This window comes from Streptopelia decaocto (genome assembly GCF_964273445.1).
Source record: "Streptopelia decaocto genome assembly, chromosome: 8".
NCBI classification, from domain to species: Eukaryota; Metazoa; Chordata; class Aves; order Columbiformes; family Columbidae; genus Streptopelia; species Streptopelia decaocto.
The window spans coordinates 14,977,999-15,122,177 of record NC_138662.1 but is presented as its reverse complement, the minus strand read 5'-3'; the positions used below and the strand labels follow the sequence as shown (position 1 = coordinate 15,122,177).

Here is a 144,179-nt window from a genome sequence, read left to right as displayed (position 1 = left end):
AGCACAACCTTGATGCTCGCCTGGTTTTCAAGGAAAACAAAACAAAACAAAACAAAACTTCAACTGGCAGACCCCTTTCTAATGAGGTTTCCACAGATTCTGGAGGAATATCAAAAGTATATTTGTCTTTAATATTGTCAGTTGACAAACAGCACCTGAGAGTGCTGACTGGGCACAACACATCCCAAATAAACTTTAGAATCAGGAGGACCAAGAGAGGATCATTGTTTGCATTTGCACTTCTGCTTTTATAACCAGGACTGCTTAAATGAAAGGAGCCCGGGGAGGCCGGTAGCACAAAGAGAAACCAGTACGGGTGAATTTAATGCAGAAACCCAAGACGGCTCATTAGTGCAGAAGTAAGTGTTGTCACAGAGCTCATGTCTACACCAAAGCACAAACCTGGCGTAATTGAGCCCAGCTACTTAACTGACAATGAGTGAGAATTTACCACAGGGCTGTGAGACGAGAGCCCAACACAGACCCTGTTCTGCAGGTATCACAGGGAGGAGACAGTGGCCCTTGGCCACAGATGTGGCCTGGGGTCACACAGCATCACCGTGCAGACCTGACACGGTATGAAATAGCCAGTAAACACTGAGTATGGTGGTTTTTCACAGATCTGCTCAAATAACCAGTTGCAAAGAACAAATGCACATTGAGGTAACACCACTCACACTATCGAGGTTCTCATCAGGGACAAAGATTTCATGAATCACTGCTGAAGCCAACAATAAAATGATACTGATGTTAGGAATCCCAGGCGTCCCATTTGGTGCTCTTATAACATATGGCACATGTGAATTTTATAGCTTTTGTATTAATCTGCCCAGAATGCCATCACTTTGCAAGATTTCATGAAATATTAAAATTACTGAGGATAATTTATTTTACAACTCTAGGCAAAGGCCCTGGGAATGATGAGAACCTCCCCATTAAGCTCACACAGGTCTGCAACTCACAGCTCTAATATCTTGCATCTGTTCACTGAGAGAAAGACACGATGTCTTTCAACTCGGTTATTTGATGGATCAGCCTGAATTTGCTTATTAAGGTTTCTACAATCCATTATCACTGCAGGAAACAGAGGGAGGGATGATAGACTAAGCATGTTTATCAATCCATGTGAAGTCCAGAGAGACACTCAAAACAAATCTCTACAGCCACTGCAGGAAAGTGCTGGGCATCTATCGACAGCCCAGCTGTGAATTGCACGGTTGGCCTTTAAAAATGCAACAGAAGGCTATGACATATAAGGACAGTATAGAAAAAGACTGAATTTTCATCTCTTACGATAAATATAGTCCTGCTAGAAGCTTTTCTAAAGGACTCTGGTCACTTGCGTGCAAAACAGTATTTAAGATATCAGCAGGTGGCCAAAATGCTCGTGAATCAACTCACAAATCCAAGCAGTAATGGATGGTATTAGAAAGCAGCCAGGGCCAAGATATTCCCTGCTATAATGATTACTGTACAAGGCAGAGATTTCTGCAATATGTATCAGGAAGATTTGAAGCCAACAGCTGCTGGGAACTTTGAACAACCACAGAATTCAATAGTAAATCTCTGGTGAATGGTTAACACCTTGCAAATCTCTTTTCAAATGCAGGGAATGGTATAAAACTAGTAGCCTCTTGCAAAACTACGTGCTCACAAGATATAAAGTCAATATTTCCACCAACTAATCACAAAAAAAGAAGGGGTCACACAAGGTCCTTTAGTCCAGCGTCAATGCCCCAAGGGGCAGGACCACTGACCATGTGGATAATCATGCACGTTTTGGACCTTGGCGACGTCCATGCACACAAGAGGAGGCAGCGGAAGAAATAACTGCAGTGTCACATTGTCATGCGCTGGTGTGTGACAGCCGGGGTTGTGCTGACATCTGAATAGTTAGTAATTCCTGTACCTTGAACACAGCATACACAAACTCTGAAAAACTTATTATTTTCTTATTTCTTATTGCAAATTGGGCTTATTGAAATCCTCCAAGCCTCGTGAACAAAGTAATCATCTTATTAAATATGAACTGAAGGGAATGGGTGGAGATGAATCTGCTTAAATGAGCATACAATTGGTAGTTACTGAGCATGTAATTATGAAAACTTGAGTCTGTATCTACAGAGATGTTTCCCATTAAAAAACAGCTTGGTAATACCAAATACTCTTGGACTACTTCTCTGCAATGTAAAAAATCACGTGCAACAGTACATTCTACTTCCAAGACGCTATAAACATGAATAGCAGAAAACCCATATTCTGAAAAAGGAGTTTTAAAGTTCGTGTTATTGACCAAATGTCTGCACTGCAACCAAATGCCCAAATAGCACCATCAATGAAACAGCCATCATCTGTCCAACACCAGCCCACAGTCAAAATCATGAATGACAAGGGCAATGATGATAAATTAAGTTGGCTCGACAATGGCCGAGCTCTGAATTACGCTTTGATTCTATTATTTCCAGCTCCTGCAGCACATATGCTAAATACACTGAGAAGATATCATGGTGACATGTGGAACTACACATCAATTTCAAAGGTATGTGGATTCACATAAACAGAGTGCGAGTGTGTGCTCGCTCCCGCCGAGACACTCATTTATTCTTCATATGCAATTTTGGGTGGGAATGGCCTCCTCAGCACTGCTGCTTGGTTCATCCGTAATTAACATCTGGATGCCAAAAGAGAACGAAAGCTGACATAAGACCTGAGTCTTCCAAAATTTTGCGAGCTCTCTGAATCCTTGAAAACTAGACATGGAATTAAATAAGATCTCTCTCAACCTGTAGAGGAGAATTTTCATTTTCAGTTTAAACATGTGCTAAATTGTAGAGACACATTGGCCCAGGGTGTTGACCCAACCTCTCAGCTGATGAGGGATGACCCAGGAGACGGCACTGCAGAAACACGGGGAGATTTTGCTTTAACTCTTCTTTTCTGGGAAATGTTCAAGTGGAAACAGTCCTATTAAATTAAGGAGGGCTGGAGAATAACCCAACAGGGGGTGGGGGGAAAAGCAACCAAAAAAGCGCAAGCTTTCATATACCACCAAAACCTGACATGGATGCAGATGGCCATCGCAGCTCAGCTGCCTTCCTCCCACTGGTGTTCCCCTGTGGGACACTCATTGGAAAAACATCCTTTGAGGGATAAATCAAGCCCCTGTTCATCCCATCCCAACCTGAGGCCCCACTCTCTCCCCAGGGCAATTCCAGTGCTCAGCTGGCTGGGATGCAAAATTTTAACTGGAACCAAAGAATCCTGAATTGGCTTCATGATTTTGTTTCTGGAAACGGCAGAGCAGCTCTGTCCTTCCCTGTCAGACAGCCCCGTGCTGCTCGTGTATGGTTTCATTGAGTCTCCTTGCTTTTACAGGTCCACCAGACATAAGTAACAGCAGGAAATGGACAAACACACCTGGTAAAAGTCATTAAAATACCTGTAACATTCCCTTAAACATTCATTGCTGTGCTTTACTGGACACAACCACATGCTCTCTGCATGCTAAGCTCTCTGGCAAAGGAAATAATTCTGGTCTTTGCATGCTTTAACCCACAGAAAATCCAGCTGGCTCCACGTGCCACCATGACTATGCTTACAATGCTCCAAAATTATAGTTTTTGTTTTGTTTTGTTTTGAGAGTTCCTGGTTTAAAGGTTTATTGACCTAACATCAAAGTTTCAGCCACGACCTTCATGGTGCAAGAGCTCTCAAACCCACATTATGCACCACTGAGGTGTGATTATCTGTTGGTATAACCGAGACGCGAGCAGACGTGATCCCTGCTAACACCTCGGGGAGATGCGAGGTTGCAGCTGGGGGACAGTTTGCTTTCAAGTAGCTGTTGGTGGCGAAATGGTCACGAAGCGATGGCAGGTGGGGAGGCAGGCAGACACCTCCCCGTCTCATCCCCAGCCACGCTTCAGTGCCAAGGACTTAGGGACAGATTCCATCTTCCATACACACGCTTTGGGTTTGCAATCTAACCAAATGCCGCAGTAGACTCTGTTTTCACCAATGTTTCTTAAAACCAGGACTGAAAGAGCATTTCAGCTTATTCTGAGCAGATTTGCCTTTCCGGTATTAGAGGGAATGTCAACACAGGTCTTTGAGATACGTTTTCTCCTCAAAAAAAATTAACCCTAGTACTTTGGGCAACTTACATTTCAATTAACAATAGTACCACTCTATGAATAAACCCATAGTCATGTACTGAAATCCAAAGTTACCTACAAGAGAGGTTTCAGCAAGTGAGGAAAACAAAGCCTCACCTGCTGTTAGCAGAAGGATGCTCCATCTTTAACTTCCCAGATGCTCTGGACATTTGGCATCATAACCACAATGCAACAATTCAATATACATATTTTATATATATATATATAATTTATATTTCTATCTATATGTATCTATATATAGATAGATAGATATATATATAAATGGTCTGCATCTCCAAAGGGACAGGACTATAGACCACTCATCAACAGCAAAGTTTGTGTGTGCCATTTTCCACACAATTCATGTTTCCAATCTGCCTAGTATAACTGTCTCGGGTGATTAATTACAAGAACTGAAAATCTTCCCAAAAGACTGAAGCTGTACCATTGAATTTATGAATACCTTGGGCTACATGGAAGGCTGTTAATGTTAATACAGGGAATATGTTTGATGCAAATGAAAAAAAGAAAAGAATACTCATTACAGAGTTTCTTGTAATGACAGTGCTCAAATATAACCACAACAGTCTGCTTTTGATTAGAGGTAGCCAATTAGGTCCGCCGTTATTATTTGTTGTTTCTATGGTTCCTTGGGTGTGCATCACTCTTCTCAGACAACATGGAGAAAGGCTCAAATGCTTCTTCACTGAAGTAACAAATCCTGCTGGATTTCAGTGAGGTTAAGCCCACGTGCCACTTTGCCCTCCTCCCAGCTATGACACGGCTTTCCGTATGGGTTTCTTTTCCTTTTTGGAGCAAGAGTGAGGTTCCCTTACACATCCACCCACCCTGGGAACTTCCCATGTTCTCCTATCCACTTCCAGCAGAAAACAGCCCTGTTTTTATTATGCCTGGAAAAAAGTCATTCCCACTTTAAGGCGAATGGTTTGGGGTTCATTGAAATCAGTGCAGTGCCACGGATGCCAAAAAAGAGCCCAGATTAGCAGCTCAAATGAAGCCCATGGTCCCCACCCAGCTGTCTCCAAAGTACATCTTCTACCCTGCCGGCTGGCAGAGACACCTTCAGCCATCACACAGGAACACTTTTCTTCAGACTCCCCATCCTGAGGCTTATTTTGATTTTTTTTTTTATGAAAACCAAACCAAACCAAACCAAACCCTCCAGCAATCTGTCAGGTCAGAGGGTTAGAAAATGGGAGTCCAACTTTAATTAGCCGATGGTGGTTAACGGCCCCATAAGCATGTTGCATGCCCAGATTTGCGACCTCAGTTCCCTGGCACGCACTTTCATTTGGCTGCAAGAGATGACACCAACCACACAAAAGCGGCTGCACAGCTACAGGGTCAGTTTGTGCAGTATTAACAAAGCAATATAGATGATAAAAAAAATACAGCCGGTGCCTGGATATACTGTATGCTTGGGGGAATGGGACTCATATTAAACAGCAAAACAGTAATCTATTGTGCAGGATGCACATCTGAAAGGAAGGTTTCCAGATGGGACCAAAGCACTTGTAAACAGAGATTGTGAAAAGCTCTCTTTTTAAATAAAATAGAATAATAATAGTATATACACATATAGTATATACAAAGTACACACATATATTGCTCGCATTTTTTCCAATGATAGTTTATAACAGTTGCCCTTTAATTTGGGCCTCTTTTGTACCTGGATTTCTTTTTTAAGCTTAGGGTACAAAATGTACTTTCTACCTTGGAAGAGGAGAATTTAAATGAGAATTGCCACACCTTGCTTTTGCCCCATCGAATTCTTCGCCCAGCTCTGGATGTCTGGGATGGATTGCAAGACTGGAGCTCAGACAGCAAAAATACATGTAAAGTTGTTTTAATTTTTATAGTACTTCCATGTGCAGTACATAAAACCCTTTTCAGAGTAAACAAACCGACTGCAGAGCTGGAGGGGGTGATAATCAGGATACGCAGATCTCAATAAATACATCAAACCATGAAACTGTCAGACTTGGCTCTTTCCTTTGCTATTTGAAAGGGACTGAACAAATGCTTGAAATTAATAAAAATATCATTTAGAAAGGCCATATAGTAACAAGACCAGTAATAAATCATGTGAGCGAAGCATCCCAGTAGAAACTGGCACTTGTGTGTTGGAGGAACTGATCTTGAGAGAAAAATGCTGTTCTCCACCCCTCTGTAAATGTTATTAAAAACTTGTTTAGTTGCCATTGACATATTGTTCCTAAAGCTGTTGAAAAATTTCCCGTTTGCCAATGATTTAATTAAATGTTCACCCCGGGTCGAAATTCCCTCCAGAAGCTCCCTTGGGTTCCCATGGGCAGGTCACTGAGTCCCTCTGGCTCCTCCCATCCCTGGACACCGGACCAGAGGTGGAGGGGAACCAGGACACTCAACAGCCAGAAAACTATTTGACTTATTATTACAACTCCAGGATTTGACTTCTACTCCATTTCTCACATCCGTTTGCCAAATCCAGCTATTTGTTTATCTGTTTCATTTAAACATTATTTTCCTCTTTGATATAAACAGTTTATCACTGAAGAGCTACTCTACACCAAACGAGGGCTGTAAGCAATATTCCACCCTCTTACTTATGTAAATACTGTTTATTAATGGCAGGCACAAAGTGCAATGCCTGAACTGAGGCCTGTGAAGCTTTGCACTCATGCTTTGGCAGAAAATTTGAGAAATGTGGGAAGGTTTGATGGGGTATAAATCAGAAGGAACCCCACATTGCTACCAGGGAGCTGCCGAAGCTCTGAGCACCTCACCAGGCCAGCCAGGGCTCGCTGTGCACCAAAACCACCCAAAAATGCAAAGCCATTTTCTGTAAGTCCCAACCCGTTCTAAAAAGGCACATTCTTCTGAGTGGAAATGTCAGATTGTGGTGAAGTCAGGAGAGCTTTTTGTTTTGTGCCACCATTTTACCCCAAAGTCAGATGGAGCCTTGCAAGAGGAGTCAATGGAAATTACAGCTAAAATATTATGGCAACTGTCTTGTACCACAGATCAGCTGCTGAGGTGATGAAAAGGAATGTTCCCCAGTAAAATGGTATTTCCTGGATGACTGACCAGGCAACTGATTGGTACCAAAAAAATAAAAAACCATGGGAAAAATTATTTCAAATCCTGTTTAATTCCCATTTACATCACTAATGACTCCAAACTCTTTCACTATTCATCTGTGTTCCTACTTCTGTTTATCAAACATTTCAATAAAGAGCTTGTTTTGTGTGTGTTTTTCCTGTTTATTTCTACTTCCTATCTACAGATTTCAGACTTCAGCTCTGAACATCGGCTCCACTTTGCTTCTTTTCATCTTCCATGCAAGCAGCCTTGGAGCAGATGGAAATAGGGGAACCTCTCCTCCACCTGTCCCCGGGCAGAGCCTGAAGTAGGGTGCAACTCTCTGCATAAACACCCTGTGAGTCACTTCGTTACAGAGGCTGGGCGCAAGCTAATTAATTGAGTGTATCTGTTCCTCTGTACTGTATTTCTTCAATGCAGATTCCCCAGAAAGGCTGGCTGCCTCGCAGTTACAACATTCAGATGTTATAAGTTCATGATCCAGAATCAGTAAATACGATGCAATTATAAAAATAAGTTGATGTGGCAAATCAACTTAAAGGGTCCTTGAGAGAAAAAGCACTTCTAAATAAAATGCCTCATAAAAATGCACGTAATAGCATCCTGCCTGCAGCACAGCCAACAACCCGGGATCACATTTTATTTCACACTGGACAAATTACACCCTGGACATCTCATTCTGCCTCTTCCATCACAACTGTGTATCAGGGCTTCACAGCCCAGGACCTGCTCCTGCTTCCCAAACCGCTTCGGCAAGACCAGACCCAGCAGCACACAGCCATTAGGAAGATGGACAGGATGGGTCTTCTCCTGTCATGCTTCTTACTGTTTCCCAGGGTTTACTTTTGATTATACTGCTATGGTAATTCTCCTAAAACCCTACAGTAATCGCCCTTAATCCAGCTGCTAGGATCCCAGCATTTGTTACCTTGCCATTTACTCTAAGGTGTGAAGCTGCTTTATCCCACCGGAGTCGCAGACAGATGAATTTCTAATTGCAGAACCATTCCCAGGTTCCTTGTTTCTACTTGCAAACCAATTTCCTCGTGGGAGACAAAAAAAAACTTTGCACAAAACCCTGCACTTTCACACAGTCAGCACATTTTATTGGCTCTCCTGGCAGCTCACAAAAGCACTGACCACCAGGTTTACTGCCTGCCTGCCGGACCAGACAAGAGAGGACAGGTCTGTTTGTCAGTGGCTTCTTCCTTTTTTGGAGGTCTCAAGAAATTTAGGTGGGCAAATCTCTACTCTCATCAGAGGGTTTCTATGAATCACAGTGTCTCACTCACAGACTGAGGTCACCAAGACCTGTTTTTGGTTGCAAGACCATCACATCAGGATGCTCTGCCCTACATCTCCAACAGCGGGTGCAGAGGCTGAAGGGAGGGCATCTACACCTAAGGAGAAAGCCCAGCTGTGAACCAGGCACCATACAAACATGTGCCCAGGGTGATATCCCTGCCCTTCAGACCTCACAATCCCCTTTAGGAGAGAATAGGTTTATCATATTTGGTTGTGAAGCATAACCCAAGAAAGCAAAAGCAGGTAGGAATGCTCCTCCCTTTCACTTGTACCAGCACCTTCTAGAAGAGCCCTGCGAGCACCATGAGGAGCCTGACCTTGCTGGAGCCAGGATTACACCCTCCTTGCCCACAATTCACCCCCAGGAAGAGCTGGCAGAGTGAGTGCAGGGAGACACACTGCTACCAGAGTACCTGCACAGCCATGTCATTTGGGTTGAAATGTGACCCCTGGGGGGGTCCAGGGGCAGATGCTGCAGCAGAGCAGAATGTCCAGGGTCTCCTGGTGGAGAATTGCCCCTGTTGCCTCTCCCCAGGCTCCTCACACACCTCAGCCCCCAGTGCTCTCCTCCTCCTCTTCATACCAAGGACTGGGGACATCTCTCTCCTGGCTCCCAAGGTGATGAAACAAACTGGCTGAGCATTTGGGCAGAGAGCTAACCCAGCACTCATGCCAATGTGTGCCAGACACCATGGCAACTGGTGCGCTGAGCTAATTACGTCCAGCCACAATGCTTAATAATGAGGCATTATATCACCTCATTAGAAAGCCTTCACCTGGCTCAATCCCTGCTCCCTGTGCTGCCTGCAAGGGGAAGGGATCGCTTCAGCCATCCCTCTGCAGGGCCTTTCCCACCCCATCCTTCCAGCAAAAAGGGCTTTTCAGTGACAGGTACCCCATCAGGCGATTGGAGTTGGGTCTGACAAACTCTCCACTGCTCTTCTAGGAATAAAAACAAAACAAAACATGCCACGAGAAAAAGAGAAATGGGCTAACTGGAGGGCTGATGCTTCCCCTTGCATCCAGCACGGCTCCTTTGCCCCTCTCCATCTTCTGCTTCGGGTACCTCAGCAAAGCATCCCAGACTCTGCCCCAGCTGCCAGCCACTGGTATCTGTGCAAGACCCTGCTCAGCCAACCTGGCCAGCACCATTGCTGCGGGTCCCTGTGTGTGGTCCCTGTTTAAGCACCATCTGTCTCGAGTTTAGCACAACAACACTGCAGCCCCAGCAATTAAAACAGGCTGCCGGAATTAAACCCTGAATAAATGCAAAGTAAAGTAAATGATCAGCAGTGAAGATAAATAGCATGGGGATAGGTCTGAAGGGGGGGTGGGAGTTGGAGGGGCTGGGGCACCAGGGGAGGCAAGGGCACATATCCCAAACTGACCCCAGGTAGAGCCAGTCCCCTTCCCATCCCTTAGACGGGTGACAGTGACATCAGGACATCACTCACTGTCTGTCTTTAATGTAGACTTAGCTGTTCATTGACTGTTGTGTTGCACCTCACTACACCAGTATCACACCAGGGAGAAAGCAGCAGAACATTACAGGTGGAAATGCAATTTATTGCAGATCCTTGAGTTAGGGGAAAAGCACTGTCAAAATGCAAATCCCTGTCCATTCAATAGCAGAACAAATTGAAAGGCTGAAATAAATGCCAGATCCACAGGGCATCCCCTGCATGTTCTCCTCTCTTCACTGATCACCAACAAGAAAGACAGCAGCATCACAAGGCAATTTAAAAACAACACAACCACGCATGGGTACACCATGAACGTGCAGCCCTGGCCTTCGCCATGTAGCAGAAGTGACCAGAGCAATACAAGATGAAACAATGTCCTCCAAATGTAAATAGGGAGTGGACCATCTGTGACAGGTTGGGAGATGAAATTCCCAGCATTTGATGTGGTTTCCAGAAACCCTTGATAAAATCCAGTGTACAGCTGACCACAATTATTTTCTCCTGCTTAAAAAACAAAAACAAACATGCAGAAAAAACAGTTTCCTCCATGGCCCTGTGAAGTCTTGAACAGAAAAGTAAAATATGATTAAAACAAGCAGAGAGTGGCTCAGGCTTACAGAGCCAGAGATAAACAGATTATGTTATGCAGCTATTGCAAAGCATTGGTCAACAGACTGACTTACCATTGCCCTGCCATGTGCTAAAAAGTCTGCAGAAGAGCACGCTGCAGTCTGTACTGGAGAGCCCTAAGGCTGCTGGCTCTCCCGCTACCCCTCTATGCTCCCAACCCTCCGCATGCAAGTGTCAGGAAAACTCTGGTATGCTGCTGGTTGCTTCGGCGTGCAAGGACACACACATACACACAGGCACACAATAGTTAATATTGCATGAACATTTAAAGCATGGATTTCCCATATACATCAACACCCTGAGCCACTCAGCGCTTGGAAACTTTGCGGTAACAGGAACAATCTCTGCGAGGAACGAGCAGTGGGGAAACAGCATTGGGAAGCAACAAATTTGCCAAAGGACAACAGGACTTATTCCCAGATGGTGTAATTGGAGCAAGCCGGAGATAAACCCGATGGTCTTTACTCAAGTGAGTCTCCTCTGGCAGCTGGCAGGACATCCTGTGCCAGCAGGTGGAAAAAAGCCTAAAGCACCCACCCTAACTGGTATCCTTCTCATTCCAACTCTGTCGTACCAGAGAACAGGGTTGGATGCTCCCAGTGCCCACATTCAGCCCAGCTGAGTGTGACAGCCTGTTTCATACACTGAGCCCTGCAAGTCCTGCCTGCTCTCCCAGTACTACATCTGCAGGAGCTCTATAGATGCTCTCAAAGGAGCAACCCTGCACCATACTCCTGGTGCACCAGCTCACCCCATGGTCTGCCCACCCTACGGGCAGGACAGGACACAGACCCTTGTAGTGCGCACTGATCCCCCTGGAGATGTCCCATTGGCTCGAGTGGGAACGGGACCACATCCTAACCCAAGGGATGTAGGTGGAAGCTGCTCAGTGGGGATGGTTTAGATAAACATCATACAAAATAGCCAAATCCCGATTCCTGTGCAGAAATGTATCTGCTTGTATTTACCACCCACATACTATTTTATTAAGACATAATCTCAAACAAGAATTTTTGCCATTGCTGAAGTTTATTTTAACATATGGCTAACTGAGGCTAAGAAAAACATGTAAAATACATTTTAACGTGTTATTCTTGCCTAATGGTTTTTATAATTTTTTTAATACCCAATATATATTTATACATTCCAAACACTGAGGGGGGCGTGTATGTTAAAAAATTATATCAGTCACATGGTGACTGCTCAATGAAAAAAAGTACTGTGGTTCCTTTGTATTAGTCCAAAGCCACTAGCACTGTTCTAATTTTCAATAGGCAAAAGGTAATTTGTGGTTCCATAAATTCTGTTCGAGACATGGTAATTCTTACTTGGTCACAGCTGTCACACACTGATACGCTATACCATAGTGACAGGTTTTTAAAAGCAGAGATGGATGTCTTGTAAAAATCCCAAGGCATGTAAAAGGCAGGTAAAAAAATCTTTCAGTCCAGAAAAAGCCCATTTGAAGTCCTGGCTGGGTTTAGCTGCTTTTGCTACGGTTCAACAAGGTACTTAAACACACACCTAATATTAAGCACAGAAGTAGGCTCTGCTGCCTTTGATAAACCATTCATGCATGTAACTTTGGGAACATAATTTGCAACACGAACACTGATATCAGGACACCATTACAGGAAACCACTTGCAGAATGAGCATCCCTGCGGTCTCCAGCTCCCTCATCCCATCTGCACTCAGGCACGGTGCGGGCGCCCATCCTGCTCCTGCAAACAGGAACGCCATTTGCCTCCCTGCTCCTAAATTATTCCTCCAGGCCTTAGAGGAATGTCCGATGGTGCTGAACACCCCACAAAAGCAAAGTGCAACAACACATCAGACTGACCACCCTTGGGCTGGTGAGGATAGAAAGGCATTTCCAGATGAAAGCAGCCCCCCCTGCCGATGTTGTTCAGGGCCACTCGCCCTGTCAGAGGAGCACCCTGAGGAGGGACTGGTGTGTCCCACCCAGACAGAGGTTTGTCTGTGCCTCCATGGGATGCAGCCTATGGAGACAGAACACCAAGCAGCCCAAGCTTCCCCAGCTGAAGCAGCTGGGCTGCTGTGGCCCTCCAACCCTTCACAGTTTGGTTTCTCATCAGTACGATGCATCTACTGACCCAACCACAGGTGGCAAACATAGGATCATAGAATTATTTGGGTTGGAAAAGACCCTTAAGATCATTGAATCCAACTGTAAATCTAAAACAATGGGTCTTGCTCACACAACAAGAACACGCCAGCTGTTCCCAGGTGAAAGACAAGCTCCCAGCTCATGAGCAGCCATACCCAGGGTTGGAAAAAGCCCTTGTTACAAGCATGGATGAAGTTACACCAAAACACACCCTCAATAGTCCATACTTTTCATGCTTGGAGGGACACAGCCCTAAATGTATTTATCCTTATGTGAAAGCCCACTCTGCAGAATTTAATTGGATATATTCAAAAATATCAGCTTTGTTTCTTCACCAATAAACCAGAAAGCCACTCTCTCACATGTTTATTTGAAATAGGGATTTAGCAAGTATTAAATGCTCTCCTCTTAGCTACGGTTCCAGGCCAGGATTTAAGTATCTGTGTTACAAGACGAATTTGAGTTTTAAACCGCAGTAAGCACATTCTAAAAATGGAATAAAATAATCAATTCCATGTGCAAATCTCTGCCCCTCCAGTAACCCTCCTGACCCAAATACAACTGATGCTCTGACCTGCGCAGGATGGTCCCCTCGCAGTCTACTTAAAGAAAAAGAATCCAGAACGCCAAGACAGAAAACCCTCCCCAGGTTTTGCAGCTTTCAGCTGATATCCCTCAAAGAACACAGTGATGGGGAGGATGAACTCTGAGACCACTTGCAAAGGCAACTGCACACACAGAGCATTGTTTATACAGTATTTACATATTGACTCGCAGCCTGTTTCGATGCAAACCGTAACGCCACTTCACTGCTGTCTGCAAAATGAGCAAATTCCAGCAAATCTGGCAAAACACTTAAGCCACTGCTTAACTTCCAGCCCAGCGGCTGCTCAATGGGACTATTCATGGGCATGCACAGACTTTAGCCCTTCGCACACTGAGAGGTGCTGAGCTCTTTTCCTGGCTGCAATCTGGAGCTCTCAGCAGGAGATATTTTCACCTCTGTCCTCTGGCTTTATCTCCTCTCTTCATGCTGCACATGATGCAACAGCAAACAAGCAAAACAAAACAAAAAGCAAAATCATACAGAATGTGGTGACTTTGATTTGTTTTCAGTGTTAGCCTGAAAGCAGCCATGGTTCAGCACAAGTGATGGGCAGCAAAGCTAATCCCAGCTTGGCTCACCATTACAGACATAGTACTACGAGTATTCTGTATATTCCTGGGAAATCATTCACATGGAAAACACTCAAGATTAACCCTACGTCGGGTATGGGGTTATCATTTTATGATATGTCTTTTTTATTTCTATTTTTCTAAGAGAAAAAGAAGAATTATAGCTTTCTACATCCAGTGAATCAAACTCCTTATAATTAGGGCTGCTGGTTTCCACGGTAACAAGGATCCAACTCCATTTTATGTGAAATAAAAAGAAAAAAAACCCACGTAGCTCCACTCCAGCTGTCGGTGTGGTCTGGGCACTGCAAGCCAGCAAAGGGATGGTGCTGTGGACGTGGTGGAGTTTGGCAGCGCTCAGAGCAGATCCGCTCTGATCCCAGAGCCACCGTGCCAGAGGAGGGATGTGCACTGAAACACTGCATCTCCATCTGGCCAAAATCATGGACATGGACAAGAGGTAGACAGAGACCTCTCCACCCTTCATCCTGGTGCCCAAGTCCCCTTGCCCCAAGACATCACCACCACTGCTCTTTCTGCAAGACCAGCATCGCCCACACCCTTCCCCAAGGGTCACAGCCTCCTCTGTGATGACTTCACCTCTAATAACAGCTTCCAGGGCCCCATGGACTCCAGAGAAAAATAAACTCAAGTTATTTTTTCCTTTTACAGTGCTCTTATTTTAAGAATTTGATGTGGGTGTAAAAAGAAAAAGGACACACCTATCGTAGCTGGAATAAAGCGCTGTGGGTATGATGTGACTCTGGCAAACGCGAAAGTGAATCACACAAGTATCCGCACTGACTCTCTAAAGCAGCAATTTGCCTGGGCCAGGCTTCCGTAACAGATGTTGCCATTGATATATGTAATTTTGTGTTGCTTTTCCAAATATATAAGAAAAAAAAACCAACCCAGCAATATAATAATCCTCATCGGCACACCAGCACTGCTCTGCACATACACGTCTGTAATACTGAAGAGGAACACGTGTGAAAAATTAGATGCACAACGAATGCCTGCTGGTGCGGAGCGGCAGGCGCTAGCAGCATTGCTGCCGGTAGGCAGCTGCCTGTCTGCTGAGGATGCAGGTCCCCACAGCCCCAGCATCGCTGCACACCTCAGTCTGGGGAAAAGAAGGAGGATTCTACAGAAAGTGGGGGATAACTGACCACAAGGACACGGTCTCAGTGCCACACCGCTCGCGGTCTGCCATGAACTCTATGAAAGCCACGTGCAATGAGAGATCAATGTCGGCATCGACTTTCTCCATCAGCTTGTGGCAGATAACGACAGCGTTGCCCGCCCCTGATTTGATTTCACAAATCAATACTGAGCGCTTAAGAAGGGAGGTGGCTGGAAAAGGCTTTGGCGTAGATTTCCAAGGGGAAGAAAGGGAATTTTCTGTTAAAATTTCAACAGACATTTTGGACAAACAAGCCCTTTTCTTGGAGATGTGACATGCGCATGGGACATGGGACTCAAAGCTTCCCTGGGCTGGGCCAGACTCTTGTAGCCCTTGTTATGTTGTGTTCCAGTGCCAGATGTCAGGTCAGAGTTGTTCATGCAGTCCAAAAGCCTGGGTACATCCACAGACCATCCATGCTGACAGGGTGTCTCTTGAAAAAAAACAGACAAAAAACAACCCTACCAAAACCAAAAATGATTATTTGTACAACATTGGACAGGGGGTTGTTTACTTCTGCTCAAGAATGCCTCTGACTTTCAAATGCTTTCCAAGAAAAATTTTTTCCTTTTTTCCAGTTTACCTTCAACTAAATATGTTTTTCCCTATCAACTAGGAATCTTAATTACAGATACACTATGAGACAACCAGTTTGGCTGTAGTAAATCTGCTACCGCTACTATACTATAAGCCAAAAAGGACACAGATACAACTTACTTGAGCTTCCATGTGCTGCTTTGAGAAGAAGCATGGCCATTTGTGTGGCTCTGGTGCTAGCACAGACCTCTGAGCAGCCTGGGAACGTCATTCCCTCTCATTTCTCAGTTTCCTCACTTGAGGATGGTGTGATCTCACTGATGGAAGCTGAACAGTTCCAAACAAACCGACGCAAGGTGTAGCTCCACGCAGGGGCAATGAGCACGGCAAGTGGTGCTGCAGATGCCAAAAATCCGCATGGGCTCTGAGGGAAAACAGACACCTCATGGGACAAAAAGCCACCTGGGGACACTGAGTATCTAAAAATGATGTCTGGCTTAGAAAGTCCCCAAGCTGGAAATACTTTGAGTGTGGGAGAGCATTGGAGAGATGTTCAGGCTGTTCTCTTCCTGGCACTGACACAAACCCACCCATTTACCTGACTCACCTCTTCCTCTCTGCTCTCAGGTTCTGCTCAGCTTTGCGTTCCAAGAACCAGAGCATCTTGCAAACCACCAAATTACTGATGTTTGTTTTTTTAGTAGAATGAATAGAAACACTACCTTTGACTAGTCATCCCTTTTGCTTCCAGACACTCATCAGACCTGTTTTTTCTCCCCAAGCTTTAGCCAGTTACAAAAGCACCAAGGAATTTTTACCAAGGAAGTTTTTCGAACTAAGCTTAACATTAAATAAAACTCAAATTCACGGGACAGTAGACATAAACCCAGCAGGGACATAGCGTGGCATGAGGCGTTTGCAAAATCCACTTTGGAAACCCACAGAGGTGCTCACAAAGATATCTACCCCAATCAAAGTGATTTATGTTTTTCACGAATGAGCAATTCACTTACTAGGAAAGAGACAAATGTGATTTTTAATTTGATCTCCCTCAAAACAATATTTTCTTGTTGCTATGACAGCTGAAAGGAAAACCTCCTACCTTGGTGACAGCCAGCTAAGGGCATTGCCGCATGTCCCCAGCAGCAGTAGCTTGGGGAGGGAATGCGACCACGTGCATAATTTTTGGTTCTCGGTATCTTTGATTTGATGGGGATTTTTAAAAAGGACAGACTGAAGCCAAGGACTAGAAAGCCTCTTTGGAGAGGCTGAGGAGAAATAGCTACAAAACATGGGAGCCTCATAACACCCATGGGACTAGGGACCTGCCAAAGCCCTGGGGATCCTTCCAGGGACCCACCTGGGTTTCACACCAGGCTCCAGGGACCAGCAGCCCCGCACCATAACCCGAGCTGCATCTCTAATCCAGGATGCACAACTCTGAGAGAAGAAAAAAAGACATCTGCTGACCATCAGTAGATATGGCAAAAGTCCAACAACAGTAACAGAAAGGGTTTAAATACATAACTGTTTCTTCTCCTTACACCCCTCCATGGCTACCAGGCTCACAGTACTGAAGAAGTGCCCTGATGAATAAGTATCTTCTTTCCCTTAGCTACAGTTAGCAACAGAGTCAAGTTTTTCTTTGCTCGAAACAAACACATCTCCAGCTAACACAGACGATTTAAACGGCAATAAATATAGGAGGTGGGTGTAATCAAAAATCACTGAAACACAAATCACACTTTTTAGCCTGGGTATTTTAAAGCACAGGCAGAGCTGCCAATGATCTGTAGAAAGAGAGTGGAGAGGGCCAAAGGGGAAAGCGAAAACACAGCAAGATTTCTCCTGAACAAAGCCCAGCTCAGGAACAGCGATGATACCCTGATATTTGCCTTCAGCCCTTAGTACAGCTTGAATATGTGCATCAGATTTCTCTCTCTACAAACTGCAAAGGTCACATATAGTCAAAAATCTGTTAAATGCATAACCCCAGCGCACAGCAAACGTATTCTTTTCACAGCTCTATTCCTTTAACAGTTCATTTAAGACGTCTGCCTTGCATTTTTCCATTTGGCGTTGGGAAAATGTTTTCTTTCACCTGGCGTAGAGCCCGATTCAACAGAAAAGGAAAGCCCTCCCCGTTTCCATGGGGCCCTGCAGTATAAGGCACAGGATTAATTTTACCCTTAACTGGGCACCTTCTGGCTCTGTCACCAGGTATTTTGTCCCCTTCCCTTTTGCCCAGGCTCTTTTCCTCCCCTCATAATTTAGAGAAAGAGTTACTCTTTTGTCAGTGCATGTTGCCCTTTCCCTGATGCTCCCAGCAAGGGCAATTCCCTACCATCATCCCTGCTCCTCCAAGCATCATCACCACCATCACCACTGGTGCCCGTGCAAGCCCTCTCCCCATCCCACCTCTCCAAGCCTTGGAACCAAGAAAAGCAAACCCCTGAGGCCACCATCACAGCAAAGCACTGCAAGACATGAGTCCAGCTGGGTTTTCTGGTGACACCTCCACTGCTCTTCACTCCACTAAAAGAAATATTCCCCATTCCCATACGAATCACAATGCCTTAAAAAACAGCAACAGGAATCACAGCTAGACCATAGAATTAGCCTGGTTTCTGCCCAAAGCCAAACAAAGCCAAATATCATGACCTGCAGAACAAAATCACAGGGTGGTCCTGCTGATAATACGCTGCTGGAGGTTAATGGGAGAGCCCAGCAGTTGAATGGGGAAAACTGGCTCTTCGGGATGCCTGGCTCCTGGGGATACTGGGGGGATGGCTGGGAGATGGTGATGGAACCAGGCAGCTCCAAGGCACCCAGATTTTGTCTCTCTAGAGACCCAGAGAGCTAACAGCATTTGGTTCCTGCTGAGTTTTTCAGGCTAAAAGATTGTTTCAGTTTTATTTAATTATGGATTTTTTTTTTTTTAATTGAAGCTGGAAATGGCAGAAGGCAGCTCCGCAGCTGAGGAAACCCAGCTCCCCGGCTGACATTGTGTAATGCCACATCCCCTTCTTCACCCTGTTCTATTCCAATAATGGAAAAGTCTCGGGTGCTTTTGTCTAAATGGTATTGACTTCGGAGCAGAAGTCCTCAACTTGGTGATGAATTGAGGGCTGATTCCCACCCCATCCACCGTCAGGATGAGACGCTGCACTGTAACACACGTCACAAGGCCGTGCTGTACTGATTTGTAGCTAAAATGACTTGGTAGAATGACGCCAGCTGTGCCGACTGAGAATTGGGCTACTTTATGTTTATCTATAATATGTAGATATTTAAATCCCTAAGCCTGAAGTAAAATAATTTAGAAGCTCCAGCTATAAAAGATCTGCTCCCAAATCCTCATTGCTTTTCAATCCTAGTCTCCAACACATTATATTCTTTCTGCCTTTAATGTGCCCTTAAGGTGGGGATTAGGTAGGCATCTGATTATGTCTTTTATGTTTATAGCAATTCATTTCCAAACCTTTACAAAGTTTAATTAAATGCTACATCTTTACTGCCTCATCCTGAATTGATAGAAAGCAGCAGAGAAAAATGTGTCCTCAAACAAAATTTACATTTCTAAAGCACCTTTTTCTGTGCAAGCACCTTGAGGCTACTGCATGAAATCATCCTGAGCTGCCTTAAGATGTATCAGTGCAGACATCAAAGCAGCTCTAATACTGAGCCTCACGCAGACCCGCAGACAGCTGAGATCACTATGTTCGCAAGCAAGAAATAAAACAGCTCCTGCCAAAACCAACCATCAATTCCCTCAAAAGGTGGCTGTGGGGAAAGCAAGAACAGCAGCCAAACTCCAGCAGAAATAAACAACCTTCACCTTGGAGAAAGCTCACAGGTAGGGGCCCGGTAGCCAAAAGCATGGCAGTCAGCACAGCACCTCATCCAGCCCCACAGCCTATGTTTTTGAGCATCACTATCCATGAGAGGAGACACCGCCATGTTCCCATGAAGCTGAAGGGGAGCTGAGCATCCCCAGCAAGGAGGATAGCTCAGCACAAACAGCTCTTCAGAGCTGGGAATGACCAAGCCATCTCCAAAGGTAACACTCCTCAACCATAAAGACTTCCAGTGATTGGGAAATGTAATGCTATTTCTTTAAAATCTGGACCCTTAGAGTTGGTTGCAGTTGGGGTCACACCAACCCTGGCTCAGTGAAAGGCCACGCACCAGCACACATCATCGTTTTGCAGAGAGGACACAGTCCAAAATTTATTTCTGCTCAGCATTTAGGAGCTGAGAAACTGAATTTGAAGCCAAGTTTTAACTGCAGGTTGGAAATTGGGATTTTGCCCCATTTTAAAGTCTGGGAACAGCAGAAACCATTCTCAAGAACTCTCGGATCAAAAATACATGGATCTCATAAGATTAGATGAGCTCTGCAGCTTTGCCCTTTGGGGCCAAGACAGAAGAATGATATCAAATTTTTATCAGCTAAAAAATTCAAGCCTAGCTTGAACACCACCACATCTCTGCAGTCCATCGGAATAAATTCAAACTACAGTGGTAGAATACTAAAAAGATTTAGTTAAAAAAATCTCACAGGTCGGGTAGCATCAAGGCCAAAGCTGCAGACAGTTCTTTTCACAGACATATAAAATGTTGAATCGGTAGCAAGATCCCTGTTTTCTGCTTTCCTGCAGCTCTTTGCCTGTCCCTTCAATGATATGAAGGAGTTGAGCCTCCTAGGATGCTGTGCCTTGTTTGCTGCATCCCCATCCTATGGGCTTCAGGGCAGCATGGGGAGATGAGATCTTTGCAGGTACAGACGGTGCATGAAATCCACCCAAACTGGCCACCTGAGCTCCCTGTGCCACAGGCCACTCCAAGCCCTTTAAACAGCTTAGGGAGGATTTAAATCATTGATCAGCCTTGCAGTTGCCCTCTGTGCTGGGCTGAAATTTCACTCGGGTCACCGTGGTTAGAAACCCCACGAGTGCACTCACCATCCTGCTGCTGCAAACTCATCCATCACACACATCCAAACAGCTTAAGTTTTCCTGGATCACACAAAGGTACTTCCCAGCGAGAACCACCGTTGGGCCAAATTTTGGCCTTCTGGCTGCAGTTGTTGCCATTGAAGAGCATTAAGAAGATGTAAAGCTGTACTTTACCTTGCCTAAAAAGCCTTGCAAAGGCCAGACGTTTTTCATTCAAAGGCTGTCATCACAGGTTTTGCACCGAAGATCACTTTCCAGGTCCCTGGGAAAATCATGGCACATCTCCCAATGACTTCCCCAGGGCCAGGATTTCACCCCAAACTCAGAAGAGCTCAGGCCAAAAAGAAAGTTTAGCCAGTTCCTGCGTGTGCTCGAAGAAAGCGGCTGGAGCGGAAAACCAGCATTTCACAGCACTAGCAGCCCTGCAAAATTTTACAAGACACAACCCTCACGTTAGAGGATCCATTTCTTTCTTCATAAAATATACTAGGCCTTTCCACAAAGTCCTTTTATTGGTCCATTTGGCTACTTGCTCCTTTTATGAACTACTTGAGCTCCTGCATCATCTGGAAAAGCCCAGGAAGACAGGGAAGCTGAGCCACGATGACATGCTTGCCATCCATAACAACCCTCTCGGCCACCATGGCTTGGGCAACGCACACAAAAGTTCAGAAGAGAAAAGCCAGCAGTTGGCCCAGATAGATTTCATCACCTGAAAGGAAGCACACAGCATCTTTTTAACCTGTTTCTTCTTACTTTCTACAAGGTTTTGGATAGAAATACCCCCAAACCAGGTACTTTTAACATCAGCCCCAAATCCACTTGGCAGCAAACAAGAGGTTAAGACTGGGCATTTTCGTCTTTTTCACCAGTCTTCTCTACCCCTTCCATGGGGGTCCTTTAATGGCTACAGTTAAAGAGCAATCTTGCACGGAGGTCCACATGCTAACATAACAACATATTTTAACTGTGTATTTAAGTAGTTTCATTTCTATTGACATTGGCTAAGGTGAGTCCTAAGGCTCGTCGGTCTCCAGCACAACCATGAGCACAGACTTTCAAGCAACGCATTGCCAAATCTCCTTTAATGACGACAACCTCCTGCAAAACATTTTATAACCAACATTCCCCAAGGAGCTGGGTGCCTGAAGCACTCAGTGTGCTAAGGTCAGAGCTTTATGATACAGTCAGTGCTGAAAAAAGACCAGCAAAGCCTTACAAGAGAGGAAAAACCAAGCAGCATGAGCAGAAACGTGCCTGGCTCCACACATCTGCTCCTGTCCCAAGAACTGGAGCTGGTGGGGCAGAGCTGGGGTTCTGCAGTCTCAGCTATGGTGTTGCATCTTGCTTTTGGTCCCAAACCCAGAGCTGCAAGAGTTCATTCCCAGCTGCATTCCCCCAACATCTCCCACCCCATCAACCCAGGTGGGAGCATTTAACTGGTGGTGGCAGCACCCAGCTGTTCTCACAGCTCCAAAATGTGCAACACAAGAATCACCATAACGGCACAAAACACTCCATCCCAGAGCCCAGGTCTGGCAAGATCTCCAGAAAAGCAATTATCTAGGCAGATCAATATAACAGCATTTTTATCCCAGTAAGAAGGTGCTTTACAGCACGCAGGCCAGCTTATACCCTTGAAATTATTCACGTATTTCATGTCTTAGCTGTTCCAAGCTCTTGTGAAATAACCAGGCAAAGGTGAACTCTGGTTGCAACAATCCTGTGGAGAGGCTATTTTAAGCCCTATAACAAGGAGCTCTGCTGCCCTCCCAAATAGCAGGGGCTATTTTAAAAATCCTTACTATTGTAATCTTGGATTACTCCCTACCACCCAAATCCATTTCATTTTAATTAGCAGCCATTATTATAAGGCCCCTCCAACATTTCCATATTTCTCTGATCATTACAGTCCACAGATTCTCAGTAGCAAAATCTACCCAGCTGTGTATTTTGCATAAACTGGTTATCTTGAACCACATGCCCTCTCACTCTTTTTACCAGCCCCATATTTTACACATCAGTGTTGACACTTGCAGCCCCTTGCGGGAGTAATGCTTTGAGAGATTCAGATTAAGTAGCTGGGGGAGACAGAAGAAATCTGAATTCCTCTTGAATTAATGACTAAAATCTGAAAATTCGGCATGGCATCTTACGGTTTCACGAGGAAACACATCACCCAAAGCACAGCACAAAATCCCTGGATATTTTAACAGTGCTACAGCAAAGTCAAAAACTGAACATGGACTCGGCATTGGGATTCTCTATTCCTTCTTGAAAGAAACACCAATAGAAGCTCAATGAAAAACATGTTTTGGTAATTTCTGTGCAATTAGCTACAGGAAAGAAAAAAAAAAAGTCATCCATTTCTGTTGGAAAAACCTTAACACACAAGGTGAGGTCCCAGTTTCCATGACTGACCCTGGGCAACGAAGCACACATCTTCATACCTGCAGAAGGGGGTCCCTCACCAGCAAGCAGGAGCTTCATTTTCCAACTAAGGACGCTCCAGCCAGCACCCAGCCCTGTGCCTCGCCCATGGGCTTGGGGCTGCTCCCTGCCCCATCCACCCAACTCACTATTTCAAGTTTCCTTAAACAGCTGATAACTTCTAAAGGAGGGGATGAGTATCATCCCAAGGACTTTCCCAAGAGCCCTGAAACTCCACCAGCTTTGGTGCTGTGCAGAGTGAGACCACAGCACTGCAAACCGCAGCACAAAACCCCCTGGCTGCCTGATGTGCTGCCTCTTTTCTAGAAGGAAAGACTCATGATTTAGCATACCCTGATATTATCCACCTTTCAAGACCCTTCCTTAACTTGGGGTAGTCCCCGGCATCATAAGATGGCTCCAGACTTCACATGTTTGCAAGGAAAATGAAGATTGCAACCCTTCACTAGTTGGGGCCTCTTCATTTTCCCCTCTCGGCATGCTTCAGTCCCCGCCGAAGCTCAGCGTAACACCAGGCTGAGCATTAATCAACACAACATGCGCTTCATCCAACTTCAGCAACCACTGCGAATATTTGAGTTTTATATTATGTGCTGGGATTATTTTTATATATATGCCACCCTGTATCTTTTTATATACACACTCACACACATATATAAGCAAACACACACACAGAGTATTTCATTTCTGCAAAATATAATTTAAGCACAGTGATTTTTTTATTTCCCTTCAGGCAGCTCCAAGGAGCAGCCTCCCATCTTGGCGATGCCGAGTGCCCTCTGCTGTACAAGGAGACAAATGCTCCTTTGTTTGAAAAGAAGATTTAGTACTTTTTTTATAACTTTACTTCAGACAAAATATTTATTAAAATTACGTTTGATCATTTTGAGCACAACACGCAATACGAATGCCACCAGATCCCCCCTGTCAAGCTGAAAGATTCAACGCCTCTTATAGGTTGCATCAGCAGAAAGTAAATAGTTTGGGCTTGAACTGCACAGGGTATGGTGTAAAAATGTTTTATTTATATGTTTGAAAACAGCAAAGGGAAATTAGAACAAACAATATAGCTTTATGATTCAGGCATTTATCAGATAGCCTTCACACTTCAGCAGATCGCAGATATTAGATATTAGCTGAAACTGTCACATGGTAACACAAAATCATTTTTCTTTTGTAAGGCAGCTACTGGAAAGAAAAATAATATTAAAACATATTCAAATACATGTATTTGAAACTGCTATATCTTGTAATAAATTATGCCTTCGATATTAAAAATCTGAGCTACACTGCACAAACCCGACTTAAGAATATTAACTTTTATTGTCTTCTCACGTCCCAGCTCTCCTCAAATCTGACATTTAAAGGGGCTGCATTTCCAGCACGTGGCCTTTATGGCACTGAATGCAGATTTAATACGGCACAGTCGCAGCTCTGTGATGAACATTCCCATTTGTTTGGCAGGCAAGAATAGAAAGGGAATCAGCCTTGTCCCTGCCCCACTGCCACTTCTTCAAACGCTGTATAGTATTAAACAAAAGCCTGACTTCTGTAGAGTTGTGGGGTTTGCAAAAACAGGGATTGAATCATCTGCCAAGTATCAGGGCAGGTTACAAGATGAGCCCAGCAGCATCTCTGCAAAGGGGTCCATCCACCTCTACCCAAGGCAGACAGGTCAAAGACCAACCAGGTCTTCACCCATGGACCAAACCCTGCCATGATGAGCACCCGACAGCTCAGGGAGGACAGAGCGGTGCCATGTGGTACGCAAACATCAAAATCCCAGTTACTGGCATCATGAGGTAGCTTTTCCCTTCTGCTTCATGCTCTTGCAAAAGGAGACGTCTTTTTTTAACCTGTCTCTGTGCAACACCTCGGCTCCACAAGCAGGGTCCATCTGCTCCACAAAGCTATGTGTGCAAACCACTGTACTGCCATGGGAGGGGGTCGGAGCACCCGTGGGTGCTGTCTGCAGTGATGCCCAGGCCCCTGGGTGCTCCCATGCAGCCGGCCCATCCGATGATGAGTTGGCTGCCGACTGAGACAGCCACACCGGCACAACTGGTTCCCCATCCCTTCCAGTGACTCACTGCAAAACCTCCAGCATTTGTATTCACTTCATGGCTTGGATTTCCTAGAGGAGGCAGTACCCAGGAAAACAACCCTCCTCTTACATCCTCCTGTAAATGTGTCCACGTGAAGCTGATCAAAAATATTCCAGCTTATCTTTTTAAACGAAATCTTTTACCAGAATTTTTTTCCCAACAAAATGTTGGTATTTTTTATAACTTTTCATCTTGCTGTTCTCAGGGATTCTTGTCCTAGATTCCCCACCTTGGTTGAAGGCCAAGCATCACTAGCTGAGCCAGAGGAAACATAAAAGCATCTTTCTAAGACGCTATAGAAAGGGAAGAATTGGACCCTGGGAGCCAATTCACTTTCATGCCTTGGGTATTTAAGGATCAAACACGCATTTGTGAGCTGACAGGAGGTAAAAAGGTGGCTTTGAGACTTAACAGTGTCTAAAGAAGCCTCTGAAAGCATCTTTTTACCAACTAGAGTGCAAGAGAAAAGCAGGAGCAGCGATGCACCCTGGAGTGTGGCTGCCAGGCCCCTGAGGACAGCCGGTGGAGGGGACAGCCGGGCTCACCAGCCACTGCTGGTGGCACCACGGACACGGAGCGCTTGCAACCACTGCTCTGCTTGCAAAGCAAACAGCTGAAGGCAAGGAAACAGGAACCACCCAAGACACACTGGGGAGGTTTCCTATGGTTACTGCTGCCATGGAAATATTTTTTTGTTGGCTTGATCTAAATGATATCTGGCTCCTCAGCTGCAGTACACTTCCCGCAAGGTTGGGTTGGGTCCTTAGACCTGTATCCTGCTACTGAGGAGCAACCACATCGAGCACTGGCCGCCTCCAAGTGACCTGGAGCATCTCAAGCCTGAGCCGCTCAGGGCTTTCCTCCTGGCTCCCCCAGGGCCCATGGCTCGGTTTCAAGGAGAAGAGGAGGAGGGAAGAAAGCGGGACAGGGGAAAGGAGCGGGGGGAAGACATCTTTTACTAATTACTCACAGCTGTGGCCAAGCAGCTCCCATTTCAGCTGCCAGGAGCTGCAGCCGATGGGAAGCGCTGGGACGAGTGCTCCTTCTCTCCCCAACAGTCTCCAGAGCAAGAGAAACCCCTCGCAGAGAGAGGGACTCTCCTCCATCCATCCACAGCCTCTGCATAGGGATTTCAATAATAGTATTTATATACTCCCCTTATCAGCAAGAGCAGCCATTATGTCTTTTATCACCATGGCAGTAGCATCTGCATGAGGGCAATTGATAGGAGATGAAATATTTGCTGTGATGGCTGAGCACAAAGTGCCTCCCTCTGCGTTAAGAATAATAATTGTAATACTTAGCTCTCTGAGTGTTAAGCTCTGACATCAGGGCCCTGTGGAGAGCAAAGAGCAGCACACAGAAGAAAAAATGGCCTCTCCAGCAGCAGAAAGGAGCACCCTGAATTTTATAGACATCTCTCAGCCTTAGCATCGATGAACCTGAAAAAGGCTCTGGCCATCGGCCGCCTCGGGGTTGCACTGATGCTTGCATGGAGCCTGCAAGAACAGAACAGCCCACAAGAAAAAGGCTCTTTACAGCCATACTCACAAGGCTTACCCAGAAAATTAGTCTTCGTCGCACCAGACAACTCTGCTAATGTTACAAATTCCTCCAACATTACATAGTGACCACAGAGATGCTGTGTGTGCAGAGAAGAGTCCCCAGCCCATCTTTCCCTCACCATGGCTGGGAGATTATTCATCAGAGAAAAAAAGCAAATTTCCAAATGAGCATCGTGAATTGCAAAACCATCTGCCAAAGGTCTCAGCTGATACTATCAGCCATCCTTAAGCTCGGTGATAGACTTACAAGCCAGACAATGAAAATGCAATTGATTATTTGAAGAGTGACTCACTGGTGTAACAAGGATGGATTACTAGGCGGGGCCGGGGAAGAATGTCTTTGAAAAAAAAAAAAATAAAAGACTGCAGATCGACTTTTAAAAGACAAACAGAAAGGGAACAAAACCCAAGAAAAACTCTTGAAAGCACTGAACAGATCTCGACAGGGGAGAGCAACAAAGAGGAGGGCAGCACTCGGCAGGCGTCGGCCAAATAGCTGCACCCCGTCCCCCTCCAGCTGAGGATCTCGGGTACCAGCATTTATGCACTCCATGCACTTTTCTTTCCAAATTGGTGGATGGGAGCTTTTTCTTTCATGCTGCACTGTGCTTGTGACAAAGGCCTGTTGCAAACCCTCTATTAAAGGAGTAGGAGTTTTGCCTCCCCGCCGAACACGTGCCGCACGCCCGGGCAGGTGATGGCAGCCGTGGGTGGCATCACCAGGGCTCTGTGGGATGCAGGGCTTGGTGGGACCGGTGGGATGCATCCTGCAGGAAAAATGGACTCTGCACAAGGGTCCCTTGTGAGGCCAGCAAGGAGGACCAAGAGGGCTGAAGCTGTGGCAGCGCAGCAAAACCCAATAAGATGGAGATGCTGAGGGCGGGGATGACAGCCTGGCTTTGTGTGCCATGAGACCGATGCAACCCTTCATCCCCACCTCCTCTGTCTCCTTGCACCAGCTCAGTAGAGATTTCAATATCCAATTAAACTCATTACCCTGGGCTTGAGAGGGATGCACGGGGTGCACAGGACCTTCTGTATCCATCAGCCCTGAGCTGTTACATCAGTTCACCACGTCCCACTAAATCACACCCTACAAGGCACCTCAATCCGTTACCGCAGCCTCCAGCGCCAACAGCTTTTTACTTGAAGGAGATCCCCACTGAGAATCCATCCCACTTCTGAGGTCTGTGGGTCTGTCTTGGCCAATTCCATCCCGAAAAGCTTGGTGGGGGAGCTGTGCTTTGCATGGTGTCCAGCAGCACAGCCCCACAGCTGAAGCACTTTCTGGCCACCGTTCTGCCTTCGGGATGGCAAACCCCACTCACTCACACCAGGCAGGTAATATTTCACTCTTGGTATACCAAGAAGCAGCTGTAGAAATTCTTCCAAAAAATACAGTGCAAAAAAACCCCTCACCCAAGTTTTAAAAATGTCTGTTTAGTCTAGAAGTAAAATATCAGGTAAAGTCAGAATTCAGGGTTTGCCCATTGTGACCCCTCCATCATTGCTGTCATTCACAATCACTCTAGAAACAGAATAAACCCCCCAAACCAGCCCAAAACCCACAGCAGCTTTTTAGTGTTTTTTCACCCCATTCATAAAAGTACAATTACAGAAAACTGCTTCGAAACAGACAGAAAATGTACACACACTGCCCTTTCTCTAGGAGAAATTCTGCTTTTTTGGCTTTTGCCAGCAGCTCAGCTGCAAGGGAGCTGGGCAGAGCCCGGCAGCAGAGCAACTCCAGTTACAGCAGCTGCAGACTAGGGCTCTGTGTTCGGCTGAAATTTAATCAAGAAGTGTCTCAAACTCCTTTGAGTTCTTGCAATACAATCCTGAGTGGCTTGTAAAGGACTTCAAACAGGCTCCCTGGGCTTGCCCGGATACAAGTACATACCTCACCTGCTCTTTTGTATATCACATACAAAAAATTAAAGAATTTATTTTGGGCTTTTTGCCAGGGACAACACTGCCTCCAACATTGCAAAGCTCTGTTAAAGTGGATATCGTGTCTCCCAGCCAACACAAACAGGATACCTTATCAGTCTCGTCTGTTTTAAGTGCTGTTTCAGCAGCAGGGCATGAAGATGAGGAAGGGACAGGCCAAAAAATTGGTTGGGAGTTCCTTAAATGCAATTCTGTGCTTGACATTTATGAAAAGACAAGATTGTCCCAGGGTAGGATGAAGCTGGTCCCTACACTACAAGCCACCCAAACTCCCACCCTGATGGCTCGGCTGCCTCTCAGCAGAGATGCTGTTGGAACGGTGGTAGCACCGCAAATCATCACAAGTTACCCTGCTCTTTCTTCCTGCCACAGGGCTTGAAAACTCAAAGAAAAAAGTAGACCCTGATTTTTCAAACACTCACACAAGTGCCTAATCTTGCAGATATGAGTAAATAGTCATTTATGCCAAGCAAAGTGCATGCACTAGAGCTGAGCTTCAGTGCACACAGTGGCCACCCATCCCAAACCACCCGGGACGCAGAGGTTGAAGGACACTGACTTTGACAATGAGTAACCTGGCAGGGAATGACTTCTACTTTCTGAATTGCTGATGAAACAAACATACAAACCACACAAAAATAACACAAACAAAAACGGCAACCAGCATGAAAAACAAGCTAACCATGCCAGCCCTTTTGTGAAAGGCTTTACAATAGGCAGACAAAACCCACTTTTCTTTTTTTGCATCCCCTCCAACAGCATTTTCAGAGACAAGTAATTTCCATCCACCCCTGCGGACAGGCACAGGTCTCCTGGGGACCACAGTCCACTTGGCCCCTCTGCAGTCCCTCAGGGACTCACCTCCAGAGCAGCGGGATGGACCACAACGGAATGGACCGCACCAGCCAAGTTTTGCCTATTTCAGTAGGTTCCCCGTTGCAAAATGAATAATGTAGTAAAACCCACCAGGTCTGGCACAGGTCACCACGGCAGCGCTGTGAGCAGAAGCCCATTCTAGATATGGTATTGCTATTCTCACATCTCCAAAGCCTTTCAAATAAACATGCAAGGAAGTGTGGAATATCTGAATCCCAAAGGAGAGGCACAAAGCATGTTATTCATGAAAGGGAAAAGCTGGGAGTGTGTGTGCAAGATACATAACCTATGAAAAATGCTGAAAACATATGGAAGCAATAATCTGTATTTTTTTTTTTTTTTTTGGAAAGTAGAAACAAATGCTTCAGAATTTGATGTTATTCGTTCACGTGCTGTGTTACAAATATTATTTTTCTGCTCTCTGGATGAGGCACTGGGCATCAAACCAGAGACCCTAAGGTGCTCCGGGATGCGCATCCGTGCCTGCTGGATGTCCCTCCTGCAGGCTGGGCCAGCGCCAGGCGAACACCGACTGAGGCTGCAAACGTACGGAGAATTTTGCATTGCTCACCACACTTGAGCAGATAATGTCCAGAGCACCAGGCGCTGGACAAACACGCAAAGAAAATAAACATCCACTGTCACTAGCAACTCCCTGCCTACAGACAACAAGGCAGAGGTAGGAGTTGAAAAGTGACCTATCCACCATCACCCGGCAACCACAAAATCTCTTGGCTTCTGGTCAACCTCCTCATTTACCGGGTCACCATCTCATGACACACATCTCTTTTTCCTTGTCCATCAGCTGAGCTTTTTCTATAGGTTTTTCTGATCCAGTGGTCAACCACAACCCTGTGGGCTGATCCTGTTATCATCTGGGATCTCTGGGTGGTCTCTCCTGAGAAGCTGAAAAGTTTGTCCTTGCAGATGCTTCCACATCTGACGAGGCAAGATGAGATCAGAGTTATAGAAACAAATAAATGATCAAAACAATTGTATGCACCAAAACTTCACTTGTTAATATGGAATATTACTGAATATTAAGTTAACCATGATGTATATTTACCTTGGAAGATAAGGGCCAGGCACTACATTCTGTACAAACACATGCCACCAATATTAAGACTGTGTTGTGTGACAGTGATACATGAAGAGAATCAGATCTACTCCGTACCAAAACATGATTGAGGGACAAAGATTACACAGCACATGCAAGAAAAAGAGACCCCAAGAAAAGATGTAAAATGTTATCTCACACTGAAACTACAACCCCAGTAAGCCAGTCTTTATGTCATGTTTATTACTGTTATTTAAATGCTTCTGCAAGCCACAAGAATAACTATGGCAACAAAGACTTCTCCAACGGTTTTCAGACACTATTTTAAAAATTATCTTATCTGCCACAGCATCTGAATGTCTTCCCTCTGAAATCAGCCACACGCCAATGCCTCTGCAGGCTTTGCAAACCAGGCAGTACATCCCCCCTCCTCAAACCAGAGCTCAAACACCATCTTAAGATTTAGGTGTCCTGCATTTACAGTTTAGCTAGTGTTTTTGGAGGAGAAAGTAGGGAGCAGGGAACAGAAAGGTCTGTTGAACTGCAAGAGTATCGGTTTTTGCAAGACTTTCTCAAGGAAAAAACAAACCATACTTCTGTGTGCTAAACACATGCCAATCTCCCAACACGAAGGATCCGCTATTTTAAATACAGTACTAAGGCTTCAATTTGACTTCGCCAGAGAAAATCCGAAATTAGTTCTTCACAGTAGGCTTAACAGCAGCAAAAGCCACTCGCTGCCTTCCCAGAGCTGCAAACCATTTGTCACCTTTAAGGTTTGCATATTCACACTAATTGCACCAGGACTAGGTTATAAATTCCCTTCCCTTCCCTCCTCCCAGACCACCTCCCTCGCAGGCTTTTCTCTCCAAGACATTATGCAAAAGACACTCCTAATGGCTATTCATCCACCAAACTCCAGTGACAGCTTTATTTAATGCCAAAGCTTGTTAACAAGCTGAATTGCACACAGTTTAATGTCATGCAGATCTGATTAGAAAACAGCAACTGGGCTCCTAAGGAGTTGGGAGATTTTTATTGAATTTGATTTCACTTTTTCCACACAAAGCCAGCTTTCAAGTATCGACCTGTATTAATGAGGACTTGGTTATGTACACCCAATTTCCATTCTTCAGACCGCAGCCCACACAGATGAACTTTTCAGTTCTTACGTACTTTACTGACATCCTACCATAAAATAAAGCAATGTGATTAGAGGAAGGAGTCATTTTGCTGTTCAGGCCAGAGGAAATTGGGGGTTACACCAGTTATAAGCTGATAGCCACATCCCCACAGACTTCATGCCCAAAGATGATGGAACTCAATCTTCAGTCTTTCCAGACAAACCACTTATTTTCTCCTCTTCAGGGCTAAATGATTTAAAATTGAAAATTGAATTTCTGCCTTACAGGGAGAGGCAAAAGTCTGTGGCACACAGGAGGTCAAAGAGCTTCAAGGGGTAAGACGGAGGTGGTGGGGTCCAGTTTAACTGTATCTGTAACACAGGGAGTTTTCAGTTCCTTGCTTCCCCCCCCAAGTAGTATTAAATAAGCCAATATTTTTACAAGATAATGCACTCACTACCTTGAATTTGAGATTACAATTTCAGAGCAAAGTTACGAAGATTCAAAGACAAACTCTAAAACCAGAGACATTTTTTAATTACTTATCAATCCTCTTTCATCTTCTTTTTGCACATCACCTACAGTACACAGGCTGGTTTTATTCTGAAAACAGTTTCGCAGAATGTAATTTATTTTGAGTGGCTTCCCTGGCTCAGGAAGTATGCATGTGCTTCCAGGAATGACAAATTCAACCAACACTCAAAGCCAACTCCCCATCTGAGAAAAGTGGCTTTTAAGGGAACGTACAGAAACCTTTGGCATCTAACTAAGCAATTTGCCTGCTTGATGGAATAGCTGCACAGATCACGTCTAAAATCACAGGTAACCAGAAAATACACAGTCCTGCATAATTACATATATGACAATGCCTGCATCAGCAATGGTTTCAGTGCCTGCAAGCTTATGAATTCCTTCTCCCTACAGCATATCACCAGTTCCCATATTTGAAGCAAAAGAGTGCCATTTACATTTATCAGAAAACTCTGCTATTAAAGGATTATAAGAAGGCTCACAAATCTCTAGTGGTTCATTGATCTGGGTTTGTATCCTTAACGTGCAGATTTCCTCAAAAACCCTTGTTTTTTGTCCAATCTCACTCTGCACATCAAGGTACCTCTGAGCATCCCCAGCAGGCACTGGCTATGCAGAGAGCACAGGCTCTGGAGCACATTTTCAACCTACAAAACTACCATTAAAAATTTGCCTGCTTACATGATCCTGGCATTAACAGACCACTCACTAGTAAAAAATGAATGTGCTTTCTCTCTATTGTGTTCTGGCAAATAGGTTGCCTTTGTTTTAATTGCCTAATTACTCTTCTATCAAAGCAATTAAATGTGAATGCATATGCAGGAGGGCTGTCAGCTTGTCCAGTTCCCATGCAAAGTAAGTTGGTGTAAGGATGCACACTGAGCACACAAGCTGCAATGCCTCTGGGGGATGACCCCCACCCTTACCCACTTAGCCCTCATCCTTCTCCTGCCCCACGGGAGGTAACCCCTTCCTTCCCAAGAAAAGGCTGCTAGAACAATTCACATGGTTTTAGAAAAACTCCTTGCCCGGGTACAGGGTCTCTCAGAAAAGAGCAGCCAGGAGACAGCTACGGGTAGTCCTGGCAGGCTGGACCCTCCTGCTCCCCTCCTCTGGCTCACAGGGCTTTGCAGGATCTGGCACAAGGTGCTGGTGCAGAGGGCACGACTGAACAGATCCATGACACCACCTCTCATCTGACACTCCCCACATAGCTGGGTGCCTCTTCTGATGGGCCATTTGGCCTTCAAAGGGATGCTATCAAAATTTGCTTAATTTTTCAAAAGCTGTTGAATAGTTGCACCCTCTGACATAACAAAAATCAAACTACAGCACCTCGTAAGTCCTTGGAGCAGAGGAGAAATATCTCTGGTGACAACCCTTTTTCTTCACATCCTACAGCTGAAACATGCCCTTTTAAGCATGATGAAGTGCCCCTGTGACAACACCTGCTACCCCAAACTTCAGCTGCAAGGAAACCTGGGACAGCTCAGGAAAGCCTTTATAAGCCCTGAAAAGAAGACAACTCAGGGTGACCTTATAAATCTAGTAATGCACACGTGGCAGATTCAGATCATGGGGAGGGTGTCAGGAGACTGCAGCTCCTGCAGCCTGGGAGAAGGAGACACCTTCACCTTCTGAGGCAGACCTCAGCCCACGGACCCCATCCCACTGCACCCTGGAGCAAATGCCACCAGGAAGGACTGTTTGTAAGGTTGAAGCTTAAGGTACGATTCAACATGAATAAATCAGTCCCTCTCCTCACTCTGAACCCGTGCTTAATCTGCTGAGATGCCACTCCGAGAAGTAGGGCAGAAGCCGGGAGGAGCACTGAGTGCGGCAGGTGCTGGAAAAAAAGGGTATAACTATAAAACAAAGTTAAAAGGTCGCCAAGAGCTCCCTGGCCTACTAAGTCTGTACACCAGTTCCTGGAGCCCACAGCCCAGATTTAATATTGCCAAGTCCCATATCACCCATGAGCAGGAACTCATTTCTAGATAGCACACACTGGGGGAGGAGAAGGGGCTGATGCAGCAAGAGGCCAGGGCTTGCTGTGCCCCGTAGGCACCAGCACTGTTTTGTAAAGAGACACCACAGAAATGGCCAAAAATACTTGTTCATTCTTACACACACCTCATCCATTTTAATAGCTAAATCTCTGCTTGGCATCACTGAGAGAGGAAAAACCCCATTGCGGGGTCATGGAGGCAGGTAAGAGTTTCACACAGCGGATTCCCTTCTGCCCTGATCCCTCCTTCCCACCCCAGACTGTCCCCACCAGGTGAGTGTGGCTTCAGCCCCCAGCAGGACCAGGGGCAACAGGATGAGCCCCTGACCGCGGCAGGGAGCGGATCGGCTGCGAGGTGGTAATTAGCAAACCAGTTACCCCAGTCCCAGGTCTAGATCCTGCTGCACCCCACACCAGCACTAGGCACAGGCTCAGCTACATGCTGCTCAGTGAGTCTACCCAACTCACCCGTGCCTCTAGAACCACCAGCTAGGGTGGGCAACACGTTTAAGACTAACACAAGTGTTTCCCAAAAAGCCACAATTGCATCCCAGATGCACACAGAGCTGGGAGGGAGCCACAAAACCTTGCAAAGGGAGATCCGGAGGGAAATCTCTCCGGGTCCTGCTGCCTTCGGGAGGACAGGGCAGGGGACGGGGCAGTGGGACAGGGGTCTCGCCGGGCCTTACCTCCACTTGTGCAGGGCGAAGCCGGGACACTGGTCCCCGCAGGTGTTGCAGGGCTGGCCCCTCTCCGGCTCCCCCGACGCCGTCAGCTGCAACAAACCCCAGAGGTCAGTCCCGGCCCCCCAGCTGTGGGCCGGGGGATGCCTCAGGGGCACGCCCGGGAAAAGGGGCGGACTTGCAGGGAAAGTGGGTATCCGCACGGCTGGGAGAAGGGGAAGGAGTACGGCGGGACTGGAGGGGGGACGCCCCCGGAGGAAGGGACGCTTGGGGGTGGCGGCGGGGACACACACACACCGCACCGGCGGCGCCGCCGGAGCGGGCGGCGGGACGGAGCCACAGGTTGGAGCGGAGCGGGGATGCGCACCGGGCCAGGGGTGAAGGGAAAACCCCCCCCACAACACTCACCGACCGGCCGGAGAGCCGCTTGCGGGAGCCACGGGCGAACATGGCAGCGCCACGCTCCGCGGAGCCGAGCGGAGCCCAGCCCGAATGCGCGGCAGCGGTCGCCCCCCCTCGGCGGCCGCCCCTCCACGGCGCTCCCGCCCCTTCACTCCGCCCCTCGGCCCGGCAGGCACCGCCCCGGGAGGGCCCGGCCACCCCCCCGCTCCGGCTCGTCCCGGGCCGGTGGCTCCCTCTGCTCCATTGCACCACAGCGCCTGCTGTAATCACTCCGCTTCAGAGTTAACGACCCTCCTCAGGACCTTGCCTGTGCCGGCTGTTGTCCCGCCGCACTCGGGAGCGCAGCGCTCGGCCGGCTCTGCCCGGCAGTGCAGTGCACTCGTAACACTCCAGGGCACGGGTGTTAATAAAAAATTGAGCTCTAAAAGAGCAGAACTGGGAGTCTGCATCGCCGAAGGACACGGGCTGGACTTACCGCTCTGAGCACGTTACAGCCTGTGCTGTGCGGGGGCTTCTACTGGCATAGGCAAAGACAGGGAGCAAACATCCCAGGTTCCTGCTGGACTTCTGTTCCTCTCCTCGTGGAGAGCAGATTTAGTCCACAAACAGCGTGCAGGAGAAACGTAGCCACGTGAAATTTGCAGATCGAGATGCTGGTCCGGAACACAAAGCACCTATTACCCCCCTGGAGCTCACGGTTCTCTCAGAGCTACATGTGGGCCAGCGGGACTGGGAGCCGTGGGGCTGGGAGCCGTGGGCCAGCCCACGCATCAACCTGTTCTTGTCATTTATACAATTGCACTACAAAGGGATCCCCCACGGCCAACAACCAGTTCGTACCCCTGCGGGTTTGCAATCAAACAGCACATCTGGTGCAAGGCAGAGCAGAATGAAACACGGGGAGAAGGGGGAGCAGCGAACGCGCTTCACAGAGCGCAGGGGTCCTCCGAAACATGTCCCCAGTGGGGATGGAGCAGCTTTGCCATTAGCATTTCACAGCTTCACCCCGTGGTTGTTTGCAGATCGTGTCATCTCCTTCCCCTCCTTTCTTGCCTCTTTGTTCCTTTGCCTTGCTGCCTCACAGCTGGTTAAAGCCATAACGCTTTGATAATTTTTTTTTTTTTTTCATTTAATCAGTTCTTGGTTTTGTCAAATTTTAACTCATATCTTCCCCTCTAGGAGACTGAAGTGAGTCTGGGAGCTGTGTGGTAGCATTTTGAAGAGTGTCAGGCAAAAAGTTTCGGGGAGATTGTCACTCTTCCATAAATGTTGGGCTTTCTTACAGAAAACAAAACAAAACAAACAAACAATCGGGGAATTTTAAAATGGCAAACATTTTATTTTTCACAGGCTTTCTTCATGTCAGTGGGAAAATATTGACATCCCTCCCTGTTCTGTTCTTCTGTGGTTGCTATTTTTACTCTTCCAAAACCCTTCTGCTTCCCTCCATTGCTCCCTTCTGCCAAATTTCCTCATAATTTTCCTTCTCAGTTTCTCTCCCAGTCTCCAGCTCATACGGTGGTGCTTGGATACGTTAGAAACTCCCAAGAGAGGAGATGATCTCTTCAGATATACACACATTTCATCACATCGTGGGCAACTGGTTGCAGACTGGGGTTTGACCTCACATTGGAACATCCCTACCTATAAGCTACAGCTTATATCTATTATCAGATACAGTAATATCAGGGGTACTGAGTTACTGTTATCTCTGCTGAAGGTCAACAGGATTTCTGGGAACTATGATAACATTGTGCAAGAGAAGGCCTGAAAATCTTCGGCACTTTGGGCATCTTGCATAAGATCCAGAATATTTTAAACTCCAATTAAAACTACTGAAATAAAAGCATTATTGGATAGAGGACTTATAACAAGATTCAACGTGCTGTGGGAAATGCTTTAAAGGTGACCTGCAAATCCTTGTTAATTGCTTTGCTGTTGCAAGCGATGCTGTGTGCCCTCAATAACAGGGCTGGTGAGGACATCTGCTATAAGTTTAAAACAGCAAAAGTAAGTCAAAGTTGGAGAGTAAATTCCTCGGAGGTGTGGCTGTGCTGAATCATGGCTCCAGCCTTCTGATGAAGGGACAGGTCCCAAATTGCTTCTTAAAACAAGGCAGGTTGGACACCTCCCTCCATCCCAAGCTGTCCACAGGGCCACCAAACTTGCCTGCCAGCCTGCATGGCTTGTGTCTTATGGCCCCATTTCAGCAGGTGCTGCAGATGCTGGTGGGCAGCTCCTCAATACACAGGCAAAAGGCAGGGAAGGCTCTGAGCATCCAGACTTGCACCGGTGTGTTTGAAAGGAGAGGGAAGATGAAGGCTCAGCACAGTAGTGCAGAAGATGCAGATAAGAGGAGTGCTTACTGCTTCTGTTCTGCTGTGCCTGTGGGGATCTGGGGAAATCACATACACCCAAAGCCATAAAAATATCCAGGTGCCAAAGACCCCAATGGAGTCAGGTCCTTAGTGACTCCCAGGCATCTCAATATCTCGGAGGGACAGCAGTTTCCCCCTGGCCCAAGACTTGCAGGGCAAATGAAGGGCTAGTCAGGAGGACTCGAGCTGCATTTTTGAGATGCTCAGATGCTGCATCCACACAAAGAAACAGCCAGGCCAGAACATTATTTCTGGCATGTATTTGGGAAAGGGAGGGAAGACATTATCTCATTGGCCTGAATGCTCCTCTTCTCTTTCCGCCCCCAGAAAAGCTGCCAAGAGTAAAGATCTCTCAGGAAATAAACTCCCACTCCCTCGTTCTCACCATGTTCAAAAGGGATGATGCACACATCCTGGCATGGCTGGGCAGGCAGGGGACAGCAACGCAGCTCCAGCTCTACCTGTGCTACCATGAGAGTTACTTTCAAAAGGGGTTTTTGTATTTTTGTTTTTACAAACATCTAGATCTTCCTCTTGAGAAGAGACAGACTCAGCTTGGAGGTGGAGGGTGTCAGATACTGCTGTCAAATAGGCTCAGAAACAGAGATGCATGGATAATATATGCCAGACAGTTTGTCTGACAAATTATTGTTTCTGCTGTCACTTAAATTGTTCCGTACATCATCATCTCCTCCCATTTCTGTTTCAACCAAACCTGCCTAGAGATGACACTTCTTCCAGCCCTTCTCATGACTAAACCAGTTTAAAACCCAGTTTGCTCCATTTGTGCACTGTGAGATGGACTTCTTTCCCTCTGGAAGTAATGGATGGTTGAAAGGAGGGCAATGACAGGGATGTTCTTCTTTTTCTGCTCCCTGTTGTGCTTGATACTACAAAAATAATTATTATTAAAATCAAAGAGCTCAGGAAAAGGCAAAATGCAGCTCCTGTGTTAGGTTTCAGGTACAGGTTAGGTGGTGCTGGTGCTGACGTGAGATCAGTGGAGGAAACCAGCCCTGGCTGCTGGGCAGGCATGGTGGTGGCCACAGTGAACTGTGGTCACTGCGTCAGCAGGTCACGAGCCCTACAGAACATCTCAGTCCAGCATGCACATTGTGCTATTCTTCCTGGTCAGGTAAGCAAATTGAGCCTCTGGCAGCAGAAGGTGGAAAGAAGAAACCCATGTGGCTGAAGAGCTGTTCTGCTTGCCTAGTCCCATGGTATGTGCCCAACCTCACAGCTCTACTGAGTTTCACCTTGTACCCTGCCCCACCACTGCACATGGAGGAGAGGAGTTGCTGTTAGTGCTCTGCTCACCTGCTGACCTCCATGCACTTTGGGACACCAGCTTGAGCAAATAGCAGGAGCGAAGTCACCGTGTCCAAGACCAGCAGGCAGCTCTTATCACCTGGGAAGAGGAGCTGCAGGTCCTACAGCAGTAGCTGCAACCTGGGGATGGGAAATATGGGGAAAAAAATGTGCCGCCAAAAACCATGGAGTCTGTTCGACCAGCTCTGGCCCAGCTCTTCTGGATGGGAGTTAGCTGGCAGACACAACACTTCTGTGTACAGAGCCAGGAAAATTTGCTAGTCTTTCCAGGAAAGTGCCCCCAGCTCTTCTATCCTGCAAACCATGCCTTGTGTTAGGAAATAATCTCCAAAATACCCATAGAAAACTCTTAGCATCCGTGCATCAGCTCTGACACTGCTGTGCCTCCTACAGTCCAGCCCTGGCCATCAGCACTGGGGCAGTGGTACCACCCACAGAAAACGTTGGAGTAAGGCAGAAAACAACTCTCGTTTTGTCAGCTGGACCCATGTGTTTCTCCACTCTGCCATGTCAAGGTGAATTCGGCTGTTATGCACCAAGTCAGTCCCCTTGTGGTTCCTCTTGCCAGTAGCCTGTGCAGGTGAATTACAGCTCAACACGAATCCCGTCGCCATCAGTACCCTGAAGGTAATAAATGTCTGATTGTTATTAGGCCGTTATTGTCTGAAGACATTCAACAACAAAAGGAAAGCTTAAAAAATGCTTCTAAGTGCCACAGCTGCTGAAGGAGCGTGCTAGTGACCAGGCTTCTATTTTACTACATAGTTCTTCCACAAAACCTCCTCCTTCCTGGGTAAATGTGCCCTCGTGAGGGTCTTTTAGGAGGGAAACAATTCAGTGTTTCCGCTCATTTCGGCTTTGAGATTTGCAGTTACTGCAGGCAGAAAAGACTGTGCAGAAACCCCAGTTTGAGGTGGGGATATGGAATTTCAATCTGTGCTGTGCATAACAGGAACCCAGGCTGGGATGAATCATGCTATGTTACTTCAGTTTTCATTTTTTTTATTGTACTGCGTAGGTTTTTCTAGGGCATATTCCGTCAGGCACATACTGGTCAAATTCACTTCGAACATTTATTACACTGTTAGTCTGTGGTGCACACACTTCAGATGTCAGAAACAGCAACAAAGTGGGCTTAGCAACTTAACAAAACCCTTCCGTCATTTCTGCAGATCACCATACATTTTCCAAGTGCTCTTTATCACAGCCATTTGACTACTATTTTTTTTTGTTAGATTTGTCAGTTCTGAGGTATTTTGATTAAAACCACACTGAGTAATTTAACTGTTTTTCCTTCATCAATACAGTAATTTGTAAATATCCCAGGCATATTTTTTTGTCCTCCCACCCAGGAATGCAAATGGCCATTATGTGCTCCCCAAGGTATCTCCAAATAACCCTTCTCCTTTTAACCTTAGGATTTTATTGTGTTAGTTGCTAGGTAACTGAGTAAGATTTATAGCCATCTATTGTTAATTTTGAAGGCAGTCTTCAATTTCCCGGTAAATAGCGTTTGGGAGTTGGAGTCCACACCAATAAAAACTTGCAGCCCAGTCCCTCTCCATGGAGAGGAGCACCTGTCATGAAACACAGAGCCAAGTGGATATAAAGCTTAGTCCTCTCCCCCCAAAAAAGGGCCCTGCACCTCTATAACCAGCCAGGGTGAGCAATGCTGGGGTGCTGGAGGGACCCTGGGCTCCCCCAGCCTCTGGTCCTGGCACAGTGATGTGTCAGTGCTGGGGCTGTGCCATCCTGCTCCTCTCCCTCCTGTTCTTCTTCCAGCCCCCTCCTTATCCTCCCCAAAACAACAGTGCTGCAGGTTTTTCCCAGAACTGGCTTTCTTTTCTGCCAAGCTCCAGCCTCCCCAGGCGCAGCTCTACCTCGCCTCCCTGTTTGGGGAGAGGTGGGTGGTAGATGGCCCCAGTTCATGCAGTTCCTTAATGCTTCTCAATTTGAGGCTAAACAAAGCAATCAAGTGGGCCTCTGCCAATTTGCACAAAACCTCCTTGCGCTATAGCAACAAGTAATTTTCTGTTATCCTCCCCTCACTCCCCTGAGCTCTCTTGCAATCCAGCAGAATTATTTGCTTTACGCTGTAAATTCACCCTCCTTCCACACTACTCTTACTCTTTAGGATCATTCCTGAAATTGAGAAAACCCAAACCTATTTGGGGTAACTCTCAGAGGGACAAGTGTCAGCAGCCGAGGCAGGAGGTGAACTCTCAGGAGTGAAGCCATCCTGCCCTTTGCTTGCAACAGCACGGGAAGCACCACAGATGTTGTTCAGTCCCCCACATTAATCATGCATTTGCCATCCCACAGGTGGAAAGGTCCTTTTATTTATTTTTTAAAGCTGCTTTATTGTCTCTTCTCATCAAGAGAAAATAAAAGAGCCTTTTTCTTCCTGTTTCACAGGATCGAAACCTGCTGATAAATAGAGTGAGATACCTGAGAAAACCAGTCAGTGGTCACTTCAGGGTGATATCTCAAATCAGGCAGAAGTTACCTAGCTGCCTGGAGGGAAAATTCAGAACACTATGTCTATGGCTCCTGAGATGCCAGAAATGGTTTCTCTTCTGGCTGTGAATGTTGTCGAGTGTTACATTTGTGCTGTTCTTACCTGCTGGGGATACCAGCTCTTTGGCCAAGGCAAACAGCTCAGGACCTACTTGGTGTTGAAAGCTTCTGATACTCACAAGTTAAAGATTCTGATAGTCCCAAGTTAAATGCTTCTGTACATTTATGCTCTTGAAAGGCCCAGGCCATTAGAAACGATCAAATTGGAAAATACCTGGAAAACACCATTAGTGAATCTGAATGCAAGTTCTATCTGGAAAGCTTCACATACCACTTGCACAACGTAGAGGAAAGCTGATGAAGAGCATATTATCAGATTATCGAAGGCAGCCTCTCCCGGGGCGGGCGTGCAGCTCTGCGGGGTTATTCCAGGTGAGCTACACACCAGCACAAGGCACACCCGCTGCCTTCTCCATGGAGAGTGGGATGAAGCTGCAGATGTTGACAAGAGCTGTTGGAAGGACTTGAAGACACCCCATTTTATGCAATTCAGTGAGCAGAATTTAGGAACATCTCTAAAAAAACCCCATATCTGATGGGCAGCATCTCTCCATTTGCCCCACCTGGATGGGGGCAGTAGCTCAAGCAGAGCGGTCTACTCTAACACCCTTGGCTGAGGTTTCCTTAGATCATCTGGGCCACTGTTCCAAGTAGATTGTCCACTGAGACACTGCGATTTGAAGAGACCTCGTGTGCTCAGGGATGCCTTGGGAAGAGAGCAGTGAAGGAGAGAGGAAGACAGCAAAGTCTTTCAGCAGCTGAGCCCCAGCACAGGTGGGAAGAAAGGCCACTGGCTTCTGCTCTCAAAAGGCAATTAGACTCACCCTGTTGTTTCCCGCTGCTGCCAGGCAGCAAACCTCCGTGGCAACTGCGGCACTATGCCTCCTTCCAGCAGCTTGGCCCATGCCATATGCGGTTTATTATTTCAGAGCTCAGTTATTTGCCCGTTCAGCTAATGCAGGTATCTGTTTTATCTGTAGCTGCATTTTCTCAAGCAGGGCTGGATTGCCACCAGTGGGTACGTGTTTGCTCTCGCGAAGCTCCGGCAAGGTGCCATCCTCAGGGGCGAGTGCACAGTTGCACGCTCCCGACACCACAAGTCTGGCCCTTGCTCCAAAGGGCTGGTCAAACTTGAGACCTGCAGTTGACACAGCTTCATTAGGGGAGCCCAAGCCACGTATGAGGCCAGAGCTCCAGCCCCTGGCAGCATCTGGTACCTGCTTGCATCCTTTGCTGCAGGCAGCTTCGCTCACACCTGCCAGGGGGATTACAGAGGCATGAGAGCAACTAAACCCCTGCTCATATTTGTCAGTCACTAAGACCTTCACTGCCTGCACAGTGGCTAACCTGGACACGTTTGTTCTTGCCACTTTGCAGGGAGCCATCCCCACTTCCTTGCTATCGTGAGCAGGAGCAATTAAAGCATTTTGCAGCAGATACTCCTTTCTGCGTGGGGGTGGGGGAAGGCAGGCTGTAAGCAGGGAATAGCTTCAAAGAGAAAGGTCAGCAAGCCAGTGAGGATGGATTAGTAAAGGACAATGCAGCAAAGATGTGATTAATTTAATTGTTCATCTGAAATGTAGTCACACATTAAAGAAGGATGAAGAAATCATAAGCATATGAATTGAGCCAAGTAATGATTTTAAGAGAGAAACATAGAGAGCCCTGCCTCCCTCTGCACTCTCTGCCCTGCCTACAAAGGGGTTTGTATTCAGGGATTACTCCAGACTTCTGGCTCTTCTTCTCACACGATCTTCTCGGAAATGGAAACACCAACTACCAACAAATGTTTGAGTAGCTGTGGTTTGATATCGCTGCTGGCAGCTCAGACTGAGCAGGAGCATTAAGGCTCGGCATGTGCCCCAGCTTGTGAGGAGATGTAATGTGGAAACCATTTGGGTTCTTACACTCCCAGCAGAACTGAGGTTTTCCTGGTGGAAATGGAGTGATGTGCATGGCCTCAGTCTCTGCACTTCATATCCAGTCACTGCCTTGGAGGACCTGAAACAGCTTCACAAAGCAGAAACTATTTTCTATCTTCCTTCAGCTTTAAATAGTATCTCCGTCGCTTACAGTCAACAGATCGTATCTCCAAACACTTCAGAAGTAATATTTGTAACTAGAGAGAGGCAGAAGTTATTTCATGAAAAAATTCACAGTAGTGTGGGGTTTTGTTGTTGTTATTTGGGTTTTTTGTTTGTTTGTTGTATTTTTTAATTTGAACAAACAAACAAACCCAGGAAACAAAGTATAAAAAGCATATGGGTTAGGTCAAAAAACTATTCTCATTTTGATTTTCAAAAAAAACTGCACCTTGTGTTTGGTAACATAAAATAGCTGAAAAACTAAGCCAACTTAGAAATAGAAACTCAGACTGTTCTGTGAAGGCCCAGCATAACTTCTTAGCACTCTTCACCTCACTGCTGCAAAGAGAGGTCAGAAACTTGTCAACTAAATCTGCTTCTAGAAGGCTACAATTCTGATTGCCTGGATTACTCCAGCACAGGCAAAAATACTTGGAAAATACAGGAATGAGACCGACAGGCACTGCTTTTGGCCATCAGCTCCTTCTTCCTGCATAAAACAAGCTGGAGAGCTGCCTCCAGGAATTTGTACTGCAAAGGGACTCATCCCCTCCCACTAAATGTCCAACAGCTACTAAGATTAGCGACTTTTGGATGAACTCGAATGTATTTATTAAAAAGACTTGATTGGAAGAGTTCTCAGTCTGGAGAGTTCAAGTGACGGGAGAACTTACCATGTAGGCTGAGCTGCTTCAGCTGTTCAGGACTTCTGGGTTGGGTTGAATTTCTGTTCCTTTGCCTGGTAGATGGAAGAACTATCTCACTTCAATGCTGTTGCCCTGGCAGAAATGCTCTCTTCAAGTCAGCCCACAATTGTCTGTTTGGGAAGAGGAATCATGTGAGAAAGACCCACTAGATCAAGTCTGGAAGTGCCTCAGTGGAAAACTGTCTTTTAAGCCTAGACTGCCCTCCTTGGTCTTTTCTGCCTCTCCCAGTTTTTCAACAGAATTTTCAAAACAAGGCTCTGCGGGAGAAGAAGGTTTTCTAGCAGGTGTCATTATATGAGACTAGCTCCTTGAGTTACGCTTTTAAAACAGCCTTCAACAAAATGCATTTTATTTTTCTATAGAGGAAAAAACACCCATTATAGAAGCAGAAAGAAGAGATGAAGAAATCAACTCTGTCTCTGGACCAATTAGTTCTGATAGGCCATGCAACAAGGCTGAAGAAGAGCACTGTAATTTTCTTAGAATAACTGGACCTAAGCATTGAAAGTGATAAAATGACCCTTTCATTATACAGGGCTGGAAGGTTAAATATGATTCAGGGGCTGTGCACAGACCCCTGTTGGCTTACCTCCATAGCAGCCCATGTTTAAAGCCTTTGTGGTCATTTATTAAGGATAAATGATAGAAAGGAAAGACACCTTTAAGATACTCGTAATTTAAACTAAGAGTCAAGCTTTTGAAATAGTGCATGTTCTGTTTTCTGCATCTGACAGTGATTTAGCATGAGAAAGGTATCCTCTCTCCTTTTTGGATTAAAAACATAGAAGCTGAAAAAGGCTGGAGCTGCCAGCACTAGATCTGCTGCATTTTCTGAGACAAAGCAAGAGGAATATACAGAAGAGGAAAGAAAAATGCAACTTCTTCACTCCTACCTGCGGCCTCTGGGACAGAGGCGATGTAAGACCATGGCAGTTTATTACTTGGTTGCTCTCCTGAGATCCCATCCCCACATTTGCTTCCTTTTGACCCATACTTCTTCTACCTGAATTTTCTTGTATATTTGATACTATTTTTTCAAACTTGGAAAAGTGTTGTGGTCTTTTTGTTTTCTTTACATAGCACTGCTAGCAGTGTGGACCAGGTCCAGTATCTCAACTCATCCTTCAAGAACATTTGCAAAATGAACTGTTTGGCTCCTCTATCATCCCACGGCAAGGGATGTCCCTGGCATGTGGATGGCAGCACCAGCACCAGGCATGTCCAAGTAGCACATGGGGAGTCTCTGAGAAGTGCTCGTGTATGTTTTGTACCTCAGGACACTCCTCTCCTGGGCAGAAATGGGGCAGCATCAGTCTCTCTGACTGGCAGGGCACGAGTGGATGACTGTGGCCATTCCCCAAAATGATTCCTGGTCCATGGAGTCCAACCTGAGCTTGGGGCAAAGCTCCATATAATCAACATTATTACTGTCCCTTGTTCCTTTTGCATGGGACAGTCGAGCTTGGAAAGAAACACCAGCACAGAAAGGAATGTTTACCATTCAATGTATTATTCCCTTGTGTACAAAGTATTTTTCCTCTATAATAGCACACAGGTATTGAAATACGATGGCAAATGCAGAAAGACCATACAGACATGTCTTGCGGGTCTTTTTGTTTCCTTTTGAGTATAAGCAGAAATAAAAGAAACACTGTACAGGAAAGTGCTTGCAAAAAACCCCACCCAGTTTGTAGAAAAATAATGGCATTGATATACAAAACCCGGAGTTGTTTCCTGAACAAGAAAGGTCTAATATTTCTGGTTCTCAAAGTCTGTTCCTATTTAATGAAACCCATTAATGAACCACAGGATCAGTGCTCTATCATTTTTTCCCTTATTGTTTATTTAATTTTTTTTAGGTTCCTCTCGCTCTTTTAATAGCTGCTATGAAATTATACGGTATAAATGAATGTGTACAGGTCAAAATAATATTTCTTTTTATAAATAGCCATTCAGTTCATTAGAGAAAATATAACAAGCCTGTACTTTCCAAGCACCGCTGTTTCTTTCTAAAGTTCATAGTGCAATTTTCCCTTTTCCCCTACAGGAGTTATACCTAAGCAATTATCATTAAAAAAGAAAAAAATCACTATTCCATTCTTACTCCTTTCCCCTTTCCCTTTTTTTCCTCTTTCTCTTTCCCTTTTCCCCTTTCCCTTTTCCCCTTTTCTTTCACCTTTGAAATGGTATTTTTGGCATTTTTCTCAGAAAGGTAGAATTCATTATCATTATGCATAGACAAACAGAATAGGTGAAAAAGTAATCTTTCTAAGATGTGATCATATCTACTTATGCGCTATTAAGCCAAAACCCCCGAATTATACGTAAGAGTCTCATTCTTTCCTCTAAGTCTGAATATTAGTAAGACTGACAGAAGTACACACAAAATAAATGTAGAGCACCCCGACTGTCAGGTCTCACTCTGAAGACTCAACACAGCCCAGTGCATAAACGGGTTATGAATTCAGGGATCAAATAATTTATCACTATTGATCTGACACTATTTTGTAACAAACTGATTATACATCCTTTGGGGAGCTCTGCGAAAGACTCACACAAGATCCTGAGGTTACTTATTTTTAACTATTTGCATCCAAAATTGAAAGAATTATCTGAAGTAGTAGATAAGCTTCTTTAGTTTTCCAAACTGCTGGCAATTTTGTGCTGAAAAGCTTCCTTTCCTTGCACTTTGTGCTTCTGTCTGCCCCAACATATAAGGTGAAGGGGCAGTGTCTTCCTATCGCTAAGTAAAATTGTGGAGAAAGAGATAAGGAACATAGTCATAGACTACAAAAATAATCCGGTCACATCACCCCCGGTCAATGTGCTACCAAGCTCTGCAAATATGTGGCGTGCCACCAGCGACAGGCTATGTACAGGCGGGAGCCATCGCACCACCGCATTTGGCACCTATGGGAGCTGTCTCCTCAATTTAAAATAATAATAATTAAAAAAAACAGCGCTAAAGGTCTGGTTGTACACGGGATGGCAGATAGGCAAGGAGCGCATATGCCTTACCAGGAAGATCCGAAGCAACACAGAAGTAGGCGTAAAGCAGCCTGGTTTTGAGGGGGAGCGGGCAGAGTTATCTGCGAGTACAGAGTGATCTTGTTGAAAGGAGGCAGAGCCGGCGCTGAAGCCTCCCTTTGCAGATGGTCTGCGAGTGAGTAGGAAGCCAGGGAAATGCTGCAGGTGCCTGCAGTGAAGTCCCCTGGCCAAGAGGACAGAGTGGCTTGGCTGGGCATGCTGTCCCCCACCCCCTGCCACAGACCCCGCGGTCCCCACCGGCAGGGATGCTTTCGGCTTCGGATTTTGGTGACAATGTCTGCAAGAAACTGCGTGGCTTCTGAGAACACAGCCCAGGGAAACATATGGCCTGATCAGCCTGTCTGGGATGAGTTAATACCCCGCTTCCAGATGGAGCCAGGAAGCACAGTGGCACATGCAATTAGGAGACAAATACATGTTTTTTTTAAAGAGTGAGTTCACTTTGGAGCCCTGTGAAAAAGGAGCTCAAGCTGAAGATCCATCTGCAGGAATTTTCCTAAACCTGGGGTATATCTCAGTTTATTTGAATCGCCTGACAATTTTTACTGCTTTCTTTGCTTTTTCACTGATGAAGGCACTGGATTAATTAAAACTACAGAGCATTAATAAATATCATGTTAGCACCAAACCAGTGCTCTTAGCACTGGCCACAGAGGTCATGTGAAATTCAAAACATACCTAAAACATAAAGATTGCTAATGCAACTAGCACTGTATTCATTGTCATGTTTTCCTTGAGTGCTGTTGGCCTAATCCCTAAAATAAAATTTAAGCACATCATGTCTATTTTCCTTACAAAAAGACAGATTGAAATGCCAAAAATACCCCTATGCAGATTGTGTAGCACCGTAGAGGGCCAAAGCAGCCCATAACTGAAGGAAAATTACTGATTGAAAAGTAAACAACTGAATACAGTGACAATAAAGTATCACTTGTCATAATGCTACATATAATGTAGAGTACACAAAATGCAGTGGTTTGACTGCAGGATTTAACAATAAAAAATAAAAAACAGTAAAAGCAGCCTTAATATAATGATTTTACGTACAAAAATATTAAATCAAAATAAATAATTCCAAACATAAATATTATACTGTACATTAAGAATATGCGATCTATATACACACATAAACAGATAAAAAAGTGGAAGGCAGAGGTATTGCATCGCTATCCTTCATCCATCTCATCTCCACTGGCTGTTCTCAGAGAACCTGGAGAACACAGACAAGGTGCACATTAGAGTCAGATCATCCTCTTCACCCCTGAAACCTGTACCTGGAGAGATCTGCACAAGAGTGGTGCCAGCGAGGTGGGAAGTGTGTTACCAGTTGATGGTGTTATACCCATAAGGATTACTGGTGGAAGCAAGGACTGGGAGCACGGGATCCCATTGCTCCACAGATGCTGCATGGTGTGGGTGGCTGCCACCGATGCGCTCGAAGCACAAGTGCTTTTGCAAGCGTAGTGTGGTCTGCTCTTTTTACAAGGGCATGCAGTGATAGGACAAGGGGTAATGGCTTTAAACTGAAAGAGGGTGGATTTAGATTAGTTATAAGGAAGAAATTCTTCCCCATGAGGGTGGTGAGGCACAAGAACAGGTGGCCCAGAGAAGCTGTGGATGCCCCATCCCTGGAATTGTTCAGGGCCAGGTTGGATGAGGCTTTAAGCAACCTGGTCTAGCGGAAGGTGTCCCTGCCCATGGCAGGGGGGTTGGAGCTAAATGATCATTAAGGTCCCTTCCCACCCAAACCATTCTATGATCTTATGATTCGGGATGTTTTCAGGAAGATTTCCCTTTGTGCAGAAGCAGCTGGGAACTCACCATCGCTATAACACCTGAACATCGAGGCCTGTTCCAGATGATGGAGTACACTTCCCACAATAACCACCACATTTTCCTACTACTTTGGTACCATCCTGCAGGGAAAATCAGAAATAACAACACATATAAGGGCTTATGAGCTCCATAATGTAAAAGGACCACATCCAGGTTATTCTTGTCAGAGTTTTTAACAGAAAATGTCTTGGAAGGAAAACAAATTATTCCTAAATCAATCTACAAAATCATCATTATATTTAAATATATGCAAATGTAATTCCCTTTCGTGATACCAGGTCAGATGGTGAACACAAATAAGAAAGGGTAGTTTTGATGTATTACATTGAAAGATGCCCAAGGAGAAGGCCATTCAGAGGCATACTTCAAGGGTATCTGCTTTCCCCAATTTGCCCCACAGTGAATAACTGTAATGAGTAGAAGACTTGGATCGTGCAAGATCAAAATCACATCTAGACAAAAACAGCTCCTCAGTTGTGCCCAAGCATGTGAAGGGCACAGGAAGGATATTTGCAATTACTGCCAAGAAACATCCATTTGTAAGGGAAAGGTCTCGAATAGCTCCAGAGCCAAGACAAGAAGGAAAGTGATGGGGTGAGGCCATTGCTGAGGTGCCGTCCCCCCTCAGCTCTGCATTCCCACAGCCAGAAGAAACAAAGGAAGATGTGGAGTGGCCTTAGGGTTGACCTGGTCTCCAGGAGAGCCCAGCAAGTGTGGTGCAACTCTGGTTTTCAGTTAGGAGATTGATACCTCTTTCCTTCTCCCACCTCTGCAGAGTCTTTCGCCTTTTGGTCATTACAATGGACAGACAGTCCTTAAGGGGAATTCAACCCTCAGTTACCAGAAAATCGGACTTAAGTGCACAACAAGCTTGCACAAAGCATTTATTTTTAAATGTGCTCCATCCTGCCCTTAATACTATTGATCTGTGATTGAAGCAGGCTGCTATAATCTCTTCTCACTATGCCTTCCTTTCTTCTGCTCCTGTGGGCAATTACACTCCTGAAACAGCGTTTGACAGATGCGACCGGGTGATGGAGGTAAGAGCTGTCTCTTAGATAACCCATCCCTTAAAGTTTGTTTTAATTCTGCCAGCTGTGATGGTGGCTGCTCTCTGCAACCCCAAAGTCAGCTGTCTGGGATTCTCCGTTCTGAAGGGCAGAAAAACAGCAAAGCATCTGCCAGAACTAAGACACAGAGTCTGTGCTGGTCGTCTTCTATCTGTACTGGAGGATGCTTTGCTGCAGCGTGGTTGGACCAGCAGCATTTCATTCTCCTTTAAGAGCCACAGTGTTGATGACGCTCATGGTCCCAAGGTGGTTCCCAGAGCCAGGGATAATGAAAGCAGTACAGGAAAGGATATTTTGAAAATTGCTTTTTGTTAAATTATTATGGTGACCTCCTTTGGAGAGTTTTAACAGGGGCAATCGGGATGACTCACGTGAAGTAACAGCCAAAAAAACCATCCTGGGTCTCTCCAATTTCAGAACATGACACAGAAGAAACAGCGTGAAGGCATACAGCGATGGAGGTGTTAACGGGCAGGAAAATTAAGCTGTACAAGTTCGAATTTGGCTGCAGAGTGATTTTGAAGGTCTGTCTGGCTTATCTGGAGGTATCATGTCAGCAGAGCCGTGGGCAGCCACAGAGGACGGTGTCCTGGGGTGCAGCCCCAGCCCACCAGAGCTTGGGTGAGTTGGGTGTCTCCCAAGGAGGTAAACTCAGATCAGCCCAATGGGAATGTCCACATCCTCCATACTTTATTAGCCAAATTTTGGGAACAATTCCTACTCAGGGCACTCTCCTTGCACCCAGACCCTTTCCGGCAGGTCAAGCCCCGTTCTGCGGCCCTGACCCTGTGTGCCATGGTCCTGCCTGCCGCGTGATGCACGCTTCGTGCCAGACATCTCAGATTACTAATTAAGGATATGTCTGCCCCACAACACGCAGCATTTTCAGCTTCACAGTTAAGCAGGTTCACTAATTAATTGCAATAACTCAGGCCAAGTTAAACCCCCTAGCCCCTCCCATCCCCCCCTCACCCCCCCCAGACAATTACATGCAACACTTAATTTCTGATGTTAGATTTTTGTTAGGCTCTGCATGGAAGATGTTACTGCGAAAGCCAACAGTTAGAAACTTCCCATGAGTGGGTATAACCACAATTAAAATTATAACTTACTGGAGATTTTTGGATTTCCGACACTGCGTAATTCCCTTGCGAGAGCCACTTTGCCGTTCCCACTAAGGACAGGCCTGTCCCATAAAGGTCTATGCTGAAGCGACCCTAAAAAGCAAGCAGATGAACCTGGTTATCCTGAAACACTGTGCTTTTGCCACAGCCTCACTTTTCTAAAAGGACCTTGCCAGCAATGTTTTCATTTTTTTCCCCCATCACTCTGATACTGATTAGCACATATTGTACAAATCACAGCGTATCTCAGGTTAGGAATTTCTTCCTCGTTGGTGGCTGCAGGGAAGGAGGGGCTTTATCTTGGTTTTTCACCGCTTTTTCTCTGTTGTGCACTGCTTTTTCACGGTTTGCCGGCTGGGGGCATTCTTGGCTTTTCCATGGCAAACCGTGGAGCCTGACATGCTTCAGCAGCTGATGGGAAAGATACTCCAGGGATGCTCTGCAGCTGCTCTTGCTGCTCCCTCCTCGACTGGAGAGGGCACCCTTGTCCTTCTTTTCCTTATTTCCCACTGGGCTTTTTTTTTTTTTTTCTTTCCAGACTTCACTAAAATCAGAACTCTTTCATTTATTTATTTCTTAAAAATGTCCTTCGCTTCATTCCACATTGTCTCAAAATGCACAAATGCACAAAACAGCTGGAAAATTAAGGGCTGTGTCTGCATTTAATGCCTTGCCCCATGGCAGACCCCAGCCCTGCTTATTTCAGGACGCAAGGAGGGATCCTGTGTCCACATTCCCAGGCTGACCGACAGCCCAGCACAGGCATGAGATACCAGATGGCTGTTAGCTTTGCTCCCTGCACTTACCGCCTTGGGAATGTTATTTTTCTGCAAGGAGCAAACTGTCTCGGTCAGGTGGATGGATATTAACATTCATGAGCCTTCCTGAGGTAAGAAGTGAATCCCTAAGCTGCTGAGCTGTGCAAAAAAGTGTCAGCTCCGAAAGTATGGAGGGACGAGATGGAGAGCTTTGCCCTCTGCCGTCTGTTGCTGCAACTTGCTACTTAACACCCCTCACAAATATGGTCTGCCCAACACCTTGGACTATCCAAACATACCACTTATTATCCCCCAGTGCCACAGAAACCAGTTGTGCTTGGGACATGGAGCAAGCCAACTGTCGCACAGTATTAATTAGTCACCTAAGGACTTTGAAGAAAGCATATTTCTTCTAAGCAACTGGGCTAGATGTCCTACATCGCCTCCTGAAGCTACAGAAGATGTGACTTTGGCTGTGCCCAGCTCTGTGCTTTTGTGGCCGGGCACCTCACGGTGCTGGAACAGGTTGGATTTGCCCTGATACATGGGCGCTGCCTTCATTTTGACAGTTTTCCCAGTCCCAAAGTGGACCGAATGGTGGTCCCACTGCACTGCAGTGAAAATAAGCAGCAGGGCATGAGGATGGTGTGACAGCAGCTGGCGGGTACCATTGCAGTCTCTGACTGATGGAACCTGTCCATCCAACAGTAGAAACCCAAACTGTTCCTGCCCTGCAAATGCCCTCTCCTTCTTGAGCATCCCCTCCTTGAGCTGGCTTGGCAGGAGTCCTGCTGTCTGTCTGCTCCCTTCTCCATCCAGAGAGGTTATCTCACCCATCTTCCCACACCCCTAAAAAAGAGCAGTTGCAGCAGATATGAGATTGTGGAGTTCAGGGGCAGGGTCCCAGGGCATCCCGACGGTCTGACTCACCTCTGCTCTCCCTGCCCAGTACTTCCACCAAACCCTGCCATGCACTGATGCCCCTTCTTTCAATTCCGTGTGCAAAGCCCAGCCCTTCTCCCACAGCTTATTTCTTCTTTTCTCCTTTACTGTTTGAGCACTCGCAGGGGAATGCAGGAGCAGTGGGGAATGTCCCTTAGCCAGTCCCAATGCTGGTCTGATAATAACCTGATGTTTTCCCATAAGGAAAATGGAAAGTGCTTTCTGCACGGACAAAGGGAAAAGTTTCCAACCACTGAGATGAAAATGTGACACTCACTGGTGTTGGGCTGATGCGATCAGCAGTAATTAATAGAGGGCCTGAACAAAACAAATGGCATCAATTCCTGTAAAATGTTATTGTCGAATACCTGTGGGCATTTGGCAGCGCTGTAGCAGTCCCCAGCAGTGGCATAAGGAACAGGTCGTCCATCATGTGTCCGTGCAAACTGTAAATCAGTTGCTGTGGAGAATAGTTGATAAATAACATGAAAAGAAAAATATAGGAAGAGAGACAAATTAAATGTAAACGTGCTCTTTGCTAATGTTTAAATTCACTAAAGCTGGTTTCATACATTAATCTTGAGAGTCGAGACTGCTGGATTTTTAATACTAAATCCCCCAATTCATTCCACATGTGACTCCCAGCACGTAAGCACTGAATTTAACAGGACACTTATATGCTCTATGTTTACAGCTCAGTTTAAGTACATTGGCTATGTAGGGCCTAGATATAAATAACAACAAACTCAAAGCCATGACTTGGGTTTTATTTCAATATCAGAAAATTCCCCACTTTCAAGAAGGCCATGTGATGTCCTAAATCTCCCTTTTAAACAAAGGCAAGCAACCATCTCTGTGCTCTCCTGGGTGCCCCAGCCCAGGGGTTGGGGTTTCAAAGGGAATTGGGGTAAAATACTCTGGAGGGACTAGCCAAGACTAATTTAGATGGGGATGTGAGATAGTTCCTGTCTGACAGAGGTAGGTGCCCAGCTCCTTTTGAAATTCAAAGGGAGCTGGTATCAAATTCCCCGAGGGTGGTTCCTTTGAGATCTTTACCTAGGAGCTTTTACAGACTATTAGTAGCTTTTTTACAGATTGATAGACTGGGAGGTCTCAGGGCTTGAAAATTAAGTGATAAAAAAACCTTTATCAGATAAAGAGTCATTTTACAAGAAGGATTTTGATTTGCTAAAAAATCCCTGCTATTTACTGAATGAATCACCAACAATATGCTGTATTTTTAAAACATTTGCTGGAAACTGATAGCATCCCTGGAGTCTCCATGACTGAAACCATAACCCTATGGGACGCTGCAGGCTCTCTGGCGGCGGGATGGCTCCCAGCTCCCATGAATGACAAGACAGACAGGGTATCACTTATATTGCACAGCTACAGTCCCCTTCCTCTCCCAGAAATCCACAGCCCCACCTCCATCCTCTCAACATAAGTTATTTCCCCATGGCCCAGAGGAAGCAGCATCCTGACCCCATTGGAATCCCCTGCACTGGGATCTCCTGACATGGCTGTGAGTAAAATGGGGAGCCAGCTTTTCCCCAGTTCAGCTTTCTGTCTGAGTCCAGTCTGAAAATAGGAGACCAAATGAAATTAAATCCTTCAGAAAGTACACTGGCCTGCTGGGAGCACACAAATATTCATTCTGTATAGCAGATGCACCAGCAACTGTCTTAATATTTTCCCATATTACAGAGAAATGGTATGAGCATTTCTGATGTTGCAGAGTTGCAGTCTCTAAGCACAAAGCAGCAAACAAGTGACCAAGTTCAAAAGCAGCTTTTAACAGGAGAGCTCAGGAATATGGCTCACTAGAGTACTACTGCTTGTTTGTAGTTACAGTTGTATTTGTGTAAAATAAACATATTTTTTTTAATGGCAAGGCCCTGTTTTTACTCACTTATTATTTGCATAGTGTTCAGGTCCAGCCTTACTTTGGTGAAGGTGGAAAACCCAGCTGCTGTGTAATCTTTCCTACACTGGCAGTCTTCTCGTCTGCTCCCGTTATATGGACATTCAGTCGGGTTATGCAATCTAAATCAAAAGAAAACCCTTTCTACTCATGACGGGAAAATATTGCCATGGAAAACAAAAATAATGTGAAGCTCGGGATTAAAGAATTTCTTACCTGTATCCATACACTTCTGAAAAATTCTCTGCATCCCCATTTACAAGGGTCACGTACTCCTTTGGGCTGTCAGTCTGCATCCCAGAGCAATACAACTGAGAGAGAGAAGACAGAATTTTGTCAGGCATCATATGCAAAGGGATTGCTGAGAAAACCGAAGGTAGAAAATCCAAGAGTAGAAGTGAAGAGCACACACAGGGTCCTCTTGCACCTTCAGAAAATGCATTAACTATCAATCTGTTGCTGAAATGCACCTTTAATGTCTTTCCTTTGACTTGAAGGAAATATTCGCCATCTTCAGTGACACCTTTGAGATTTTTAACATCTTTGCAGCTCCTTGGTAATTCACCTGAAACGAAACAGAAATAATTGTAGTCACTGAGCAACTGTACATTGAAATTTCTTTTCTGTCACTGTGAGGCATCCAAAGCATCAAAACACCTTGTTTATTTGTCAGAGGTTTCCCTGAAGTACCTTAGTGCTTACTTGGATGACTCCCAATGCTTGGAAATAGTGCATATCTCTAGGAGTTTGACGGAAAAAGAGGATGAAACCAGGAGAAAGGCAAAGGAAGGTGCAAATCTGCAGACTTACAGTCATGGATGTTGTGACACGTCCTTCTCTCTTCAGGTTTCAGATCCGCATGGCACAAGCTGCTGAGCTGGTCATTGTTTGTCAAACACTGCACTGACCGGTGCATGACTCCAACTCCACAGGTGACGGAGCACTGCAAGACAGAAGTTCATATTTTATCTCAGGGGTTTCTGGGCTCCAGAAGAACAGAGACACCCTGTTTCCCTTGTATCAAGAGACAGCAGCAAAGGCCTCAGTCCTGCAAAGTGTTCAAACACAGGCTAAATTTTAATCAAGTAAGTAGTCCCTTTGATTATTAATCCCTTCATCATTATCATTGTCGTTATCTATTTCAAGAAGACCACCATACTTTGCTTAGCACTTGCATGCTTTGGTGAATGAGGCAGTTGGTTAAGGTGAAACAAGTGCTCAAATGATATTGCTTATTTTTCACATTAGGAAGGTCGTACAAAACAGAAATGTTCACCAGGAAGCCTGAATGTAGAAATCTTCTGGTGGCTTGGAGACATTGCTTGGGCTACTGACAGGGGTCTCTGAACAAACATTACGTGGATTGTTGTTTTCTATCCAAATTGTACTAAAAAAACCCAGAGCTTCCAAACCCTCTTTCCGCTTGCTCTGGAAAAATGGCTAAATCTGTGCAAGCACTGGATTATCCTCAAACAGCCCAAATCAAAGGCAGTCTCAAGGCTGAAATTGCACAAGTTACTGGAGCCACCAAGCAGCAGGTTGTCCAAGCTGGCTGCTGCTGAATGTGGCTATGGGAGGCAGGAGCATCTTGCTCCCCCTCTGCAACTTGTTCTTTCAAGTACCTGAGAACTGAAAGTCAGCTCTTTCTACAGGTACCAGGTTAGGTTGCCAAGAAAATGATGCTGCTCATCTATTTAGAAATGTTTACTTTAAAGGAGCACACTGTGAAGGAGATGGTCTTCAACAGCTTATGGCATTTGCATCTTGGCATTTATTCTTTATTGGGTCCAAATTCGTAAAACTTAACTAAGCAGTTGAGCAGGGCTCTCTTTGTCCATCAAAGGTGACGGTATTTTGCATTAAATCCCTTTGAAAATCAGAGATGAGAAGGGTCGTGGCACTCAGTTGTCACTGGGATGTTCAGTGTCCCAAAGCAAGGAGAAAGGTCTTGCTCTCTGAAATGAATACTCTTCTCAGTGAAATCGTACTAATGAGTTGAACATTTTGCACTGAAATTCTGGGGGAAAATACCAATTAATTGAGGCTGAGCTCTTTGCTGTAACTCCTCTGCCCTGACTCACAGAGAGGATCTGAGACTTCCTACAGGGCACGAGGAACTTTGGTTTCAAACGGTTCTGCCATTTACTGTGACAGCTTCCACTACATTTTGCTTGACTTGACCCTTGTTGCCTTGTAAAGGTTTGACAGATTCCTACAAATGCCTGAGCTGGGCTAATAAATCAAATTTATGGAGAAACACTACATTTCAAAGAATGTCAGAAGCCCAAAGAAGTGAAATATTATCACCTTAACTACAATTTGATCTTATAGTTCAGGCCCCAGAAGAGGCTCAACACAAATAACTTTAGCAGAAAGGCAAAGTTCTTTCTCCTGTCCTGTCACAGCATTTGTAAAAAGGAGAGGGGGAGGAGGGAAAGAAAAAAAAAAAGAAAAATCATTTTTAGGCTCAAATTACCAGTGTTTCAGTCTATTGGTGGTTCCCAGGTCTTGCTCACAAACATGGGCAAGTAGGATCAAACCCAGCTGCCAGCTAAGCCATCTCTACCTCTACTCTCATAGTTTCCAAACCCTTGTTTTGTGGCAATGACCTCACTTTCTGACTAAACATTCAGCATGACCCTCAACATTGCCACAAATTTTGGCTACAACTGAATTTCCATGGAGATCATGACCCCACTTGTGTCTGCTGGGACTCCCTCATATGATGGGCTTCAGTCTGGAGCATGGAGCCCTACACAGACTGGGGTTGCTGCTGCATGAGGGTATCCACTGCATTAATTTATGCAGCTTTTAAACATTTCCCTGCCAAAATGACAACTGTGTCCCCTGTCGGGGCGGGGAGTGGGGAGGGCTGCAAAGTTTGTTCCAATGTTTTTGGTTAAAAAAAGGAAGTTTGCCAAACTTACGCTTCCCCAGTTGCCAACGCGCCAGGATGCTGAGATGGGGCACTCCCCGAGGTAGCAGGGCTGGATGTTGGGCGGCTGTGTGCCGGGACAGTTGACAGTGTTCTGGTACCCGTACTCGTAGTGGTCCTTCCCAGTGTAAATCTCGCTGCAGGACACCAGGCGCTGCCTGTATCCCTTCCCGCAGGTGACGGAGCACTGCAGGCAGAGGAGGGACCTGTTAGCACCACGTGCTTTGGGAAGGCTGCCCGAAACGGGGAGGAAAAAACAGCTTTTAACATGTCAGGCTGTTCCAAGGGATCACTAGTAAATATTTAAGCCAGCCATGAGTATTATGAGTGGCTACAAGTGGGCTGGCACCTGACACTGCCTTTGAGCACCCAATTCCTCCCTGTGCTGCTCCTACCACTGCTCCTGGACTGAAGTTATTTATATCTCTCCCCAAGGGCAAAGACAGGAGCAGAAGACCCTTGGGAACTCAGAATTGTCTCTAGTATTTGAAGTGCTGTGTGGTTTTTCTTTTTTGTTTGTTTTTGTTTGTTTTCTTTTTCACCATAGGATGCACAGAGAAAGAAAATGGTCAAGATTGACCCCGACTTGCAGGTACTTGGCAGCAACTGGAAGAAAGGGAAGGATTTGCCTCTAATGAGAGGACAAATAGTGTCCCTGCCCTCCTCACCAAAAGCCTTGAGCTTTGAGACGTGGGGCGAGCTGAGCTCCAGCTCTGTGAGCTCTCACCGACCTCCTCATCTTCACAGGCCTGAGCACTCCCGGGGGATCACAGGCAGTGGGAGTGGGTTGAGGGTTTCTGGGCAAGGGGCAGCCAGAGCTCCAGCCTCACAGGCACCTTAGTATTTCTCTTAGGACACCACCCAGGAGACCAGGCTGCTCCGAGAAATTCTCGTGTCTCCACATTTCTCCCTCCTGCACTATCTTGGTGGCTTGTGTCTCCTCCCCCTCAGTCCTGGCATGTTTTCTTTTTTCCCTTTTCTTGCTCTTTCTTTTTAATCAGTGCTGTGTCAGCAGCTGCCTTGTCATTTCCCTCTGCTGTTCCTCCAAGTGGAAAATAATCCTTCACTCGCTGCAGAAGGAAACAGGCTGAGATTAGCCCAGGTCCTCCCGCATGCAGTGCCTGCTGCAAAGAAAACTCATCTATTTTCCTTGCCGAGCCCTCTCCCAGCCGTGAGGGTGAACCTGCTGCCTTCGCTCGCACCAGGTCTTTGCTCCTGCGAAAGATGGCAGCACAGAAGGACGCGTCCCCGCGGTCACATCCAGGCTCACCTTCCCCAGGGTGCTCACCTGGGCCCTCACACAGCTCACGGGGCCCCAGAGCTTGGCAGAAGGGGAAGGGAATAAAACCAGATAAATAAATAAACGAAATAAAATGGCGCAAAATCAAAGAGGTTTTGCTGGATGCGATGTGCTTTGGAAGAAAACTGTCTTTAGATATTAGCTAGGACTCTGAGCATGCTGGCGTTTACTCTTTAATATCCTGGTCTCCCACAGTCCTGCTCCTTTCTCTCCAGCAGGGAAATTACACACAGAAACAAAGCGAAAAATAATAATTGAACCACACAGCACTGCCCTGCCACTGTTGATTTGGGTTGCAATATCTCAGCAAGGCCAGCGGTGAGAGGAGGAAAGCGTGGCCCGGTGCTGAGCGGCACAGTCCCTGTGCGGGGATGGAGACGGGGACTCACCTCTGACCACTCCCCGGTGATCCAGACATACTCGCAGGGCGGCAGCCTGCAGCTCTCAATTTCGGGGGGGCGTTTGCTGGCATCGCAGTAGCCGCTGTTCTGCACCTGCTTGTTCTCATCCATGCAGACCACTTTGCGGTACCGGGATGATTCACCACACGTCTTCATGCACTGTTTGCAAGAAACAACAGCTCATGCAAACCATGGGGAGTTCAGCAAACTAATCTGCAGCCAGAGCGAGCCCTCCTCCCAGCAGCCCAAGTGAGCAGATGGCTCTATGCCCTCTCCTTGGTGTCACCTGGGGGCAAATTTGAGACCAGGTCCCCACCATGCCAGGCACTGCAGGAGCATCCAGTGATGAACTGCTCCCATCCTCTGGAGATTCTAACCCAAATTGCAGATACAGGAAGAGAGGAGAAACCAAGGGAGCAGGTATTGGTGTGGGGCAGATGTGAGCTCCAGCTGTGATGGGACCAAGAGATGCAGGGGTGGGCATGCCAGGTCAGGAGATGGGACAAAGGGGAAAGAACGGGGCCAACCCCCATCATGTCATCCTCCAGTACATACAGCTGCTTGGAGAATGATAAACCAGCCATTCCCCTTCCAAAATACATACCATTGCACCCTTGGCTGTAGTTGTCGTTGGGGAGCCCCTTCCCCGGTCCCTGACAGTGGGTGAGCAGCATCTGTCCCCATTGGGGACACATTTCTGTCACCGCTGCAGCTGAGGGGGCCCTACAGCTTTATTCGCTTTTAAATGCTGCCCTGCCCAATATTAAGAGTAACCCATGCTAGCTGAGCTCAACTGCTGCCCTGGACTTTAAGGACTTGGTTCTTCCTCTGCTTGTCTTGGAAAAACCATCCCAGCTGTGAGGCTGTCCCCCAAGGACTGGGTCTGTGCTTGGAGCGGGTCTTGCAAAACACACACATAAACCAAAATAAATCAGCATAAGAGCAGCTGTCTGGATAAGACCCTATTTTCTTAAAGATACCACCTGTAATGGACTTCTAACACTTTCAACTAACTGGATTAACAAGGAGAAAATATGCAGGAAAATAATCATTTTACGTAACATGCAGGAAATGTCTTTCCCCAAGGAGAAGGATAAAACGTTTAACCAGACCATTCCTCTCTGTACAGAAACACTGTTTGAAGTCACCTAGGATTGGGGGACCATGCCAGTTTAATCTAGTTAGAGTCTCACCCTCCAAATATAATTTCCAACCTTCCTGAAACAGCTTCTGCTCTCCTGGCTGGCCCAAAATTAGCAAGATCTCAGTGGGTTCAGCTAATTGCGAAACACAGACACTGTCAGGCCCCTGTTTCTGTAATTAGCTGTCAGAAGCCAGATTGCAAATTATGTGAGAACTTTGAAAAATCAGATCAATCCATGGCAGGAGCAGTAAACCAGGAGAGCCGCAGCGAGTGCAACATCAAGTTGGTCGTAAATATTTAGTAACCATGTGAAGTGGAGGGAGATGGGGAAGGAAAGGCAGCCCCACAAAGCAGCCTTTATACTGAAGGAATAACCGAGGAGCTCTCAGGCAACAGTCAACGTTGCAAAATCCGCAGTCTGCCCACAGACCCTAAGGGCTTTGTGTGCTTTCAACCTTATTTACTCACTTGCTTTAAGTCCTTGGAGTAGAAGCTCCTTCTAGGTCTGTGCTAAAACAAAGTGACCCTATGGGTGCTGGAGGAATCTGATGGAGTGTGATTTGCCCAGAGAACAAACCATGCTATATTTGCCCTTCTCTGCTACCTCCCTATTATATAAGTAAAATCTGAAAAACTGCATGTGGATAAGGCATCAAAAGCGCTCCATTATCATGTAGCTTCCGTGAGAAGCACCTTCCAAGAAGTGGGAAGAAACAAGGCTGATTTTGTCTCCTCTCAATGTATATTTAAGCCTAAATTTGCAAAGTACATTGGCTCATGCTTGATTTTATGAGGGTGAACCATCTCTATGTCATCAACGCATCTTCTGACACTGGCGGTGAAGAGCTAACATATGAAAAGCCCATCCTCATTTAAAATCATTAGTTGCTGATGAGGGATTGACGCTCTCAAACACATGCCAGCCCGCTTTGGGTTTCTTTACAAATAATGGTCATACGGCCAAATAAACCCAAGCCAGCTCTGTGCATTATGTCATCATCAGTAAATTAAAGTTTGAGTATTTGTATTTTTAGGGATAACTGGCAATTGAAGTAATACCAATGAGATATTAAATATGGCTCAAAGACAATGAGACCATCATAAAACAAATGTAAGAGAAACACTGCAGAGGTTCCAATCAGCCACCCCAAGGTTATAAAACATTATTCACGTAGAAAGTGGACAGTTCAGCTAGCAAGAAAAAGCTATTTTTCCTTTTAATATGGTGATATATTTTGTATGAAATCTCACATTCATGACTGATCTAAATCTCACATGAAACAGCAGGGCCAGGCTATAACAGCTTTTGATAGCAAGAGCTGAAAACAAGGTCAGGCATTTTACATTATTTATCTCTTTTGCCTCATTTCCCAAATTCTGAACTATTTTCCTGGCAGTTCAAATTAAGGACCATTTCAAGCCCTTCTGCAACTGTTTTAGAAGAGTAATAATAATAATTAAAAAAACCCCAAAGGCATTGCTTTGCAAAAGCGTTAATTTCATTTTTTTTTTTCCCTAAATTAAAATCTGACACAGAGATGAAACAAAACCCCACACCATGAACACTTCAAACATGCCTCGGATAACTCTGCAACACAAATCAGACAAGGATGACATGATTTACCCCAAATGGAAAACCTCAAATTCAGGAATTGCACTGCAGCTTCCAGAGCCATAGATTGTGCTTCCACAGAAGTTCATAGTAAAAAAACCCCAACCCTCCCCTCTCCCAGTTGTCCCTTTTTGCTTTGTGACCCTGGTCTGACTTTGACATTAGCAAGGCCTTTCCTATTGACTTTCTTCTCCCTGATGCAGGCACTGAGAACAGGTAATTAATGGTGATACACCAACAGAGCAATAAACGGTTTCCAATAAATTCCCTATTCCTTTTCATTGGCAAGACCAACTTTTTTCTAAACAACAACAACAAGGAACAATAAAAAAAAACCACCACCCTCTTGACAGATTCCCTTTAAAGATAAGAAATCAAGAAGATGACAGCACTGGGATGTTACTTTACATCCCCACTTTCATGTCAATTAGGGTTCATTGCCGTTCCCTGCTCAGAGAATACTAATGCAATCTGAGCCTCCTAACTATAAATAACATGCAGCCAGTACCTATGGCTGGGGAGAAGGTGCTATTACTTCTTTTCACTGGGTACATCGGAAGAAAACAAGAAGTGCTCAGAAGAAGAACTGGTTGGAGTCAGCCAAAGCGTGAGCTCACATTGGGCATCTCCTGCATGTTTCTATTAAAGGTTGCTTATGGGTCAGGAAACTTCTAGTGCACCTCCCCGGCAAAGCTTCGCTGGTGAAAAAAAAATATCTCTGTAACATGTTAAAAATTTCCCTCATGCAATGGGCAGTCCTGGAAAACTTAGGTAAACATCAGCATCCACCTCCCACCAAGGGCTTGGCTGGGTGAGGGCAGGCAGGAGCCTCTCACCATTAGTTTGAACAATTGCAAAAATAAAGGAAAGAGGGTGAAAGGATGAGGTAGGAGCCATGGCTTTTCAGGACTAATTACACCATTGGGTAAGGACTGTAACTGCATGATGTTTGGTGACCTACTTTGCTGCCTGTAGATTTATTAGCTAAAAAATTAACCGGGCTCTGTAAAAGCACAAGTTCATTGCAAGGAACTTGCTGGAGCCCCCTCAGCTATTCCTATGTTTTTTTTTGCAGGCTGGGGTGTTTCCATAGGGTACCACTGCCTGGTCAGCTCGGCTTTACCTCCTGCTGCATCCCATCCCACTCCGGTTCTCGGGCAGGTGAGAACGGGGCATGGTCCCCTCTGGCCTCTGGTACTTGTGGCTGCATTACACAGGATTATAAAGCAACTTCCAGCACTGCCGAGACCAAGGAATTTAAACTAAATTTGTTTGTATCATCCCAGTCAGGTCAAGATATCATGGTGGTGGGATATCATCTAATGTCACACACCCAGCTGGCTGCAGTCCGGGGTGATCCACGCAGTAATGAGCCAAGAACAAGCTCATGAGGAAGGGAAGATGAGGGGAAAGCAGATGCTACCTCCACCTTGAATTTTTTTCTAGCTGCCGCAGAACAGTTGCGCAGCCTCTGCGTGTGTGAGATGCTTTTTTTTCTTATCAGTAAATTTGCGTTTCTTATTCTTCCCCTTTTTTTCATTTTTTTTCTTTTTTTTTTTTTTTTTCAGTGACACAACAAAGGCAGCTCTGGAAGTGTCTGTGAGTCTGTAAACATCAAGATTTTGAGCAGGAAGCTGGCAGTGCCTCCCCATCTTTTGTTATCAGAGCAGGAGGCCCTATTTTGTTTTTCATTGACACCCCAGCCTCTTCACACTGTCTTGGCAGGCAAAGAGACCTTGACCAATTTCACCCACTTCAAGACCTCCCTGGGCCATGCAGGAGAGGGATCTTCTGCCCCTGTCCATCCCCTGCATCCTCATGAAGGGCCCATGACGGGTCATCCTCTTCTCCCTGTGTGGCAAGCACATCATCTCCATAGGACTGGTGACCTTTTCTGCGGGCTGTGTGACACAGGAGTCAGCTCCCCAGAGCTGGCAGCTCCATTGTCTTTCCCATTTCCAAGGCTGGCAGTCCCTGCACAGCAGGGAAGAACCTGGGACAGTGAGACAGGGATGGAGGAGAACCGAGGCAGGACTTTTGTACCCAGGGATGGCTAAAAATGTAACAAGACCAGAATGAAAATAATAATTTTGGTGCCTGGTCTGAACTTTCTCTGTCAAAACCTGTTGCGCACTCGAAGCCTGACACAGCACCCCATGGGAGGGCTTCCCCTGGACCCATTCCTCCTGCCCAGAGTCCCCTTGTCTTCCTGCCACCCATTGCCTACACTGCAGGCAAGTCCAAGTCACTCCCCCCAAACCACCAGAGCTGTAGCTTTATCCCCCGATCCAGCCTAGGAAGCTGGTTTTGCTGGGGACAGATGCTGCTCACTCAGAAAAGCACCATCTGCCATGGGACAACTTATCTCGGCGCTGCACACAGCTTGGGAAAAAGCACAGACCAGGAGCTCAGCGAAGGAGAGAGCTGTCAGAAGGAGCTGGGGTAACGGGGCAGGAAAGTGGGAACTACCAATATTCCCCAGTTTCTTCAAACCCACAGGCATGGGGCTCACCGCCAGAGCAGTATGGCAGGGCTCAGCCTCCAGGAACAGCCCCAGATTCACCTTAGCTAAAACCTACTTGATATTTGCATAGGCTCCAGCCAAACACAGGGCAGCACAAAGCAATAAACCCCACGGAAGTATTTCTCCGCTCCCCCTTCCAGCTGGCACACGTGAGCATTTCCTCTGCTTTCTTTTTGGCAAGCCCGGGTTGCAGCCCCAAAGCCCCGTCTCCAGGATCGGCGACCCCCCTGGTCTCCAGCATCGTCCCATGCTCCACGCTTGAGAGCACAAGTGACGTGACCCCGGGAAGGGCGGAGGGGGGGACCCCGCTTACCGCTTGCCATTCGCCGGCTGCCCAGTGGTGCGTGGGACACTCGGGGAGGTGGCAGTCCCGCTGGGGAGGGGGACGGCTGGCCGGGTCACACTCTGCCTCCGAGGCTGCCTTCGGGGTGCCGCTGTGGCAGTGCACGGTGCGGCGCTGGACGCCCCGGCCGCAGGACACCGAGCACTGGAGGAAGGGACAAAAGGTGAGTGGCCGTTCCCATCGCAGCCGTCACGGTAAGTTCCCAGGGTTCACCCTCTGCTCTGGGCTCAACGGCAGCGATAGCAAAGCTCTAACGCCGGCATTTAAACTTTCAGGTGAGGCTTTTCGTTGTACAAGGGGAAAATTTTGCAAAGGCAGAGCAGACAGGCTGAAATCCTGCTCCACTGAAGCCAGCGGGAATTTTTGCTGTTGGTTTCAGTGAAGTCAGGATTTCCCAGACAGGATTTATACAACAAAAACCTCTGGAGACAGCGGCACCGCTAAACCATCTCAACATGACGGAGGTGGCAAGGCTCTGTGTATTTCTTCTTAGGCACTCGGCTCAAAAAAGTAATAGTTCAAAATATATAAAATGCCACAAGTGTCACTGGAGTGGACTTTAATGAAAGCAAACTTGAAATATAGAGAAGAAGGTCTGTGGCAGTAGAGAGGTAGAAGTGTGATACAGCTGGGATTTCTTTCAGCATGGATCTAAACACGCACATGCACGTAAGGCAGGACATACTGTTAGTTTGTGAAAAGAAATGCCTTCTTTAGATTAACTGCATTTCACATTTCTGTCATTACACTGTGGGCACATTTCTCCTCACTTCTAGGTATAGCCAGAAAAGCCTGAATTTCTGTGTTTCTCAGACATCTTCAATTTGTTATCTACACTACAATGCTTTTAACAGCTTGCTTTTTCTTTCACGCAACATTTCTTACTGTTGTGACTGCACACTGTAATATGTTTAACAGTACTTAATGTCCCTCTGATATGGATTCTTCCTTGCTAGATCTTAAAGTACATGATATAGATTTGGAGTAAAAATAATTTGCATTTATAGAAGAAAGCATGTAAAAATCAAAGACACGCATTTAAAACACAGCTATTGTGATTAGCTATTTGCTGAGTTAACAATTAAGATGAGCAAACGTATTAATACATCTGCAACTAAGAAAACAAGTTTAGAGCCCATTATTACAATAGCTATAAAAGCGAGCCTTCTTATGGCAGGGAATTAAGTGGTGCTTAATGGGGAAGCAATTCTGAATGCCCCATAAAGCCAAGAGGACCAAAGAAAAGCTGAATGTGAATATTTGCCTGGCTCTAAATATTTGTAAGAAGGTAGGGTTGTTTTTTTTGGTGTGTGTCACTTTTGAAAGTAGCAGTTGGTCTCTGTCGCTGGTGATGCAAATGATTCCCATATGCTGTGCTATGTCCTTGTCCTTGTGATTAACGGTGCCGTTTGTCCTGTGCATTCCATAGAGGACTGTTAAACTGAATAATGGGTACAAACATGGAGAAACATATACACCAGGATGCACACCATGCTCTAAAATGCTTTTTGGTTTGCAAGAGACAAGAAAAGGTGTTTTTAAACACCATTCCTGGCTATTTTTACCCAGAATACTGGTCAGCCAACCTGTGTCTGACTTGGGGAAATCCAGCCGGCTGACGCTGCCAGAAGACAGTCAGTTTGGGGGCAGCCAACTTTTGCTGTATTTATATATTCCTCTACGGGATGCCACGAGCCAGGCAGCCTGCTTCTCCTTTCTACAGAGTCTATATGCTTTCCCAGGAGCGCTCCTTTCTCCACTGAGAAAGTTCTTCGCCAAACTGCCAAGTGCCAGCTCATCTGTGGAGAAGTTCTAACTGGTGCTCTACCTGTGTTTTTAGACAGGGCTGGATTTCAGCCTGTAGCTGAAATATGTAAATACCAGAGAGCAGAATAAATATTGGTATTTTTGCTAAGTGAAAGGTAAATGGCCATAATTGATACTACTTAGGAGATGCAAACACATTAAATTTGACATTTCAGTACAGACACAGCACATTTAAAACTTGGAGAAAAAGCCTTATTTTCTTCCCTTCTTATTAATACAGATACATTAAAATGCTTTGCTGCAGGAAAGTGGATTCATAACAATCTAGAAAAGAATTAGCTGGCCTCTGAATACAAAACATCCAGAGAGAAAATAACCTGGGAGCAGAGCACTTAGCTTGGCCAGCTGGGATGCATTTTTAACCATTCCTGTATTTTTCAATCCTGTTTCTTCTTAAGCATTCCTTTTCCCAAAAGGAAAAGAAAAAAACCCAAACCAAACCAACCTAAAGGCACACACAACAGGTCCTGTGCACGTACAGTGACAAGGAGGATGTGCTTTTATGGGAAAATCTTGCCGTATTTCTCACAGACTTTAGCTGGTTTACCCAGGACAAAAGGCAGCCAGCTCACAGCAGCTCAGCTTTGGGATTATCTCTTGGAGGCAATTAGACCTTCAGAAAGCCTTTTCGATAGTATCTAAGTGCGAACTGATCAGGGCTCTTATTTTCAACCGTGTCACAGGTGATGTGGAAGGTGACACGGAGTTTCTATGCCCATTTAGATCCTGATCGACTAGGGTATTCAGGATGCCCAACCCCTGCCTGTTCCACAGCCTTAATGAGCAGTTCAGTACCTACATGCACCTCAGCTCTGAGGCATTAAAGCTTTTGCAGAGCTGTGCAAGCCCTGCGCACCTCTCGCAGGGACGGCCACGGCCAGCGCTCCGAACATCCAACAGTCCTGCTTTTCATCTGTCACAGGCAAAGAAACGCTGCCAGCACAAGCGAGGATCAGGACACAAGGAGGCCAAGTCAGAGCATTTAATGCACCTTTAAAAAGCCCAGTTTGATATTGCAGAATGGGTGTTTCTACCTCTTTTTTTTTCCCCAAAACAAGAACCTGGCTGGCTGAGCACATACAGCATCAGGGACCTGGGCTGCTGTGCTACCAGACATGTTGAAATGCCTGCCTATTCTTAGTCTGATCATTAGCATACAAATATTCCTTAATTGCCTAGTCACAAGAGATTACCTCAGGCCATAAATCACCTTCATCCTTCTAATAACTTGGGTTTCTTTCTCCGCTTGCATGAAATTAACTCCGATCATGCAGTGGAACATTGGAAATTTTAAAACACTTTTATCAATTAACATTAGAGTATTTTAACGCAATCAACAGACCATTACATTATTATGTTTACAATTACCAGCTGTAAAAAATTGCTTTCAGGAGCAGTCACTTTAAGTAAGGTGCAGATTGGATATGACAAGACTATCTAATGGCTTCACGTTTCTTTTCAGTCTAGCTTCCTGTATAAAATTGAGGTTTCGGTCCTGCAGGTAATAAAGGTAATAATAGTGACTTAATTTCCAATCTGGAAGCAGTGCTGTGCATCTCACAGGGCTATGCAGGGCTACCTTGGTGCTCCCAGCCATACCTTGGGTAAAAAGCCCAGACCTCAGTAACCGAACCTCCATGGCAAATGCACGTTTAAGCCTTTACACACATAATGGCAAATACTCCTAGCCTATGGACTCAAAGGTAAGCACTAAAAAATAAACACAAGTCTGAAAAAAATAATAGAACATCAGTAGGTTTATTGTCTTTGTGAATAGTCAACATTATACAAGTGTGCTGTCCTAGTCCTAACACTTGCATGGGTGCCTGTAATGGTGCCTGTTAATGGTTTATCTTTCAGGGAACTTGCATACAGTGAGAATTGGTGTTTTGTACCTTAATTTGGAAGACAGACGGCAAGAGAACATGATGTTTTACAAGTTAACAGTTCATTTAGTCTGGGATTTTCAATAATTCTGCTGATTAGCAGACTAATGAGGTAGAGAGAAAAGTGAGGTTCAGAGATAAAAATGTGATGCAGCAGATTCAAGGTGATGACAAAGACATTATTTTCAGCAAAACAAGGATTCAAGGTATGCTTTCAGTAAACAAGGTGTTTAATAACTCCAAGCACTTTCACATTTCCAGCAGCCTCTGCTCTATGCATCAGTGTCTGACTTATTAATGAAGGAAAATCAAGTGATGAGATTGTTGAGAAACAGAAGGAGGTGAAAAGCATTTTTAATGAACAGCTCTGATTGTTCTTTAGACTTTCCCAGGAAGCTGATAGTAAAATTAATTTCAGTTTTCTCAAAACTAAGGAAGATTTTTCTTGGGATGTGACATAGTTAAATAAAAACAGTTTTAATAACATGAATAAATACTAGATCCTCTTTAATATTATCTACTAACACCTTTTCTAGCAGAAACTTAAAGTATACAACATGGATTTTGCTTTCAGATAGATACTAAAAGTTGCAAGTTCTCCGGACAAATCAGTGCTGCCCCACTGCTATCCATGAAGCTCCACTGATTTACATCACCTGAGGATGTGGCTCAGAACTTTTACCCTTGAAACATTCAAGAGAACAGAAGTGATGTGAAAACCAGCTTCTAACCAATTTGACAGAGGAAGAATATCAAAGGGTGCAAAAGGGTATACAACACGTCTCACCTGTCCCCAATCTCCTGCTTTCCACTTCGGACATCTGCCCCCTCTGCATTTCTTTTGCACATTGGGCTTAGCAAGGTGCTTGCAATAATCTTCTTCTACATGCCTCCCTTCCTTTGTCAAACAGTACACATTGCGGTGCCTTTGGCCCCTTCCACAGGAGACAGAACACTGTAAATATAAAGTAACAACAGATCAGCTTTCATGCAGGGCCATCTACATGGTTATACATGGGCCATGGCTACCCAGGGCATTTTCTTTTAATTGGACCAAAAAGCACATCCCCATGTCCCCAGCAGCCTATGCAAAGCTTGAGGGGGATACAGAAGGGCAGAATTTAACCGCTGGAAATACTCGCATTTGCACTTAATATTGCATGATATTCTCGGTCAAAGCCCCTCAAAATGCCAATATCAAAATAGAGAAAGCAGCTGACATTCAGCAGGGATAACAGGCTGGATTCCTGGCATTGCTCCAGTGGTTTCAAAGGAGCAGAGTCATCTTACAGGGATCAAGGCAGGAGCGCTCAGTATCTGCTTAGAAGAACTTGAAAGGGACCATTCCCATTTACCTTGGTACAAAGGGAGGTCAAATGTTGGTAAATCAGGAGAATAAAGTGCAATATACACCTCCACAGAGGGAAATAACTGCACAAAGGACAAGGCAGGAGACAAAAAATGCAGTCTTTCCATGTCCTCAATATTTGAGCTTATGTTTGTTTTACCAAGTTTGTGGGGTGTTTGTTTGTTTGTTTGTTTTTGTTGTTGTTTGTTTGTTTTTTTACTAAACAGACTGAAACCAGGACGTGCTCATCCTTAAGATTTATGCATTTTGAAAACAACTCAGAAGGTGGCAAGAAGGCAGAGCCTGAAGAATCAAAGCAAAAAGCAAATCAGCAGGTATGTTAGCTGAAAGCTTTGTAGTGAAGCAACTAATTTCAACCTCTCTCTGCAGGTTCACTGAACTTTTTCAAAAGTGGCCACTTCTGGCATGCAAACCTCAAGCAACTTCACTTTGATTTCAGATTAGTCTCCTCCAAAAGATTTAGGAATCAAAGGGGTCTGGAATCACGACAAGAATTTAATATGACAGTTTCGTGTAGAACAAGCCTCTTACTCAGCATGATGCACCCAGAGACTCAGCTGCAATTTCTTCATCACATGTTATGCAAGTCATTACATGCTATGTCACAAGAATCCTGGTTTAATCCTTGAGCACAAACACACTGGTTCAACCATCTCTCAATATAAAATGTTCTGCTTTATTTTCAGAGATGAGGTGCTTCTCCCTTCATTTTGGAGCCACTCCATCAGTGTATTTCCTAAGAAATAAATTACAGCCCAAGTTCTTCTCAGCCTATGAATACATTTGAAACCTAAACCCCCTACAATTCACATATGTAGCACCTCTGGAAGATCCATTAGAACAGAAATTGGCATATGCATTGACAGCTGTGATTATTTTAAATTACAGCACTACTTCCAACTCATTCAGCCCCTATTGTGTTAAGAGGTGTACAAAAAAACAGCGACAGAGCAGTAACTTGCTCTGAAATGGAAAAGTTCAGACCAACATGGAAATAGATGCAACTCACAAGATCAGACATTGCTGCTTAAAAGCTTGGATAAGTGATGTTCTGGAAAAGGCTGTTTTCCTGCTGCAAGACCGTTACAGAATGAAAAAAGGCAGCTGAGGTCCCTTGGGATCAATAGGGTTTAATGCCATTAACGATGCTCTAGGCAAGAGGCCGGGAAGCCGGGGAGAGTATGGCAGCGATGGGTGCTGGGGAATGGGCACCTCTGAGTTTTCCTGAGCCCAGCTCCAATTTCAAGATAGGCCAAAAACCCGAAAGAGCAACACAGCATTCTACCTTGCACTGAGAATCAGAGGGAATGCTGTTCCTTGTCCTAAACCACGACTTTCACAACTTACACAGATTAATAAATTTCAACTTTTTTCTTTAGTATCAACAGAAAAAAGGTTGAGCTAATGTTATCCTATCTTTATAAGACCTCATATTGCATTACAAATTCATTTTTGTCATTCTTTCTATGTCTCTCCCCAGGCAATGAAAGTCAGCAGCAAGAAAGAAATGTCAAATCCTACCAAACCCGTTGTAAACTTCTAATGTTGTCATTCTATTAAGTCTTTGGACTAAAGGCCAACACTAATACTTTAGCAAAAATCCAAGTGCTCCTTAGTAAGTGGTCTCCATGCAAGTTGATGCCATTTCACTGGGACAGCCAAAGCTCAACGGTAAATTCACACACTTGATCAGGACTCTCTCTTGCCCCACATCCCAAGCTGGTATAGTCAAACACATCTTTTATCTAATTTAAAAATACATTGGGTCCACTACTTACTCTAAAGGAAGAAAACCACATTGTGCAACAACACAAGCATGTTTTTGACCTGATGTTGATTGATAAATATTTAGTATCATAATTAATATGGTGCTAGTCATTTCCAAAATTGTTATCTCCCTTCTACAAATTGCTTAACTTTGGCATGGATTCTGATTCTGACATTTATTTCACCATCCCACCATCAAACAAGCCTACATGCATACCTCAGTGCACCCAGAGCTTGAGGCATAATTTGCCCAATTTTGTTAATACTTAAAAGTAATTCCCAAGATGCTGGAACGAATGACTTCCATGCCTGTCTTTAACGTAAATCAAAGTTAGGCAGCTGTGTGTTTTTAGATCTAAAGCACCCATTTGCTTTCATGAACATGTGAGTGATGATCTCATTTGCACTGAGAGAAAAGAGAGGTAAAACAACCTTATGTAACCAAGAGACTGAAAATTCCTTTGCAAAGAGTCTACTTCATAAGTGCCTTCTAATTTGTCTCAGGTGTTTCCAACTTTTATTTGGCACACAGATTTTAATCATATGTTAGCCACATGCAGAAAATAATTTAACAGTGAGCTTCATCTCAGCACCATGTGACTTAGGGAAGCAATACACCTAGCTACCGACATCAGCCTCATCATTTATTTCAGATCCTGGAGAAACTTTACATTTTGCTATCAGGACTCTTCATCACTGCAAACACTGCTGCCCGTTTACGGTATCTGTCGATAACAGTGCCATAGTGAGGTAAGCTTTGACCTTGCCTTCTTTAAAACATTTGAATAGCACAGACAAAACCACTCCTTTCATATTTCTCTTTATTTTTCCTGATCGCTTTCCTACCTCCCATGTCCATTGAAAATACTTCAAAGTACCGGGCATGGATGGGTGGCCCTCTGTGCAACACCACCTCATCCAAAACTCTTTGAAGTCAACAGAAAGATTTCTACTATTTTAGTCACCTCTGGATCCAGCCCTGAAGGTGTAGCCAAGGTACCGTATTGACTTTTTTCCCTAACCAGCTTCCTAGAGTCAAGGATCACATGCATTTGAGCATGCCCATGGTCAGCCTGCCTTTGCCTCCACTCGAGTGCTGGAAAATGTTGCTCTGAAATGCTGTTTCCAGGCTGTGGTTGAAGCACAGCAGCAAATAACACCCCTGGGTGAACCTGGAAGGATAGCCAGGCACAGAGGAGGATGCAAAAACACCATGTTGTGTTGTTTCTTAAAAAAAACCTGAGATGACTGTGATACATGAAATAGTAGAGAAGTATTATTTCAAAAATCAGCTATGGCCATTACACTGAAGACTCTAGTAAACCTTCCTCTTGTTATTATCTTTATTATCTCCTAAAATCACCGCAGTCACACCTGGTGCTTTACATGGAGAATAAGAACAAAAGGACTTTCCTAAGACCATTAAGATCAAAGCACTTGAGCAGAGATTTAAGGGTATTATGTTTATTGCCTGATTAGTATTGTTAACATGCCAAGAACCGGGGATTGGCATGCTGCTGTGTTTTTTTTCAAATAAATATACTGCCCAGTTTACATAAATGCAAGGAAAAAGTTTAAATAAATACGACAAAAATATTTCCATATCAACAATTTCCAGAAAGGTCAGAACACGATGTTAAATCTCTCCTGCGATGTATTGCTCTGCTCCAGCGCAGCAGCAAGCCTGTGTTTTTGTTTCCACAGAAATTTGTTTTGTATTTCAGAGTTCAGGAATGACGAAGGTTATTTTACTAAGTACATGCAAATTGCTTTAAACTACCACTTGCTGCATTCCCTATTCTGATACTTTGAAAGACGAGGGTACATCTTGTTCAGTAAGAACTCTCAAACATAAGAAGGCTCCTACCTGATTCACCAGGCTGGTAGCAGAAAACAAAACAAAATATGTACACCAAAAGCTCTTAGAAATGTGTATAAAATTTCTGGCTGGTTGGGCTGGGTTATGACCCTCCTGCAGTGGACTGGGACCTGCTCTTCCGCACCGGGAGCTTCGCAAATCTTGATGAAAAGAAAAAGGCAGCACAGAGCAATCAAGAGCTACAGAGCAGCTCTGCTTCTCCTTAATTTTCTGCACTGAACAAGCAAGCTCAGATATGGGAAAGAAAAATCAAACCACCAGCAAGAACCTGGGGACATTCTCCCCCAAAATTGAAAGGTTTCAGGAAATGCTGTCAGACCACTTATCCAGGCATCAGCCAACGATTTGGGAGGTATTTGAGATAATGAATGCAAGCTGGAGTGATCACCAGATGAATTCCCAAAGATAGGTATGCTCCGATAGCTCACCAAGGGTAGGCTGGGAAGAATTAGACTGAAAACAGCTTTATCAGATTCTGCCAGGAGCAACTTTTTGGAGGAAATTAAAAGCAATCCTTGTGGGTTTAGATTTCCACACATTAAAGATTATGTAGAAAGTAAGTGCTTGTAAGTAAGCCCTTGGTCATCCTTTCCAACAATCTGAGCTGAAATGTGCTAGATGAAATAAAACAGAGAAACGGCAGAGCCCTACATGCTTTACGCCCTCTTCCCATAAAGGGTTGTGCTCCTGGATGTCAATGAACTTCTCCAGTTACGGGCAGAGCCAAAACACGTACCCTCATAGTTACATTTCAGCATCCTATTAGTCCACGTCACCTCTTACTATAACTCATGCTGCCACTATCAGATGCTGAAATCACAGCTGTATGACATCTGTACCTCTGAAGCCTTTTGAGCAGAAAAGACATCAGAAAACACACCACCATAGGAAGCCTGGATCATTCCTCACCAGCTGAACCTTTACAAGAAGTCCTAAAACGCCTAAGCCTTTGTGTATTATCCAGCAACAGAGGCTCTGTGGCATCCGAATGAACTTAATTAACTTTGCAACAGAAAAGTATTTTAGCAGGTACCTCCTTTGGATTCAGTGAGACAAGTAACAAGCTTAAAACAAGGGTGCAGCTCCATGGTATGGTTTCTCCAGTGGCTGCAGGAGTTGTTTGGGAAGTGTTTGCTCCTAGCTGCTTTTAAACCGTGTTCTTTCCACCTTTAGCCAAGTCTCATGCTTGGCTGCATCAGCAGAGTGAGAAGACCATGTCTGCAGGGTGGGAACCTGGTGCACAGGAACAGGATCCCCCAGATGGACTTTCCTTCCCTGCAAAACTGTGAGAGGGAGCTACACCTTAACACACACAGCTGCTGAGAGTGCATGGTCACGGTGATTATAGCCAGTACAAGGCCAGAAAATACATGTGATTTTTGTACATTCAAAAGGGAAGAATAGTCTCTCAATTCAAGGGACGGCAACTAGACCAGAGACCTGAGCAAAACAAACCAAAGCAGTGCACTGCAGTTTAAAAGAGGCTTTAGAAATGCTTAATCCATGCTGACTGCCCAAAGAAATGGGAGGAGTGAAAAAAATACACGTACATTAGGGATTTATGGAGTGTGTAGTCCAAGAGCATCAGCGAGCATTGCCCAGAACCCCTGTGGAAATGTCCTGAGGAGCCCTCCCGGAGTCAAAGGGTGGCCCTGGGAGTGCACAAGAGCAGGCTGAGCCACAGTGTCCCCAAGCAGTGCTCCTCACCCCAGGCATGGGTGAGATGGAACACCCATGCTGGTTCGTCCTGGATCTGCAGCACATGTGGGGTATCCATCCTCTGGCTGCTCTGCTCGCAGCTCTGCAGCGGGAACAGAGTTTCCCAAGTGATTATTTGCAAAAGGGAGAAATAAAACAATCCAATAAACCTTCACCTTCCCACTGCTGAGCTAGGCTGCAGAGACTTGCAAGTGACTTCAGATGATGTCTCATAACAGGCAAAAAAAAAAGAAAAATTGAAAAAAAAAAAATAAAAGGAAATTTCTTAAAGAAAAAAAAAGGTACAGCTCCGTGTGTTGTTGTAGCAGGGGGAAGAGGCTGGCGTGTCTGAAGCCGGTTCCTCCAGCTACACAGACTGTCCACAGGAAACTCCTGCAAGATTTAAGGTCCTGAGCACTGAAGTTAATACAATAATTTACTAGAGCTGAGAAACCTCTCAGGATTGTGGGAGAAAAGCAGATAACTACAGCAGGAGAAGCCATGCATCTCCTCTTCTATGGTGTCCACCTACTAAGTAGCACCTTCTTTCCCCATTTCACCTGCCCTGTTGTTACATCCCGTACAAAAACTTCACCAGGTACAGATATCAGGAGGGCTATGAACACACAAAGCTGCCCTAAAGCTGCATCTCTGCCCCAGTCCATGCTATATAATTTGAACAACAAACAATACAAAGTCCTCAAATAGCCACTGCAGGTCTCTCCAGGGAGGGAGATGTTGGATGGCATTTCCTTAAATTAGGGGATGTGTGAGTTACCCAGCACTCCAGTGTAATGTGATGTGGAAGGCATTGATGAAGCCTGTTTTCCATGCTGTGGCACTTTTAAGACAGCAGCAACTGAAGCAGCAAGCAGCATAGGCTGACACTTCACATTTTTAGTGAACAGTCTGGCATTATAATGGCATTTAGAAGTACCATTCAAGAATAGGATTTCTCTGTGTCATTGGGAGGGAAACACAAGGTAAAGAGCTCCCCAAGGAATGTCAGCCCTATTGCACAGGTGTGCATCACACAGGGGGTTTTTGTAGGAGTGCTGGGCTGCTTTTTGCTCCCCGATTTTATAAAGAAAAATCTTGGCTTAACGCAGCAGGGATTAGATAGTGTCATCCCGAATATGGGCATCAGACAGATTTTCATCCATGCTGCTGGCTCACTCACCTTCCCTGTTAGCTAGTAAAAATTAAAACAAGAATAGAGCATTAAGTGCCTTTGGAACAAGATTGACTACATTGTTTTTCTTTAATGACAGCACAAATCAGTCACAATGAAAGTTAGAAATACAGTAAATGTCTCTGTGCTTAGTGTCCCTCATCATCACACATCCTTGCTTCTAAATGCTACAATCCCTAGGATCTGAGCAACAGCTTTTATTGGAGTTTGTGGTAGGCTGTGCAAATGTGTAACACGGGCAAAATGTCTTCCTAAGGCCCATCTCTGGGATCTGCTTGAAGATGCTGAACTTCCCAGCTCATCTTTGGAAGTATGTTACTGTTCTAAAGCGTCTTCTGCAGTCTAACACATATTTCAATCACTGCACTTAAAGCCAGTGCTTTGGGAGACAAATGTTCCCAGCAATTACCCTTCTATTTATTGTTTTATTTCTCCTGTGTGTGTGAGTGTGCGCATATGCGTGCATATAGGAGCTCTGCAGACTTTACAAAGTCAGCAGCCGTGGGCCAACCTTGACATGAGGACTACTGCCAGGCATTGCTGAATAGCAGTCCCACCATTTGTTCAAGTTCAGGCCAGCTGTGCACAGCCAAGAAAATGACCATCTCATCTAGAAAATGTGTAAGAGGGGAGGTGTAGAAAAGCAACCACAGAGGCACACTAAATGAAGCCAAACAGCCATGGTACTTCTCTGGCAAGAGAAAGGCAAGTATTTCACCATAAATTAGGACAGGAGCATGGGCTGGACTATACGTGGTAAGAAACATCAGTGAATTCTAATGAGTTACTTACTCTGACTTCAAAAGTGCACTGGGAAACTTGGGAAAAGATGCAGCATCTGGGGGTGGGGGAAGAAGAAAAGTTTCAAGATATAAGAAAACAACCTTCTTCAGCCCAGCCACTATTCCAGCTCACTTCTGTCCTTGCAGAAGCAACAGGAGAGGCTATCGAAGGAGAGCAGATAGGACTGGCCATTTTCTGCAGCTCCTTACCCTGGCACTTCCTCAGCATTCAGGCACTGGATTACAGAGGTTAGAGGGGATGCTCCTGCCTGGTCCTTTCAGTTCTCCATCACACTAAAAGACACTACACTTAAACATCAGGTCAGATCACAATGGGTGCAAAGACTGAGGGGTGCCTTGCAAGGGAGGAGTGTGATTTGCAACAGCTGAGCATTAAGTTGCAGGAGGCAAAGCACTTACGTGCAGGCTCAGTGTTAAGCACACAGTGCTGCAGGGTGGTCCCTCTCCTGCAGTGCGGCAGACGGGCTTTGATAGTTGTTTTCCTGCCAGTGGAACCTCAATACTAGCAAACAGGAGACAGCAGAATCAACAGCAAAAGCATACTCACATAGTTCTCCTTATTTAAGGAGAAACAGAAGTGGCAATGAAAGATGTCCGGTGACGACAGGCAAACAACAAAAACAGAAATGAAAATAAAAATCAGAGATTTTAGAAGTAGCAAGACAGGAATGAAGTGATGTTCCTCTATCAGGCACCTGTGTACCACTGGCTCCACCCTCCTGTAAGCTGTTTAGAGACACCAGTTATGGCTCTGAGCCTTGGCTGGTACAGCAGGCACAGAGCTGAGTAAAGAGCCACAGGAACATCCATCACTGCTGCCCCAGAGGAGCAACAGGCTGGAACTCTTTGAACAAAATCCCCAACTGCATCCGCTCTCTGGGATGAGTTCTCAAAAGGGAAGAGGCAGTGAATGGGTGGGCGGTAAGACAGCTATCACTCAGGGATGTGCAGTTTTGGGGGGGGGGGGGGGGTGTGGCCGAAGTTGGGCACTGGGATGCTCTGGATGGGTGACACACAGGACAGAGTACAGGAAATGCCTGAAACGGGTCTGGTTTGCCTTTTTAAATGAAAGCAAAGAGGTCCGCACTGTCAAAAGTCTTTTTCTGACTGGCAAATCAAAGCAGACAACTTCTCGCCTTTTATCAGCTCACTAAACTGGCAGTCCCTGGCGTCAGTCGGTCTGACTGATCCTAGAGGGGAGGCAGCCGGGAACCCAAGAGGGACATCAGCCTCGGTGGGCCAGCCTAAGCGAACAGTGAACAGCTCTGAGATGGAGACAGCTTCAGACAGATGATTGGGGATACCCATAGGCTACCAAGTTTTCATTTTGGTCTGGATCAGCTTTATTCAGTCGTGACTAAGGCATCTACCTGTTTTTCTAAAGGCATGCAAGGCACCCAGTGCATCTCTCTGCCTGGGTTGTGGGTGCTGGGACTGTACGTGAGGCCTTTCTCTGCTGCAACAACATTTGTCCTTCCCCACAGGGGTAGGATTGTTTTTATTAGTTTTCTGATAATACCTGGCACTACAGAGAAATAGAAACTTGTTATTGCAGTCTCAGAGCCTGAACCAACATCGTATGAATGAAGGACGAAAAAGGCAATGTGAATCACTGAGTGACCGCAGAGTTCAGCATGCCTATCGCTTCCTTTTCAAGGATGGCTTTGTTATTGCAAAAACACGTGTAAAGCATCATACAGCAGCTCAGTAATGCTGCTCTCACAGCAAATTCATTTTCTGCAGAAGAGAGGAAGAGAACAGCAGAGTTACATACACTTGCAACCAATATCTGCCCCTGGTTATCACTTCTGCCACAGCAAGAGCTGACATCCTGCCTGCTAAGAACATTATCAGACCGATGACATGGAGAATATTGCCGTTGAACAGCCTATTTTCAGCCATCTTCATGGGGAGGGCATTTTATAAACAACATGATGGGGCTTTAAAAGAATTAAATACAAATAACCTGAACTTTCCATTGATACCAATTTTAAGATTAAAATTCCTGAGTGCCAGCTCCCTGCCACAGGTGCTGGCCAGGCAGTCCTGCTGCTCCCCATTGAGTCCAGAGCCCCTTCACTGCTACCCACATCCTTGCGTGCAGCCAAAGAGCCCTGCAAAGCCAAAAAACCCAAATTCACATTGACAGTGACAGAGTTTGGTGTTTAGCCAGCTAATATTCTAATTATTTTACACTAAGCTTCCATATTCTTCATTGTTGGATCAAAAGACCCTCAAAGACTAAGGTACTAGCATTTCTGCCCATTTGATAAAGAGCCGACAAAGCTCACACCGCTGTTTTGCAGGCACTAAAAGCTACACAACCATTGTGTTAGCAGGTAGAACTTTTGACACCCAAGAGCAATAAGTATTTGGCAAAGCAGATTACTTTTAAAATTATCACACTTTTTAGGAAAACAAAACAAGCCCCTAAAAAAACGAACCAAAAACCCGCCCCCCGATTTTCCACAGACCAAAGTAAAATGATAACTGTCCCACTGCAGTGAAGCCCAAATGACTCACTCGACTGAACCAGGAATTGGTGCTGCGAGATATGATTGTTTTACCTTATCTGTGCCCATTTCCTAATGTGGAAAGAATGAGAAGCCCATGACAAGTGAATTCAGCATTATTCATAAATTATATCAGGATACAGCTGGGTATTATGCGAAACTCTACAGCACCAAAATTCACGGAGATTATTGCAAGGAGCGGATCTACTCTGACAGAAGTGGGTTCAGCCTCAGGTTTTAAGTGAAGAGATGGATAATATTATCTGTGAGCATCTCCCTCGTTCTGGAGAACACGGTGAGAATTCCTCTCGGTATTCGAGAGCATGTATGGAGATCTGCATTCATACCGTAAGACAGAGGAGAAAAAACACTCTCTATATCCTGGTGACAGTCTCTGCATGTTTTCTAAAGCATTATTTTAATAAAAAGGTCAGGTCTATCATATGGTGTACAATTCTGCAGTGTTTAAATACATGTTCTTAAACAAGCAAGGAAATAGAAGTGTCACCTCCTCTTAGTCCTCTTTGAACACACATGATAATGACAAGGCATCTCACCGGTCTCTTGTTATAAAATTATCATTTACATACAGAATCTGTTTAGTCATTCAATTATATTTTTAAAACCTGGATTTAACCAGTCAGATAAAAATCACTTGTTTACTGTTCAAAATCCCAGTGGAATTTTGCCTGAGGATGGAGGGTTGAACTCTTCAGACTCTCTCTGCTTTAATTTTTATGTATTTTATAGTAATAATTTTACTAAAATTTGAGTGAAGCTAAGCCAATCAGATGCTTGCAAGAAATTAGTTTTCCAAACTTCGTAATACATAACACTTTAAACTGTTTAATTACTGTGAATGACAGTTTCTGTTGGAGAACAAAGTAAAATAAAAACAAGTCAAAAGATGGAACATTGCGGTACCATTTCAGAAAATTTAGTAAAAGTTACCAAAACTAAGTATATTATCTTAATTTAGCAAAAGACTCAAGAAATCATTATACAAATTCATTTATGATTACATTCTACTTGTCTTTAATTTTCACTGTTCAACATTAACATTAAACATTGTAAATGTATGCAATATTTATATAAAATTAAATAACAATATTGGAAAAATAAATACACTTTTACATAAATACATAAATCCATACTGCTGAAAAGTTTCAGCTAATACTATACTCTTGTTTCAAAAGTGACCAAAAAATATGGTAGTGACACTCCATCTCAATAGATGAAGTATGTACAGCTACAGAATGATGTTTGCAATCGATGACAGAGCTAAAGCAACTCCAGGTGATACCACACTAAAGAAAAAACAATTTGGATGTTACTACCTACAGTAGTAGCACGAGGTAGACACGTATGGGGTGTATTTTGCAGAAGGGACACGAAGCCCTGTTGACCCCATAGATACAATTTACTCTTCGAAAAGCTCTGGGGTTCCCTATGTCAGAGCCAAAGGACACCTTGGTAACGAGACCTGAAAAATCAAGTCACTTTGTGGCAGCGACTGGGGCTCAGCTCTGAGGCTGGGGAGGAGATGCTGCAGACAGGATAGGATGTCCCTGCCCTCTGTCTCTTTGCCCAACATTGCACCTGCTCCTGGGAGACTGAGAGCAAGGGACAACCCCCACCAAGGTTAATATGACTTAGCAGAGTCAAGGGAATTTTTCCTGGGTAAAAAAAAAAGCCAAACCAAATCCAAAATCCAGGACTGCAACCTGCATATCTGACACACAGAAGCAGAGTCAGCCCTGGAGCCTGCTCCTGGACAGCTGCGAAGAGGCTGAAAGCTGAGCAACACCAAAAGGCAACACAACTCTGTCCACACCTTTGGTTCTTGCAAATGGTCCAGCACACGTAACAAAGGTTGGCAGCAGCTCCCAGCTGGTAGTTCTGCAGGGAAGCCACTGCATGGGTTGCCAGCTCTGCTTAGCTCACCTCACTCATTTTTAGCACCAACTATATCAGCGTACAAGTGATACATTAGCACCTCAAATGAAATATTTCATGTCACTATCCCTTGTACTGGTGAAGCACCATATAAACACCAGTTCAGCGGTTTTATTGCTATTGTATAACTCACTGAGGTATGATAAAAATACTGAGGAGTGTTACTGAAGGCATCCACATTACTGAAAGAACCCGCAGAAATGAGAATGTGGCTACGTTTTCGCAAGATGACTTTTCAAACAGTGACAAATAAGTCCAATACATTACAAACAGGCCTTTTTTTTTTCCTATAAAGTGCTTTTGAATCAAATTTTTCTTTTTTTAAATCTTCTTCAAATGCTTTTATAACAAAATACACAATAAAGGTCGACATCTGTTTGAAGGCCACTCCAAAACCAGCAGGTCCGTGGTTTCCAGCACACCAGAAGTGCTCCAGGCAGCACTCGCCTTGGTGCTGAGCAGGTGCTGCTGCTCTGGGCTGGGACAATTTCAAAGCTGTGAGAACCAAAAGAGCACCCCAGACCATGGGTCAGGGCTGCTCTGCCCGCACAAGAGCATGTCCGTAGCAGATTTGTCCAGCAGCAAAGGAGCAGTGTAAGCCATCGCCATCTCTGCTCCAAACACTATTTTGTTATTAGAAAACTCCCAGGGTTTTAAGCCTTCCACCACCTTGCTGACTAATATTTAGAGCAGCAGGTGGAAATCAGGCCTGACAATAACTCCCCAGAACCAGAGAGATGCATGAGAGAAGCTTACGGGTGCCTTTGCATGACGCATCATGTTCATACTATATATACACAGGAACAGAAATAGCATGGGCGTTAATGCACATGTGTTTCTATATAGCTGTGTGGGGGCAGGTAGGAACGTGCACACACATCTATACGCACTTGTACATGCTTGAGAGTTGATGCAATTTAGTACACATTTTCCTCTGTCATCTTGCTTTTGGCAGAGAACACGCGACTGGTAAACCAGTAGGTGCACAGTGCAGTATTACTGTTAAATATCAGAACAATTTAACTTCAATGGAAAGAAACGTACTGCTTAAATGCCAGGTTTAAATCCATATGCGAAGGACTCAGTCAGAACCAAGACTCATAATGCACAGCGCTCACACAGTGTAATCAAACGGACAAAGGTGGCTACTTAGCAGAAAGTGCCTTTTAAATTAAAGGACTTGAGCTCCCCTAATGTAAGCCCTTCCTGAACAGGTGTTATTCTCAATATATTGTCAATAATCCTCTTTAAGTGCAGATTTAAGACACGAAGCATTAGCACCTTGGTTTGAAGCTAATTAAAATCTGTTGTAACGGGATATCCACAAAACGGTTCACAAAGAGAAAGAGTTTATGGTCGTACCGAGCTCCAAGGACCAGCGCTCCAGGCAGCATCTCTAGGACAGTCCTGCACATTGCACTGCTCTCTGTCTGGTGGCTTTTCAAGGATTTCACAGCCCAGATCCGTAAACCTTTCTCCATTAGGGCGCTGGCACACCACCAGCCGTGTTCTTGTCCCTGCCCCGCATGGCTTTGTGCACTGGAAGTCAGCAGAAGACAGGGCAATCACTGTCTGGGCAGCAAAAATACCGTCGACCGTTCCCTCAAAGCACTAGCACCTCTCAAGATGCGATAGTTGTTTCTGGTCCAAACCAACCCACCACGGCCAAATCCCCCCCAAGCGCTGCATGAGTCTCAGATGGGGCATCAGCTGCTTCAGCTTCTCTCTTCCCAAAGCTGTTTATGCTGCTCCACACAACAATACTGACAAACCCAACATGATACTGGAGGTTAATGACTCTAATTGTTCATCTCAGATGAATTTTTAGAAGGGAGCAATGTTTGTATTAAAGAAAAAAAGGCCTTCAGCTAAACTGGACTTCTCTTAAAAAACAAAAAATCTTGATTTTTGCAGAATTCACTTTTGCCTGGGAAGAAGCTTTTCCCATGAGAAACGGAAAGGAAAACATCCAATCTTTCTAATAAATGTCACCGCAATTTCCCCACTTCTCCCATTTTTCAGCCATCCACTACTGAAAACCTTCCCGCGCACAGGGAGCCTGGGGTGACCGGTGCACTCACCTCTCCCCAGTTGCCATAAGCCCACTGGGGACAGGGGCCAGATTCGCACGATCTCTGCTCCATTGGTTTGTTTTTCTCATCGCAGTTATTTGCGGTGTATCCGTTTTCATCCTGGCACACCACGACCCGCCGCTGGAACCCCCCCGCACACGTGCTGGAGCACTGGAAGACACAATTGCCCACGGCTTTGTTGAATCCAGGAATAATTTTGCATTCCCAGGTCCTTCCCATTGCCTTACACCGTGGGAATGCACTACCAGAAATTTAATACAGCTAACAGGCATTATTAACTTCAAAACCCAGCTATTGCTAATAGCAGTGCAATGACTTAGGCGCTGACTAAGCAAAGAAAATAAACACCAGCCTAGTTTTAAGCAGGTGAGTAATCCCCACTGCCTTTAATGCAGTGTTTGACATCCCATTTGTGCTTAATTCCCTTTAGGGACTTGTGTGATAAAGCACTGTGAACTGCTTGGGGTGAGAGGAGCTGGCATTAAGGCTCTTCTGTGCTTTGGCAACAGCTCTGCACACCTGTAAATGTCCCAGGAGACAGCCAAGAAGCAGAGGTTGGCCTTTGCCTCATTGAAAATAATGCCATCAGCTTTCTGTCTGCAGAGCTTTGGAGATGTGAAGTGTTAGAGGCTGAGAAGTGATGCCTGCAGCCTAGCGCAACACTTGCTTGTGTGTGCAGAGAGCAGAATGCAGGGAGAAGGGTCCCTCTTTTCCCTGGGGGTGACATTAAGAAAAGCCCTGGACTAACCCAGGGAAAAGAAAAACAAACAAACAAACCAACCCCAAACAAATCAAACTAAAAATTCCCCCCCCAGACCAACCAAACTAAACAACAACAATAAAAAAAATCCCCAAAAGGCCCAAACAAACAAAAATCAGAAATAAGAAAATCAGGGCACTTACAGCACCCCAGGGGCCAATCCTCCACTGATTGCCTCCCGGTATATGGGCACGGTTTCGGTTCGGGCTGCCTCCAGGGTGCAGTTTCAGGCGATGATCCGGATAGAGGAAAGGGTGGATGGGCCTGCCGTAGTCATGGCTGTTCGGATGACAAGGAGACATGGAGCAGTCTTGCTCGGTGGCAGGGAGGTCATCTGGATCGCACTCACTCCTGTCCACCAGCTGGTCACTGTAATTGATGCAGACCACTTGTCGCGTTGCCTTACCTTGACCGCAAGTCACCGAGCACTGCGTTACAGTGGGAAAAGGAGACACAGTCACATTTCTGGCTTCAAAAATCTGACAGACAGCTGTTGCTAATAATAAACAGCAGAAGACCTTAATCCCCCCACTTATAAAATGGTACGTGTGACAGATTAACAATGAGGTCTACAGGGTGGCAAGAGACAGCATGATGCTTACAGAGCTCCACTCCAGGGCTTTCCACTGCCCGCATGGTGTCACGGTGCACATCTCCGTGGCTGATGGCTTCGGGAGGTGGAAACAATCTGACTCGTCGGCCACTGAGCCCTGGTCATCCCGACAGCTGACATATCTCATCCGGGTACCCTTCCCACATGTTGCAGAGCACTAGGGAAGAGCAAAAACCACTCCACTAGAAAGTTTCCTGATATATATTATGAGGGCTTTCGAATGAAAATTTGGTCAAACGTACTTAATATCACATTGTCTACTGTTGAAGAATCCTGAAAGTATTAAGACACACACTTACCGGTGTCCAGGATCCAAATCTCCACTGTGTCCTGTGAATACCCGACATGGATCTCTTGGCTTCAGGACTATTTGGATGGGGAGGACATGCTGCTATTTCACAGTCCTGTACATGAAATACATGAGGGAAAAGAGGGAAATAAAGACTTCACAGATGTTTCAGTTAAACTGCCTCTTCTTCAATGCAATTATGAACAACACAGTGTCTTTTAAACCTGTGACCAGCATGCTTGTGTGTTGGTGGCTTTTCTCCTGGCATCCACTTGGAGAATCAACAAAACTTGGTACCAGGGCTTCATATGCAGAACCCTCAGTGGACTTTTGGCTTATTGGGAACTCCACAACATATGTCATCTCTGTGTATTAAAACTAGACATTTTTGAGGCAAAAAGTGAAAGTTCATTAAGAGTTCTGGTACAAACACACATCTGCAAAGCAGCAACTTCATTGTTGATTGCAGCCCTTTGATTCCCTGCAGCCCACCAGAACACTTATGTCCACATGCTGATCTTCATCACATGCTAAACACGCAAGGTTTTGAGGACAGGCACGTCATTCTGCTCGATCCTGGCACAGTGCCTAACAGGAGGGTTTTGGTCCTGTCCAGACCTCCTGGGAGGCCTGGTGACAGAAAAGATTAATAGCCATGACTTTATTCCATAAGCCTATAAGTAGTCATTGCCAAAAATTAAAGTACTACTGATCGTCACTGCGAGGGAGAGGGCAGCTCTTGACAAATGGCATAAATGATTTCCTCATTGCTCTGATTTTACTTACACTGGAGACATGCGTGCCAAATGATGGCTGATGACAAGTAGGTTTGTAACCCCTTCACTATCATGCCATCAGTCTCCATACATGGGAAAAACAGTCCCTTCATAAATGTTGTGGCCTTAGTTAAACTCTGTGAAGTCATGCAGGGCTGAAGCTGGGCAGGGCAACAGCACTACGACTCTCCTAGATGACAGATAGATGGTAATGTTCTGTTTTATTCAACTGCTTCAGATGCCCTGGACATGTCCTCTGCTTGAAATGGGAATTCACGTGTTTGCTTCCAAGTACCAGCGAACACAGCATGGAAAGCCTCTTCAGCAAATTTGCAAAGGGTTTGCAATAGTTCTTAATTTATCCAGTCAGGGGGGATGTGTCTGGAATTGTAGCTGGCACATACACCATATTGTCACGTGCAGCAGATGAGAAATGACGGTCCCAAGCTGCCATTTGTACCACACAGCAGCAGTCCTGCAGCCACGTGAGCCCACACCACAGCCAGGCATCCCAGAGCGCACACAACCCAAAGGAGGTGTCTGCTATGCAGAGATTCCAGCCTCTGAGGCCAGTAAATACTGTCCCTTCTTATCCTTCTGGTCTCTGGTTGCCTTCCTATATTCATCTACTGCTGCTTCTTTAGCTCACGAGCTCTTAGAGCTTTAGCTCTGCATCTGGACACACCCTGCACATCCCATCCTGTGACTACGGCTCCATGGATATAAACCATAAAAGACAATCTTTACTCCACAAAGTCCTGATGCCCTCATGACAAGCTGCCCGTTCCCTTTTTGGCAATCTGGTTCTTCAGAGTGTAATGTTAATCACATGAAGAGAGTCTGGATGGGAACTCCCTTAATACAGCTTCTCTGTCCTGCTTCTACCAAAAATATGGTGCTGTGCTGCACCTTTGCAACAGTCATACTGCAGACCAAGATATTGCTCTGCATGGGCTGGTGTTCAGGGTAAAAGCCTTTGCTGCAGCAAGACATCCCCTGAAGATGCAACCTAGCTGCCTCTGTACACACACTGGCAAAGGATGGAGACAGGAGAGCAGGATTTACCTGGGTATCTGTTGGCCTGGTTGCAGCGTTACACTCATTATCATCCACCACTGACACGTAGGTGCCCACAACACACTTCACCGCTCTCATCTGGTAGCCTTGGCCACAAGTCACTGTGCACTGGGAGAGGACAGACAGGAGAAAGAAGTGAGAAAGAAGTGCTGGGTCTGAGTAGCTGCTTTCATTCAAAAGTATTAATCATCCCTGCCTGTGTTTAGGCATGTAGCATGAGCAGCAAAAATAAAGCTCAGCTTCTCTCTGGGTTTCTCTCCACTTCATGTATTTCAGCTTTAAATTAGGTCAAAGTTTTAATTCACTGTGCCCACCAGAGCCTCACATGCTTCACTTGCTTCCTCAGGAATGAAGGTGCAAGCATTCAAATGATTTACTTTGCTGCACACAGTAAATCATACTTTGGCACAACCTGCATCATATCCTTCTTTAAAACTGGTTGTTGGGCCCCATGGTAGCACAGGCAGCTAATGAATGATTTTGCTGATGGGAAATAAGTCTGACTGGGACAACTAGTCTGAGTTTGTTTTTAAGTCAAGAGCTAACAGTTTTGTGGAAAAGGAGATGCCAGAACACTCTGGGAGAAATGAGCAACTTGTATTTTAACAGAAAAACCTTTGCCAACCCAGAAACTGGAAAACATTAAAAACAACAAAAGCTATTCAATGGGAGCAGCTTTTCTGTGAAAATTAGGCCACATATTTATGTGCCTAAATATGGATTTAGGAGCGTAACCTTGGAAACCCTTTTTTTAAAAATCACGGCCAATTTAGTATGACACAAATTAAATTTAGCACAAAGGGCAGGTACTGTTATTGCTGCCCATCCGCTGAACCCAAACGAACAGAGGGCTGCTTTGGTGTGCAAACCAATTAACGCAGTTATGCTGGTGAGTTTGGATGAAAGGGTAGCACCCAGCCTCGGCCACCAGCACCCAGGTCCCACCAACCAGGAGCCCCGTGGTACCTGGCCCCACGGCCCCACTTGCCACGAAGCACATTCCTGCTGCTGGCACATCTGCACCGACTCCGGCTTCGTTTCGGGGTCACAAAACCTGTCGTTTAACTGATCTTCTCCAAACTGGCACCAGGTCTGGCGGTGTTTGTGCCCTTTTCCACAGGTGACCAGGCACTGCAAGGAGTAAAGCACAAAAGCTCAGGTGGTGCTGAGGATGCACTGCCAGCTCAGCACCTGCACCGGTGTTGAAAAATAAACCTGGAGACCCTGCTGCAACCACTGCTTAAAAACTGGTGCTGAGAGGCGGTTATTTAGCTAATGACCACATGTGCTGGAAAACATGTGAGTGTCTTGCAATGAGACAGGATTGTCCTCAGAAGCTGGTCCAGAGCTGGAGTGCGGAGAGCACAGCCGGGCTGGGACACTTCGGCAGAGTGAGACCATGAAGGATCTTTACTTCCAGCAGCTGTAAGATATAGGTCAAAGCCCTGGGACTGCCCGACAGCACTTTAGCTGTGCAAAACAGGGTGCCAAAGGCTTGCAAAAAGCTTGCTGGGCTCTGAGTGTTAAGGGTCTCGGCTCCCACAGGGTGTGAGTGCCTCTTCCACCACCTGGCATGGCTTGCACTACCAGCAGCTCGACCCAGAAGATAGATTTTTTTGTAAAGAACAATCTCTGTTCCCACTAAATAGTTTTCATTATTTCCTAAAAGAACACGAGTCAAAGAAATGAGAGCTATTTGGCCACAAAGGTGACAAGCTGCCTTTGAACTGTTCTCCAGCATCACTGGTCCTGCTGCAGGGAAAAGCCTCTCAAGATACAATTTTATCGCATTGCAAAGGACACCAACAGCAGCAGAAGAGGTAATGGTAATAAACAGCAGCAAGAGGGCTTAGCAGGACATTAGTAGGGTGAAATCCTGCCCTCCAGTGACAGGCAGAGCTGCCAGGGCTCGTGAGGACAATCTCAAGGGAAAATGAGGGCAAGAAGGTATTTTTCTTCCCAAAGCTACAGAAGAACCGTGGAAAAACTGGGGAGAAATTTCTGCAGGATTGGAGAGGAATTAACCCCCTGTGGCTTCGCAGGGAGGGAAATGGCCACTTGACCAGTAGTCACAAGGCCAGTGACTTTGTTGCCTATCTCAAGCCTCCCTGTGCACAGCCTTGGGGACACCCTCTGTAGCAGGCACAGTGCCACCATACCCTGGGACAAAAACAGAATGCAAGGGATGAGCAGGGACAGAGCGATTGCTTTGCAGGCACCACCAGGGTGAACCCATAGTGGTGACCAGCACCTACCTCAGACCAGTCACCAGTTTTCCACTGGGGGCACAAGAAGTCGCTGCACCGCTGCACTGTCAGCTTCTCCTGCTGACTGCACTTGCTGTCATCCAGGACGTCGTTGTAGGTGTTCACACACATGGCTCGCCGCCGCCGCGTGCCCCCGCCACAGCTCTTGGAGCACTGGGAAGGAGAGACACCGAGTCAATACTTTCTGCCACTCTGCCCGTTTATTTCTTTCATCCCACTTGCAGACAGGACTGTGAAGAGACTGCAAAAAACCTCCGGACGAACAATTTGTATTTTAAGTAACAAGCTGTTACTTTATATATTCCTTTAAAAATCCAGTCTTGCTAAGCTTAATAATGAATTTACAAATTCATTTTGGGTTATTACTTCTACAAGTGTTGGCTTTCAGTTCTCCCAAATGGCTGTAGCTTGTTCTCATTTTAGGAGAGAGAAATTATCTCCAACCAGCCTGTTCCCCTTCACTGTGCCCTCCCTGAAAAGCCCCAGGCTCATCATTCTCTAGGTCTGCATCAGGAATATTCCTGGCCACGAAGAAGTATTCTGCAAAAAAGTGTAAAGTAAACAAATTTCAGAAGTCTGCCACTGATGGTAACACATCCTCCTGGCTTCTGCCAGGAGGGCTGCCTGTGATGGGAGAAGAAAACCAGCCAGGCTCAGTGTAATGAAGACAGACCCTGGGATGTTTAAAAGCGTAAGTTCATTGCAGTGGAAAACAACGAGTACCAGGCTGCTTTGTACTACAGTGTCCTCCAGAAAAAGCAATGGAAGCAGAATCACTGTGGCCAACTTTTATACGCTATATGCAACCTAAACAGCCTGACAGCGCCATGTGAGGGGGAGACAGCGTCTGCCGCACCACTGAGCATCCCTCACCTCTGTCCAGGCCGAGTACCGCCATCCTCCCACGTTACAATCTCCAGTGCACTTCTCCCTCGTGCTGGGCTTGGGCTGGCTGCTGCAGAAGCGGTCATCAACCTTCTCTATTTTTCCCTCCAGCCTGCTGTACTTGGAGCAGTAGATCTCCAGGGTGCGGTACCCCAGCCCACACTGGGCCGTGCACTCACTCTTCCTCGCGATGTGCCACCTGAGCCAAGGAAAGCAAGTGTCAGCTCTGGTGTGGCAAAAATCCATTACTCCACGTGAAGGTGCCTGCCTTGGAGAGGATCAGAAGAGGCAGAAGGAGCTGTGGGGCTCTGCAACTCTGCAGGTAACGTGTTTAGGGGTGTTTGACATAAATAAGGAATATACACTCTTGAACTGGAAGTTTTGGCTCCTTACAATACTTCCCAATACTTTGAAGCTTCCAAAAACCTGAGGCAACAAACCCTGGCATTGTTTCATATGCGGAAGAACTGTCACCAGGTCCCTCTTAGAGACAGCAAAGCCACACTATGACTCTGGGGGAACCATGCAAAGTGGTGGGGGGTTCCGTGGTTGAGCAGGGAGCAGTGCTTTGATGGCTTTCTACTCCACATTCCACTGAAGGACCGCCACTTGGGCCTCTCAAAACAAAATACTGAAAAATACAGCATCAGAAAATTATCTGCACAGGCTTGAAATGTGTGACAAGGCATTCCACAAGACAGGATGCCTGCAAAACAGTTTCAGCTCTCCAAAGCACGAGCTATTTACTTGCTTCAAGACACACGAGCCCCAGAGGTGTCAGCGAGGAGCAGGGTTGTTCCCTCTGGATGGATGGACTTGCACCCTGGTGCCTCCTTCCTGAAAAGGGCAGCAAGGACTGATGCTGGTGGCCCTTGAGGACCCACCTGAGGATACTCACCAGGGTCACCTGGACACCAGGACAGAGTCACCAGGTCCCCAGGGTCACCTGGACACCAGCTGCTGGGCCCCAGCTCTGTCAAGAGATGCTGGACACAAGGTCTGATCCACAGAGATGTCAGAGACCTTGGAGTCAAGAAGACCTTATTGCACCTCGCCGGGGGTGCTCCTGGGGACAGAGGCAGTGACATGTCCCCTGTGGATCCTGGAGACCCCGAGCTGTCACGACAGCCTGTGTGGGGAGTGCAGAGCCCCACTCCTAAGCCTAGAGAGCAAACTTCAGCACAGCTAGAAGAATAAGATTAAGGGGATTTGGAGTCAATAGCTCCTCAATGGTGGGAGCCCTCATGTCCCTGCCTGCTTTTCAAACTCCTGCATTTGCCCTTCTCAAGTTTCCAGCCTGTTGCAATGGCAACAGCTGTTACCGTGACAACCCAACCTATAGCTCCTGTACAGCCCTGGGTTTAGCACAGCCAGAGAAACCCCTCAGAAAACTCGACCATCCCAGTTACTTCACCAACAGCCATTTAATGCCACCATATTTAAATTCCAGAAAGGAAAATGGTTTGTAATGATTCAAGCCATGCTCCCTCAATTTCAGCTCACCAGCAGTTGTCTGGGGACAGCCCCAAACGTGCTCTACACTTAAGCTTAATCTTTGCTTTAAGCAAACAATGATAAATCCAAGTCTTAGTTACTCTTTTGCTTTAAGCATATGTTTTTCCCTCTTTGCAGGCTGTTTCTAGGATGGTGCTGAGCATTTCTGATCCAGGCAGATGCGGATTTCAGGCACTGTATTGCACAGGGAGATTTTTTCAACACTAGGTGATTTTTTTTTTTTATAGTTAGCACTAATTTAATCCAATAAGAGAAATGTGAAAATGTAGAAAAGTGCCTCTCAAAACACAGCTGGTGGATGCCAATCCCTCTTGGTTTACAAAGAGGCAACTGCTAATCCTTTTCTTTTTTTAAATCTAACACAGGCTGGTGAGAAAAGGATTTATGGTGAGAGGTGAAAAGAAAGAGGAGTAAACAATAAATATATGATGTAATGTGTACACATGGCTGAGTAGAGTGCACCTTAATTCACATTCTGTGCTACAAGGCTCAGTGATGGGGTCAGGCTGGGGAAGTCGATCACATCGCTGGTCCGACACCGTGAGCTGATCCGACTCTCTCGTACACACGGGTTTCCTTTTTCTTTCTCCTACACAGAAAAAAACCCCACACATCGCTTGAGTCATACAGGAAAGTGATCAGATCAGTCATTTCTCTTACTCCTCCTATAGTAGCAATTAAGAGACATTTAATTATGCTTTTAAACCTCTTTCAGAAATCGGGGGGTGGGTTAAGACTCTCTAAGATGAGCAGCAGAGCAGTGGCGCGCCTTGTACGATGTTATCTACCACTACAGCCCAGGGAAACAGTCACACCCATAACATGAGAATCTCACAGAAAGCAAATGGAGAGGGATTTAACAGCACTGCCTAGATCCCAGATGAATCCAGGACAAAACTGTGTCTTCTTTAAAACCTTCCCAAGCACCCACCTTGGCAGAGCTTACTGCAGGGCTGCCACGGGCCATACGTATTCCAGTAAAACTGCTGAGGTTTGTCTTCAATGGGGATATTAAATGTGTAACGAACATCAGGATTGTACAAATTACCCACTGATAAAACCTGAGGGGAAAAAAAGATGAAGCAGAGCAAACCAACAGACTTTGCTGCCCACATTTTTCAGTCCAGTAATGCTGGCTGGACTTTTCCACACACACAACATATACTTCACCTGAAGTGTTATTTCTTGCTCAATCCGATCTGTAGAATTAATCCTTTCAATAGTATTATCCGATCCGCTGTATTCGATCACAGCATTTCCAACTTTGATTTCCCTTTTAAACATACTGACGACAAAGTCTCCATTTAATATAAAGTCTCCTTGACTGTTAGATAAGGCTGCATAGGTGCAAAAAACAAGAACTAAAGACGCAGAATTAACTCATATGTACATAATAACGTGGGTCATGTGCTCTCAGGGCTCCCTTTCATTGGGGTGGCAGGAGAAGCCCGCTGGCACTCTCAAACAGAAAGGATGTAAAGAGAGCAGCAAAGCTCTTACAGACATTGTGCCTTCTCCTTTTTCCACCAGAGAGCCTCATTAAAATGAAGGCTGAATGCCTGAAGTTTTTGCTACAGAGCTCACCCATAACCCAGGGCAAAGAGATACCCAAAAGAGATGCTGGCCCAGCTGCCGCATGCAGAACGCACAGTCTGTATCCCCTCATACACTGCAGAAATAACCATACCCATGTCTTTTTGCTAGCCACACAGGTAGGGTGGCTTCCCTGTTGTTTCCAGGTATGTTCTTACACTAAATACATGTACCCTAATTGACCAAATGTCATTTTCCAGTAGATAATTACAGGGAGTTTGGTCAGTATCTCTCCCACTCATTCCCTCTCCCTCCTCCCCCCCTACTTTTTATTATTCCAAATCTTAAGGTATGTGAAAGCACTGGAGGCTTAAAGCCTAAATGCTTTATAAAAGGAACGGTTTCCTGAAAACAGCAGTCTGCTGCACAACTTCACACTAATGCGATTATGTAGCTAATTTCCTAAGTTAGTTTCCCCACCATTTCACCCATCACAGCTACATTACTCCAAAGCCTCTGTACTGAAAAATCTAAACTTAACACCAAAACACCAAAGGAAAGGTTTTTACACGGAATGAGAAGAGAAAATAAAGCAAAACAATGCTCAGTAGCAAACAGACACAGGATGGAGAAAAACTCACAAAGCAGACGCTATACTCAAACAAATTCCACACTTCGGAGGCTTTATTGTCATTAGGCAGTAGTAAAACTCATTAAAGGATTCTTTCTCATTTACTGTATCTCCTACAACAGTAGGTACACATCTTGGACTTGATGACAACATCAAATTCCTCCTAAACTGTTAAGCAACTACAAGGTTCACAGTACCGAGGGCCCAAGATTTCACACTCAGTGAGCTGCAAAATAAGCGGACACATGCGCACTTCTCATTTACTTCTAGTCAGGCCTAATGTGAAGGAATTCTTTCCCAGCAATATTAAAGCAACATTAAAGAAGATTTGACTTCATTGCTTCCCAAGAAGATTAAAGGCCCTCCAAGAAGAGCTGAGAAGTTCTTTGGGGCTCCTTCTGGGGTGGACCAGTTTGAATAGGCACAACACAGGGAGGATTGTTTTTCTAGAAAAGAGGAATAATGAAATGTATCTCCCTTTCCCAGGACAGAAAACTACCACACCTTAGTAAGGTTTTCTTGGTACTGATGTGCATTCATGCTGCACCATCTCATTTCATTGCTGTGAATGTGCAGAAACTATGCAAGGCAGCAAAGTGGCCGGAAGTGAATGGCCGCGGGTGCACAGGGACAGACAGACAGCTTTGCATGACCCCAGTCTAGGAATGAGGACAGGGGGAACCTGCTCAGCTTTTTGCCTGAATGAAGGGTCCAGCCACATGGATAGCACTGGAGAACAGCCGCCAAAGCTGTCAACACCATTTCCCTTTGGTGAGTGATAGTCTACTCTACTCATTTCTCAAGTGAAGTCCTTTACCTTCCATAGGCTAGGAACCAACAGCCTGGTCCCACTTTTAAATATGCCCAGTTACAGTGAGCACTTGGGCTAAGCCCTGTATTTTGCAAAAACACTCAACAATGCAGGGATTTTGTGAGATGAAAGGAGATGAAGTGCCCTGCTCAGGGGTGTAAATATGGAACCTGCAAACCCAGTGCTAGGTATGGGGTGTGCAGAAGAGGAGGAACAGAGCTGGGAGAGCAGCCACCATCCACCTGGGACTGCAAGGAGCCACAGCCTGACACCCTGCTCCATCAGCAACCCCACCAGATTCTGAGGGGCACAAACAGGACTTGATGGGAAGACCAGCCTTCCACTGGCAGGTGTAATATCAGTTGTAATGTGTGTTGGTGTTATATCCACTATTGAACCCAAACAGAATTTTCTATGGGGTGAACCACTGATCAGCATGGTAGAAAAGAGACACATGGTTGTGTTAAAAGCATATGTGCATGCTGCAGACTGGTCTAACACAGCACCACAAGCATTTTAATCTATCCCCAGAGAGATACCCACAGATTACAGAAAACAGTGACCATGAATGTCCAGCAGTCAAAGGCCAAGTTATTGTTAGCTTTAAATCAAACAAACATCTTTGGTGCAGGATATTTCATTACAGTTACATATCACTGTCAGGCAGGGACAAGAAGGGCTCAGTCGAAGTGAAATCAGAATTATTATTCTCAGGGGAATAGAAAACAATTTCTCTTTGAATTTGTTTGTACACACATCTTTCTGGCTATGGCACATTTACTCTCCAGCTAAGGCACAGTGAGTGTAGAGTCGTGTTAAGTTGCGATGAGAAGACTCCAGCAGAAGTCAGAAGTCTGTTTGGTTCCCAGCTTAATGCCTCAGCTCCCACCCAAAGCACAGGCTCAAGAGTCCTTCCCAGCCCCAGAGACACTCTAAGGGGATATTTCTTAGAGTCCGTGAACCTCCCAAACTTTGCATCAAGGATGGCATGAAAAAAAGAAGGAACAAGATAAGGCTGCATGTTTGGTAGATATATGAGATCAAGTCTCAGTAAGAAAACATCTCCCTTAAGTGAATTCTTCATCCTCCCTAACAGAGAGCAGCCAGTGGATATCGCCACAACCAGACAATAAAGCAGATTTCTAGACTTAAGGACTGTAACTCACCCAGGTAGTTGTCATCCTCTGGTTTCCCTGAGTAACTGTGCTGACGCACATCAATATTAGTTGCACCAGCTGGGATACGGACCACAACGTTATAGCCTAGAAAAGATTTAACAGAAAGTCAAGGCTATTACACAGGCATTTCATTTGCTTTTTACAGGGGAAAAGGAAATGATCAAAATTACTTCACGTTACACAAGCTGATACTTTTCATTTAGAGGTAGCGTAAATAGTTATAAAATGGAATATGCTATAGCTAGAAGGATTTTGCATTTTACATCAGTGTTTTTGTAGATTAAGTGTGGTAATGGTTTTTATAGACCTGCATTTTTCACTATAAAGTTTTTAGCAACAGATTCTTACCATAATGCACCGTGTTAAATGTGCCTGCAACAGTTTTGCATGAAGAATTATCCCCACCACAAACACCACATTTATCTCTTCTTGCTTTTGAATTCAGCACATGATCACATCCAGCTTGCTTTAAGAGAAAAATTGAAAAAAAATAGATTGAGCAAATACAGACTAGAGCAGCATTTACAAACCTTCCAATTAAGGCACACAAAAGCTTTGTATGCAAAAGGCTTCCGTGAGACAAATTGTTTGGCTTCCCCACGTTTTTTCCACTGATTTAAAGTGTGGCCATCCCACACCATTTTCAAACAAAAGGCTTTTTTACAACGTGAGAATCAGAAGTGCTATTTGCACCAGGCGATGCCTTCACTAAAGAAAACTTCTTGCATTGGTTGTTCCCATAGCAAAAAGAATGAAAAATAATTGTGAATGGAAATGTAGAGTCCTCCAAGGTCTGACTGAAGGAAACACCGTGTGGATTCAGGCTCAGATCTCCACAGCCCTCAGTAAAGAAGGACAGACATACAGACATCTTCCACGCATGGCTCTTGTGGAAATCTGGAGGTTGCCATGAGCTTCAGATCAGCCGTGGTTGGCAGAGTCTGCAGATTCTCCGGCAGCCCCAAGTGAAGAGGGCACAGCAATGACCGGCTACAGCAAGGTGCAGAAGCACCATCCTGCCACGAAAAAGTGCAACCACCCTGGCTAAAGAGAAGGGAAAATACTTACCCGGCAAAGGCCCTGCACGCAGATGTCATTTGTGTCAGGGCCACAGGGCGTCCCATCGATGACACGATCCCGCAGCTGATAATACGCTGTATTTCCCGCCACTCGGCAGAACAACTTGCACCGATCCTTCATCAGGACTAGGGATGGGAGGGAGGAAAACCAGAAGCATGTTATCCGAATGTCATCAGCCTGACGCAGCAATCCGCATCTCCCTTCCCCGGCCACTTACTGCCGCTGTATTTGGGAACCCAGCGCACGTTCGTGGGCAGCCCATTGATGTTAAAGTGCTTCCCATCAAAGTCGGCACACTGCTCGTCCCGGAAATCCTTCTTCAGCTTTGAGCATGGTTCGGTGTTGCAGGATTTAAACTTCATGCGACGACCCACGCAGTATTTCCCACCGTTTTTAGGCCTGCAGAAACAAGACTCAATCGTAGTTTTGCAGCCTGTTCAGCACAGTCAGGATTTGCAGCACCATTTTGCGGGCCATGTATTTAATATCGCAGGCTGGCAGCAGGAAAGGTTATGCAGCTGTCTAATAAAAAAGACCATATTTGCAATGGTAAAAGAAGATGAAAAAGGGAATATTTGCTCTCTTATGAATGCAGCAGTAGTGAGAAAAAACAGAAAGGAAACACATCTTCCTCCTTAACTGGGGATTTAGTTTCACACTGTGGGATCCTGTATGGGACCATCCCTCCAGAACTCAAGCAATCCTATGGATTCAGCAGCTGAGGGTTTGCCTTTGATCTACTGGGTTGCAAATAACCAAACATCACTGCAGAAAGGAGAAAGGGCTTCCCTGTGGAGGCTGAAAGGCCAGGCAGTGCTTAGTCCTTCAGGATTTGTAGTCCAAAATGGTAGAAGTGGTAATGCTAGACACTTTAAAACAATTTTATCTCCACATGTTCCAGAAAGCACCAAAAATGGCCAATAAATACTTTACCCCCATTTTATAGTAGGATGGCTCTGGTATAAACTGGGGAAAGCAATATCATCCAAGCCACATAAAAACCAGCAGATAAGCCTAGGAGAAACTGTCGTTTTGAATTTCCCAACTCTCAGATTCAGGGCTGGAGTCATAAAACTATTTTTGTCCTCGTATGTAGATGGAGCCTTTGCCAGGCAACAGCTCACTTCAGGGACCCAAAAAGCCTTTCCTCCTGCAGCCACTGTCAGCAGCGGCGCGGGAACAACCCAGCAGAAGGCACCTTTCTGGTAAGGACTCCTTTTCAGCTATGGTAACACTGTGAGGAAAGTACCCTTGGGATATAAGCTATCTTATCTACTCTCTGTTCAGTTATTCTAGGAACTAGGGTAAGGTTTCATACGCCCATCTCTGTGCAGCCTTCTATGCATATAACGAATTATAACAATAAAACTTAAAAGGGTGCACTATGCTTTAAATGTTCCAAGAAAATCCCACCATCTCTGGCGCTCTCTTGTGAAACTTCAAATGAAATTGAGAGGGCATGGTGGAGGCTTCTACAAGCTACCACCATTAATATGCATAATAAAAACTGCCCTACCATCCAACTTTGTTTTTCTCTGATGCCACAGAAGCACAAAGTGACCCTTGAAGCTCAACATGTGTGCCCAGCTCCAGCTGCTGCTGCAAAATAACCACCAAACCTGCATCTTCTACCCAACCCCTGAACAAAATAAGTGCCTGTGCTAGCAAGAAGTAGAGATCAGAAGAGCAATGCACTGGGCGCTGAAGTCCTGGCACCCACATCTCCTGCCTTTTAGGGCTTTTCTTCAGGATCGGCTCTGCCTTGCCCCAGGACCAGACGGCTGTCAGTGCCTCCGGGATACTGGCAGAATGCATCTTCCCATTGAGCCTCCTCAGGAAGAAAGCCAATTTGCACACAGAAAGACCTTTCAAAATGCAAATTAATGAGTGATAAATGGGAAGCACCCCTGCCCCTAGCATGGAGATGCCCACTGTAGGCTCTCCACGTTGCATGCAGTCAGCATCTTCTACCATAACAGAGATAGAAACCCCTTGCATATGTATGAGGGTCTCTACACACAGCAAGTCAACAAACTCCTACACCTTAACACAAATTTTTAGCATCCTTTGAAGTACAGGCACATCAACAAGCTTAAGAAGACCAGGAGCGCTTGTTCCCCCACAAGTAATTCTTCACTCTGACGTTTGAAAACTATTTGTGACTCAAGCAGCAGGGTTCCTCTTAAATAAATGAGGAGACAGAGGCACCCAGAGGGGCCTGCCCTTGCCTAAAGGCTACCTGAAAAGTAGAAAAGGGCAGGCGGACTTCCCACCACCGCGCTAGCACCAAGCTAGGGATGCTCGCAGGTTTGGCACGAGTCTGAGGGCGAGATGCAGAGCACCGCCAGCTACACACATGGGATTTCTCCTGCCAGCATCCTCTCCTTGCTGAGATACACACTGCCATGGTACAGATCTCTCAAGTCCCATCCTAAATGCTGAGGAGTATGGTTTGTCTTTAGGCATGACCCAGAGCTGAAGCTGGTAACACCGGCTCTACCTGCTCCGATTGTGAGACATGAGGAAGAAATTTTTTACAATAGGGTGGTGAAACACTGGCCCAGGTTGTCCAGAGAGGTGGTGGATGCCCCATCCCTGGAGACATCCCAGGCCAGGCTGGATGGGGCTCTGAGCAACCTGAGCTGGGTGAAGATATTCCTGCTCATGGCAGGGGGGTTGGACTAGATGAGCTTTGAATGTCCCTTCTAACTCAAACTGTTCTATGATTCTTACATACCATCTGGAAACTAAACATGCATCACTTGCAAAGGTTTCTGGTGCTTGCAATTAAGCAAGCAACAGGGCTAAAAGTTACAACCAACTGCATAGCACTCACTAAAGATATCAGTTTACAGAACGATTTCACACTAATTCCTAGTGGAGCAAAGTCTAAACCTGGTTTCTACCGATTTAGTCTATTCTCCACCTTGGATTGGCAAACAACTTGATTTAATTTAACTGAGCATGCTTGGGACTGCTCCAGAGCTAACTCAGTGCTGCAGCCCCTGAGGGTGCGTCCAACACCCCTCCTGCCTCCCAGCCACCATGGTGATTTCTGGGGGTTTCCCACCACCACAGCCTTCCCACAGACTATTCCTATGAAGGCACATTATCATTATCTACCTCCAGCTACAAAGGGACATCTCGACCCTGGGGAAACCTCTTAGCTGTGGCAGCAGCACACTCCAGACCTCTGTGAGTCCAAATCATTCATGGGGGAATTAACTGGATTCCTCATTTTTGCTTCAAAAGCATTTACAGTGCAGCAGGACTGTTGTGGTTTGACAAAGGCTTTAAATTATGCAAACCTCTAGCAGGGTATTTCATTCAAAAAAATTGCAATTACCACATTTTTATCACATTGCTTCCAATATGAATCAAATCAATTAAAATAAGACTTCGAAATATTAAGTTAGTTAAGAAGAAAATGCAGGAGCTTTTTTTTTTTTAAGAGTAGGTCTAACAAAATCCAGATATTCCAAACTACTGTATAACTTCCTTTTCTCTAGACATGACCTGCAAGATTGAGAAAACATCGAACACAGCGACACACCACAAACTGAAGGATGCTGAAACTTGACATCATATTGCAAACTGTCAGCTTCGTAACTGCGGCAGTAAACCTCCCTGCAGCCAGCATTCAGGGCTGAAGCACACTCACAATTCTGACGTTTAAAACCAACCTCAAACCACCCTGAAAGTTTTAAGGTGGTTTTAAACCAGCATTGCTTTTCACAGAGCTTGAGTAAACAGAAAGAGCTGACCCTCAAAAATAAGTCAGCCTCATATAAGATCGATTTTCGACAACACAAAGAAATACCAGATTCTTCACACTATGCAATATTTTTATGGATAATCATCAGCAATGCACTGCAGAGACAGAAGGGAATGTAGCGCATGCATAGAAACCTTCTTGTTCTCTCTTGATTTCCCTTCTCTCTGAATCATCTGTTTGATCAACTAACTGCCAGTGCGGACCTGCTTTCAATCCAGCATAATTCCCCCTACAAGCTCCTGTGCACACCCCAGCGTCGCTGCGTTCCTCCCAGCACGTCAGAAACTCCCAGGACACAGCAGGCAGGCCTGGGGAGCAGCGGGCTATGATCCCCGCTCCCACCTCAACACATTTTCGATATACGAAGCTTAATGCATCACCTGCAATTACTGAGCACGAATGTTTTTGCTCGCAGACCTTAAGGCAGTGCCCAGCTCCCAGTGGTCCAGAAGCACCGGGTACAGGTACCTGATGGAGATGCGCTGGTTTTGGGGATGCTCTGCCTGTGCTCAGGCCCATGCTGCTATGACTGGGGACGCTCAGGCTGCAACAACGAAAGGACCCTGGAGACCAACCACAGGGTACACGCGTTCATCTGCAAATCTGCCTACGCGACTGTGCTCACGCAGCGGCTGCAGAAAAATCTGTGAAGCCCTGGTGTGCACAGATCAGTTTGAGATCTCCTTCATGGCATCCTGAGAAACCCTGGGACTGGGAACTGGTACATGTGCTGGCTCCTGGCAGCCAGCACAGTTATCTATAGGTGTGTTTACACGTCAAGCTCAGACAGCTTTTGGCACAGGTGGACACTTTTGTGATGGACTAAAATGCAGACGTGATCCGACTCGCATCCAGAGATAACACCACCCCAAACAGAAAGCCATTCCTGGAAACAGGGCTCCTGGTATTGCCTTCTTATGAAATATGCCTTTTCCCCATAATTCTGAAGCTACGCCTTGCTTTGAAAACCAGCGCTTGCACCACAGACCCGCTATGTGACGTGCCGCAGCCAGGGGCTTTGTCTGTACCAGCCAGCCTTGAATTCCCAAGTGGGCAACCTTGGTGGGACGGTTCTGGTCTGGTTAGCTAATACATTCTTTCAGTGTATGTCAAAACATAGTCTGCTGCTGTTTCAGAGGTTTACAGCTCTTCCTACAGCCTTGCAAGATACTTGTCCATGTAGGTGTCAGAGCACAGTACAAAGAGAGGCAGGAGCTGTAGCCTTATTTTCTGTACCATGGCTAGATTTAACACAACATTTTACTGGCATGCAAGATACCTTCCCCAGATCCTCATGCACAGAAAAAGCTTTAAAAATCTAAACCATCTTAGAATATAAAAGACTGAAAACTATTTCAGACCTTACTCAATGTACCTCAGTTGGTTTTCCTGCCTGCTACAAAACAGGAGAAACAGACACTGGACCTATTTTGTATATTTTTGGAGTATTTTGAAAAGTGAGAGAGGCAGGAGAGTACTCAGCAGTGTCTCAGCCATTTGCATCATCTCAGCAGCCTCACAATAACAGGAACATAGATGGTGGGAGCCCATGCTACAATGTCAAATCACAGCGACAAAACAAGAGAGTTGGGGTAAAGCTCTGTGGACGGTACCAGGACAGACAGTTTGCCACAGAGACTTCATGAGGGTTTGGAGAAGAGGCCAGTGCCAGCTACACAGAGGCCTAAAAAATAACCACTAATAATGATAAGAGTAGAGGATTTCACAGGCAGCTTGGTACCTAACGTCTTTAGGTGCTTTTGCAAATCCCAGCCAAGGCAACGAGCCTCACAAAACACCCAGATACAAAACACAAGCTATAAGTGAAGATGGAATTTAAAATCCCTTGGCTAGCCCTCAGGATAAAGTAGATTTTCTATCATAAAAAGCTATCAGTCCAAACAGATGCCTCTCCAGAAGATGGGAATACTTCTTCCTGACAGGATCCAAAGGTTCGGCAGCACAGCTATTTTTGCATGTGAAAAAATATTTTGGTTTTGTGTCTCCATGGCTACTGGAAGACCATATAGTATGTGCTGACTCAGCATGGTGAGATGAGAACTCCTTTGTTCTTGTGTGTTTCTCAGCATCCTCTTAATTGACATACTGGAGTCCTACTCCCTTAACTTCAACTCTTCTGTTTCGACACCTGCCCAGCTGTGCTGAGCAGCCTCTCCTGTCACTTCACATGCCGCAGGTACGAGCTCTCCCTTCTCCCATTAGCAGTGATGAATCTGTCACTGGTACATCACTAATGGCCATTTCCTTGGCAATAAGCCTGCTCCATCTTTTTAAGAGTCCTTGGTCCAACCAGCTTTACAGACCCCTCACTCCTCTCCCTGTCTCAGTACCAAACGAGAGTCTGGAGAGCCTCCTGCCCACGCCTTCTTGCTCTCATGGGCTGAAAGGAGGTGGTTAAACAGAAACCAGCACAGTTCACAATTTATGTAAGCAGCCTGTCTTCATACCAGTTGCTCAAGCTATTGTTAATATTTCACCAGCCACACATTCATCTCCTTGAAGCCCACGGCAAAATTCCCTGCCATTTCAAAGGGTGTAGAATTTTGCATTCCAGGCTGATGGCAAACATTCTTGAGTGCCACTTTTTAATGGGGCACAGATTTCTGCTGAGGTTTGGCTAGTCTGCGCCAGCTGATGTGTAACTGTATAAAGGATCAGCTGCAAAGCCAGCCAAAGCAGGAATAAAATGGTAGAAAACTGTCTAAAGGATCTGGCCTGTAGGAACAGCTGCAAAAGCAGCCAAAGCATGGGTAAAATGGTGAAAAACAGATAAAACCATGACTCCTTCCCTTCTTGGTCCTTTCTGATCCACAGGTTTGGAAGAAGAAGAATCTCTTTAGGAGTGAGACCCCAGCTGTGCCTCTCCAGGAAATCAGGAGGCAATAAACCTGCACAGATATTAGCTTTTTTCTTCTCTCTCCATTGAACAGATCTCTTTTTAGTGCACTTTTCCCACAAACAAAACCTGTGACCAGCCACTCCTGGGTCCCCATGATGATCCATGCCAGGCAAAGCCACCAGCACCTGGGGTGACACACAGGCTGGGAACAGCTGAAGGGCACTTCAACCCGTTTGGGTAACCCAGCTGCTTTTCCCCATTTCCTCCACCAGTGTTTCCCCTCCGTGCACTTACTCGGGCCTGTTGCACTCTCGTATCGCCGTCTTTATGCCGCCGCCGCAGGTTCTCGAGCAGGTCCCAAAAGGGCTCCAGGTCCCCCATGCTCCATCTGTCACCGGCGCCTCTCGCTCTTTGGGTACGCACATCCCAAACCGGCAGTGCTGTGCGCAGAGGAGAGAGACAGGAAAGGTGAGCTTGCCTTGCTTTTCATTACCACCCTGGATGCCAAGGCTCAGGCTTACTTATTTCTCAACCGCTCACAAAATGTAGCAAAGATTTTGCAATCAAATAAAATTTAACTTCTTTAGTTTTGTCTGTTGCACCCATATTTTTTTCTCACTGCAGCCTTAAATGAAGAAGAGAAGACAAGCTGCAGAAACCACTGGAGTGATTTATGGGAAGAAGACTGGTGGTTGCTGTTGTCCTCAAATATTCCCTGTTTACTGGTGCTGAGCAGCATGGCAATGCTCAGCTCACAGCACTGGCTTTTCAAAAAGCCGCTTATCTGAATTCCTGGAGAGCAGCAGGAACCGCACCATGTCAGGGGAGGAGACAGACAGAGAGTAGGAAAAACAACAGGGAAAACTCAAACCTCCGCACAGCTGTACAAAGCCCCAGGACAGAAGAGGGAAAGGAAGCTTCCAAATCTAAAGGGCAAATAAAATAGAAAAAATTCCTCAATGCAAAGAATTTTTCTTCACTCAGTCATAACACGGGACTTGCCAAGGCCTGGCACGTGTTTTGTTTTCCAGCTATAACTCTTGTTTTCTTTTGTTTGGAAAACTGGTTTTAATTATCTTGGCAAGTCCCTGTCCCTCATTTCTACAGTATAAATTGTGTCCCTTTGGGTTATGTTTGCTAGTCTGACTACAGAGACTTCTGGAGAGGTGAGATCTAGGGGAGAGTCAGCTTCTGGTCCCACCAGAGCGGATGGAAAAGTGTCCCCAAGACCCATCAGAGCAGGGTTTCCCCCCCACTGAACAGTGCTTGCTAAAGCAGATTTAAACCCAGAGTCATGTTCACCTGCTGGCAGATGCCCAAATCTTTGCAATTATATGAAGCCCAAACATTGCTGATTGCTCACAGATTAGAAGAGGTTACAGACTCAAAGAAGAAAACATATAGCGCATCATTAAAATATTCACTTCCAATATCTCTCTGCACCTGATGCTGTTCAGGAATGGAAACACCTGATGATCTTTATGGCAACAGGTTCAAATTTACCAATGTGCTGTGTTTTTCAAGCCCTTTCACTAATGCCAGAACAAGACATTCCATAAGCTCATCCCCTTTTTTAGATACCCTTATGAATCACCTTAGAGAAAGCTGTCTAGGAAAACAGAGCAAAATCAAGGTATCAAAAGGTACCAAAATCAAGGGGGTTGAGCATCCAGGCCACAGGACACTGGCTCTGCAGCACATTTAACACCTTTAGCCCATGATGGCCAGTTTGGCCCATTGCTTTGCTGATGAAGAAAGCTGATCTCAGGTGCATTTGCCTTTGGACGTGGTTTGCAAGACAGCCAAACAACTCATAGCTTGGGCCCTAAATGTGGTGTTTGCTCAGAGATGAACATGGTCTCAAGGCTGCAATGTGCCTTGGATTTGCTGTCATCTGAAGATTTCACTCCCCATATAGAAACTGGCTGAAAAAAAATCTGCTACAGTAAAGGACAGGAATAAAATAAGCTGAAATGCCTGCTTCTTTGCTGCAGGACAAGCCCTTCCAATGCACAACTTCTCCTGGCATTTAGAGGGTTGAAAAACTGCAGGATGGAGACCCCTATGCCAGCCCTGTACCAGGGACAAAGAGGTCCAACAGCATCATCAATGTACAAAAAATACACAACACCAATGCAACAGTGCTGTCCCAGTAGAGAACTTCTCACAGCAATGTTGAAGCTCACAGCTAAATATATAACCACAGTCATGCTTGGCATCACTGACCCAGAGAAGACGACTGAATAGCTAACTAGTGAATGTACACAGCTAACAGAGCGTGACATGACCTATATGTCTCCCATCCAATGGTTGAGAATTAACCAGGAAATCACCTACATCCTCTTGATTTTATTAAAAATTGAGGGTTTGGAGTGGATGGTAAATCAAAAGGGGAAAAAAAAAAAAAAAAAGGAGCAGCTGTTTTAAATAAACAGCAAGATTATCTTATGGAAATGCAATGGTGTTTCTTGGAACCACACTGTGAATAGTCTGGCTGTGCAACCTTCGTGCCTTTTGTATTTTAAAAATAATTTCTATGTTGAGTTACAACAGAAAAACTAAAAAGCCTGCCAGGGTTCTCTTTCCTATGAGCTTACAGATCAGAGAACGAAGAGAATAAAAGAGTTTTTGTCTGTAGCAAGTTCAAAATAACTTAGACACACAGTTGAGCAGGAGAGCAACGGCAGGAACAGGAGACACTACAACAGGCTTTCCTTTTCTTTGTCTTGCCACTGGAGTCCCAGACAATTCACCAAATCCAGCTTTCATCCTTGTGCTGACTTTAGCTGAATAGATTAGCAGGGGGCAGACAAGTGCTGCGAAGCTTCACGCATGCATAACATATACGCTACCTGCTGCCATACGGCAGGAGACAGAAATGATTACTATTCATCTCTCTTCTTTTACCATTCTTTAAACAACCCTGAAAACCACAAGAGACAGAGGCCCAAGTTTACGACCCTCTTTATTTTCTTCCAGTGATTTATTTCCACCCAACAATGCGCTGGTGCTGTGAAACCCTGAGAACGACGACGGGTGCTCACCCAGCAAAGGTCAAACTCTGGGCTGGGCTTATTACTTGGTTTAGCAATATCAAATTCACTGTCCTCACACGCAAAATATGCATAAACTAATACTCCCATGTTGTTTTAGTGTCCTTGATTTAAGAATAAATTTAGAGTCTGGATAAATCTACATCCCAGTAGTTTTAGCTAGATTTTTCTTAGCTCTTCAGGCTCCCTCATTTCCAAATATATGACCATAAAAAATGGGACGGTATTTTCTCCATCTGTCACCTCATATATCACAGGCTTTAAACACACAGACTTGAGGCAAAGCATTAGTCAGCATGCAGCAGTTTGATGGGGCTCCTGGCCACAGCAGAGTACCTAAATAGTGATTTATTCCAATGAAAAGCACTTCAGACTCGCACCTCAGCACTTCACAAGCCCAAATAAACACTAAGGAGAAGAGAGTTTATCATGATTCAAACCTTAAGCTTGAATTAGACCAACACACAGATAGAAGAATTACTCCGTAAAGCCTTTTTGTGAGAATACATTCAAATGCCTGAACACTAGCAGACTGCATTAGCTTTTTTTAAGAGCCCATCTGCTCTCAGCTGAGAAGTTCAAGGTCACACTTGTCTAATTTGTCTAAACTTGTCAAATTGTCTAGATTTGTGGACTGAAATGTTTTTGCTCACATGGTCTTTAAGAACCATGCAGCTGGACACTGCCACTTGGATGACATGGTAACTCTGAGAAGGTGATAATCTGCTCAATTGCAGTTGTTTGCACATCACTCTGGCCATATCCAAGGGTAACAGCAGGTCTGTCAGAACAAAACTGCAGCCCAGATTTTTGCAATTTCAAGAAAATAGTTATTTCTGAGCTTCCAGCAGTGAGTAGACCCCAAGCTCACAGGGAAGCTGAAGGCCTCAAGTCAAGGGGACTCCACAGATGCCTTAACTTTATGCCGAGCCTCAAAAAAGAGGGCATTTTACATTAAAACATTAAATATTGAAGCACTGGCTCCAAAGAGCAGCACAGGAATAGGATTTTCCAACCACATCTCTAATGCACATTATCAACAAGAAAAACAAATGTGTTTGCTGTACTTTTCCCTAAGAAAGGAAGGCAAATTGATAGACTATGCCCATCGTCTTGAAGGAAATCAGTCACATGTCATTGAACAATTTACTTTTCGGATACATGCAACAGAGGATTAATTACCAAGCCTTTATGGAAAATGATATCTAAAATAGCATCCAGATATTTTTATTAAATACATTTGAAAGACTATGAATTAGAATGTTGACTCTTACTAAAGAAAACTTTAACTACTGATCATTAATAGCCAGAAAAGCAAAGTTTTAAGCTATACTTTGTAGAATAACATCACACTTTTTTTACTAGATTTAGATGGAGAAGATTTTTGTTCAGACAAAAAATATGAAAACTAGTTAGCATTTTTCTTCACAAGGTTCAGTACCTCAATAAAATAGAAAAGAAAAATCCTCTCAACTATTTTTTCTCTTGATCTAGACAACTAAAAACTAAATACTTATTCTACAAACCACAAAGCTAGCTTGAAACTAACATTGCACATGGAAATTGAAAGTTTGTATGAATTACTGCCAAAATTGTTCCATGCAGAAAATGTCAACGAGTTCTATATTTTACTCAGAAGTTGTCAAGATGAGAAGCCAGTTGACAAATTTATGTTACACAAAATTACTAATTGCTCACATCACATAGGAAATTTCTAATAAAAGCCTAGTGAAGCTTTGTGAAAGTTTTGCTCAGTTCACTCAAGGGCATTAATTTACCAAGGTAAGCACTGCAGAAGGAATATCTGCTTAAACAACACTATGCCAAGCAGTTGATTTTAATCACATTCTCCGGTGCAGAGCTGACCCATGTGTACCAGGCTTAAAACACACAGAGCTGCTTTGGGCTTCCACACTCACAGTCGGAAGCTGTGCCCCATATAACTGGCCATTGGGATAGGATGATTTTGACTGATATGCTTAACCTGAGATCTGGGAAACATCACTACGAGGCACAAACCATCAGGTATTACAGACCTTTCCTGGCTCGCATTCTGTCCCATCAGCCCAAGGTGTGTGTTGGGTACGACATCCCTTGTGTGCGCCATCAATGTTAATACACCAAAGTCGCCGACACTGCATCTGCTTGTTATTGAAAAGATGAAGACATTAAATAAATACGTGCCACGTGTCTTACCAGATAAATGATCCTTAATGAAATTATACCTCTAGGATTCATCAATAACTCATAAGCTTGACAATACTTTGATGGCTTGTGAGCCTTCCATTCATGCACACCCCAAGAGGCCTTATTTTGCCCTGGCAACAGCAGGAAAACCAAGGTGTGGAATTTCACTTACCATATACGGGCACACTTGAGATCCAGGTCCAAAAATTAACTCACATTGTTTGTTGACATCATAAATCAGCCCTGGGAGCTGCTGAGGCAACGTGTAAGTTCTCGATGAAGGTTCATCAAGCAAACATTCCCCATAACCAGTACTACAACACAAAGCAGAGAAATGGTGTTAAACAGGAGGTGATGCGACAAGAACCCATTGGTGTTTACCTGAGCCAGCCTTGGGGCAGAGGTGCACCACGTTTGCCATATTTATTTATAGCAAGCACAAGAGCAGCTACTGCAGACTTGAGCACAGGAGGGTGCAGTACCCTTTTCCCATCAGCCCAGGCTGCAGTAACAACCATCCACCACAACGCAGTCAGCTACCCTGGCAAAAGTGTTTCTGAGCATGCACAACCTGAATTTAGTTGCTGAGTAAGCAGTGGTATAATATATATTTAGAAAGAAAAATCATTTATTAGCAGAAGAGCTGGGAGATTGAGCTTCTGGATTTGCCAGAACACCATCGTGCCTCTCGTTTTGCTCCCCATCACAATGTATGGGAAGGCATCATGGCAAAATGGGTGATCACTGCACATCAAACTGACCTATGGGCTCCTGGAAGAGTGTTCTCACCAGTGACTAGTGCCAAGGCCTTATCTTGACCTGTGGAGCAGACGGGCAGATTGAATCTGCCTCCTAAAACATGGCTCTGTATCTTGGCCACAGGGCTTGGAAAACTCACTCTTCAGGTTTGAGTAGAACACACATTCCTTAAAAGCAATATCCATGGAGGAAGACTTATTCTTCCCCATAGAGAGGCTGGTCCTTGCCAGCTTATCACGAGGCTGAACTGGCAGGGACTGCACGCCAAGGATGCATTCCTGATCTACCTAAAGGATATGTGCACACACAAATCCTTCCGATTTCCTCCAAATGCTGCATGTTAAGACTCCAGAGTACACCCTACTGGATGCATGCACTTGTAAAAACAGCCTAACATGCATATATGGCCTTACTCCAGAAATTCAGTGATGTATTTTCTACTGCATTTTGACCACATCCAGGGATTGGTGTAGAAGTTCAGCGTTGGTGCCATGACATGCTGTTGATTTTTACCTCCATCTTCTTTGCACTTATGATTGTCATCGTGTGGCATGTTAAATCTAGGAGAAACACAGCAGTGAAAAGCACAGTCAGTTTAGTGGCAAATGTCAAGTACTTAGCATAGCGAGAGCAACAGTGTGAACTAAATGTAAGCAAACGGGAGAATTTTTCCTAGATATGCTACTGACAGATATTACAGAATATAAGTAATTAATATGCACATACTCATAAATATCAACAAGCATTGCTCAGACTGAGTTCTTAGCATTTTTCTGCAAGAAGCTCAGCAGCACCCTGGTAAGGTCACCAAATCACGGCTGCAGATATTCAGCCAGACAAGTCCTTGAGGGAGCTTGCAGTAAGATGCAATTTCAGCTGCCGTTTCCTTTTCAGCTGACAGTAGAGATGCTGCAGGCAGGTTGGAGTCCGGCCCCACCTTCATAAAAATGGCAAGAGTTCTCTGGAATTGAGCCAAAGAGCCAAGCTTCCAAAAGAGATGAACGACTTGAGCCCACTGACCACTGGTGCCTGAAGTCCCTCATGTGCGTTGCCAGCATCCTACGCTGGCTGCAAAATGTCTGCTAATGCAGTTGAACACCTCGGGCCATGCTGATCCTTCATGCTGTTGCCTAAATAGGGCTGCGCTGGGGATAGACTTGGCTTCTCTACTTTATGTGGTAGGTTTACAAAATGCCATCAAGCATCAGTATCAGCAGAAACTCACGCAAAGTCTGCAGCACATGACATATTGAAGAATGCGGCAAATACGCTAACAGAGACAGAATGGCTTAAAGCACTTTGCCTTTTGAAGTGGAGAAGGGGAAATGACCCAGTGTGATCCTGCGTTCGAAGGCTGGAGAGTTTATATCCCATTAAGATTACCTCCGGTGAACCACCTTTTCACTCAGTTCCCTGTAAAAGAGCAAAGAGGCACTTCCCGCCCGGCAGCGCCACAAACCCCTCCAGCAGCTCTGGGGCAGCATTCGCGAAGGAATTAGCCACAGGTTAGGTGTGGGGAATGCCAAACCTTCGGAGACTTTCTCTCAGGAAATCTTATTTAAACAAACACTGCTGTGGTTAAAAATAGACCATCTCAGCCAGCTTTCTGTGCAGAAAAAGGGAGTTTAAAACAATGAGTGACTTGTTACTGGGTATTCATCCATCCCACACCTACAGATCTCCACTGCAAACCAGGCATGAGGTGATTTGGGACTGAGCTGTAGCTGGGAGGTAAAGGACTATGTGATCTAAGATGATTTTTCTCACTACTACTCTAAAAAAGAAGTCAAAATCGGTTAACAGAAATTTCCACTGGAGGAGGTGCATCTTGAATGACAGCATCTCTTTCGGGCATGTCCAGCATCACGCTATTTCCCTTTGTGAAATGTTCAGGAGGTGGATCAAGCTCGCTAACACATCCCCATCACCTGCCAGACACGCTGGCTAAATTTCTTCCTTCAGCAGCACCACGTGTGGTGGTGGGCCAAGCTGTGGCAGGCTGAGAACTGGCTCTTGGAGGAGACTTCAGTCCCAAAGCCCAGGTGAGATGTGCCTGTGGCAATTGCCCTGGTCCGCCCCAAGGCACCCAGCACATCCCAGCCCTGGCCAAAAACCCGGCTAGTCCCAGTGACCTGGCCAAGACATCACAGCTCCAGGGCAGATGCTGCTGACATCTGCATGTAGATGTGAGAAGATGCAGTAATATGAGACATTTTGTTAGTTCTCCTTCCCTGCTAATGTGCTGCTTGGGGTACTCCATCACTCACCCTCCCCAAAATGTGGGTCTGCTGGTTTTACTGCTCTCAGATGGACTTCAGAGCACCCCACCACCTCCCAGAGTCACACCACAGCCTAATTTTCCTCAACGGTACATCTCCTACCTGACTACATTCATTTCCTCCCAAATAATTAGGCTCAGCAGGTACCAAGTCCTAGGCAGGCTGGCAAGCCCTAGCTAGCATAAGTCTTGGGCTATTTAAATGTAAATATATTTACATAAAACATACACGTGGCCAAGTTCATGTGCTATTGTGAAAGCAGTGCTCAGTCCGTTATCTTCACTAATTGAACAGCTCCTGTACGGGTCACAGACTGTGCCCAGCTCCGCCAGACCTAGAAGAGAACAAAAAGGTTTATGATAGAAAAAGAAATGTCACCCACAGTTCGGCACAGACAACTAACATTGTCACTACAAAAAAGTTATTAAAAGACAAAGAAAAGTTTTTCCTTACCCAGAGTATCACATTTGTCGTGCGCTCTACAAATATCCTGTCTGAAAGCAGAACAGACCTGACACATTAATTTTCAATGCAGCAGTGAGTTAAGGTACAAGCACAATAATAACAATATCCAAAAACAATGCTTGGTCCTCCAATGGACCTTCTCATGCTGGCTTGCCACATCATCCAGAGTCTGAACAACTCCCTACCACAGTCAGAGTTTTTCATCTTATGGACAGTCCTGGAAGTCTCAAAGTCATCCACCACTATGCTGGACACATTATCCCAATTCTGCTCACAGTTACACTGCTCCCACAGTTGCAAATATCATTACACCTACATCAAAAACTGAATATTTCCCAAAGCTGCATATATTACATGCTCACAGCCTCTGACACACAGCTGGCTACAGTTTTACTGAGAATATTCACCATACCTGGTAACAAGCACAGCTGTATCATGTTGAAGGTGACTTCCTTCAGGGTGGTTCTGGGATTGCTGCCATTGGCAAAAGTTTTTCAGTGTTGTCTGTGCATTGTAAGATATTGCAGGACCATCCTAATAAGCAACACACAGAAAGCAGGTATTCCAATTATTCATCATACAACTCACTACAAATGCCACCATCAAATAGAAGGTGAAGAAAATAATTTCCATTACCTGTTCATTATGTATCACGACCAATTTCACAATAACAATATTAATTAAATTTCCAATGCTTGGGTCTCTGTAAATAGAAGCCACCTGTTTAAAAAAATATTCAGAATTATTGCTAACATTCAAGGAAACAAACAATTAAGACAACACACACATTTTCCATTTTGCAGCTGTTGTTCTCCTGAGCTGCCCTTCTGCCCCACTCTGTGCTTTGACGCTACTTGGAGAGACCTCATGCCAGAAGCACAATTTTAGAATGAAGCAAGTCTGCTGGTATCGCAAAAACCAAACTTTTCCTTTTGCTTTAACACACATTTCACCAAATTACAGGATCATTCTGCTCTGAGGTACAACCACTGACTAAGATTGTTAAAAGCAACTTATTTTCTCAAGTGCCTCATTTGGACATGGACATTTTTAGATGATATGTTCACTGCACTTCCACCCTCTAACAGGATGAAAATCACTCAAATGACACAACTGTGTTGGATACTTACTTCCACTCACTCTACACCTACAGAACTGCCTGTTTAGAGGCTGCACTACTGCATCCTAGTCCCAGCAGCTACCAAAATCCGTGTCCTCAGCCTGGAAAGCCAACCCCAGCACTATGTTAAGGATCAAGGTGACCACAGGCTCCGTTTCCTTGCAACTGCATAACCTACTAGCACCAGTTCCTTGGAAGGCACAGTCCTCAAAGTACCTTTTTAATTCAGTTGCTGTTTCACATGGGCTTAAATAAAGAGCACAGCATGTAGACTAAAGGGCCAGTGATCTTTGTTGTGCTGCCTGGGGTTCAGAAATCTGAAAGGGAGAGGTGTGGGAAGGGATAGGAAACATGATGGGTATGGGAAGGAAGAAGATTCCAGCCAGTGCTCCCCAGCCAAGCTTTACCAAGCTTTACATTAATCTCAGCATTATATCCATGCCTGGCTGAGGCAAACTGATGGTATTGCATATGAACACAGCAGAAATGGGGCTCTGTGACTACTAGAAAATGATTTATGAGTGAATCTACTCCCCCTAGTTGAATACTCACTATTGACATTAACGTTAAAACATAGTGCTGCAGATTAGCTCCATGGTAGGCGACCATCCTGCTGTCAGCCACCACCATCACTTCCACAAAACGAGGGTAGGAGAGAAAACGCTTTGTCCGTTTGTGGCTCTTCTGTTCAGTGATGTTCCCAGTCTTGTTGTGATCTGCAGAAAATGAATTCACTTCCAGGCTGTGCTTCAACATCTCCACATCAGACAATATGCTGCTTTCTGCCCACTGTCTTCTCCAGTGTTTCCGCTTGTTCTTTTTGTGACTGTGTTCATGATCTATGATTTAAAAGCAGACGAAAACGTGAAGTATAACACATTCTGGCATGAATAAAGTTAATGCCACATGCACATTACATCAAAACGCCTGTTTATCTCAATGACAGGTTCTAGGAGGCTTGTTCCAAACAGCTAACCAGAACAGAAGCACTCTGTGGAAGCCCACCATGGAACCCAACATATGAGGTTTTTCTTAAAGTAATCTTACAGAAGCCAATGGCAACTAAAGGCAGATGTTCCTGTAAAGGCTTTCCTGCAGCAGAGCCGTCTCCCTCGCGCAGGAGGGATGGAGCCGGGGCTGCAGTTCAGTTGAATGTGACGTGAGCCCGGCGATGGTAATTAGCCACCACGGCAGCAGCGTGAGGATTCTGGGCACGTCCAAGGTGGCCAGGAAACCACAGGAAACAAAGGTTCAAATCCTGTATTTCTAACTGAGGCATGAAGGACGGCAGGATTTGGCCTTCATAGCAAAGCAATTATATATGATTTATTTCTGTCTCTAACAATAACATGGCTGGGCTTCAATTCCCCCCCTCCCTTTATTATTCTGTGCTACAGGAATGGTAAAGGTCATCTAATAGCACAGCTGCCACTGGCTAAAGAATAGAATTCAGGAAGTTTCACATATACTGCTTTTGATATTCAATTAGGCCAAACATAAAAGCAGCCTGAAAATATACTCCATGCTGATACAAAGACGACAAAGTGAAGAGGGAGAATAGGCAACTGAAACATATGGAACATGTACAATTAAGATTTACCATCTGATTAGTGTGTAATTATAGCATTATTTAAATGTAAGAGCAAAATCAGTCTTATTTGATGCCACTTAATTTTTAATCAGTTCATCGTAGGAAGTACTTAATTGAATGTGATTCATCCATGAGAGACTGTTTGCTTCTGCATTTAATATAAAGCCAGATCTGAACTACTCATCTAAGACTCCAGGCTACAACCCTCATAGCTCTTTTGTAGCTTTAGTTTAATTTCATCACGGTGGTGAAAAATATCACATTTCCTTATCTGACCCACTGAGTAGGTTAGAGGAAGCATAATAGTAAGGAACAAAGGAATATTCAATGCTCAGACAAGATTGAAATGATAGGAAACTTCTTGGCTCTTTTTCCTGTGTAGTTTCCTTTTTAGGTTATTTTGTAATAATTTCCAAAAAAAAGAAATATAAATACACTCTCTAATATTGAGGCAGGCAAAGGGGGTCAGCCTGCTTCTACTTATCTGAAAAATACTATCCTTTTGCCCTATGTGTAAATAGGCAATAGAGCATTTAAGAATTAAATCCTGTTTACTCTGCACTAAGTCCTATGAATTGCCCTTTCTTGATATAGTCCAGACCACCTTAATACAGCAGAGAGTCCGCAGCTATTTGAGTAAGAATTCGAGAAAGCCAATAGCATTTGTGGTTATAATTGGATTGCCCTAGTTCCTCCACACTAATCAATGCCCTTGTCTTGGCAAGGTTGTGCTCTCACGCTGGCACGGCTTCGTGGGCAACCGTGACATTATCCCAACTCACTCGGTGCCAATCAGTGCAGGAAGCCAACTCTGCATACAAATAACTAAAAGGTGAGAAGAAGACCAGACTGAGCAGAACGTGCTAACCTCAGCCCTTTAGCCATCTCCCCTCCTCTCTGCACCCTCTGCCAGCCACTTAAATTTCCCTTTTAATAACTAACTTCCAAAAGAAGCAGATGCTCAAGGAAAAATGCATTAAGGATGGCGAGATGCTCAGCAAGGCTCAAGTGAGGCTGAAGGCAAGGCTGCTGTGCAAAGGCACAGCTCTTCATCATCCACTGCAGCAGCTCCCAGAGCCCCAGATGGGACCAGGGGGCTCAGATGTCTTCTCCTCCAGCCAGTCTGACAGAGGGAGGTTAGATGGCAAAAGAAGATGGAAGTGCAAAGGATTATTTGAAGAGGCACCTGTTATAAAGGATGTTTAAAAGAAATTAACTGATATTCAGCAGGCTTGCACTGAAATCCTGCAGGTAGTGTTGTCACACGCTAAAAAACCAACCAAACAAAACCCCCCAAACCAAACAAGCAAGAAACCAAAAAAACCCCAACCAACCAACCAAAAACAAACAGACAAAATCCAAACAAAACCACAAACAACAACAAAAAAAAATCCAAAACCAAAAAGCAAATAAACAAACAAACAAAAAAACCCCACAAAAAACCCTTCCACAAAACCAGAGAGATCGCACATGAAATGCCAGGTCTGGTTCCAAGAGCCCCAATCTGACGCACCACACAGGAGAACCAGAGCCCACCGCAGCCAAGTATGCTCAGCACAGAGGAAAAATGACCTTTCTTTCTGTTGCAGATATCTGGAATGTTGTCACAGAATCACAGACTCATTCAGGTTGGAAAAGACCCTTAAGATCATCGAGTCCAATCATTAACCTAACACTGCCGAGTGTCGATACAGTATCAGTGTACCTCCCCTATCTGGCACACAAATCAGTCAGCCCCATCACCCCTTCAAAAACCAAGATTTTTTTCCAGGTATGAAGTCACCCCAACACTTACAGCACACTATCTGGACAAGTCACGTATAGTATGTTTGCCAGCCTAGTTACTGTAAAACCAAACACAAACGACTGGGGATGCTTTGCATGTAAAGCCACTCCTGGACTTTGATAGTAGTGAACTGTTATCTTCACTCATCTTTCTTCCATATAACTATGCTCAGAGATGGCGCACATTCACCTGTAAAAAATTAAACACTAATAGCAGTGCACTGCTCTCAACCCATCCATAAAATCCACCCCCCAGCCTTAATGGGAGTTGCACACAGGCAGTGCCAGTACTCCCTGTGCCTGATGCTGGTGATATCTCGCTCCATCACGATGGCCACAACAGAAATGCTCTTACTGCCTGGCGCAGCATACAGCTGTTTAATCAAGCAGAAGTGAAAATCTCTCACGTTACATAAGAAAACTGCAGTTTTACAGCAGCAGCTTCCTACTGCCACACACACCACCAAAAAAAAAGTGTGATATTTTTCCACCTGGTTTTGCTTTTTTTTTTTTTTCCCTTCCCCTATTGTGTTAACATATTAACAGAAATCAGGAAGGAAAATGGTTTGCTTGGCGAGCTCTCAATCACTGCAAGTGACCTGAAAAACATCTACCTACATATGGCAGTAATTGGATGGGTTTAAGCAACAAAATATTTTCTTTAATTTGCAGAGAAAACAAACCCCAATGAGTAGACAAACACTTTACGCCAACTACAGATCAATAATTCATCTCTAAGGCAAGCCTGTGCACCTACTCAACAGTTAATATTCATGTAAGAGGTGGCTAAAAGACTGCTGGAATAATGTCTGTTTTACTACTTGCTTTAATAAGACAGTCTGTGGTATTTGCACTGTCTTTAGACAGACCTGGAGGCGTATGTTCATTTTTTTTCCTTAGTTTCTTCTTTGTTATGGGGGACTTAAAAGGAGACCCAGTCCTGTGACAGGGATGTTCCTTCCTGATGGCATCTTCCCACCCGTGCCATTTATTTTTGCTTACACAAGAAGCTTCTGCCCAGAGCCCATTGAGCTGATTCATGGATGATTCCTGCTGATTATTGGACTTTGGATCTATCCCAAGGGAGAAGGCAGGGGAGATGCTGGCCCTGCGCAAGTGCTTTGCCTTCATGAAAGGGTGACAGGGCAGAGCCAGTGACTGCTTTGGGAATAGTAGCTACTGTTACGCTAAAAGCAAAAATTAAAAGGAAGAGCAATCGCTTATCCTAACAGTTCTAATATTTTCCATTTCTACATTAACTTGTCCTTAGAATAGAAAGCAATTTGCACAATTAAATAAGACATGTGACAATGCAAGCAATTCCAGTTCAGCTCCAAGTTCATGAGAGCTGCACATAGCAGGGAGAAAGGAGAGAAAAAAAAAAACAACAAAAAACACACAGAAAAATTAACCTATTTCTCAAGCTAATAACATTAACAACCTCTCCCTGCTAGAAAAGGCGCATGGTCCTTTCAAACCAACTTACCATCATATGTTTTTTCAATGTGTGACCTAGGATTTTTAACAGAAACTTTGCTCCTCAGTAGTGGGCCCATGACATTCCTAGACCTGCTCTGATCCAGCTGCATAGATGAGAAAACTATTGTTTAGAAGTTAGTTGTTTATTACACACCTCCATAAAGCAGATCCAAAGGCAGTTGAGCTCCCTCCAGGCAGTCAGTCAGAATGTGACCTGCCTCCCTCGACTCCCAAAATATTTGGCTTCTACAAAAAAGTTTTCTTTGCTACTAAGAGAAATATTTATGTGAACGGATCATAAACCCTCATGACCCAGGCACACCTGCTTGTTAATTTTCTTGCCTTCCTCCACTTTGAATTTTGCACATATGCTTTACTAAGTAGCTTCCTAGTTGCCCAACTGGAGCAATGTTCAGATCCTTGGAAAGGTCCATGTCCAGGAGCAGCTGCTGCTGAAGTCAGCTGAAGCACAGAGCCTGGGAGTTGTGTTTGTAATATCAGAAAATACTGCAAGGCCAGAAAGCAATTCTATAGAGCCATGGGCAGTTTAGACCAGCATGAAGCACCACTGATATCAAGATCAGGAGTCCCACTGCTGCAGCCTGGTGGCTTTGGCTATGGAGACTCCATCCTTGGAGGAGCCAAAGCTCAAAGCAATGCTGAACCCACCTATGTTTTTGAGGTGATCCTGCCTTTCTTCCTACTGCTTGAACCCGAACACTTAAAAACCACGGACTTGCAGTTAGTACCAATCAGCTTCCCTTAGGAAGAAAATATTCTCTGGTTATATACCATGCAAACACCAAAGACCACACATACTCTGGATGCTTCCTTCCCTGATGATGTATGAGAGAATACATTCCAGCTTTAAAGAATTTTTTTCTGCCTAAGGTAAAAAGTTGCACGTGAAAGCTATCAATTGTGCACAGTAGACAGGAACCAGACTAGTGAACAAAATAATAAATTGCCTCTTTAAGAAAACAGATAGTAATATGTGAGTTGAGCATGTGGCAGAAAATGATTCAAGATCATCTTAGAGACAAAATAACTGAATAACTGTAGCTCATAACCACAAGGCACAAAAGCACCACTGAATTGGTACAAAATTGGTTTAAGGTATGGCTGACAAAAAGTTACAGTGCTGAAAAATCGCTGATACCATTTCCATAATCTACTGGTTCAGAAAGAAAAATAAACTAGCCCTGTAGAATGACTAAAAAACCTGTGGTCAAATACCTTTGAAAACCATCCTGACACTGCAAAGGGCTGGGCAGCTCGCTGAAGTACATCCCAGTGTTTCACCTATGAGCAGACACACATCTGAACCAGGCTGTGGGTCAAACCAGTATGAATATACCACAGGCACACTGACACACACCGGTGGCATTTCAGCACATCAGGAAAAGAGGCAGAGCTGCTGCCTTCTGCACTGCCGGGGCAAACTGACCCTGTTTACCTGCAGAGCTCTGAACCTGCATCTGCTGAACCTGATCCCTGCCTTGCAATCCACCTCAGCACCCAAGCCCCTGTGCCTGTTTTCTTGCTCTTAATACAATTTTTCAATGCATAAGTCGCAAGTACATCAACACATTATCTGCACTCATGTCTAGTGGTACCTATGAGGTACTAGGCCAACAAGGACAACACTGAGATCACCGCATTTCTGGACTGACAGCAGAAGATGAGAAAAAAATATCCCATAAGAAAGAAGCTCTGCTTTGCAATTGGCCACAGGGATGCTGGTAATGACAATACAGGCATGTGGGAAGAGAAGTCACAGAATAGTCAGCTTGTTTATTTTCAGTAGTATATGCCATGGGATACAAATGGAAAATACCAATACCTCCCTGCTTCTCCCACCTGCCCTTCACCAGATATCCACATAGATGATGTAAAAGTAGATGCAAAATTACAAGTACATCCATTTTGATTCCAGAAGAATAATTTCACTCTGTTCCTTTATCATGTCTAAGCTGCAAAGCAATAACAAATTAATAATAATTTGTTTAGACACAATCTTGATCTTCCACCATTAGGGAAATAAACTTTCTTGCCCAGTGGATGCTTGATACATTTTCAATACTAAGAGTAACAACAACAAAATGTGTGCACCTTGTTTACAACTCACATCGAGAAATTGTCACACAAAACTGTGCTTATAGGACCTGTATCATTCGCTGTGATCATTTTTTTTTACCTGAGGTCAGTCCAATACCCTATTTCTCTTGCCAGTACCACAGTAACATACCACAAACATTACAGCCTGATCCCTTCCCCAACTCAGTATGGGAAAAACTTGTGTTTGACATCCCAGGCCCATCTGACCAAGTTCTAGTTGGCTGTTACTGTGCTATTACCTCAATAGGAAGCCAGAAATAGAATTAATTACATTAGCATATGGTACTTGTGACGTAACTCTCTCGTTTGCTGTTTTTGGGAGGGAAGGAAACCTGAAATAATTACTATATGCCTATAAATTACAACTCACTTCCTTAAAACAAGGAACTTTTCTGAGGGAAAGAATGAAGCCGATGTTTTACCCTGAGGCCAAAACCAAAGCTGACAGCTTAAACAGACTTTTGAAAGACCTCAAGGATTGCTCAACCTGGAAGCAAAGGCTTAGGAAAACCTCCCTGCAGATCTTCTGCAACTCCACAGTTACGTGAGACCCAGCAGGACACAATTTGCCTGAAAACCTGACTGGAAACCAGACACGTAGAGTGAGAAATTCTGCTGGATGAAGGACTTGAAAACCAAAACAAGGTCATGGTTGGAAGCAAGACAGTCCAAAAGGAACAGCAAAAATAATACAACGCAGCTCCAGACCAACAGCTTGACTGCAAGACATCTGGAATTTCACCATGAACCACTCACAAGAGTACAAACATCAAGCCCTGAGGAAAAGGCTTTCAAAGTTTCTGCCTCAAAACTGCCATAAAACAAGAACGTAACACATATAAATGGTCTGTAGAATAAGTATGAAATTCTTCACCTCTGGCCTGTTTGGCCCTGTTCCTCACCATTGCCATGTCTAACACTGGGCATATACCTCAAACCACAGCTCAGGTAGGATCAAGAGCCCATCACCCACCTTGCACTAACAAGAGGCCACATTACATGGGAAAGGACAAAGTCAGGCTTCAGCCACGGTGCCAGACTCTCAATACTTTCCCCCCAGGTCACCTCCCCAGTCATGACACTAATGACACATTAACAAATCCCCACCCTGGCAATCTCAACCCAGCCACCCCTTCCCAAGCACGTGAGAACACAGTGGCAGGACCATCTTCTGCTTGTGTCATGGCTCCAGCAATAACTTCCTGTATAGCCAGATGGCATTTGGGGAGAGAGATGACAACCATCTGTAAGGGCTGAGCAGGCTGGTGGTAATTATCACACAGAAAAGAGATTGAGATCATTCTGCTGGCAGCACCAGGCATTTGCTTGCTCAAGACACACAGCAGCACTCCTCTGCTCTGGTGACTCCCCAGTGTCACGTTCAGTGGGAAGGGTTGTTAAAGTTACTATGAAAGGGTAATCTATTACAAATTACTCATTAATGCAACTGAAAAATCAGTGACATATTACTGATTATGCCTGTGTCACGCTAGCTCGGTGGAAAGACTTGGTTCACGCTGCCAATTCGTCTTGCGGTTATTACAGCAACTTTCTCAACAAAACTTACACACACACTCAGCTGCTCTTCTCCTCCTCACCTGGATGAGCACATGGGCCTTGCCTTTTGTGTCTGGCTGCACACATGCTGCCTCCCCAGCAGTCAAACTGCTTTAATGCTTTGCAACGCAATACCTTGTTGCAAATTTGAGACCCTTTTGCGTCCATTTCTGGCAGGTACTGGGACGTGCTAAGCCTCCAGGCTGTGCCCAGTAGCCACCTGTGCTGGTAAATGCTTGGTGGTTTTTGGAAAGCAACCTCAGCAGCCAAGTCACCGGGCTCTCCCATCTCTGCTGGCAGCAGGTGGGGACAGCGCCAGCTCTGCACAGGTAACATCTGCTCCATCCTGTACTCATCTGAGACCGCTTCCAAAAATCTCACCACCGCAGCGCGAATTGCTGGAAGGCTTCTTTGCTGGCTACAGCCCCTTGGCTCTCCTCCAGAAACAGAAAAAGCTCTAATCATCTTCCTACTAGCTTGGCACCATCAGAGTGTTATTGCTGCTTCTGCATGAGGAGTTTTGCCCGTGGTGGATATTCCCACTTTAAGCGCTCTCATTAAGGAGCCAGGACTTTGTGCAAGATCCTCACAGGCAGTTCCAGAGCCTGTGTCTAACACCAGCCTTAGGATGGGCACAGCTGACCAGTCTGGAACAGCCAGCGCTCCCTATATATTTGGTCCTTGATTTACTCATCTCAGCCACAGATGAGTCTTGAATATAAAAGAATTATGAAAAATGAGACAGGATTAGGGAGGTATTTAACTAACGAAGCTGAGAAGGAAACAGAAAACACAGATGTGGAGAGCAAAGTGAACACAGTGGGAACAAAGAAAGAGCTGCCCAGAAGAGTTCACTAAGTCACAGTACAAGCTGCAAGGAATTTGCAAAGTTTGGAGCAGTGAAATAGCTGAGCATGGAGCAGAAGTGAGGAGATAAGAAACACCAACTCTTGCATTTATTACTCATGACCACAGGGCAATTGTGGCTCAGTGCCACCAGATAGGTAGAGGTCACATCTGCCTCAGAAAAAGGGGTGGCCAACAGGCAAAATGACTGGGTAAGATCCAGTAAAAGTCTAAAGCTATCACAAAACCCAACAAAACTGGAAGAGCACCAGGGAAGCCAATGAACAAAAATGTATGTATATCAATACATACATATCAACATAACATACAACATATCATATCAACAACAAAAAGCATGGGAAATGTGAGAAAAAGGAGAGGCAGCAGAAAGGGACACGAGATGCAGAGCAAGAGGTAGCCTTAAGTGCTTTACTTAGATAATGACCAGAGGCACTGTCCTGTTGGCATCTGGAGCTGCATGTCTCTCCGAGACCAAACCTCTGGGGTTTCACAGCGAAACCACTAGGTAGGGCTTGCTGGTCTGCTACTGGCGAGAGGTCAGACTGGTGGGGGTGTGGGAGAGCTGCTGCCGGCCTCCCGAAACCAGCCAACATGGTGGACACAGCTCCCCACGGTGCCGCAGGATGCAGCTCCGTGCCTTTTATCATCGGAGTCATATTGTTCCTCCGCAGGGCGCAGGAAAGCTCCACTTTCCAGCTTCGCAATGAGCCACTTCCTTTTTTTTCTTTTTTTAGGATCAGAATTTCTTTTCTCTTCCTCCTCCACCTCAAAAAAGCGGATATTTAATAATTTGGATCGGAAGAGCTTGCTATCGTGAAGCGATGGGTGGTAGCGGCGCTGCACCTAGTGACATCACGCCGTGAGCCTGGCCAAGTCTTCATCCCATCAGGGCTATTCAGTAAAACACAACTAATTACTCTGCCAGATCCTCGACCAGATGACAAATTGATTCATGGTACTAACTAAAAGAAGGGAATGAGGAGAAATTGCACCATTTCCTATGACTGAAACTACATTAACCCATTACCCCAAGGAAAACTTTGTCAAAAGTTTTTATTGCAGCAGTTGAGCTATACACCAGACAGCTGAAGTGCACTGCCAGGAGACCTGGGTGTTGGGCTATGAAAGTTCATATGCAGAGCACAGTTTGCATTTGATATCCATCAGCGTTCTGAGGAGAGAGATCTTTTTTTCAGAACATCTGCAGAGTATCTCATATGTCAGAGGACCTACAACTGTCATCAGAAACTGCTAATTAAAACTTAACAAAATCAACTACCTGTTTTTCTAAGCTGACCTGAGGACGCTGAAAATGAAAAGTAACACCAGGGAGACCACTGGAAATGAAAGCTTTTACTCAATCTGTCAGTCAGCTCACAAGGGAAACTTTTCCTGGATACTGCAAGAAGTCTATAATTACATCATCACGGCAAGGGCTCACCAGTATGTTGCTTATTAATCATTTCCAGGAAGAAGACTATCAGAAAGCCATTCTTAATAGCACCACTGCCCGGCAACACAGGCTCCATTGCTCACTGCAGGGTGGTTACTGCAGATTTCCCTTGCATGAATTTCCTCCTTGAGCAAATTTCAGTCCGTGCCAGAAGCTTGCAATGTAAAGGCATCTTTTCACATGTTCTTCTGACAAAAGGCTGGATCGACACAACACTCTACAGCTATAACAAACTCTCAAACTCTCACAAAACCACTTTTCTCTGGTAGGAGCAACAGATGCACACCATCCAAACCAGTAAGAGCTGCTACAATTTTTCCCTTCGGCTCCAAAGACACGAGGGATACCATCTCCACTAGATGTAATCCCAGGGGGGAACACCAAGGTTCAGCATAGTCCAAGCTGCCCTGCACTTGCTCCTTAAACAAAGTGACCAAGGCTTGTTCATCAAACATGTATGACCAAAGCATCATTCCCTATCAAAAATTTGGACAGTGGTAAAAGGGAGAGGGAGAGATAGAGAGGACAGGAGGGCAAGCAAGACTGTCATACCTATTTGGAACCCTTAAACTTGTACTTGAGAAGCTACAACTACTCTCTCCACTACATGAAGTAACTAAGAAGAGCAGGGAAACAAAGACAAGCAAGAAGCAAAACACACTGGAAAAGAGAAGAAATACACACCATGTAGGTAATGCTAATAGGGTATTATTCTTGTGAATCATAACCCAAAAGAATAATACCCTAAATAGAGGCTGTGATACATGTAAGCAGGGTGAAATACAGCAGACTGTTAAAATAGCACAGAGTAAAGTCCACAAGTGAATGTGAGAGCCCTCCCGGCTACCTTTGCTTCAATGAGTCCTGTGATCTGCTGCTCCGTTCCTCCAAGGGCTACTGATGCAATGTGCCAGATTCCATGTTTCTTTCCAACTGTTCTGAGTCTCCTGCATCTGATCTCAAAGAAGGGAGCAGAAACAGCTGGAAGAGAGAAACCAGAATGGCATAGTCCAGCAGCAACCCTTGGAAGAACAAACAATGACAGCCTTGTGAGAGGTACCATTGTCCCCCAGCACGTATGTTTGCACATGGACGTGTATCCGCGTGTTTTCTAGAAGAAACACATGTTGCTAGTGCATCAGCCCTAGCTAGTCACAGAGCATCTTCTGGCTTTGCATGATCAGTGCAAGCTGACCAGAACAACAGCTCAACAGCACAGCCACAATCCACAGTCATGGGTGTCAAATGAGTCACGTATGCTCAATAAAGCCCAAGTTTGGCACCACACTTCTATTCCAGTGGTACCTTTACTCCCTGAGCAACTCCACCCGCTTTGCAGCACATGAGCAGCTCACAGCCTGCACAAGGGAAGCCACTCAAGGTCTACTCTGTTTGGGCTTTAAAGTTCCTGTAGATCTAGCTGCAGGCCAAAGGAGGAGGGCAAAACAGCAGGTGAAACAGGAGACTGAAGGAATAAGCTTCTTCAGACAGAATTTAGTTATTTGCTGCCAAAGGAGAGGATTAGTTGTGAAAATCAGGAAGTCAACGAAGCAGAGAGCAGCAGGAGGCCACTGCAGATAATAGGGACAGTAGAAGGAAGGCTATTGCTCACCAAGGCACGTGAAGGGGAGATAAAAAGGCTTGTGCTCTTTCATATGTGCAAAGACTAGAAAAAGGGAGCAAGGAGGTCAGGAAGATAGTGCTGGTGGAGGAAGGGCCATGAGGGAAAAAAAAGCCTTTGAAAATGAACCATGAAAAAGTGATTAATAAGGGAAGAACTGTCAGAGTTGGTGTTAGGACCTTCTCATTTTCACTAGAAAAAAATAAGATGTTGCAACTCACAATCAGATTTGGGGAAGGAAGACCAGGAGTACAGCAAGACTAAGGCAGAAGGATGTCATTTAAAGGACAGAAACAAAATTTCAGACAGAGAACAAAACAGGTAAGGGTGGTTAAGAATTACACATAGGAGAAGACGGAAGGTTTAAAGGCTCATGAGTTTTTAAGGAAAGACAGCTCAAAGGATCTCTTGCCAGCCTTACAGCAGGAATGAAATGGAAACCATAATATTTTTCCTGACCACAACTTCCTTATAACCGATTACTAGAAAGCACAGGCACACCATGTCTCTCCAGGACAGCAGTACCACTGTGAGCCCAGTCCTAGAACCCGCGGTACCATTTCTAGAGGGGTCCCTCAGACTGACACCCCTTCTGCCCCACACAAACCTACTGGCTTTTTACTGGAAATTTGTTCCCTTCCATAAGTGCCAGGTAATCAATGGCAGTAACAAAATGAGTACCTGGAGTATCACAAGTCTGCCTGTCCCCTGAAGAGTTGGTTGGAGATGTTCGGTGTCGGTAGACTAGATGCGGTTTATTGTGCTCTTCTTCATACTCCTGTTCTTCGAGCGATAGCAATGGTTCTACGAAATAGTCGCCATCATCAGATTTGAACGTGCCTAGCTGAGAGAGACCAGAGAGGGGCAGACAGTCAACTTTGGGTAATGACAAACCATGGGGCAGGACTACTCAAGAAAATGAGTGGTTAACAAGGGACTTGCATGAGTGCCCAGTTCTGCAGCCACCCCTGCGAAGGCATGGGCTGGAGCACCAGCTCTCATCACACCCATGCCCAGCTGCACTGCTCCCTGCAGCCATACCTCTGGAACTTCAGGAAAGCAAGTTATTAATCCATAGAAAGGGAACATGAGAGGGGCACATCTGCCAGACCTCGTCCCTATGCAAGCGACATTTACCAAGCCACCCCTGCCCAGGGGGAGATGATGCTGCAGTGTACTGGAGGCCTCAGTGCAACCCCATCACATTGCACTGGTTTTCATACAGCAGCTCTCCCCAAGACAAGCTTTAAACTCGGACATAAGGACCAGAGAGGTGTGTCCAGCCAGTGAAATCCCTGCTTATGAGAAGACACCAACACTCCTAATTCCATAGAACTATGAATGTAACGATTTAGCAAGTAAATAAAAGATAACCAAGACAAAAGAACATCCTGTAGTCATCCTAGTCTGGGCTGTATGACCAGTAACTGGAAGGAAGTCCTGCCCAACCACACACATGTGCACTAGCCTGGGTGAACACTTTCACCCAGGGGAGCTGCTGGACCAGACAGAAACCAGCAGAGGAGCAGCTGGGACAGGGACGGGGGTGAAGAAAGTCACCAGGGCAGCCTGAAGGGTCAGTCCTGCTGGGAGCCACTGCTCATCACTTTGCCAATATTCCCCTGCACTGAAGGGCATCAGGATGGCAAGAGGAGCTAACAGGCAGCCTGCCTTCGTCTCTGCTCAGCCTATGCCCGGGCTGCAGAACGGCGCTGGGGTCAGCGCTGCTGGCGAGCCCCCACTCATCTCTTTGCAGCCCTCATCGGCACCCCGGGAACAGGAGGGTGTCCGTGTCCCGGGTCTACACTCGCTGATCTCCCACCCGGGGTGCCACTGGGTGGCAGTTTTTCCACCAAAACCCGCGGAGCAGGAGGGGTTCACCCCGCTGCCAGAACCCGACGGAATAAGAAAAGCAGGGTGGGAGAAACCCCAGACCGGGCTGAGCCGGAGCAGCCCTATCCCGCAGCCGGAGGGCGGGGGGAAGGGGCCGTCCCCATCCCTCTGCCCACCCTCCCTTCGCCCTGCTCCTCCTCCTCCTCCCCGCTTCCGCCCCGGCGCGCCGCCGCTGGGCGCCCGGTGGGGCCGGAGCCGGGAGCGGGACGCGGGTCTCACCATCCCGGAGCAGAGGCTGATGACGGCGGTGTGCCGCGGGCGGGCGTTGACGTGCCCCCGGTAGAAGCAGTGCTTCACGTCGGCGTCGGCGGCCTCGGCGTAGAGGCGCCGCTGGTCGGCGGCGGGCTCTCCCAGGAGACTGACGGTGAAGAGCGGGGCGATGAAGGCCGAGCTAGCCGTCAGGTTGAAGAGGAACTGCTGCCCGAAGGCGGAGAGCCTGTAGTGCGCCTTGGGGGAGGCAGCGGCGGCGGCGGCCGTCCAGGCGTCGGGTCCAGCGCTGGTGCTCCGCCGCCGCCGCCTGAAGTGGACATCGGAGGGAAAGGGCTCGCCAAACTCATTCACCCGGGTAGGAGTCACGATCTCGTACTCGCTGAGTTTCTCCAGCAGCTTGGCTGCAAGGGAAGAGAAGCACATGCCCCTGAGCGGGGAGGCCGAGCCCCCCAGCCCCCGGGAGAAGGCAGCCCACCAGCCCCCAGGTTCGCCCTCCCAGCCCTCCCCGAGCACACCCTTACCTTGCCTGGGGTGCAGCTTCTGCCTCCTTGCTCCTGTCCTCAAGCCGTCGATGAAGAGCGTGGTGAGTGCCAGCGCCAGCGGCGCCAGCTGCATGGTGCTGCGCGCTGTCCTCGGAGGAGCGCAGTCCTTCCCTGCTCTCCTCGGGCTCTTCTTTTGCTCCTTCTTCTTCCTCCCTTTCTTTTTTTCTTTTTTTTTGCCCCCTTTCTCCCCCCTCCCCGCCCCCTCGGTGCGCAGCCGGAGGAAGGCGCTAGAGCCGGGTGGTGTTAGGGGAGGGCGGGCCGGCGGGGCGAGGGGCGCCGGGGGCCGCGCATGGTGCGCGGGGGCGACGGGCCGGGACCGACGGGCCGGGACGGGGCAGCCGGCCGCCCGCCCGCCTGCTCTCCCTCGCTTTCCGCTCTCCCCCCCAGTCGGGCTGGTGGACGGGGCGCTCCCGGGAACCAATTTAAGGGGGCGGGATCCATAGATCAAGCAGGAGAAAAGATCCCGCCCTGCAGGAGCAGGGACAGCCCTTCCTCCTCTCGCGCCCCCCCTCCTCTTCCAACATGTCACTTTCTTTCATTCCCGAGGAACGCCGGAATCGCAGGTTTTCGCCAAGAGAAGTCCTCACTGTAGCTGGACGGGGGGGAGCCTGGACCGCCGGCCCGAGCGGCTGCAGCTGCTCCCCGCCGGCTGCTTCGCAAGGTGGGTTTAAAAACGCGAAGTGTCCCAGGCACAGCAGCACTGGCAACTGCCTGATCTGCCCGGTCCCGTGAGGAAGAGCCACTTTCCTCCCAGTGAGTGACAGAGCCGAGTTTTCTTACATAATTGTTTTTTTTCTTTTTTTTAATAGCTCGAAGATGTGTACCAACAATTGAAGACTCCTCCTGATAGCAGTTGCTTGCATCTCCATTTCTCAGACAGGAGCTGCTTAAACCAAGGCTTAGAGTTAGAGTTGTGATGCGCAGTCTTCAGGTAGCCTGAAGGAAAAGAAACATTATTTCCTTATCTGAGTTTGTTTTGTTTGGCTTTACAATTTGGAAGTTTTCTATACAAAATTAAGACATCCTTTACAGCTAAATGTAATTAAGTATTGTCTTTTACCTTTCCTCAAACCAAGACTTTTTTTTTTTTTTCCCAAAATGAGGAAAGATGCAATAAAATTTAAAGCTTGTAAGGTAAGGCAAAAGAAATTAGGTGGAAGTTTGAATTTTCACTTCCATAGAAAATTTCAAAGTTCTGTACTTTCTTCACTCAATTTTTGTACAAAGAACAGAAATATCAGTATTCGCTGCAGAAAGGGAATCTTAAAAATCAATTCAGAATCCACTACTGGGCAAAATAGCACCACCCAGCTCTTTTAAACTAACTTCTGAAGCCCTATGAACCTCAACCACTAGCAGTAAATTATTAATTTTGTACAATGAATATAAAAGTCAAATAAGCGAAGGATCACCTGCAAAGCCATGTGTCTTTAAGACTGCAGCTGGCTGGCCAGGGTTGCTGGGCAGGTCCTCAGCAGCAGCTTTGCAAAGCTGAGGATGGTGCAGGAATCTCCACGTTGGTGAAGACCCATGTCAATACACCTTTAGGGCAAGACCTAATGGCACAACCTCCCAGCATGGCATTGTGCCCACACTCATAAACTATGTTTAATTTAAGTCTCAGATGCTTGCAATAAGATAACTCCCCCAGGGGTTTGGCATAGCTGGGCTGCTTCCAGACTTGAGTTGCCTCGTGTGCAGTCAGCGCTGGCAACCGTGTTGATTCTTCTCACTGTGTCCAGCCTCAGGGCTGGCCTGAGCACAGCCATGGTTGCCTGATGGTCCCCCAGTTCTGGGGAGCAGAGGTATTTCCTTCCTTCCTTCCATCATGGGATGCACAGGAGTGGTGACATGCCTGTTGTGGAAGGCATAATCTACTGCCAGGAGCAGCTCTTCCCAATAACCAAACGTGCTTGTATCTCTGTGCACTCACCTGTCTACGAGCAAACCTGGTCCAGATTTTCTTGTAATGCTGTAAAGGGCTTGCACAGTAACATCTTCCTATCCTAGAACCTAATCGCTTGCTCATGCATGTGCATTAAGAAGGAAATCCTCAGAAGGGGAGAAAGACCAAACTATTCTAAAAGAACTTCAATCTGCAAAGCCTGCTGGGGCTGCCACACAAACCCCTGGCTTGCAAGGCCCTTCCTGGCTCGGCACAAAAGCACATGACATCCACACTTGTCCTATTCTGAATTGTGTCCTGGTTGAGTCGGAAAAGCCACTGAGATCCTTCAGCTGCTGGATGAACAAAAAGGGGCATTTTGTAACATCATCGCACAGCAACCCAGCCTTCCCTCTAGACGTGTTTCCTTGCTCCAATTCTTTGGGCTTTTCTCTATCTTGTCATCAAATGAATGACTTAACTCATAGCAGGAGTAATATCTGCTCCCTGAGCTGCAGTGTAGCTCTGCCAAGATAATGGGAGCACCGTGTACATAACCAAACCCATGACAGTCCTCCAGTACCTTCCCAAATCTCCCACATGTGCCCCAAAGCTTTCAGATTTCACAAGGAGAGGTATATGGGGTGACTGAGCTTGGGATAGGGCCCCAGAAGTTGCGGCAGGGAAGGGGAAGCCGTATCCCAAGCTCAGGTGGGTGCAGACAAGTGTCCTGGGAGTGCCTGGGCAATCCAGCACTGGCAGTTGGGTGTGTTGAGCGATATCGAGCTGCTGGTCAGCAAAGGAGGAGTGGAGAAAAGTGAACAGAGTTGCCTGAGGAAGGAGAGAGTGAAAAGCTAAGCATAGCATTAGAGCTGAGTCAGAGGGGAGGGAAGGAGGCTTACGTGGAGCTTGTCTTGCCGACGTCCTGGGGGAGAGAGGAGCAACCCTCACTCATCTCCTTGTCTTCCGATCAGGATGATATTGGGAAACAGGTCTGCTGCTGTTTTATCTGGGTTGTAGAGTGCCCCAGGGCAGCCGCCGCTGTCCCTGTTTCACAAGAGTCCTACATCCCACCACTCCCAGCCTCAGCATCTTCTTGTGCCGGGTCCAGTGCTGGTGGGAGCTGCCTTGCTCCTGTTCAGCTCACTGACACATGAAAAAAAAGTTTTCGTAGGTGTTTTTTTTTTTTTTCTTCTTAGTTTTCTACCTGGTAGCCAGTTAATTTGGCTCTGGGTGGTTGAAGATACTCAGGAGCTGGCACAGCCTGAGAAATGCCAGCAAATACCTGTGACTTGGGTGGGCTGGATCCTTTTCATTTTTGGCACTGAGCTGAGTGGAGCGAGGTTGTCTTGAGCATCCTCACAGGATCGTTCACTGATCTGAAATCTTAGCATGGACAGACATGAGGGTAGGCAAGAAACAAAACCCCTCCAGTCTTTCAGAAAAGGGGAGCTGACCCATGGAGGGACTAATAAGGTTTCATTTATGAGGAAGAGTTGGGAGTGGACTGATGTGCTCCCGAGACGAAATGCTGGCTTTTCAACAGCACTAAACATGTTCTAGGGGCATGGCACTACCTACTTACAATGCCATTTCCATTGTTATACATCAGAGTTGTACGTTGTGCAACATCTGAATCTTTACAGCTGGAGATTAGAAAGTGCAGAAGGAAAGCTCTACTGTAAGTAAATAGATGATGCAGAGTTTAGAGGAACTAAGCTACAATCTTAAATTCAAATAACTTTCCTATTAGGAATGATCTGTTAATACTTACGGCATGGTAATTGTGCAGAATCCAAGTCCTAACCCTGTCAACAGTAACCTCTAAGAGCCCGTACCTACCCATGGAAAAATCCCTTTAAAACACTGGGAATATTGCCTACGTAAATACAGCAAAAGTTGAGCTGCAAATGCTGCTTCTATAAACTATGGAACGAGAACTTGATCACAACAGCAAACTTCAGTGGGTAATTTAAGGCAGTGCAATGCTGCTTCAAGAATGCACTCAAGGAGCCCAGATTTCCTGCGTTTTTTTGCACTGCTTTTCACCCTCTTTACCATTTCCTTTTCCTCATAGGTGAGGGCAAGCCCCAGTCACTCATCTTTGTTCTTTTCCACTTGGCCTCTCTGGGTCAGCGTCATCTTCCTTTATCTGCTGCATCCACTCGCTTGCCCAATGATTTCCCAGAGGGCAGACTGCTTCCCTTTGATGGTTGCTCTTCAGTGCCACAAGATAACCCAAGACAGTAAACATTTTCACCTCGTGTCTAATCTGTGTGGTCAGAAAGTGAAAGATTTCATTCCCTTCAAACAGCCAAACACTAGCTGGCTGGGTTTCAGTCTCTTGCTCGTCTGCCTGTGCTGGTCACAGAGATACTGCTCAGTTTAGGAAGCTGTTCTGCTCATGTAAAGGCTTCTGTTCTAAGGAATATTTTCAACAATTGTGTCAAGGCTGGCTTGTTTTAAGCCTTTCCCAGTTGTTTGGAGGGGATGAGACTTGCAGGTTCTTGGTGTACTTAGTTGTCAAGCTTGTTACATGTGCCAAGGCAACTCTTTTTGATCCTGATTAAAAGGATGTAAACATACAGTTTAACTAACTTACAGTAGCCATTTAAGCTCTTGCTTCCTCCGTGGGGCTCTCCGTTCTTACTCCGAGCCATGCCCCGTACAGCATGCTGCTGCCATCGAGGTCTGAATCATTTGGTTGGTTTGGCTTTGCTCCTCTGACCCACTGACATCTGGGAAGTGGTACCTGCCATTCACAGCAATACCAGCACAGCACTTCTGTCACTGCTGGCACAGCTTGTCCTCTGCAGGTTCATATCCTGGTCTCCGTTTTAGGGCAAGTGGCAGAGGGAGATGTGAAAGTATGTGCCTGGATGCTGCAGAGCAGAATTCAATTCTTGGTCCCATACCGGTCCCCTGGATGCTGAGATGTGCACTTGAAAGTGACTCATACAAGGTCACCAGGCAAATAAGACCCAAATGTCCTCCTGCCTGGTCCCGGGTGACACTGTGTTACGCAAACATCTTCCCAGCCAGTGCATTGCAGCAGGAGCTGTGTCCTGTGGGACCCATCCCACTGCACAGAGGTGCAAGCTGGGTGCAGTGGAAATTCAAGGAACCCCTGTCCTTGCAGACATCATTCCTTGCTCCTTGCCTGGGTGGAGAACCACCATTTGGGAACAGAAGATGAAGGAGGAAAAGCAAACAAGGTTCTTACATCGCTTCGCTCACGTGCGAGGAAACCGGCTCTCAATTTGCCTATCAAACAACTTTGACCCTGGAAAACAGATACATGAGTAGGAACTAGGGACTGGGTGGGAAGAAGAGCAAAGCCCACGTAGATGCTGCAAATGTGTGGGATTTTCAGCTTCAGGTCAGAATGGATGGATGTGAGTATCCCTTGAGGCTTTTCACTTAAAACTGCTGGTTCCAGCTCGCCCCTCCCCTGCTCCCAGCATTGCCGCAGACTGTTTGCACACGGAGCCTTTTGCTTACTCCTCTTATCTGCCTTGTGGGAAATGCATGCTCAGAGCAGCCCAACTTCTTGGTCTCACTGCAGCCTAGCAGTTCCCTTGGCCTGGCAAGCATTTATAGGTCCCATCCCCTATGCTTTTTACTACAGGTAGCAATGCGGGGCAGGTCCCTAAAGCAGCTGACAAACACTTAATTCTGGGTCTTCCCATTTTTGTGCAAATTAAGCCATCAAGTTAAACATTATATTAGTTTATCTTTTGTGTTTGACATGCTATAAATCAAACAGGAATTGAATACACTCCTTTTGACTTTTGATATTATGAACATGTGCATCTATGCTCTGTTCCAGGTGCCTTTGCCAAAACGTTAACAGTAATACTAGGAGGACTAAACAGAGCAGATGTTCTGTAATCCCACACCAAAAGGCAACCTGGGAATGTTGTAAGTTCTGCAGGTACAAAAAACTTTGCCCCTCAAGCCATGTACTTTTATTCATATAAATTAATTATCATAACAGCTCTGCAAGGTATCACCATCACCTTATGAAGAGGAGACTGTGATGGTCGGTTTGGCAAAGGACAAAGAGTCGTGGAGCTCTGACCCTGTGATCAGTTCCACCCTCCCACTCAAGCCTGCATGCAGCATAAGCGTACAATGTAATATTTCAGTGCAGAGATCATTAAACTGCAAAACTCTTTTAGTAGCGTTGTTTTCATTCTTGCCCCAAATAGTAAATTGTCTCCAGAGGTGATAAAATACAAATATCTATTAGAGAAAGAAAAAAGCCAAACAGCTTTACAGATACTGAATTCTTTATCACTAAACTCTTTGATTTCCTTAGGGGTGTCACAAGGTAGCCAGCTAAAAGCAAAGACATCTCCCTGGGGGAAGTCTTTACAATGCTGTATTTGTAAAGTGGTAGGAAGTCTGTACCAGTTATAAAACCATCAAAAAAAAAAAAGTCACTGGCTAAAAATTGTGAATGTTTTAGGCCTAATCCAGTTCTTGTCAAAATTCATCAACAAGACTTCCACTGACTTGGAGAAGCGCACAATGTGGGCCTCTGTGTCATTTCCAGGAGCTATTTTACAGTATCACATCATGCTCATTAATATCCATCTAACAAGCATATATACCACCCAGTATTTCATTACCAAGATGCAACAACTTGAAAAATCTCTCTCTAACTTGGAAAAATGGCTGTGCTACCCCTAAGGTGCATCACCAAAAAAAAGAGCATTTTAAAAACATTGCCCGGGTCACTGAGGGTTGCCCACACAGACTGGCACAAGGAGGGAGACAATAATTTAATTATAGCTCCATCGCTTGGTACAACTTCTGGCATCACATCATTACTGCAGCCAGAATGTGCTCCAGACCAGAGCAGTGATGTGGGATTGCTTCCCTAGATGCTAAAGGAGCAAGAGATACAGTGTTGAAATGCGATGGTGCAGATGCAAATTCCCACAAGTTCCTGACTTGCTGAGTGCAGGATGTCCTGAGAAAGGAGATCTCTCTCCTCCTACATGTGCTCCTACACTCTTTCACCCAGTTTCCTCATTTCCTCTGAAAGCATCATTGATAAGGAACATACTAGGGATGCTGAGGTGGTGGAGAGTCAGCATAACACATGGGATTTGGTCTCCCCCCAGTTATGTTGTGTTTGCCCTGGATGAGCGAGTGCTGAGCATGCTCTGTTTTCAGCCACGTGCTCTGCAACAACCTGCCTTTTTCTCATGGTGGCTCTTGGCCAACCTGAGCAGTTGGGCACAGCTAATGCAGGATCTCTCACACCAGGTTTGTACCTGCATCGCTGCTTTGCTGTCAGGTGCCTGCAGCCTTGGCTTTGTTACCTAACTTCACTGTCAAGCTCTGCCTGTGCAACCAAAATAAGGCACTTAATGGTAGGAATTCAGTGTTTCTGAAATGATGGGGTTTAGGTGAGATGTTAAGGAATGGGCTCAGAAGTAGTGAAACGCAACCAAGGGAGAACAAACTCTGGATGATCTGCAGAGCTGAAACAGAGTTGTCCTCCCCTTGCCAGCTGTTTCCAGCAGCCATCTCTGCTCCATGGCTTCCTACCTTCTTTCTCACTAAATACCCATTTTTGATGGCAAAATCTGTGTAAGAGGAAGCCTGGAAGCTCTATGTTCCCTTTGCAGGTGTGGGGAGAGCTACACAAATGATGTGAATTGGCTGCAGCCTTCATAACCACATTCATGTCATGCCACTCCGGCTGAGCCGCTGTAGAGAGAATTAATGGAGTGTAAATCCCTATTTGGAAATACACCGCGACTCCAGCTTCTCCCTGTAACTCCTTCACTCCCTTCACAAACCACAAAAGGAAGAGATCTCCCCAAAAAACCACAGCTGGACATTTTGGGCCATGATAGAAAAAAGTGGAATATTCGACACAGCCAGAGCTGCCCGGCTGACAGGCTCCGAGCTAGCTGCAGTACTTCCAAGGGAATCCATAGTCCTGAGACTAAAGCCTGCTCACAGCAATCGTCTTTTAAAGTTATTGTATGCCTTGGCTACAAAGATAAGGCACCAGATGGCTTGGGAAGAATTTTTAGGAGACAGTTGTGCTGGTATGCCTGAAAGGATCTTGAGAGTTTACGTTCACAATAGACTATTTCTTTGGAAGTGAATGTTTGTCAGGATCATCAGTTTTAATTACTCAAAATGTAGGCTGTTTCTAAATGCAGGCAGTGTTAAGTGTTTTTTTCCCCAAAGAGAGCACTGTTAGCAGGAATCCCTTCTTTTATAGATAGCAGATTGACTCATGGAGACTAACATAAGCAGTTCTCATCCCAAATAGTATCCTGCAACACTTTCTTTCACTGATGAATTATTCATTGAACAAGCAGGGATTTCATTTTATCCATTTTCAGTCAAAAAAGTAAGCAGTTAATTTTGTCAAGTCTAAGCACACAAATGCATAGATAAGTCCTCAAAATTCCCAAGACATTTAAACCAAGCCTTACTTCGCCTTTTGGTTGCAAGGAAGGATGGGATAGGATTGCTTTCCATAAGGACACCAGGAGGGATATGCAGTAGAGCTGAAAGAATTAGCTAGCAACCTGCCAGTAACAAAAACGTTGCTTTCAGTCACCTAACTTACTTCTAAAATGAGGTGCAATAGGGTTTTAGTACAGATTATAACACTATTACCTACAACAGCAAGGGCTAAAACTGATGATACCAGGAACAGAGTTCCCCATACCCAGTTTGGGCACAATTTTTTTTTCTAGCCAGAAGTGTTACTCAGACATAGTTAGAGGATTTGGGCCATTTGAGCCTTCCTAAGAATGACAGCCCCCCTGGAGCTCCTCATTGCCTGCAGGTTCATGGCAGACGTGAGGTGATGTGCACGTGGACAGCTCATCTTGTATGCCTGAAGATACAGCAGCTCTGCTAAGGAGGTAATTTTACATCCTACAGTGCAAGTATATTGGGATAGACACATATTTTTCAGGCCTCTCTACTTCCTGTATACACTAGAATACAAATAACGTTACTGAATGTTGGTGATGGGAATCAGGCTCATGTTTGTGAGCCAGCTGTTTCCACATTTTTCTCCCCATGTTTTATCAGCTTAATGCTTAAATATCCCTAACATTTCCACCCAGAATTTTTAAAGGGAGGAAGCATGACTTGGAAATGACTGTAACGTGAATGGATTTGTTGACTTAACTGACATTGTTTTGACATGACAGGGCCTACCAAGGGACCAAGACCCCTTTGTGCTAACTGCAGAACAAACACAAGACTGAAAATGGAGCTGGTATCAGAGTTCCCCTGCCTTATCACACTCAGTTAATGCATTACTCCATGCTAGCTGGCCAGCGAAGAGTGGCATTTATTACAGGGAGAGGGAAAACTCATACATAGCAGCAGCATTGTTTCTCTATAGTGTTTTCATAGGAGGTTCCTGCTCATGGCTCTTTGTAACTCAGAGCCCATAGTCAAAAGAGAGAATTGTCCAAATCTGAACTGTTCCATCTACCAACAAGGTGGATGTTTGTGTTCATGCTACACCAGGACAGGGAGATGCTTGTCCACGGCTGAGAGCCGGGGACCTGTCATAGCTTGTGAGCCATGCTGGCATCACCCAGCACCCACAGGTCAGCCAAACACCCCAAGAGACAGAAGGACACCCCTCACAGAACAGATGTGTAACACCAGGCTCATTAAAAGAAACATATGCTTATCTTGTTTGATTCTGTGAATTGATTAACCCATCTGAACAGTGAGACTGTAATTTTATAGCTCTGGTTATGTATATATAAAACCATCTGGTTTAGAGCAGCAGTATCTAATTAACTGCATTAAAATTTTTTGAGCACCACTATGAATAGAAAAAAGGCCCCTGGGCCAGGAGTCAGCAGTTGTCAAGATTTGACATGCTTCTACTGAGAGCATCAGGAGGGATCCAGTCACTACCTCTCTGCTGCTTTTGCAGCCTTGTAACAGTTCTGACCAAGAACTCTCCCCAAGCCACTTTCCTACAAAACACAAGGAATGAAAGAGGAGCTTCTGCATTGCTTGAACACAGAAGAACTGTGCCCTCTTAGGGCCATTTCATGCCATCTACAGGGCATGCCAACGGTGACCATTCAACACTGATGAGGTAAGAACAAGGTAAACTTAAAGCAATGCCTCACCTGAGCACCAATCCAGCTTCAGAGGATCTGCCACAGTGTGACCCATCCATGCCAGAGGTGATGCCCTTGTGCCCCTCTGCTGAGCTGTTCTGGGAGGAGATGGGCCAGAGTCCTGCCTGGGGAGATAAAAACATCATCACAGCTCTTGTCCTCTTGGAAATACCATCTTGGTGTTGAAAAGCCTGACCTTGCACTGCCCTACAGTCTGATGTTGATACCAAGTGTGGTAGCTTAGCTTCCACTGAGCACCCAGAACAGACATGGCTGTAGAAATCTCATATTAACAAATTCTGATTGAAAAAAAAAAAACAAAAAAACCCAAAAACAAACAAACAAACAAAAAACCCCACAATCTCAATGGCATTCATGTGCAGCTGGACAAGGCGTGCCAATGGCTGTGAGCTTTTATCAAAAAGCGCTGCAACATCTCTCAGTGCATGGAGCTATCATCACAGCTGCTGAAGAAAGAAGTCCATTTAGCTTTTCTGCCTCATGTCCTAAGATTTTCTCATGCCCCAGCTCTCTCCTTATGTCCTTCCTTCAGGCCACATGTCATCTGTCCAGCTCTCCAAGGAGTCAGGTTCCTGCTCGCAGAAACCAGATCTTGTCTTATCAACAGATCTTTTTCTTTCTGCATCCATTGAAATCTATACAAGTAAGACAATGGATGAGTAGCTTTTTAATCTAATTATACTTATATTTACTTAGCAGAATCTTAGTTATTTTGCAACCAGTTTATTTGACCCAGCAAAGAGCTTCCAGGAGGAGACATGAGCCTGTGATACAGAGACAAGGATGTTTGCTGTCTGTCAGTCTGAAATGTGGTACAAGTCTGCACTTCCCTATCCTAGCCCTTTGGCAAAAGTGCATGTAGGAAACACATTCAAATGCAACCAGCCTCACCCTGCAGCCAGAGGTGTCTGGAGACCGTGCAAGTGTGGGTACAGCAGAGTCATGCCACAGCTACAAGCCCCCTGGCAGTGTATGAATAGCACAGCAGTTGGAAAAATTCACACAGAAGATTTTGCAAACACATTTGCTGGCTGAAACTTTGTCCTAGAGGCTGGAGTCTCCTGCAACTGTGAGAAAGGAGGCTCCTTGCCATTTATAGCTGAGGTCAGGGGAGGGCCAGTGCAAGGAAGTTTGTATTGCAGCAATTTATACCTTATCTTGTTTATAGATGTAAACAGAAGATTTACACTTCCTACACCAAAAACATTCAGTGGATAGAGGAGAAGAGGGATAGGCAGTGCTCAATACTTCTTGAGCATATTTCAAGAAGGACAGTTAAAGAATCCAGTGTTTCTGAAGCATTTGTAAACGAGGACTCCCTTGCGGTAACTGAAAAGCCCAATCTCTCTGCAGACTGGAGAGGTCATTCCAGGATCTCCGTAGGGTCTGGATGTAACTCCTAAGTCTGCCATTGAAGCAAAGAGTCCTTTCATGAGCTTTAGGTCACTCCCAACTGCTTCTGAAGTCATTGCCCAGGCTTTTCTCATGTTAGTCACAGTACCAGATTTTTGTATCATTTGAAAAGCTCCAAGGCAAGGGACATATGGAGCCTACAAAAGCATGGTTATTGTGCTAGCTAGCTCCAGTCCCATGCCAAGCAAATTATTCATGCACACTCAGTGGATACGAGGCACAAGCTTTCATGTGGTTATATGGATAAAGGGAGGAGAATTTGGGCCACTGACTCAGCCTGTCAGCAATGTTTCCCCCTACATACAGCCATGGAGCTGCAAAGCAGATTTCTCATAGCACCAATAGTGGGGCAGTACTCCCTTTGGAAAATGTGGCCTCTTATTTACGTGCCACTTGGAAACCAGTATCATATAAGTGAGCCAAGCTCTTCTAAAAGTCTGGCCTTTTGATTATAAGCTTTCATGAAAGTAAGCAATTGAAAAAAAGCAGCTTAGAGATAGCATTTCAAAGGAGAATCAGGCACCTTACCTGGAACAGGAGCAATAGCAAACTGCCCAGCCTGCTGGAGGCCTGACCATGCCATACGATGCTGCGCTCCTGCATCCAAAAGGAAACCTGACATTCAACAGGTGTTCTGCCTTTTTGGTAGTCTCATGGAAGGAGAATGAGTTTGAGGAGACACGCTACAAAAAGATCCTTTAAAGGCACATACCTTCCCATTTCAACTCCATGACCAAAGGACTTTTTATTTTTTCTTCTCCGCTCAGTGGATTTTATTCAATTATGACTGCAGTGGCCTCTGCAGAGTGCAGGGTACATTCCTGCTGCAGTCGTCTTTATGTCCACTTGGCAGCAATCCTGAACACCCAGAAAAACTGACAATTGTTATTTTTCTCCATTTTTACTTTCCCTTTAGGAATATTTCTTATTTGGCCTTGCTACAATTAAAAAAAAAAAAAAAAAAAAAAAAAACAAAAAAAAAGAAAAAACCCTCCAATCCTGTGACCCTTTTATAAAGGAATTAAATTTACTCTATTATTTTAGTTAGTGGAAATAGAAAAGCCAATCAGCTGCCTGTAATTGTACAATAAAACCGAGAGGAGTTCATTTCAATCCTTGTTCCATAATACTTATATAATTCAGACCTGGAGACAAAAGCACTAAGGTCATGGATTAACAGTGGCTTAAAGTTGAAAATAGCCTGAGGAAGTAGGGATGACAAAGTAATTACTAGTGGGCAAATCATATGTTAATGGGTATGGGAATTATTTAGTGTATGACATTTAATCAAAGTAAATGGAAGAACTATAAAAGCAAATTCAACTTTTAAGGTCTGCATGAATATATATATATATATATATATATATACACCTTGTCGCTGTAATTGACATAGATCTACAAAAAAGTAAATTTGTAATGTCAATACATGAAAATAAGTGACTTTATAATGTTGAAAACAGTTGTTGAAATACAGAGATAGTTCTCATGTATAGTGCTTTATAAGTTTGCTTTTTCCAATGATGTATAAAACTAAAATCTGAAGCAGCAAGCAACTGAAAAACACACTGCCACAAACTGCACTTTTCTAGATACAAGGTCACAGTTTAGAGGTAAATAATTTTGGAAATTCACTTTGCTATAGCATAGAAAGTGAATGACATAAAAACCTTCACGTGCATACCCAGAACAAATTAGCAAAAGTCCATAATAAAAGCTCTGGTGGGGTCTGTACTCACCAGTGCTAGAATTTCACAAGACACCTCCCAGTGTTTCATTAGGTTCACCTATTGCAAGAATTACAACTGGAACAATCGTAGTTGCTGTGCCAAAGATAATTGTAGAGATTGCATAAGTGCAAAACACAGGAAAATTAGAAAAGGAATTCTGTAACAAGAATGCCATGCAATTTTTCCCACGACAAATAAGTGAAGAAAATTAGATTTCTAAATAGAGAATGAACACTTGTCAGAATAACAGCCACTGCCTGCAAAGAAATGTCCCTCAGATCCTGTGGGATATTCAGAACCAGAAGCAGCTGAACACATTCAAGGAGAACAGCAACAATTTTTTAGTGCTTCTGTGATAAAAGAAATCACACCTGCACACATTATCATTGGGTGGAAAAATGACACATCAATCAAAACACCTATGATCCAGCTCCACTACTGAACAAACCACTTTTGGCCTTAGTGCCCTGACCACCTCTGTGAAGGTGAGTGCCTTGTCTCGGTGGCTGGAACTTACTGGGAGAAGTTAATCTTGGCCTTAATTCACAGCTCAATTAGAATAGAGAGTTTAGAGACCTTTTAGGTCCTTGTAACACTGTGTTAATAATAGCAAAAAAAACCCCTCACTGTCTTAGGATAACATGCCTTCTTTTATACAAACATTTAATCTCCAAGTCTTAAATAGGCAATAAAACAATATTTAGTCTTATAAGTCTTCTTTGTTTAGATTCATAATGTACCAACCTACCACATACATTCCTCACATTCAGAACACCTAGAAACCTCTATTTATTAGTAACCCACCCCAAAGTAAATGTACAATTTGAGTCAAAACCAATCTATTCCAAAGAAGGCTGCTAGGCAGGTCCTGTGGATAGAGGAGGTTAAGGTGTTCTTAATTATTTAACAACAAAAACCAAAACACGCACCCTAAAAACAAATAAACAGAAAAAAAGAAGAAAGGAAAAGTGTTTTCCATTTCAGAAGGGAATTTTTGCACACCCTTATTAAAAGCCATGTTTTCTTCATTCAGATGTAGGTTGGGACATCAAGAAAATTCTCACTGAGACCTTTCTTACTCTCAGCCTTTGGATGCCAACAGCAGGCAGGTGCTGAGGCATCGCATCCTGTGCCCACACACACAACACACTATCTCAGGCTATTTCACAGTGTTTCACCTGTCCTCCAATTGCCCCATGCAGAAGCAAAACAATTGTTACATCTACAACTTAAAGACCACTTAACAGGCTGCTTCTGATTCTTTGTGTCTTAGGAGCTACATAATCCTATTTAGTATTTTAGCTGTCACATACGTGAATTGGTGGCTTTGTGCGGTTCCTTACCCAGTGATAGTAGATATCAATGCCTTTGGCATGCAGCACTCAGCTAAGGCACGTATTGAGTGTGTTAACTCAAAGGTAGGATAATGTCCTATTTGGTTGAAGTAAAAAGTAAATAAATACAGGATTTACTGCAATTTAAAGCTTAAGATGAGCTCACATGCCTGTCATCTGCAAACACCTCTCGATCAGCAAAAAATAATCCTTCACAAAATAGA

The 144,179-nt window shown here is 45.3% G+C and overlaps 1 protein-coding gene and 2 long non-coding RNA genes across 18 annotated transcripts; 1 reads left to right on the top strand and 2 right to left on the bottom strand.

Moving 5' to 3' along the window:
- Positions 1–31,657: 31,657 nt before the first annotated feature.
- Positions 31,658–35,494, bottom strand: LOC309443091. Its single transcript, XR_014184736.1, has 3 exons — positions 35,396–35,494; positions 34,994–35,079; positions 31,658–32,136 (listed from the first exon to the last, which is right to left on the bottom strand). It is a non-coding gene; the product is annotated as an uncharacterized lncRNA (long non-coding RNA).
- A 1,246-nt stretch (positions 35,495–36,740) lies between these two features.
- Positions 36,741–129,884, bottom strand: ADAMTS9 (ADAM metallopeptidase with thrombospondin type 1 motif 9). 14 transcript variants are annotated; one of them, XM_082059679.1, is made up of 42 exons: positions 128,905–129,884; positions 127,474–127,636; positions 114,874–115,160; positions 113,838–113,921; positions 113,614–113,735; positions 113,190–113,230; positions 112,965–113,070; positions 110,871–111,017; positions 109,871–110,012; positions 109,548–109,652; positions 104,753–104,898; positions 98,041–98,222; positions 97,812–97,948; positions 97,092–97,209; positions 96,732–96,827; positions 93,761–93,927; positions 93,522–93,651; positions 93,053–93,179; positions 91,064–91,274; positions 90,179–90,343; positions 88,890–89,054; positions 87,912–88,031; positions 86,081–86,185; positions 85,771–85,938; positions 85,312–85,596; positions 84,397–84,558; positions 83,678–83,854; positions 69,926–70,093; positions 65,396–65,569; positions 59,791–59,961; positions 58,094–58,288; positions 55,977–56,109; positions 55,637–55,731; positions 55,383–55,477; positions 55,155–55,288; positions 53,611–53,702; positions 51,531–51,635; positions 49,334–49,428; positions 48,639–48,722; positions 44,432–44,574; positions 41,793–41,887; positions 36,741–39,717 (listed from the first exon to the last, which is right to left on the bottom strand). In XM_082059679.1, exons 1-38 carry the CDS (start codon positions 129,508–129,510, stop codon positions 49,339–49,341), a joined length of 5,916 nt encoding a protein of 1,971 aa, XP_081915805.1. In that variant the 5' UTR covers positions 129,511–129,884; the 3' UTR covers positions 36,741–39,717; positions 41,793–41,887; positions 44,432–44,574; positions 48,639–48,722; positions 49,334–49,338. The 14 variants fall into 14 exon arrangements, with proteins under 14 accessions (XP_081915805.1, XP_081915811.1, XP_081915814.1 ...); XM_082059685.1 differs by lacking the exon at positions 51,531–51,635 and having other exon boundaries at positions 109,548–109,655; positions 128,905–129,296; positions 129,417–129,884; XM_082059688.1 differs by lacking the exon at positions 51,531–51,635 and having other exon boundaries at positions 55,189–55,288; positions 109,548–109,655; positions 128,905–129,296; positions 129,417–129,884.
- LOC309443090 lies at positions 129,126–135,498 on the top strand. Of its 3 annotated transcripts, XR_014184734.1 has the most exons (4): positions 129,337–129,478; positions 129,984–130,098; positions 130,247–135,243; positions 135,320–135,498. It is a non-coding gene; the product is annotated as an uncharacterized lncRNA (long non-coding RNA). The 3 variants fall into 3 exon arrangements; XR_014184733.1 differs by lacking the exon at positions 129,337–129,478 and adding an exon at positions 129,126–129,250 and having other exon boundaries at positions 130,247–135,498; XR_014184735.1 differs by having other exon boundaries at positions 130,247–135,498.
- The last annotated feature ends 8,681 nt before the right edge of the window (positions 135,499–144,179 follow it).

Coding starts and splice junctions, on each gene's coding strand:
- ADAMTS9 (XM_082059679.1), bottom strand. CDS start 129,510: ATGCAGCTGGCGCCGCTGGCGCTGGCACTCACCACGCTCTTCATCGAC. Junction 93,652..93,760: donor AGCAAGAAATAACACTTCAG/GTGAAGTATATG, acceptor TTTTCCCCTCAG/GTTTTATCAGTGGGTAATTT. Junction 85,939..86,080: donor GATTTGGATCCTGGACACCG/GTAAGTGTGTGT, acceptor GCTCTTCCCTAG/TGCTCTGCAACATGTGGGAA.